The sequence below is a fragment of the Physella acuta genome, unplaced genomic scaffold, assembly GCF_028476545.2.
Source record: "Physella acuta isolate Inbredline_101_S28 unplaced genomic scaffold, ASM2847654v3 ptg000562l, whole genome shotgun sequence".
In the NCBI taxonomy this organism is placed as follows: domain Eukaryota; kingdom Metazoa; phylum Mollusca; class Gastropoda; family Physidae; genus Physella; species Physella acuta.
Window position 1 is genome coordinate 1,273,389 of NW_026732081.1, and position 123,476 is coordinate 1,396,864.

General features: G+C 35.4%; 11 protein-coding genes across 18 annotated transcripts; 8 read left to right on the plus strand and 3 right to left on the minus strand.

The window, feature by feature from the left end:
* Positions 1–16,984: 16,984 nt before the first annotated feature.
* On the plus strand, positions 16,985–36,603 carry LOC131946497 (uncharacterized). 2 transcript variants are annotated; one of them, XR_009387713.1, is made up of 9 exons: positions 16,985–17,207; positions 23,202–23,553; positions 24,169–24,432; positions 26,336–26,920; positions 27,987–28,428; positions 32,017–32,319; positions 34,136–34,209; positions 35,390–35,709; positions 35,800–36,603. XR_009387713.1 is itself a non-coding variant. In XM_059307305.1 (8 exons), exons 2-8 carry the CDS (start codon positions 23,251–23,253, stop codon positions 35,630–35,632), a joined length of 2,214 nt encoding a protein of 737 aa, XP_059163288.1. In that variant the 5' UTR covers positions 16,985–17,207; positions 23,202–23,250; the 3' UTR covers positions 35,633–36,603. The 2 variants fall into 2 exon arrangements, 1 of the variants encoding a protein (XP_059163288.1); XM_059307305.1 differs by having other exon boundaries at positions 35,390–36,603.
* An 88-nt stretch (positions 36,604–36,691) lies between these two features.
* On the minus strand, positions 36,692–51,912 carry LOC131946496 (RRP12-like protein). Its single transcript, XM_059307303.1, has 34 exons — positions 51,638–51,912; positions 46,859–47,064; positions 46,277–46,360; positions 46,116–46,192; positions 45,918–46,023; positions 45,688–45,804; positions 45,405–45,543; positions 45,185–45,312; positions 44,911–45,009; positions 44,712–44,803; positions 44,396–44,507; positions 44,099–44,272; positions 43,885–43,920; positions 43,535–43,677; positions 43,160–43,281; positions 42,883–42,998; positions 42,684–42,795; positions 42,376–42,524; positions 42,087–42,154; positions 41,913–42,006; positions 41,499–41,657; positions 41,222–41,302; positions 40,787–40,898; positions 40,555–40,662; positions 40,092–40,249; positions 39,885–39,970; positions 39,622–39,789; positions 38,991–39,169; positions 38,641–38,763; positions 38,390–38,469; positions 38,222–38,303; positions 37,960–38,048; positions 37,263–37,345; positions 36,692–37,117 (listed from the first exon to the last, which is right to left on the minus strand). The coding sequence occupies exons 1-34, from the start codon at positions 51,831–51,833 to the stop codon at positions 37,015–37,017; spliced, it is 3,981 nt and encodes a 1,326-aa protein (XP_059163286.1). The 5' UTR covers positions 51,834–51,912; the 3' UTR covers positions 36,692–37,014.
* A 516-nt stretch (positions 51,913–52,428) lies between these two features.
* LOC131946566 (phospholipid phosphatase 5) lies at positions 52,429–58,133 on the plus strand. Its single transcript, XM_059307420.1, has 7 exons — positions 52,429–52,652; positions 54,671–54,776; positions 55,606–55,693; positions 55,791–55,854; positions 55,954–56,090; positions 56,220–56,393; positions 56,567–58,133. Exons 1-7 carry the CDS (start codon positions 52,525–52,527, stop codon positions 56,731–56,733), a joined length of 864 nt encoding a protein of 287 aa, XP_059163403.1. The 5' UTR covers positions 52,429–52,524; the 3' UTR covers positions 56,734–58,133.
* A 1,463-nt stretch (positions 58,134–59,596) lies between these two features.
* On the plus strand, positions 59,597–62,274 carry LOC131946561 (uncharacterized). The gene has a single exon (XM_059307412.1). The coding sequence runs from the start codon at positions 59,671–59,673 to the stop codon at positions 62,176–62,178; it is 2,508 nt and encodes an 835-aa protein (XP_059163395.1). The 5' UTR covers positions 59,597–59,670; the 3' UTR covers positions 62,179–62,274.
* A 629-nt stretch (positions 62,275–62,903) lies between these two features.
* On the plus strand, positions 62,904–65,575 carry LOC131946467 (uncharacterized). Its single transcript, XM_059307237.1, has one exon. The coding sequence runs from the start codon at positions 63,076–63,078 to the stop codon at positions 65,572–65,574; it is 2,499 nt and encodes an 832-aa protein (XP_059163220.1). The 5' UTR covers positions 62,904–63,075; the 3' UTR covers position 65,575.
* Positions 65,576–66,431: 856 nt separating this feature from the next.
* On the plus strand, positions 66,432–69,164 carry LOC131946556 (uncharacterized). Its single transcript, XM_059307407.1, has one exon. The coding sequence runs from the start codon at positions 66,631–66,633 to the stop codon at positions 69,118–69,120; it is 2,490 nt and encodes an 829-aa protein (XP_059163390.1). The 5' UTR covers positions 66,432–66,630; the 3' UTR covers positions 69,121–69,164.
* Positions 69,165–71,260: 2,096 nt separating this feature from the next.
* LOC131946476 (adenosine deaminase-like protein) lies at positions 71,261–76,049 on the plus strand. 3 transcript variants are annotated; one of them, XM_059307251.1, is made up of 9 exons: positions 71,261–71,287; positions 72,220–72,268; positions 72,455–72,576; positions 72,948–73,008; positions 73,164–73,460; positions 73,644–73,724; positions 74,015–74,174; positions 74,404–74,504; positions 75,043–76,049. In XM_059307251.1, exons 2-9 carry the CDS (start codon positions 72,221–72,223, stop codon positions 75,220–75,222), a joined length of 1,050 nt encoding a protein of 349 aa, XP_059163234.1. In that variant the 5' UTR covers positions 71,261–71,287; position 72,220; the 3' UTR covers positions 75,223–76,049. The 3 variants fall into 3 exon arrangements, with proteins under 3 accessions (XP_059163234.1, XP_059163235.1, XP_059163237.1); XM_059307252.1 differs by lacking the exon at positions 71,261–71,287 and adding an exon at positions 71,323–71,426; XM_059307254.1 differs by lacking the exon at positions 71,261–71,287 and adding an exon at positions 71,739–71,792.
* A 501-nt stretch (positions 76,050–76,550) lies between these two features.
* Positions 76,551–93,692, minus strand: LOC131946475 (leucine-rich repeat-containing protein 49). 5 transcript variants are annotated; one of them, XM_059307246.1, is made up of 18 exons: positions 93,510–93,692; positions 90,413–90,478; positions 89,449–89,575; positions 88,543–88,572; positions 86,728–86,922; positions 85,861–85,966; positions 84,960–85,163; positions 84,137–84,203; positions 83,806–83,949; positions 83,240–83,301; positions 81,967–82,114; positions 81,475–81,558; positions 80,944–81,149; positions 79,806–79,955; positions 79,174–79,387; positions 78,866–79,051; positions 78,010–78,243; positions 76,551–77,581 (listed from the first exon to the last, which is right to left on the minus strand). In XM_059307246.1, exons 2-18 carry the CDS (start codon positions 90,446–90,448, stop codon positions 77,381–77,383), a joined length of 2,394 nt encoding a protein of 797 aa, XP_059163229.1. In that variant the 5' UTR covers positions 90,449–90,478; positions 93,510–93,692; the 3' UTR covers positions 76,551–77,380. The 5 variants fall into 5 exon arrangements, with proteins under 5 accessions (XP_059163229.1, XP_059163228.1, XP_059163230.1 ...); XM_059307245.1 differs by having other exon boundaries at positions 79,806–79,958; XM_059307247.1 differs by lacking the exon at positions 88,543–88,572 and having other exon boundaries at positions 79,806–79,958.
* A 706-nt stretch (positions 93,693–94,398) lies between these two features.
* LOC131946477 (dynein regulatory complex protein 11) lies at positions 94,399–105,075 on the plus strand. The gene is made up of 9 exons (XM_059307255.1): positions 94,399–94,621; positions 96,404–96,531; positions 97,038–97,217; positions 97,572–99,077; positions 99,208–99,370; positions 100,339–100,467; positions 100,997–101,124; positions 103,093–103,180; positions 104,222–105,075. Exons 2-9 carry the CDS (start codon positions 96,437–96,439, stop codon positions 104,522–104,524), a joined length of 2,592 nt encoding a protein of 863 aa, XP_059163238.1. The 5' UTR covers positions 94,399–94,621; positions 96,404–96,436; the 3' UTR covers positions 104,525–105,075.
* A 134-nt stretch (positions 105,076–105,209) lies between these two features.
* Positions 105,210–108,012, minus strand: LOC131946478 (uncharacterized). The gene is made up of 3 exons (XM_059307256.1): positions 107,663–108,012; positions 107,258–107,360; positions 105,210–106,083 (listed from the first exon to the last, which is right to left on the minus strand). Exons 1-3 carry the CDS (start codon positions 107,702–107,704, stop codon positions 105,365–105,367), a joined length of 864 nt encoding a protein of 287 aa, XP_059163239.1. The 5' UTR covers positions 107,705–108,012; the 3' UTR covers positions 105,210–105,364.
* Positions 108,013–113,216: 5,204 nt separating this feature from the next.
* LOC131946486 (aldehyde dehydrogenase 1A1) lies at positions 113,217–120,095 on the plus strand. The gene is made up of 15 exons (XM_059307283.1): positions 113,217–113,370; positions 114,819–114,867; positions 115,987–116,091; positions 116,485–116,625; positions 116,766–116,898; positions 117,011–117,072; positions 117,237–117,365; positions 117,589–117,702; positions 117,785–117,887; positions 118,291–118,475; positions 118,595–118,759; positions 118,865–119,022; positions 119,150–119,224; positions 119,547–119,586; positions 119,828–120,095. The coding sequence occupies exons 2-15, from the start codon at positions 114,820–114,822 to the stop codon at positions 119,858–119,860; spliced, it is 1,491 nt and encodes a 496-aa protein (XP_059163266.1). The 5' UTR covers positions 113,217–113,370; position 114,819; the 3' UTR covers positions 119,861–120,095.
* The last annotated feature ends 3,381 nt before the right edge of the window (positions 120,096–123,476 follow it).

Consider the following 123,476-nt stretch of genomic DNA (forward strand, 5'->3'; position numbering starts at 1 on the left):
AGGTGTGTGGGTGGGGGACGGTGGGGGGGGGGGGGACGGAGAGAGGAAACCATGTCAATTTTTTTTTACTCAGCGAGTGGCTAAAAGCAACATCTGAACGATGGCGAAAACGAACTCACGGCTGAGAAAATTAAAACGAAAGCTGCCCGCGCATGGCAACGGTTCCAGCACCCCCGTGAAGCAGAACTGAAATGGCGCCTTTGATTAGAGACAGCCCCACCCCTCGGTTGGCCGCCCCACGACAGGGCGAACATTTGCTCTTTTGTCTTGAATTAAAGTCTATTTCCTGCCTCAAGTGAATCGTTTAACACAAGCGGAGGGGAACGATGTTTTTTTTTTTAGTCAGAAGGAGGAAGTTAGATCAAAACATAGAGGGTGATGTTTGATTGTGTGGAAGGTTTCTTTCGGTGATTTTGACATGTCGATCAGCTACAGCATCCGTCACATTTTGCAGTCAGCTGGGGTCATGGCCAGATATCAGTCACATTTTGCTGTCAGCTTGGGTTTATTCAATTTTTAAAAGGCAAAATTAAGCAGTAGCGATACATGATTTGTCAGTGTGTTGTAAGCAATGATATTACCTGAAAATCTAAAATACTCTAATAAGGAGTTTAGAGCTACTGATATAAAGCAAATACATTAGATGGTGTGAGAACAAACAGAATGGAGTTTTCAAAAAAATGGCTTACAAAGGACAAACGCAGTATGCCCAAAAATAAATTCACAATAAAAAAAAACGTATTTCAACTCCATATTAATATGGTACAAAATGTCATATTAGAACGTTTAAAAAATATTTGCAATTCAGTTTTCAGACTTTAACAATGGCTCCGATTGCAAATTGAAATGAATATTGATTTCACACATAGACTCCTCCACACACAAAACTGGACCTTTTTCTTCTACAAGGTCCAAAAATGGTACAAATTTTTTTTCTAAATTTATAATCTTTAAAATAATTAAATACTAAGCAATAGAGATCCAAACAATTATAATAATCTTTTAGAAGCTTATAAAGACACTAAAAACAAGTAAATAAACATTGTTTTTTTTTCAGCTTTATTACAACAAAATAAATGCCTTTGTCTTAAAATGTACATTGAAAAGTTTTCGGGATTATAAACGCTATAAATTAATATTATTATATCTAAAGCTAGCTTATTATCTTGTTTTTAGTGTATGACAATACAATCTGAACAAATTTCTAGTATCGATATTTCCAACAATTTTTCTTTTAGCTTAGATAAATAAAAAAAAAAAAAATGTTTGATTAACGATGCAATTTTTGTGTAGCCTTCACGCCAAATGATACGTTCAGATGCGGACATTAGCAATTACGTAATTGTCCTCTGCCTCTACAGTTAGAATATGCTGCCCTTATGGTTAACATATACAGGGGTATGGGGTCGGAGGGGGTCATGTTAAACCGCGCCCAGCCTGGTCCCTATCACGTGGTCTGTCTCGGGACCAGTCCCCACTGTTTAGCGTTCACCCGGCAATCAATTTCCCCTCGCGGAAAAAAGTTGAAAGCAAGACGGCGGACGAGCTAAAATTAGACTGCTGGGGCTAATGGGGTCGATACAAGGTCCCACTCTCGGGCTAAATGAGTTTGGTACATTTACACACAATGGCCGGGGGCTTTACACTGACCGGCGGCTTTACTCACCCAGCAAGGGGCTTTACACCGTCTAGGGACTTATACGAAGGGCTTTACACACTGACAAGGGGCTTTACACCGTCTCGGGACTTATACAGAGGGCTTTACATAAGGGGCTTCACGTGGACTTATAGTCTATTGACATAGTCTAGGGACTTATAGTCTAGGGACTTATAGTCTAGGGACTTATAGTCTAGGGACTTATAGTCTAGGGACTTATAGTCTAGGGACTTATACAAGGGCTTTACACACAGACAAGGTGCTTCACATGGTCTAGGGGCTTATAGTCTAGGGACTTATAGTCTATTGACATAGTCTAAGGACTTATAATCTAGGGACTTATAGTCTAGGGACTTATAGTCTAGGGACTTATAGTCTATTGACATAGTCTAGTGACTTATAATCTAGGGACTTATAGTCTAGGGACTTATACAAAGGGCGTTACACACAGACAAGGGACTTCACATGATCTAGGGACTGACACAAATAGCTTTATATATAAACCAGGGCTTTAACAGATCCGAGGAATTTAGACACGGGCTAATGGCTTTACACTCAAACAGAGGGATTTAATAAACGACCTATACACAATCTAGGTATTTATACACAGATAATGTGCTTTACAATCAGGCATGCTGCTTTATACAGTCTTGCAGATAAACTCAGAAAATAGATATTCACACACATATAAGGGGCTTTGCACAGTCTTGGTATTTACAAACAGAAAAGGAACTTTACACACAGAGGGCTTTACATAAAGACAAGGGCCTTTACACAGTCTAGGTATTTACACACAGACAAGGTGCTTCATACAGTCTTTATTCACAGATAAACAGCTTTACACTTTACTTAAAGACCAGGGGCTTTACACACAGACCGTGAGTTACACACTCAGGAATGTGACATCACACGCTCATACTGCTGTACAGACAAAACGGTTTACATACAGAATGTGAGCTTCACACCAAAGACACTGATCTTGACATAGGTAAATTGGATGATTGTATTTTAGCCAGGTAAATTGGATGATTGTATTTTAGCCAGGTAAATTGGATGATTGTATTTTAGCCAGGCAACTTAGAGAAACGCATGCGTCCAGGTATTTTAAATAGCCCACAAGACATGAGTGCTTAAATCATAAACGCCAAGGAGTTCTGGCATAAGAATGACGTTTAATTAGGCTAAAACTAGTGGGGTGATGCAGATGTTTTTATTGTTAAGGTTATCTGTGTGGGGGGATACAGATTTTTTTTTTATCTGTGGGCTGACCCGGAAGTCAACCCAGCAATAAACTTCAGGCGTGTACCTGCCTGCCTGATTAACTCTTCTATGGAAAATGTGTCGGTATCACATCGTCTTCCGGTTTCCGCTCACTACCCTATTCGTCGTCTTTAGGGTGGGGGGGGGGAGATTCTTGGGAACTGACATTCAACACACTGACATGCAACAAACAGACATTCAACACACTGACCTTTAGCACAGTGACATTCAATACACTGACAATCAAATTCAGCAAAATGGCATTTAACACGCAGCATTTAGCAAAATGACATCGAATACTGTGTCATCCAGCATATTGGCAAAATTCAGCAAAATTTAACCCAATGTAGCATGTTCTTAAAAAACAGAGACTCACAAGTGATCTAGAGGAACAAATGATAACTTACACTTAACCCAGTCTGGACAACATTCAGGGCCTTGCATCAACATCTCGTCATTGTGCAGCCTGCCGAATACGAATGAGCCAGAACAATTTTTTTTCGAGTTGCCATTTATTTGAATGTTAACTTTAGGAAAATTTTTGCCCCGGCCAGAAGAATCTCGTCTAAAAACTATTAACTCGGCCGTACAAATGGGGATTTAAGCTGGCCACACAGGGTAGAAAGACATCGGTTCGGGTGCGGGAACTGAAAGATGGCTGGCTTATGGGGAGATAATTCATTTCCTCTTGTTTGACACTACTTGATTCTCGCCCCTTGCTACGAAAAAAAAAACCTTTTGTATCTAAATTAGTCCAATCTCCATCACCTTTCAAGGGTTTTTACTTCATTTCATTACTTTTATCCGTTACTTTTAAAACATTTTTTCTTCCCCTGCACTGCCGACCTAAGGGGGTGGAAAATTAAACCTACGCCTACCTCACCCCTTCCTCCATCTAAAAGCCAGTAATCCTGAGATCAGGTTGCTGTGCTATCGATAACTTGATCCAATTATGCAAGAGAGATGTAGAGAAATTTAATTTGTCGGCGATTAGGTGGGCTGAACCTGTCGGAATGGAGGGGGTATTTTCTAGGGGAGGGGGAGCTTAGGGTGATGGGGTGGGGGTAGAGTGGAGACAGGGTGAGGGGCAGGAAGTGGCGTCAGTAGGGGTGCAGATGAAGGAGGAAATGACGTCACTGGACGCTGTAAGTGAACAAGGAAGTACGTCAGTATGGGGGGGGGGTGTTGGGTGAGGAAGAAACGAAAGATATGGAGGTGGATTAGTATATGGGGTCAGTGAGGGGTGTGGGGTGGAGTCATGATGCATGAAGGGTAGGCGGGATATCACGAAGAGGTGTGTGAGGCATAAGTGGTGGAGAAACAAACACGGAAGTGGCGGGTTCCGTAATAAATCCAGGACGTCTAATAGTGATGCTGTTCTTGTATTTCCTTTAAATTTCACTTTTATTGTAATTAGATGATACAGTTTACTAAGAAGAAGAATAATTTTGAAGTGTTCAAACAGAAAGTTTTGGCACGATAGGTTCTATTTTATCTTTAGCTCAATGAAACTAAAAGTATTTTAAGCTTTATTTTGCTTCATTTTTTTTTAAATTTTCGGTTGTATTTTATTAAGATCCTGTTTTTTTTCCTATACACTTTAGAATGAGTACCTTAGGGTGGGGAAAGAAATAGATTGTTTTAATCATTAGCCAGTTTAATTTCAAGTAATTCCAATAGGGTTTATGTTTTAGAATACTGAGATAATTCGTTTGAGTTTATTAAATCAATTTTAAAACTCAGTACATAATTCTCCGCTTTTATAAATAATTATTAACATGTCATAAGAACTAAGAATAAATTAATTAATAAATATCTTGAAACGAAATAACGTTAATTTATTTTACCGGACTTAGAATCAGGGAGATAATAAACGTATTGCACCAGATAAGGCAATTACTTCCCTTTAGCCGCTGTCAGCAATCCCCAGTTGTTGTTTTTTTAACCTTGCCTTTTTTTATCTGCTGGATAATAATTTTCATCTATTTTATTTTAACATTTGAAGCTTAAAAAATCCTGGCCAGACCATTAGGAAATCTGTCAGCGAGGTTTAATTAATTAAGTTTGGCCGAGTTTCAGGAGAGGATAAGTTTGTTTACATTCTGATATTATATATACAATATTTGATTACGGTTGCCGACTTATGTATTTTGTTATAACTTAATGTTTTTTTTTTTTAAGAAATTATTTAAAACTTTCGTTGATTGATTCGGTTTTTTTTTTCGTAAAAATATAAAAATTAAATTTTAGAACTTGTTCATGCGGAAATAAAATCATTGATTATTGCAAACAAAGAAGTTGGACATGCATGTGACGTTTGTAATAATGTGCTTCATGTGAAGTTCAAAGTAGCGAAAAATGGAACCCGTGTCAAACGTGACGTCAGCACCGGAAACGGAAGTGAACAAAAGCAGAAGTTAGGGGCCGGCCTACAAAAATATTTGATGTCACAAAAATCAAATGCTCTTTGATCAGATAAATCGATTAGAATTTGTTATTTTTTTCGGCCTGTTAATCGACTGAAAAAAAAAATCTAACTGTGAAAACTAGTGTTATTTTTATATAGGGTTACGAAATGTGATTTGAGTTACTGTTGCGTAGGCAATGTTTTAGCCACAAAAGCTTTTGTTTAATGTTTTTGTTGATTTGGGTCTTGTTTAATGCTTAAACTAGAAAACATGATTGCTGTTAGATTTATAATAACAATAACTAAAATTATAACTTTTTTCAACAAAAAATGGTCAAATAGGTTTCAGAAGTATTATTGTAAACGTTGTCGTAATTATAACATAATAATCGTTTTGGTGTTACAATTATTAGCAAACATCTAGATAATCCTTACGTAATTTGTAATTTAAGTGTAAATTAGTTTAGTTTTTGTATACATGTATAACTAAGGAACGATAATTTGGAGTACTCAGCCGGCTCTGGTCGATGGGGAATAAATTGCACTCGGTACACGTGAATTACCGCCCTTGCAGCTGGGGAGGTGAACGATTTAAAGAAGTTACACGAGTTTATCTCCCCTTAACAGGATCAAAGTTTTTAAAAACTTACAGACCTGGCATCGCCTTCCACGAATGTGCACACACAAACACGCACACACACGCACACATACGCGCGCACACACAAGCAAACAAACACAAACACTCAAGAAAATTTAAATTAATAGAAATTTTAAACAACATTTATAATTTTAGCAACTTTTTAGAATGAATGGCAAAGATTACCTGTTGTTGTTTTTTTTTTCGAGAATTTTTTGGAGGTAAAAAAATTAACATATTAGTAAAGTAATCGTGTAGTGAGACGCGAGAAGATTGTGACAAGATATCTCTGGCCCCACTGGTCATATTACCTGCTGTGCTCACCTGACCAAGAGACCAACACCATGAAGACCATCGTCCATCACTGCCGGCTGATGTCTGGAAACTGACCACAATCTCCAGAGTCGTCTGGATCCTTTTAGTTCCAGGTGTTACCCATCTTAGTGGAGTCAGCTTCAAGGCCGCGTCACCAGGTGTTACCCATCTTGGTGGTCAGTCTAAAGGTCGCGTCACCAGGTGTTACCCATCTCTATGGAGTCAGCCTCAAGACGGCGTCACCAGGTGTTTGTTGTTGTTTTTTTTGGTCGGTACTTTGTGTTTTCCTTTGTTGATACTGACTGGTGATTTGCTTGGGGTTTTAAAGGTGATTAGGCTTAATTAATTAGCCACTTTGGCATTGAGCTAGCGAGCACCGCTAATTAATCGGAGAGTGGATCAAAGACGCGACCTCTATCGAAATACGCACTGTGAGGTTTTAATCTTCTCACACACCTAATGTGAGATCTTCACACTATCACTTCCCCCACACACACTTAAAGTGAGGTCTTCAGACATTCTACCCCCTCCCCTCCGACACACACACACACTTAATGTGAGATTTTCAAACTGTAAATCCCCCCACACACAATGTGAGGTCTTCACACTATCACGCCCTCCCCCACACACACACACCCCTCCCATACACACACACACGCTGTACCCACACCCAGACAAACATACACACACCAAAAGGGGACAAAACTCCTAGACCTCTCGGCACTCAGCTCACACCACCAACCACAAAAGCACGTGCAGTCGAATCAACGAATGAAATTACAGTTAGGTTCTCTGACGTTCGAGGAGAAATATTGAAATAATCGCCCAAGAAGAAAAAAAAATATATCAACTTTATTTTTCACCTTCCAAGAAAGTAAATTTCTGTGATTGAATAGAGTTCTTTCCCCTTGCTCAATCCGACTTTTTAAATATATTTTACGATTTTTTTTTATTTCTGGGTTCTGCAGGAACCGGAAGCGCCATGTTGAGTGTCTTTTGTTGAACAATGGTGGGCGTCTTTAAGCTAATGAAAGTGTGGGGAAGGGGGGGGGGTGTAAAATTGCATTTGGCAATGTACTACATCGTTGGCAATTTGCTTCCACATTTCTTAATTAGCTAATTTGTTTGATGTGTTAATTAACCGCACTTTAACAACACTTGATTTAGTGTAAGACGTCAAAGGATACGTAGTTGTTAGAGATACGAAAACAATGTTATACCCACACAATACTTGTTTAATGGAAAAACAATGTTATACCCACACTATACTTGTTTAATGGAAAAACAATGTTATACCCACACTATACTTGTTTAATGGAAAAACAATGTTATACCCACACTATACTTGTTTAATGGAAAAACAATGTTATACCCACACTATACTTGTTTAATGGAAAAACAATGTTATACCCACACTATACTTGTTTAATGGAAAAACAATGTTATACCCACACTATACTTGTTTAATGGAAAAACAATGTTATACCCACACTATACTTGTTTAATGGAAAAACAATGTTATACGCACACTATACTTGTTTAATGGAAAAACAATGTTATACCCACACTATACTTGTTTAATGGAAAAACAATGTTATACCCACACTATACTTGTTTAATGGAAAAACAATGTTATACCCACACTATACTTGTTTAATGGAAAAACAATGTTATACCCACACTATACTTGTTTAATGGAAAAACAATGTTATACCCACACTATACTTGTTTAATGGAAAAACAATGTTATACCCACACTATACTTGTTTAATGGAAAAACAATGTTATACCCACACTATACTTGTTTAATGGAAAAACAATGTTATACCCACACTATACTTGTTTAATGGAAAAACAATGTTATACCCACACTATACTTGTTTAATGGAAAAACAATGTTATACCCACACTATACTTGTTTAATGGAAAAACAATGTTATACCCACACTATACTTGTTTAATGGAAAAACAATGTTATACCCACACTATACTTGTTTAATGGAAAAACAATGTTATACCCACACTATACTTGTTTAATGGAAAAACAATGTTATACCCACACTATACTTGTTTAATGGAAAAACAATGTTATACCCACACTATACTTGTTTAATGGAAAAACAATGTTATACCCACACTATACTTGTTTAATGGAAAAACAATGTTATACCCACACTATACTTGTTTAATGGAAAAACAATGTTATACCCACACTATACTTGTTTAATGGAAAAACAATGTTATACCCACACTATACTTGTTTAATGGAAAAACAATGTTATACCCACACTATACTTGTTTAATGGAAAAACAATGTTATACCCACACTATACTTGTTTAATGGAAAAACAATGTTATACCCACACTATACTTGTTTAATGGAAAAACAATGTTATACCCACACTATACTTGTTTAATGGAAAAACAATGTTATACCCACACTATACTTGTTTAATGGAAAAACAATGTTATACCCACACTATACTTGTTTAATGGAAAAACAATGTTATACCCACACTATACTTGTTTAATGGAAAAACAATGTTATACCCACACTATACTTGTTTAATGGAAAAACAATGTTATACCCACACTATACTTGTTTAATGGAAAAACAATGTTATACCCACACTATACTTGTTTAATGGAAAAACAATGTTATACCCACACTATACTTGTTTAATGGAAAAACAATGTTATACCCACACTATACTTGTTTAATGGAAAAACAATGTTATACCCACACTATACTTGTTTAATGGAAAAACAATGTTATACCCACACTATACTTGTTTAATGGAAAAACAATGTTATACCCACACTATACTTGTTTAATGGAAAAACAATGTTATACCCACACTATACTTGTTTAATGGAAAAACAATGTTATACCCACACTATACTTGTTTAATGGAAAAACAATGTTATACCCACACTATACTTGTTTAATGGAAAAACAATGTTATACCCACACTATACTTGTTTAATGGAAAAACAATGTTATACCCACACTATACTTGTTTAATGGAAAAACAATGTTATACCCACACTATACTTGTTTAATGGAAAAACAATGTTATACCCACACTATACTTGTTTAATGGAAAAACAATGTTATACCCACACTATACTTGTTTAATGGAAAAACAATGTTATACCCACACTATACTTGTTTAATGGAAAAACAATGTTATACCCACACTATACTTGTTTAATGGAAAAACAATGTTATACCCACACTATACTTGTTAAGAGACAATAGTAATGTCGTCACTTTCTAGTTTAAAAAAAAAAACAAGTCTGTGAGGTAATGTTTATCTGACGTCATTTGACACGTTGAACATGTTAACATTGCGTCTTACAATGAATGTGCTTGTATTTTACTGCGTAAAATTTAAAGTTATATACACCTCAATAGCTAAGTTCCCTTTGGAACCTGACTGTCCATGGCGAGTGAAGTAGACTTTACCTGTTACTGTGGGATAGTTTGGTCAGAATTATGCCCAGCCTTTACTCTCCCGTGACTCAGGTACCTATCAAAGTTGGGTGGACTTCGTTCAACTGACTAGAACCCGGATTTAAACACGAGACTTTCGTGTGCAGTCGTATGCTCTACCACTCAACCCCTCTGCTCCACACACTTCAATATGTACTGTGTATTTCCAACATGTGCAGGACAAGCTGACCTAGAGGCAGGTCACCGTGACCTACAGTCAAGCCAACCAATCGATGACACTCAAACTATGCAGCCAATCGCTGGCGGGCTGGCTCAGCCGGGAGATAACCAAACAAGACCCGAGTGATAAAAGTTAAATATCTGCTCACATTATCACTCCAAAGGTCACCAAGGGTCACAAAAATAACGTGCAATGTTCCAACTAAACCGCACCTTGTGGTATGCGTGATTTACGACACTTGTGTTACACATTTGCTTTTAGTTTTTAGCTGTAAAAATTAGCTTATTTTGGTTATTTTATATTAAAACAAATGTATAAAACCGTTATAATAATACGCTTTTAATACAAACTTCTTCTTCGTTCTCAATTTTTGTGTTGGAAGATATCCCCTCCAAAACAATTAAGTATACGTGTCAACTGGTTATGCACCAAGAACAAACTATAAGGCAGCAGTTGTTTGATTTTGGAGGTCGACTCGAGACTTTTCGGTTTAGCAACCATGAGCTTTAACGACTCGACCACGCCGACACTTTCAAATGCAATGAAAATAAGAAAATAAAACAAACTTGCTTTCTTTAATAAAATCTTCAGTCGTTCGTGAGATCTCTTACGTATTTTAAGAACAATGCTTAAGTTAAACAAAGCTTTGGTTTTATATTCTTATTTTTTAGCTTATTGTTATAAAGGTTTTTATATTTTTAAAATTTTCTAGTTTCTAGTTATTCGTGGTTGATGCTCAAGCGAAAAATTAATCAGCCGTGAAAAAAAAGTTTACTATCGACGGCCAGATGATAGAACGATCGCTAGGATTTAATGTTGTTATCTCCCCTTTTATTATTGGGTTTAGTAATTTTCAAATTAAAATGAAATTTTGATGACTAGCCTAGTGTCTAATTAGATTAAAAATATCTGCTCTAGCATTTTCACCAAAGACAAGTGCACCTGGAAAGCTAAAACAAAAATCGCTGCCATGGGAGCGAGTCAAAATTAAGCTACATACTCCACTAACAAATATACAAACAAAAATCAGACATTGTGAAGCTAGTAAAAGTGTATAAAAAGATGTCCTTCTATTGTTCAGTTCAGAGAATAATTCACACGTTTGATAACTATTATTTTCTAGCCTAATACAATTCTTGGAACAAATTTATAGTTACAACATTATTTGAAAATGATGAGCTACTTTGATATTGTTGTCATGTCTTGTAACAAAGAGTAACATGCTGATCATATATCCTCCTACCCTCATTTTTCTCTAAAATTTATTTTTAATGTATGTTGAACCTGGGGGAGGGGGGGGGGGGGCTCACTTTTACATCTATTTTTTTCATAACATTATTTGTGTAGCAATAACACTTTTAGTTTGTTTATTTAAAGTTTTGCTACGGCAGATACTTAAGCCTACCCATTAAATTATCAGGACATTTTCAAATATCGCTCAAGGGAACTGTCTTTTAGCCCAGAGCAGCTATTTGCACGGGAATATGCTCGTTGCATGTGTATAGCTGCTATTTGCACGGACAAATTCTCGTTGTTTGTACGTAGCAGCTATTTACACTGACCTGCTTTCAACAACATATACGCAAGCAACCAAAGTCCCTTATGTTGAATGAAAACTTCCTTACAAAAGTTTCTATAGAAAAATGACCATGCACTCATCAACGGCAATGCTGAACTGAACTGTCTTTTGACATTTTTTAAAAATTATTTTGACAAAAAAATTATAATTAACCAAATTCCAATTACATTTAATGAGAGAAAATTGCCCATCGAGCTCCATTATCGGATAGTCTGTAATTTATGTAATTACAGACTTTTCGTAGGTCGCTGTGACATCTATTATTCTGTAGGGATTACTCGTAGAGACTTAAGGATTTGTGTTCAGCCAGGTTCTGCTTTCGCGTCTAGGGGAAGTAATTAAGCCGGTGATCCAAATTAACTTATTTCCCTACCAGACTAGTGCAATCCGGTCAAAACTTGCTTTTAAACGTTACAGTTTCTGTTTAAATATTACAGTCAACTTCAATTTTCCGTTTGTGATGATTTAAGGAACGACACTTTAAAAAATAATCAGTTTTAAAAACAAATTTAAACCATAATGAGATACCGGGTTGTCGTTCCTGTCCAAATTTTAAACCATCTCGGCTTTGAGCCGGTTAAACATTTAAATGATTTCAAGTCTCGAGAGTTGGTGTCACGTGACAGGCAGACTTGAGACAGACTTCTCCACGTGATGGATGAGTCTGTCAGGTCAAGAGTTGGGTAAATAGGCACGCCGGCAAACAAAGATTGCCGCCGTCCGGCCCACACCTTCCCGCGCTGGTGTAATACCGCACCGGAAAATGAACAATTTACCCAGAATTCCTGAGCACAACCTAGTCATCGTTTTCGCATTCAGTGTTGATATTTTGTTTTGGTGTTCCATTGGCTCACATAACTTCACATCAGCAGCATTTTTTAACATCGTTTGTTGATTTTTAAATTGTAATCTTATGTCAACACTGTAAAACAAAATTCGCAACCAATTTAAAGAAACATTTTTTTCTCTTTAAATATTTTTATTTTTACATTATATCCGTCTTTAGTTTTTCGTGGAGTACCTGTCAGCATTTTTACAGAATTTTCATGCAGTTAAATTTTTGTTTTGCCAAAATTATGTTATGTTTTCATTAACGTTGGGTAATTAGCAAAATGTGTTTGAATGTTGATGAAGTATTTCTGTATTAAAATAATGAAAACAATGCCACTAGATGTTTTTAAATGACATGTTTCCCACGAAACAAAGTTATGTACCCTAATCAAGAAAATAATAAATTGTATGTAATTGCACGGAGATTACGTTGTAATTGTCAAAGTAACCTCATTGGTATATGCGGATAAATTTCAATTACTTTACAAGCAAATATATGTAACTATACATTCCTATTGCTAATTTTGATGGTTGATTTAGTTATAAGGATCCCCAACCCTCCCCCGTAATACAGCCCACCATCACCTTCAATAAACGCAGACAGTAACCTCCTGCACGTTCGCCTATTATTAGATCACCAAACGGACCCATGTCAACTATTGATCAAAGCTGGAAGTCAAGACAAAATTAGCCAGCTCAGTTCTCTCTATTGAACACTTGTCATGTCCAGTTGTCCACTAGCATCCACATCATCAGTTCTGATACAACTGTCCATTGAAGGGATAGAATCTCTCTTGAGGGAACTGCTCAAACTACAAGCTAATCAACTCAATATCTCCCACCCACCCCCCCCCCTTCCCCGTTTGTCCTACTCACTTTATTTAATAAAGTAATAAACATATGCTCAAAAGTTAGAGTAACGCTATTTGGGAAAATGGAATTATGTCCTGAAAGGAATCTAATACGGTCTACATCTGCAGGAGTTAAAGTAGGTCAGCAGACGATTGTCTGTCTGCTCCAATATATCTCTGGTAAAGTGAAGCCATCAAAGGTAGATATATTTTTTACAGAGACGGGTGTAAAGACTAGATATATACGTAAAGGACAGGATATACACATTAAGGTCCGGATATAAACATTAAGGACAGGATATAAACATTAAGGCCCGGGTATAAACATTAAGGACTGAATATAAACATTAAGGACTGGATATAGGACAGGATATAAACATTAAGGACTGGATATAAACACTAAGGACTAGATATAAACCTTAAGGACTAGATATAGGACTAGATATAAACATAAAGGACTGGATATAGGACTGGATATAACATAAAGGACTGGATATAAACATTAAGGACTGGATATAGGACTGGATATAAACATAAAGGAATGAATATAAACATAAAGGACTGGATATAAACATTAAGGACTGGGTATAAAAATAAAGGACTGGATATAAACATTAAGGACTGGATATAAACATTAAGGACTGGATATAGGACTGGATATGAACATTAAGAACTGGATATAAACATTAAGGACTGGATATAAACATGGATATTAATATAAAAGACATAATGTTTATCAACACAAGGGTAGGTGATTCAATTGACTGAGAACTACAGCAGAACACACATTAAATTACTAGGTAATGATGTAGTTATCTAAAGAAACTATTGATGGAATGACCACAGGCTCATGAAGTCGACGACCAGCATATCAAGACAGTCAGAAGCTGATCTGGAATCAGCAAAATAGCATGAGACAGGTGAAAATAAAACAACTGGAGACATGATTTGGGAAGATGACATACGAAAGATGGGTTACCATTGGCAACAGTTGTTGAAACTAGCAGAAAAAAGATGGGTTACCACTGAGGACAGCTGGAGAAACTAGCACAAGAAAGATAGGTAACCACTGGGGGCAGTAAAACTCCTGTCTGTCGTCTGTGTGATACTGGGACGGCAGGCTAACCACAAGCTGAAGCCAGTACTGAGATACAGAGTAAGAACATCAAGCCTAAAAAAAACAAAGGTATTGTTCAAGTCATATCTACCTTGAGAGTTTTCTATTGTCTTGACATGGTACTATAAAAACTGTTGTTCTTTTTGTTTTAAGTTGAGGCAGTTGATTGTAAATAGTAAAAAAATGCACTCGTTCAAACTTTATAATTAATAAAACTTGATTCATCATTTTCTATTTAATTTTTTTTCATCTTCAAAAATGTTCTGCTACGCTAACTACTTTTTTTCATTACACTATTTAGGGGAAGTAACTGTAAATTCCTTGTTGCTGAAGCTCTTTTCAAAATTATCTTTCCTGATGAATTTTAGCTTAGTTTAAAATACTCTTAACTTAGTTAAAGCTTACATAAAATAATTTCTGCGTAAAAATCGGTATTAGAAAAAAAGGCTACTGTTTTACTTCAAAGCTAAAATTGTTTAATTCCGTGAATATATTAATGTAGATTGTAGAGCCTTGATAATAAAACCGGTACAGCTAACCTTAGAATTATATGATGACCACAGTAAGAATTTTATGATGACCACAGTAAGAATTTTATGATGACCACGGTAAGAATGCTGTGATGACCACAGTAAGAATTCAGTGAAAAGCGCACAAAGAATTCTGTGATGACCACAGTAAGAATTCTGTGATGACCACAGTAAGAATTATGTGATGACCACAGTAAGAATTCAGTGAAAAGCGCACAAAGAATTCTGTGATGACCACAGTAAGAATTCTGTGATGACCACAGTAAGAATTATGTGATGACCACAGTAAGAATTCTGTGATGACCACAGTAAGAATTCTGTGATGACCACAGTAAGAATTCTGTGATGACCACAGTAAGAATTCTGTGATGACCACAGTAAGAATTATGTGATGACCACAGTAAGAATTCTGTGATGACCACAGTAAGAATTCTGTGATGACCACAGTAAGAATTACGTGATGACCACGGTAAGATTTCTGTGATGACCACGGTAAGAATTCTGTGATGACCACGGTAAGAATTATTTGATGACCACAGTAAGAATTATGTGATGACCACAGTAAGAATTATGTGATGACCACAGTAAGAATTCTGTGATGACCACAGTAAGAATTCTGTGATGACCACAGTAAGAATTCTGTGATGACCACAGTAAGAATTATGTGATGACCACGGTAAGAATTCTGTGATGACCACAGTAAGAATTATGTGATGACCACAGTAAGAATTATGTGATGACCACGGTAAGAATTCTGTGATGACCACGGTAAGAATTATTTGATGACCACAGTAAGAATTATGTGATGACCACAGTAAGAATTATGTGATGACCACAGTAAGAATTCTGTGATGACCACAGTAAGAATTCAGTGAAAAGCGCACAAAGAATTATGTGATGACCACAGTAATAAATTCTGTAATGATTACAGCAGAAATTATGTAATGACCACTAGAAATGTAATGGCCGTCGTCATACATGTGGAATGGTTACCATCATATATTTGCCGACTACACAACGGACGCGCAATAAAAAAAAATTGCCATCTTTTATCCCGACTCTACAGGCCTTATGCCGGACATAAAGTAAACAATTCCGGCTGACTATCACACTATAAATATTTGCCGGTTTCTTGCCGGAAAGTTTACACTGGTCACCTCAAGTCTACAACCAACACCAAATGTGTAGACAGAGGGTTGTATATCTTTGTTTACAATCCTGTTCTCCCCCCCCCCCTTGACCTTGACCTACCCCCACTCACAAGTGGACAGCACAATACATCTGGAACTAATCTCAAAGAGATGACCTCAGCCCACAAAGTTCTTCACTGACCTACTATAGTCTAACTCCCCCACACCCCCATTTCTCCCGCCTACCCACCCCCTGCAGCGCTACATTCCCCCAGGTAATAAATAATTTCCCCGGTAAATCGTCCACGCTTCATCCAATTGTTGATAAACCGCAGTCTGAATACCAGCATCGGGTCCCGGGCCAGCAGAGTAGAGCGAGCATCTCCCCGGCCACGTAACGAAATTTGTGGGTGGGGGAACAACAACACTTGGAGCGTGGTGAGCCAGGGGCCAAAGTTCAGCTCGTCCTACCTTTTATACGCGTGCTAATATCAAACTGTGCGGCTCGCTCCCTGTGCGGTGAAACCCGTTCAACAAATATATCGTCTGGTTCTGATTCGTGGAATATACAGTTGATTTTATTGTTGTTGTTGTTTTTTATTTTTTACTTATTTACTGTTCAATTTATAAACAATTCGTTACTTTATTTTACTTAAATCATTTTAACAGTTTAGACTAATAAATCTATGTGAATTTAATTTACTGAAAAAAATTTGTTATAGACGTAAAAGTATGAGAAATATTTTGTTTAGGCCCTACTTACATTCTTTGTTATTTTTACATAATACCGTTTGTTTTAGATATTTAGCTTTTTCTTTAAATTTATAATTGAAATCCTTAAAATTATTTTTATTTTGTTTTCATTGTAATAAAAATAGTGTTTATTTGAATAATTATACCTGTTGTGTATTTAGCTTTACGGGATGAAAGCTACCTAACTCGCAACTTACAAACAGATTAGTGGGTGCTAAGTGCATCCCTAGCCGCGTGTTCTGTTTGAAGTCAAGTCTCAGAACTTGACTCCAGTCAAGTCTCGGGTTCTTGACTGAAATCAACTGGGACCTAAAAGCCTTTCTTGTTCGATATTTAATCCGGTGGTGTTGTGCTTAGTACGGCTCTACCACAGTACTTGTGCTGAGTCGGGCTCTACCAATTAAAACTCCGCCGGCGAGGGATAATTCATTCACACGATGCAGTTTGTTGTTGGCCTGCCGAGGTAAGTCAATGCTACTTCAAACACTTGAACATTTTGTTTAGGTCTCAGGTTGTTCTACAGCTATTCATGGCATACTGTTAAGGTCTTTTGCTACAGCTATTCACAGCATACTGTTTAGGTCTTTGTGCTACAGCTATTCACAGCATACTGTTAAGGTCTTTTGCTACAGCTATTCACAGCATACTGTTTAGGTCTTTGTGCTACAGCTATTCACAGCATACTGTTAAGGTCTTTTGCTACAGCTATTCACAGTATACTGTTTAGGTCTTTGTGCTACAGCTATTTACAGCATACTGTTAAGGTTCTTTGTGCTACTGGTATTAGCAGCATACAGGAATGTCTTCGTGCTACAGCTGTTCACATCATATAGCTTAAGTCCCTGTTAGTGTTATAGCTACTAGCATCAATCAGCCTTTTGTCATTGCTTGTACTGATGCTACAAGCAGCATAGACATCTTGGTTTGTGCTACAACGGCTAGAGCTATATATCCAAATTTTTAGCACACGTACGACGTTTGATTGTGTCCTTACATTGAGGTATAATACCACAATAAACAATCACGTGATCCGATTAATTCTAACGGTGGAAGTTTCCTGGAATATCTAGACAGGTAGTAGATCTATACACAAGTATTAATGAGTGAATGAACTATATACAATAATTTTTATATTGTTATTTTTGTACACTCCCGTACCTCAAAACCTGGCAATGTGGGAATGGAGGGGGGAGGCCCAAAAGTTTTAAAATTTATTTCAAAATGTACTAATTGTATGCCTTAAGTTGTTTTGTTTAAAAAGCTAAAGCTGTAGTTGAATTATTTTAACTCTGCAGTCACTACCCACTGTCCTGCGAAAATAAATAAAATGACCACTACACAATTGTAGAGTAAACGAGTGTCAATGCTTTCAATGACTTCCGTGACTTGTTGCTCTTGTTTGAATGGGGGAAGGGGAAGGGGGGGCGTATTACGTTCATACATCGTAATAACAACATTTATGTCGGACCACAAAAGTATAAAAAAAAAGCGGGGCTATTAAAGTTTGCACGTAAGCGTAATTAAAATTTAATGTGTATACGTAATTTATTTTAATTATTATCGTATCGTAAATCTTCTCCTAGATTGTTAATGCTTATACAATAAAGTTAGTTGAGTCATATGGCATAGTCACTAACCCACACTAATGTCTGTTAAAGACTTTTTAAATACAGCGACTAGCAAGAAAGACTGACAATTTTTAGGCGAGTTCTTTGTACATCGTCGTTCCTATGATGAGTAAAGTTACCCTTTGAACCTGGCGGTCCATTTTCCAGATGTAATATTCAACTTCTTCTGTGGAGAATGGATAATGTGCAATGGATAATGTGCAATGGATAATGTGCTCAGCACGATGCCCAGGCGCATTTAGTCAGTGACGTCTTACAGATTCGAGCCCAGGATCCGAATTAGAGACTGTCGTAAGCTCTACAGTCCATCCATGGCGTCCGGTTTTGATCGAAAGGGGGGGGGGGGGGGTAGCCCCAAATATCTTAGAAAAAAAATATTCATAATAAATAGAGAGATCGAGTCACAACTGCACTTTTTAGCCTAGACTAGAGATGGTCGGGTCTGTCCTTGATGCCGTAGCTTGATTCTCTTTACATAGCCGAATAGGTCGGTCTATTGAGTCTAACTGGCAGCAAGGGGGGCCCTGGCTACGGTAGGGGGCCCTGACTACGGCCGGTGAGTTCACTGAGTCTAACTGGCAGCAAGAGGGCCGTGGCTACGGCAGGTGGGCCTCCTTTAGTCCATCTAGTTATGTTACTGTTGTTTTTTTTTACTAGCAATCTATTTTTACATTATGCGGTGTTAAACCATCTCTATTTGACCTGAACAATAACAGCGGACTAAAAGATTTGACGTAAACTTCGGTAAATTTAGCCCGGACACAGCTTATGTAGATCTGACATGACAAAATGGCCCTTTTAGCAAACAGCATCGACAAAAAATGGCCCAGAGAAAAATAGCCCTGACAAACCAATTCAAAGGGCTAATGACAGGATCATGTCGTTTTGGTGCGGTTTCGTTGGAAGGGACAAAGACTGTTATGATAATTTCCCAGCAGTAATAACTATTTACACAAACCATTTAAAATCAGGGTGTAAGAAAATTAACCTATAAAGTAGCTAGAAACTTAACTAATTTGAAATCCAAATAGATTAATTATTTTTGTCACATCTATTTTAATGTTGTAGGTGTCCTGAATGATGTTCTCAAATTCACAAATTTAGTGTTTTCTTTTTTTTTTTTTTTTTTTTTTTTTTTTTGCCTTTTTTTCTTTTTTGTAAATTTATTTTCTAGTGGCAGAAAAATGTTAGTTTAAAAAAATTACTCCTATAGCGGCCTTTTTTTTTTAAATTCAGCGAACAAACAAATTTACATCAGCTGGCAAGAAAAAAAAACATTGCCAGACGCATGGAAAAAATCTGGCCTAATTGAGCCAAGCAGGTTTAAAAGAGTACAAAGATATGTCCGTTTCCAAGCCAAGTTTTATTTTTTCGTTTAATGTTTAAAGCTAACGTTTTTTTTCGTTAGATAACCTACTCCCGTTTTTTTACTCCTAAGTGTGAGTCACCTGTTGATTTGAATGGAATTTTTCCACGTTGAAACAAATGTACAGAAGCAAAAAGCAGTGACACTCGCCTTATCAGCTAAATAAACACTAACCCGCGAACGCTATATAAACACTAAATGCGGGGGCTATTTCCACGAGGCGTGTGTCACCGATAAGTCCTAATCTCGCTGACTGCACTCATTCTTTTTTACATGAAAAAAAACAATACTGATAGCTCCTGCGGCCTCTGGAACTTTTTTTCTGTAGTATTTGCAAAAAGCTACATACTAGCTTTTTCTTTACTTCTTGCAATAAGAGTCATTCTTGCTTAGTTTTACGTGCAAGGAGAGTCATTCTTGCTTACTTTTCACGTGCAATGAGAGTCATACTTGCTTTTTATTGCTTGCACAGAAAGTCATACTTTACTGTTTGCCGGTTTGGTGGGTAAATGCCTATATCTATGTTATCCTTGTAGTGAGTGGCCGATTATGGGAGGGCTGAGCAGGCAGGTGTAAGAGGCCCACGAAAATGTAGAAAAATTCGTTGTTAAATTATACGTAAAAGAAAACTGAAATTTGTATGTGCATATGATGAAGACTGACCCCGATTAAATAAAACGAGTTAGTGTACTTCATTAATTTTTTAGACCTAGCTATGTTACCAGACAGGCCGAATATAATCAAATATTAATAATAATCATGTTTAAAGTTATGTTATGTTTGTGTATATAGCACAATCATATATCAATAATAATCATGTTTAAAGTTAGTTTATGTTTGTGTATATAGCACTATCAAATATCAATAATAATCATGTTTAAAGTTATATTATGTTTGTGTATATAGCACAATCAAATATCAATAATAACCATGTTTAAAGTTATTTTATGTTTGTGTATATAGCACAATCAAATATCAATAATAATCATGTTTAAAGTTATTTTATGTTTGTGTATATAGCACAATTAAATATCAATAATAATCATGTTTAAAGTTAGTTTATGTTTGTGTTAATTGTGAGCGTGTTAACCTATTTTGCGTAAGAGGGGAGAGAGAGAGCGGATCCCCCAAACAAAATAGTTTTAGATCTAACCCCAGATGACAACGCCTGCTGAAAGAATCCGACAAATGACAGGTAGCGTCAAAAGCATGTAGCTGTCAGCATTGATCTCCTGTCTGTCAGATGGCGGGAACATACCTGTGGGATGCCACACCTTCCTGCGGCAGGTGGAAATGTCTGTCCTTCTGCAGCAGCCACTTGCTGTGATTATTGATGTGGTGGCTCTCACCCCCCCCCCCCCCACCCTACAACCGTCAGCAGTCTTAATCATACAACCACATGTCTTATACTTTCGTAGAGTTTCAAAACATAAATACATAACAACATACAATTATATATATCTAATATATAAAGCTCAGTTCTGTAACGTGTGGCAAAATAAGTTTGTCGTTGACAGTTCTATGGATTTAAGTGTTAGATTTTTTATCGTGCTCATAGTCTAAATTTACGGGTCAAAAAATTACCATTGAAAGTCTTTAAAAACAGTTTTCATTCTATTTACTTAGAAGAATAATTTTCAATTATGAACACGACATAAAATTTTTAAAAAGTGTATCGACGTTTATAAAATTTCTAAAATTGTGTCGGAAATGTATTGACTGCACAGTTACTTCCCTTTAATAAAAAAAATTCTTAAGAAGAAAGAATTTACATTTTATTACTTTGTTTTTGGTGTTAAGAAAAAAAAATTACATAATTAGCGGGGATTGATTAAGTGCAATGTCGTTTAAAAAGGTATTTTTAACACTGCCTTTTGTTTATTCTATACACTGAACATACTGTTCAATATTTTTTTTTTAAATCAATAACATTTAATAAGCCAGGTCCTACAAATCCTATATGTTTATTTCTTTCCATTTACCGATAAGCTTGGAGTATTATCATTTTGTTCACTAAATTGAAACAGGCGCGTCCGCCGGCGCCCTTGCACGGTTCGATTTGGCACCCTGGGCTATCATGTGAGCGCTATGCTGCATAGTTTTGTTTTTAACAGTGCGATAGACTATGGGTAAGAAAGGTTACTATAGTCTTTAAGTGAATCAAATCCGGGCGTCCTCCGGCACCCGACAGGGTGCTATTTGGCGCCCCGGGCCTTCCGGTGTACGCTATGGTATATACGTTCGCGTGAGTTCAAAAGACTTTGAATAAGTTATGTCGTTTACTAAGTTCAATCAGGCGGTGACGTCATGGTGCGTCCTCTGGCGCCCAGACAGGGTGCTATTTGGGGTCCCGGGCCTCCCGTGTTCGGTTTCGCGCCTACGTTCATTAAAGTGAGTGCAAAAGACTATGAATAAGTTGGGGTACTATAGTCGTTTATTAAGCTGAAACAGGCGATTCCGCCCCGGGCTAGACTCTGAGCACTGTGCGTTTATGTTCGCGTTAGTGTTTTCTTTGTCTTTAGGTTGGGTTTGCGTTAGTGGTTGCGTTTTGATTTGGTTCGTTTTTGTTCTTTCTTTTTTTCGTTTTCGTTTGTGTTTTATTTTCTTTGCGTTTGTGTTTGTATTTGTGTTTGTGGTTGGTTTTGCGTTTGTATTTGGTTTGTTTTCGTTTGTTTTTTCGTTTGTGTTTTTTTCTTTGGGTTTGTGGTTGGTTTTGCATTTGGATTTGGTTTGTTTTCGTTTGCTTTTTCGTTTGTTTTTTTCTTTGTGTTCGTATTGGTGTTTGTGGTTGTGGTTGGGTTAGTTGTTAGGTTTTTGTTTTCGTTTGTATTTGTAATTGTGTTAGCGTTATGTTTGCGTTTTGTTGTTTTGGTTTTGGTTTGGGTGTGCAATGCCGGGTTTATGATGATTACTAAACACACAGGTAATGGTCTTTAACAGAAAGGTTTTTCACAGAAGCCAGAGCAGGGCCTGGCCGGGACGGCTTGTATATATATATATATATATATATATATATATATATATATATATATATATATATATATATATATATATATATATATATATATATATATATATATATGTGTGTGTGTCTGTGTGTCTGTGTGTCTGTGTGTCTGTATGTGTGATTATCTAGTATTTAATGACCAATCAATATAAAACAAACAAATCAAAAATGATAATTGATATTATTTTTAGAGTACTTTCTGAAACATTTTTTAAACTTTCTTTCATTCATCTTCATTTATAGGTTAAATTAACGTTATTATACAAGACGCATCTGACTCGCTCGCTGTATTTGTAAATGGAGAAACGCAATTACAACATTTTACATCAGAAAATAAAACCCAATGCACTCTGTATTGCCGTACCTGTGCATTATATGACCGCACCTTTACATGCTACTTCACCTGTTTCTATTTGTAACCACACCAGTATATATTCAAGTCACATTTTGTTGTAGGTAGTAACTCGCCTTGGCGTTGATTCTGGTACATCAAGTTAGGATTAAAATGGCTGGTCAAGGGTCAGTTAGTGGAAGAGTGGACATCGCCACCACAGCAGTACTGTTCGCCTGCCTGGCGCTCTGTGTCAGTAGCCAGGCTGGCGAAGGCGAACCGTCGAAGAAGATGGAAGAAGAAGTTTTCTCGGACATGCTGAAGATCGTGGACAACAAGTTCGACACGCTGACCGTCAGGATTACTGCGCTAGAGAGGGCCATCTCACAGCTGCATTATTTCTCCATCCGCCAGCTCCGGCACGTTAGTACAGCTTTGGAGGGGGCAGAGAAGGACCTGAAAACTGTCAGTAAACAGGTCAGTCTTTGTTAGGTCAGTCTTTGTTAGGTCAGTCTTTGTTAGGTCAGTCTTTGTTAGGTCAGTCTTTGTTAGATCAGTCTCTTTGTTAGGTCAGTCTTTGTTAGGTCAGTCTCTTTGTTAGGTCAGTCTTTGTTAGGTCAATCTTTGTTAGGTCAGTCTTTGTTAGGTCAGTCTTTGTTAGGTCAGTCTTTGTTAGGTCAGTCTTTGTTAGGTCAGTCTTTGTCAGGTCAGTCTTTGTTAGGTCAGTCTTTGTTGGGTCAGTCTTTGTTGTCAGTATCTTTGTTAGGTCAGTCACTTTGTTAGTTCAGCCTCTTTGTTAAGTCAGTTTGTTTTTTTAGCTCGGTTTTTTTGTTAGACCAGTCTATTTGTTAGGGCCGCCTCTTTGTTAGGGCAGCCTCTTTGTTAGGGCAGCCTCTTTGTTAGTTCAGTCTCTTTGATAGGTCGGTCTCTTTGTTAGATCAGTCTTTTTGTTAGGTCAGTCTTGTTGTTAGGTCAGTCTTCTTTAAGGCCAGTCCAAGATCTGAACTAGAAACCTTTGGGTTAGCAGTCAAGCCCTCTACTTTCCGACCACGCCTTCCCGTTAAATAGTTTTCTACTTGCATACCTCCGTAGGTCGGTCAGCTGGAGGTCGACGGACGAAGCATGAAAATTTTGCTGAACTTGATGAGCCGAGACGTATCAGACATGAAGACAACCAGTTCTGACACGCTGAAAGAGATCGAGACCAACGCCCCCTACATCAACGAGAACACGGACAAGCAAGTACTGCAGCTCAAGGCGGCCGTGGAGGAGATCGTCACAAAAGCCACACAAGACTCAGCCAATTTACTCATCAAACATGTTGAAGAAATCGCTCCTATGATCGATCAAATGAAGGTAAGATCGTATTCAGCCCGCGCATTCATATTTACGAAACTAGTAAAATAAAATGGATTATTTTTGTAACTTTTCCAAAAAATTTTACCGACGGGCTATTTATATTTTTAGTAATATTAAAACTACGCTCCAAAACTAAAGCTAACGAAAAAAACGGGAGCCATCGAAACATGGCCCGTGATAAATGATCACTTTTCAATTACTTAATCCCTTGTGATCCCTACATGCGACTGAACAGATGTTTTTCAAAACTACCGGTCATTATTTAGTCGAACCTATATCATTTCAAAAATTGAATTACCTTTTCAGATTTAACGGTCTATATGAAAAGAATGTACACGTATTTTGTAAAAACAGAAATATTAACACTTTTATAAAACAATTACAGAATCAGAAACACATTTATAAAATCAATACAGAATCATTACCACCTTGTTAAAACCAATACAGAATCATTACCACCTTTATAAAACAAACTAGGCATGCTGCCCAGCTTCGCTTAGGCTTTCGAAAACATTGAGAATTTGAATGCTTAATTAATTCGCCCGAAGGTCGGTCTACGACCTCAAGAGTTATGAAGAGGTTCCTCCGTGGACATTTTTTTCGATTTATAGCTCATATAAGGTACCGGTCAGTCGAGGTCAGTCGAGGTCAGTTTTGACCCCCACATCGTAGACTTTTCGGCCAACCGGCCCCCGTGTTCTGTCGCACCAAGGCAAGATCATGCCAAATTTGAAGCGCCTGCGGCGCCGGGAAGTGCCCTATCGGACACCCGACAATCTAGATCTAGATCTAGATTCCTAAAAGAATTTTTTTTTAAGTTTAGCCCGAGCATAATAAAAAAGAATACATTAACCAAGTTGACTTGCTGTGTCTCGAACCCGCACCACCTGCGTGGTTTAATGTACACTAACATCTCCGCTATTTAGGCACCTTATAAAATACGGAGAATGAAACACGTATTTTAAAATCTTAACTTACGCGAATATGCCTATTCTTTCAAATTAATTTTTTATCCCAAATTAGCCAGTTCATAACAAAGATTTTGTATAAAATAAATAAGTCTTGAAATAGTTTAGTCCTAAAATAGAAATTTATTTTTGGAATTGATTTTAGAGAAGTTAGAGTCTAAATCTAGATCTTATTCTTAGCGTCTACGTCTAGATCTAGTTATTGCGTAGATTTAGATTTAGATTTAGTCTAGATCTAGAATCTCTAGATCTAGAATCCAAATACATAAAATAAATTTTATGAGTTAAGGCCGGAACAATTGTATTGTATACATTTCATAGTGTACGTAGATCTAAATCAAATTTGAATGAAATAGTTCATTTCTTTTCATTCTAAACACGGCAGATGACGTCATTAGTTAATGTATAAGCAATAGTGACGTCACAGTTTTATGCGTTCTTTTTCACATATATTAATGCTTTTCCGGTTGCATAAATAATACTGTTTCTCTACATTCGAATACGCCTTTAATTTTTATTTTTCTTCTTTAACTAAAATTGTGGTTATACATTTAAAACATCTAACATATTATTTTCAACAAAAGTCCGTAAAAAATTCTTCATATATCGCTGCCGATTCTGACGTGATGTCCGGCGAAAATATTTTGCGGACAGACAGAGAGAGAGAGAGAGAGAGAGAGAGATGTGCGAACGTGGGGATTTATATATTAGGATACAGAATAACTACCACCTTTATAAAACAAATATAGAATCATTACCACCTTTATAAAACAAATACAGAATCATTACCACCTTTATAAAACAAATACATAATAATTACCACTTTTATAAATCAAATACAGAATAATTACCACCTTTATAACCCAAATACAGAATAATTACCACCTTTATAAACCAAAAATTCTATTCCTACAATTGTTGTATATTCTCAGATGGAACCCGTAAACTGTTCAAGTGTCATTTCTGCAATAAACCAACATCTGGACACTAAGTTAGCAGACCTGTCAACAGACACGCGGTCTTATGTTAATGAGGTCGTTAGTGCCATGTCACAAACAGATGACAGCATCAAATGCGCGAACGACAAACAAATGAAAGACGAGGAAAATAAAAATGAACACGCGAAAAACTCAAACGGCGACAGTAAAAACGAGAACGGAAATCCGAACCACCCGGAAATCGAGTTCCAAAACGAGATGGACGAGCAAGTGATGACGATGCTGTTCAACATGACTAGCAGCGTTCAGCAAGCCACATCCTACTTCCGGAATACGGGGCGGATGTTGGAACAAATCACATCCAGCATGGACATCCTAGTGGGCGCCCAGGCTGACCTGACCAGGAAGTTTGACCTGATTCAGCTGACCGGACATGGGAGGGCACACGATTCGGAAAATGAAGTCTCCAACGTGATCTCAGAAACCGGGGCAGACGATAAGCGTTCTGGGTGTGTTTTATCCAAAGATATTTCAAAACACCTGGAGCCTATCATTAAAAACAATACCCATATATTTGAGGTAAGTTAACAATAGCCAGTTACTAGAGGTAATTATTTATTCGATGAAAAAAAGTAAGTTTACAATAGACAGATACTAGATATACGTTTATACGTTAGCAATAGACATATACTAGAGCAGTAGCGTAGCGAGGGGGGGGGGGGCGGGGGGGGACATATGTCCCCGGGCGCCGACCTTAGGGGGCGCCAAAATGGGTTGGAAAAATAAATTGAAAGGTTGAGGGGGGTGCAAATCAAAAGTTTGAGGGGGGTGCAAATGGAAATCTCGAGGGGGGATGCAAATCGAAAGTTTGAGGGGGGTCAAATCGAAATCTTGAGGGGGGGGGTGCAAATCGAAAAGTTTGTCCCCGGGCGCCGGGAAGGGTCGCTACGCCTCTGTACTAGAGGTAAATTAACAATAGCAGATACAAGAGATAAGTTAACAATAGACAGATACTAGAGGTAAGTTTACAATAGACAGATACTAGAGGTTGAATGGTAAAATAATTATAGAAATCTGGCGTGTTGGCTTGGTCGAGTGGTAAAGAGCAGATAGCCACTCTAAACGTTTCGTGTAACCCCAGCCTTGATCCCGTGTAAAGTCTACCAAGCTCCCATAGGTACCCGGACCACACTGGGCAAAGGAAGGCTATAGTGCTGACATCACAGATTCTTCTCATACCTGTATAGAGAAAACAGATGAACCACTCATCGTGTACTTGACGGTTGTATGTAAGTTACACAAGAAGATCCATGTATAGAGTTCTTCTGTTTATATGAACTCTGCTCATGAATGGGATAACACCAACCACCTTATGGGTAGACTGGTGTCTCACACCAACCACCTTATGGGTAGACTGGTGTCTCACACCAACCACCTTATGGGTAGACTGGTGTCTCAAAGACTCAAACCTGTGAACTGAACTAATCGAGACTTTTGGGTTAGTCTACAGCCCGACTACTTCCTTCTCATATCTGTTAAATATTTTGTGTTTATGTCATGTTGTGTTTACCTGTCTTACCTGTATTTACCTGTCTTACCTAAAGTCCTAACCCCATCATATTGTATTTACCTATCTCACCTGTAGGTTGTTATGGACCTGGCCCATGAGATAACCTCCTCACTCGCCTCCACCACGGCGTCTCTTCAAGACGAAATCAAACGCGTTGAAGGGATCCGAACCACCATGGCCACTGAAGTCATCTCCAAATCGCCTACCCACCCATCTGACCAGCTCACAACACTGACCAACCTCACGGAACGGACATTCAAACTACTAGAATCCGTAGCCTACAACACTGGCTGGATACCGAACATCTCCCGTAACGTTCAGCACATTGAGATACAGCAGAACCGGTCACTTCTGCTAGCTGTACGAGCCTTCAATCTGATGCAGCAGACGCAGCAGTTTTTAAATCCTAACAAAACAAAAGAGATTATCAGTCGGGACTCGATGCAGATTATCTACAGCACAAGTTTACAGCTGATAAGGATTATGCCAGCCTTGACCAAAATGTTAGCAGAACCAGGTATGTAGATCAATAGAACTGGTTATGTAGATACTATGTGGATTCATTTTTTCATTGAAGTGGAACTTCAGAAATACCCCCAAGTATAACGAAATAACCCGATTTTAAAAAATATTTTAACTGAATTTTTTTCGAAGCAAAATGGAACCCAATCGGGAGGCTACCCCAGAATTTCGAAAAATCAAAATTACAAGACATAACGTTTTCTCTACGTTTGAGCGTGATTGTGTTATAACGAGTCTTCAAGCCAGCCATCTTTCATCAGTCTACGTCTGCTTGCCGCAATTATCTCACTGTTTGTTTTCTTGCCGTGGAGTTACGGTACTTACTTTCGTAGAGTTATCGTTCTTCGTTGTGTGAGTGTTACGATTTTTTTAATGGAGTTACGGTTCTTATTTTAGTGGAGCAAAGGTTCTTATTTTAGCAGAGTCGCGGTTCTTGTTATGTTGAAGTTACGGTTCTTGTTTTCGTATAGTTACAGCTCCAAATCAACAAGAAAACACCTGTCTTATCGTTGCGCATTGTCGCTGAATTTGTGTATCACGAGTCGTATACTGTGATTTAAGACTAAGCCACTCAAATAGAAATATATTCTTTGTGAAACCCTTTCATCTGAACCCTGTTATTGGATTTTCTCTCTCCTGAACCCTTAAATGAACCCTTTGAGATACAACGTTTAAATTTTGCCCGACATTTACAAATAAGTATGTGTCTCTATTGAATGAGAGAAAAAACACTTCTTGAACCGTGCAGACAGCGACTTATCTGTTAAAGTTATACTTCTTGACCCCATCATTAACATTTGACGTATCCTCAATCACCTTCTAAAAATAGCAACCAGCCCTGTGGCTACTGCCTGAAGACGTAATCAGCTCTTAGCATTCATTTAGTTATTACAGCATCCTTTTAGAACAGATACAGGGTTAATAAGTCATTTTTCTTGACATATAAAATACCACCGAACTAATTAACCTTTAACAAGTAGCAGTTAAAAAACAAGTGGCTGAACTGTGTACCATCACCTCCCCTTCCTGTGGCATCATAAAGTACGCAGTATGGTCGACACGTTCGGAAAGTTTCGTTTCCAATTGAACTTTAACCTCCAACTTAATTAGATAACATACAATAAAGAAAATTGTGGTAGGCCTACCTACATGCACTAAACTACACATTTAACCTCAGTGTGTTTCGTTTAGGGCATTTTTGCATTGTTACGAAGACATGTAGGGGAGGAGGGGCGTTTATTTAGGATTTGGTAGTGGAAAAATTATGTGTTTTATAAATTACATTTATAGTAGTTTAATTATAATAGTTTAATTATTTGTACTATATATATACGGCTTACGGCAAGTCTGTGAACTAAACAGGAATAAATATTAAGTGCTGAACACCAGAGTACTAACCTGAAAGTCTCCAGTTCGAATCCGGGGTTCATTAGAGCGTACCTAGAGTCCACCTAGCTCCAATGGGTACCTGACTTACGTTAGGGAAAGTAAAGGTGGCTGGCCACACTATCCCTTCATATGCCGGGGTCACAGAATCGGGTCAACTCTAATTGCGCCATGAACTGCCAGGTTCGAAAAGGGACGCCCTATCCTTAATGAGCAGTTGTCAATTTTACTACAAACTGAACGAGAATCTTCTTTGTTACATTAGCACGTTGTAGTCTGTTCTTGCCCCTACCCAGTGGCGTAGCGAGGTCGGGTGTAACCCGGTGCGGCACTTAATGGTGTCACCCCCCAGAGGCGTAGCGACCCTTCCCGGGGACAAACTTTCAAATTTTCGATTTGCACCCCCCCCCCCCTCAAACTTTCGATTTGCACCCCCCCCCCCATCAAGTTTTCCTCTATATATTTTTATATTTTTGCCTTGGTTTTCACCCCCCTAAATGGTGTCACCCGGTGCGGTCCGCACCCCCCACCCCCCCTCGCTACGCCCCTGCCCCTACCCCTGCAGTGGTGTCACCGGCACCCCCTACTCGTGCCACCAGTTACAACGATGTTTCCAGTTCTCTGGGTAAGTCTAAGCCCCGCCTCATAACGTGAACGACATGTGCAGCAGGTAACTACAGGACAATGGTACAACAAACCACGTGTGTTTCACGAAGTGGGATAACGAAACATCCGCATATTTCACCTGTCATTTTTACTTTCTCGTATATACGTAGTATAGAGAAAGTATTGTAATCGTGCAAAAAAAAAATCGAGATTTTTACAAATCTCGACGTTTTACACCTCACTGATACGGAAAAACATAATTTTGCAATCTTGTCCGTATGTCTGTGTGTGTGTGTGTCTGTCCGTGTGTGTGTCTGTGTGTAAACACGATAACTTGAGTACCGTTACAGCTAGGTTGATGAAATTTCATATATAAGTATTTTATCAAAATCGTAGATCCGTATCAACTTTTGAGCGATTTCCGATAACCGGAAGTGGTACTTTTCCTACTTTGAATTTTTCAAAAGCCTATAACTTGAGTACTATTTCAGATAGATAAATGAAATTTCACATGTAAGTAAAAGATCTAATTCTCTACCTTCTGTTAAATTTTGAGTAATTTCCGTTGACTGGAAGTAGTAATTTACGCTACTTCCGATTTCTCAAAAAACTAATGTAAATTTTTAAAGTACTAATAATATTGCGCACTATTATACGCGTTTTTATTCGGCGTTTGCTTGGTGCGCAATGTTTTTTTTATGAGATTCTATTCTATTTTTAAAAGTTTAAGTATTTACAATGGATTAAAAATCATAACTATATCCCCAGTTACCATCCCCTGTTGTTTTATATAAGAATATTCGAGAAAGTTTAGGGGAGATCACTACCGGTTTATTGTTATTTCTAAACGAAATGTAAAAAAAAATGAAGTAGCCTTTAGGTCTAGCTAGTTGTGATTTAACGCTGAGGGTTTTCTTTTTTTTTTTCTAAATAGACAATTAACATAGAAAAAAAGTTTGGTTTTATGTAAACACATATGTTTGTTTCAGTATAAAAAAACAATTTATGAATACAAGATTTTTTATTTTTAGTTGCAATACACTTTTAAACTTCAATATATTTTTTGTTTTTCTTATTAGTATATGCATTTTACTGTATTTTTTATTTTATTTTGAGTTTTGTTCCTCTGTTTTAAAAAAGAAAAGTAAGTTACGTCCCGTTGCAGCGGGGGAAGTAATGTTTACTGAAGCTAAATCAAATCGGAAGTTGATTCTATGCTCAGGTTTCCGCCATCTTGCACAAACACTTCAAAACACGTGCACTTAGATATCACTGCACGTCTAAGTCAACATTCACAAGTGTTGGCAGGGGGGGGGATAGAGAAAGAGAGAGAAAGAGAGAGAGAGAGAGAGAGAGAGAGAATGGTGCATTTTGTCATATCAGCAGGAATTCACAATTATTCTGTCTTACATAAGAATTCACCACAATGTTGTCTAATAAAAATAAAAACTCATGACTTTTATCTTTTATACAGAAAACGCCTGCACATTTCTATGCTTGCGTAGCCTCTTTGAATGTTGTTTTTGTGTGTTAAAACTGACATCTGACAACCTACTTGTACGTAATGATCTGAATTATAATTTTTTTTCAGACCCTCTAATCACTTTAGTGGGCGGTGGACGACCGGACCAGGGGCGTATTGAGATCTACCACAACGGACAGTGGGGGGCTCTCTGTCTCAAAAACCTCACCCACACTGAAGCAAACACCATCTGCCGCCATCTTGGTTTCACTGGCGGGATCTCGGCCGGGGCGGGGTTCTACGGCCCCGGGGGCGGGGTGGCCTGGGTGTTTAACGCCTCGTGTCTGGACAGTGCCGCAGCTTGCCCAGTGGTCACCCACACGGAGGAGACGCCGGCCTGTAGTCACGAGCTGGACGCAGCTGTCGTGTGTGGTAGGTCAACGGTGGGGTGGGGGTTCGTTTGGTTAGGGTTTAGTTGAACTAGGGTTTAGTTGAGTTAGGGTTTAGATGAGTTAAGGTTTAATTCAGTTAGGGTTTGGTTCAGTTAGGGTTCAGTTAGGGTTTAAATGAGTAAGGGTTTAGTTGAGTTAGGGCTTAGTTGAGTAAGGGTTTAGATGAGTTAGGGTTTAGATGAGTTAGGGTTTAGTTGAGTTAGGGTTTAGTTGAGTAAGGTTAGGCGTATTAGCGTTTAGTTTTTTAACACGTTTTTATTAACTCAGCTTCGCGTGTGTTTGTTGTTAAAATTGACATCGAAAATTAGCCCACTTCTGATTGCTCTATAGACCTGAAATTTGGCATGCATGCTACTTTCGCCTAACAATTTCAGATGCAATCATAAAAACTAGCAATTAGAGACCGTAATTAGCTTAATTTAATTACGCCCCAAGGACCATAAAATTGAGGACATGATTTCTAAAGATACCGACAAGACTGGAGGCTTATCGACACAGTTACTTCGGCCCCAATCGATGTGAGCGCGCTGGCCGTGATCGTATAGTGGTTAGTACTTCTCGTTGTGGCCGCGACAACCCAGGTTCGAATCCTGGTCGCTCAAGATTTTTTTAGTCCGTGTATTTATAAACACTTAGTCAATTCATACTTAATCAAGTCATTAGATAAAGTAGAAAATAAACTATATAAAAAACTTTTTTAAAAACCACGTTTTTCATGTGTAGCAACGGACAAAAAAGGAGAAAATAAAATACTTAAAAAAAACTTTTTAAAAAACCACGTTTTTCTTGTGGACTAAAAAGTAGAAAATAACTATTTACATACATTTGATGACAAAAAACGTGGGTCGGGCAGATGGGTCGGGAAATTTGATGGTGAACGTACCCACGTTTTTTGTCATCAAATGTATGTAAATAGTTATTTTCTACTTTTTAGTCCACAAGAAAAACGTGGTTTTTTAAAAAGTTTTTTTTAAGTATTTTATTAGTTTAGTTAGGGAAGGTTTATTGCTGTGGTTTGATTGAGTGTGTGATTACATGAGTAAGGCTTTTGTTCAGTTAGAAAAAGATATGACGAAGAGCAGTGGTTTAGATGAGTTAGGGTTTATTTTAGTTAGGAAAGACGTATGGCAGAGAGCAGCGGTGTCTCCACTATTTGTTACCTTAAAATGTGCGTGCATGTACGAGAATCGTCCCTAAATAACGATGGTAACATGTCTTTATCTGACGATAACTGGCGTCTCGTAAAAGTTCTTGGGTCTTTTTGTTTTGGAAATTTAACTTGAGCACGATCTAGTAAATGGTTCCCGTTACTTACCTAAAGTGCGCTTCCTTAACTTGTACTAACTGGCGTCTTTGCTTACTTCCTGATAAATATAAACAAAAGGGGACACTACTCTAACCATTCTTCCATGTCTTTAAACAACCTTTACTTTGATTATCTAGCACTTTGCGGAGGCGTTGACAGTGCTATGGGAGACGCCTCCTAAAAATAAGCTCTTAATGTTCCACAGAAATTTACAAGCTATATAGACCTAAATGTTAGTATACAACTATTTAAAAAATGTCTGATAATGGTCTAATTAATAACTTTAAATACGAGGTTAAAATACATTGCATGAAATTAGACGGAATAGTGGAGAAGCCAATAATTTGGAAGCCCCCAATGATGACTCACATTCTCCTCTCTACTACTATGCATGCCAACAGCATGCTAATTTAAAGTTGTGTCAATCGATGTGTTTTGCCAAAAAAAAGTTTTATGTAAACTTAAAGCAATTACTTCCCTTGATCTACAGACCACATGCTACGGGTAATCCCAGGCCAAGATAGCAAGGTTTCAAAGGCTGGGAGACTGGAGATTCACCATAGGGTAAGTCAGGGGTTATAAAGTCAGGGTTTCTGGGTACGTCAAGGCAAGTCAGGGTTTCTGGGTACGTCAATGGGAGTCAGGGTTTTTGGGTACGTCAAGGGGAGTCAGGGTTTTTGGTCTTTAAATAGGAAAGGTCAGTGTTTCTGGATGGATCAATTCAATTGTAAGTCAGGCTTAATTAGTGCTTAATTTCTGTGCCCAAAACATTTTTCTCCGTGGAGGAGGGGACTTGAAAAAATCGGGGGGGGGGGGGGTGTAAGAGTTGAGTGAAAGAAGCTCTGGTTGACATAAAAATTAACTCCGATATTTAAAGAGCGTAACCTACATTTCTTTGACATGTACAAGCATGACCTCCTCCCTCCCTCCCTCCACCAACACACACACACACACACACTTGTATAAAAATATCTGACTCACTATCCTAGTGAAGTCTTGACCATCCACCTTATATCACCAGCCCTACTTTAACATTATCCAGCAGGCCTTCTGAGCAGGAAGTTTAAAAATTATCAAGAATCAAATTCCTTCCGCGATAATTCACAGTTCACCGGGTGAAATATCCCTGACCCTGGGGATGCCACACCTGTTTGATTTAACGGTTAATGTGATGCTACCTGTGATTTACTTCAGGAGCTAGATTAGACTCGTGTTTCTGTGTAATTGGGTTAATTCATTTCTCATAGGTCTTAACACCAGGGGTGGACATGCACAGAGGCGGATAAAGAAGAAGGGTTGAGTGGGCTTCAGCAAGAGGCCCCTTAATTTTAAGGATACCAATTGTTTCAGTTATAAAAAAAATAGGCATTGTGATAGTGACAGTGGCCCCGTCAAAGCTTATTCTACTTTAGTGGTTATAGTAGCTTGGTAGGACGACATATATAATCTAATAAAGCTTTATTTTTTAGCTGGACATTTACAGATATAAGAATTGGCTATTTGTGTGCCCGCCCCCCCCCCCCCCCCCCCCCCCCCCATCCCCGAAAAAAAAATGAAATATGAATACAAGTATCAAATAAAGTCCACACACTTTTTTTTAATTACAAGTCCATTTATATTAATCCACTTGCCCAACATTTTACAACTGAAGACTTGAAGATCGCATTCAATCAGTGCCTTTCATCTAATTACAATTAACCCATCCGTCTCGCTAAGTAAACGAATTAAATGTCTGTTCCGCTAGGGGCTCTGGATTCCTGTGTGTGGGAACGGATGGAATGATATGGCAGCCCGGACTGCGTGTAGACAGATGGGCTACGCGGACGGCAAGGAGCTGGAGCTAGGCGAGTGGCGGGCGGGTAGCAACTCGACTTGGCTAGGGAGGACATTCTGTAAGGGCGAAGAGAAGCGGTTAGACGCATGTACTATTCAGAGCTGGGTGGACCCGTGCCCGGGGCTTGTGCCGGCGGGGGTCAAGTGTCTCTGACGTCAGTAGGTTGTAGCACTCGGCTATAGGTTGTATCATTAGCTCGTAGGTTTTATAGGAGTATCACTCGTGAGTAGGTTTATACAAGTATCATTGCCTTGTAGGTTTATATGAGTATCATTACCTTGTAGGTTTATGAGTATCATAGGAGTATCACTTGTGAGTAGGTTTATACAAGTATCATTACCTTGTAGGTTTAGAGTATCAATTAGGTTTTATAGGAGTATCACTTGTGAGTAGGTTTATACAAGTATCATTACCTTGTAGGTTTATGAGTATCATTAGCCTGTAGGATTTATGGGAGTATCATTTATCAAAGGTTTATAGGAGAATCAATTAGACTATGATAGGAGTATCCTTAGCTTGTAGGTTTTACAGAAGTATCATGTCTGTAGGTTTATACGAGTATCAATTCAGAATGTTATCAAAGCATCTTTAGCTTGCAGGTTTTATAGGTGTATCATTAGTCTGTAGGTTTATATGAGTATCAATTCAGTTTTGATTGTTATCAAAGCGTCCTTAGCTTGCAGGTTTTATTAGGACTATCACAAACCTGTAAACTAACCTCACTAGCCAGAAATTGTACAGGTTAAATAGTCTCATTAGCCAGTATCTGATCCCCTATACAAATAGTAATACCACTAGCATGTAAAAGTCTTACCAACGATTAATACCATACAGTAGTCAATAGGTTGTAATGGCTATCATTGGCCTTGGGTTTCAATTTGCTAGCTTAAAATTGTAGTCTTGCTAGCTGTTCACCTCTAGAGTCATGACTGAGTCAAGATGGAGACTTGTAACACAAATATAAGGTTTCTAGCCAATTAATAAAGCTTTTACAAAGCAATAGGTTTCAATAAGTTGATCATTTATTATGTGATCGTTAGTTATTGATAGGTTAGGTAAATTTAATCAGTTTAATACTACATCATAGCCTTACTAACATATTGATTTTACCATTTACAATATTCACATATTTTATTCCATATAAACTTAGCAGCTACAAAAAGATCCCTCCAACACACATAATTAAAGAATTAATTTGAAAATACTTGAGAAAAACATCCACAGATTTGTATTAATAAAAGGTGAAACAATGAACAAATATAATACAACCAGAATTGAATAAAACATTTCACCATTTAATACTCAAGCAATGAATGCATGTAAACACAAAACACTAGCATCTTGAGTTGGCTGTATATAATAACTATCCACATGTCTATGTACAAATGGTGTGTGTCCTGCAATTATTTATAAATATGTGTAGAGTGATGATCAGCCCTTTGTTGAATTTCTGAACTTTTTTTTTTTATCTCAGAGGTCCAAATGTTTTGCAATAGTTAATATACAACAAATAAAAAGCAACAAAAACACTATGTTCATCTTTTCTTTTTGTGAACTTTGGCCTTCATCCCCTTGGCTGCTCCACGTTTTGCACCTTTGACTAAATTCTTGAAAGACCCTTTCACCTTCATCTGTTTTCTGTTCATTGAGATAAGTTTATGTTAAATATCCACACACCAATAAGGGTTAAACAATATGGCTGCAGGTAGGGAATCATAAGATCTATAAGTAAAAATTGTTCTCAGAAAACACTATGGTAATCATAAAAAAATCTCTAACTCACCTTTTGTTTAGAGAACTTATATTCAAGGGAACATAGGCGTATGGATCTGGCATTCCCCTTTTCTTTATGTCACCTTGTGCTTTCTATAATTTAAATTAATATAATTAGTTATAAATACCAGTAATGCATTTAGTAAAAACATTAATGAGCTACAACAGACAGTTAAAATAAACGATGTCAGAGAATCCTAACAATGGTAACAAGGAGCAAAGATAACAAATCTAGGCATGGGATGATGGCCCATCCCACCCACCAAAGCTAGCCTAGAGCTTACCTTAGTTTTGTATTGCTGACCAAACTTTTGCAACAATTAACAATGTCAGAGAAGCCACAAGGAGCAAAGATAACATCCCACCCACCAAAGCTAGCCTAGAGCTTACCTTAGTTTTGTATTGCTGACCAAACTTTTGCAACAATTAACAATGTCAGAGAAACCACAAGGAGCAAAGATAACATCCCACCCACCAAAGCTAGCCTAGAGCTTACCTTAGTTTTGTATTGCTGACCAAACTTTTGCAACAATTAACAATGTCAGAGAAACCACAAAAAGCAAAGATAACATCCCACCCACCAAAGCTAGCCTAAAGCTTACCTTAGTTTTGTACTGCTGACCAAACTCTTTAACAATCCCAGAGAAGCCTGACAATAAGCATAAATAACATCACATCCCACCCACCAAAACTGGCCGCATGCTTACCTTAGCTTTGTACTGCTGGCCAAACTCTTGCTTTTCTTTTAGAGCTTTGTTGGCTTTGGCTATTGGTCTATGAATACCACTACCTCCAGCTGGAAAGAAAAATAAATCGAGTTAAATATGGCTTGTATAGTGGGAAGTTTGTTGACTACAAAGGTCTCTCTGATTAAACCTTTTAAATTTTAGTTAGTTATAATGTATAAAAAACAATTTTACTACAGATACATCTGGAATATTTTAAAGAAACCCGATATTAAAAAAATACCATGATATTTAGAGGAAGACGCTTCATTTTCATCATCATCGTCCCCTGCTGCTTCAGCATGTTTACGTTTCCTAGCTTTTGCCTGAGAACATTTAAGAAAACATTAAAATTAAAACAATTATTTAATTAGATTAGCAGTTGTAAGTTTTCATGAAATCAAGAGCTTACTTTCATTTCCCCACTGATGGCATTGAACAAATCTTCAAGCTCATCCTCATCAGAATCTGGCTTTGACTTGTTTCCCTTGGCTGGGTAAAAAAATAAGAGGACAATTGAAAAGCAGAGAATCAATTTTAAATGTTTAAATGTTGGTTTAAACATAAAAACCTAATTGTAGCAAAGTCAATGAAAGCACACCAAACGATAGAAAATATTTCAATATTCTAAGTTAAGTTCAACAAATTTAATTAACAACTCACTTTTCTTAACGTCTTGTTCTTCTTCATCTTGGGTGATGATAAGTCTTCCATCAGCTGTCATCTTAAACCCTCCATCTTTTGCTACAGCTTTCTCTCCTTTCTTGTTGGCATTAGGCCTGGTAGCTAAAGTAAAATATTCCTAGTTTTAAACCCACACTTTATCAACACCAAAAAAAACTAAAAAAAAACAAAAACAACACAAACTTACAAAATAAATAGGAACTACAACTATAATACAACACATGGTTCTGTGACAAAACTAATTGTCTAGTTTTAAGCAAATGCTATAATAAAATAGAAGTTGCTCTATTTAAATATAGTAAATGAAGAAAATTGAAAAGAGATTTTACCAATGACTTGTTTGGCTGCAGCTGGATCCATGAAATCAACAATTTCATCCTCCCCTGTTTCCATCAGCCAAGCACCTTTACCCTGCTTTGTCTTTCTAGTTTTCTTGGACAATTTGGGTACTTGGTCATCATCACCTTCATCCATATCAGAATCAGTGTCTCGTAACAGATCATCAATACTGTGACAGATATGATTCAAATAATTAGAACATATGAGATTGATATTCAATGTAGATGAGATACCTAGACATTCAACAGATGAGAAACAACTTCATTCAACAATTAAGATACACCTTCAAATTCAACAATTAAAATACACCTTCAAATTCAACAACTAAAATGCACCTTCACATCCAACAATTAAAATACATCTTCAAATCAAACAATTAAAATACACCTCAAAATTCAACAATTAAAAAATACACCTTCAAATTCAACAACTAAAATGCACCTTCACATTCAACAATTAAAATACACCTTCACATCCAACAATTAAAATACATCTTCAAATCCAACAATTAAATACACCTTCAAATTCAACAATTAAAATACACATTCACATTGAACAAGTGAGAAATACCAAAACATTTAACAGGAGAGACATACTTCCACATTGAAAAGTGAGACATACCTTTCAGGCTGGGTGGTAAATTTCTCTTCCTCTTCACTTTCATCACCTTCCTCATCATCAGAGCCCTCCTTACCATCCTTCTCTTTCTTTACTCTTTCATTTGATTTATGAATATTCTTTAGTAGCTTGTGAACATCAGATTTAGTCATACTTAATACCAGTTCATAACTGTTGAAAAAGGGTAAGATTAATAAAAATTAGGTTTATTGTCAATAGTGAGGGTTAACAAAATCTATAAGTAGAATAATATAAAAACCACCTACCCAAATTTTTTAACAAGTTTTGAATAGATTATTTTTGTCAGTCTTCTCATGTTTCCTTTCACTGCAATGCCATGCAATGAATTAAGCTGTGAACAAAGAACAAATAATGAACAGAATATTAGAAAAAAAATTATTTAACAAAAACTTGATTAAAATTAGATGGTTAACACATGCATTACATAATGTACAAAACAAATAGTAACATACCAAGTCTTTAAGATGAGATGCTAGTACTGTATTCTGATAGGCAGACAGTATAACTTTGATAAAACCAAGTGCAGTTTTAATAATCTCTCTAGTCTTTGATGCCAATAAAACAATTACAGTATCAATCATATTGTCCAGTACAGAGCCAATCAATTTCTCTATCAGATGTAAAAAAAGAAAAATAAGCATTTTAGTGGACAGCTAATTAAATAGTTACAATAATTTTTAACAATTGCTATTAGAAAAGCAATTGGTTACAATAAGATGACAAAATAATACTAATAAATAATATACAAGCTATGAAAATGTATCCATGTTTGAACATTTGAATTAGGGTAATCACTATAAACCAATTTTTCCACAATTTAATCAGATAATACAATTTTTAAAAACTAAAGGGAAGGATTTCATGAAACAAATAAAGTAAAAAGCTACAAGTAAAATAGAAAATTATTTCACCTACCTTTGTAATGATAAACAATGCGTGACAATGCAAGAAGAGCTGCACTAATCATGTGCGGAGTACCAGCAAGGGCAGCCAATATTTTTGTTATAACTGATCCTAAATTTTCTGAAAGAAAAGATTTTACACTAACTAAGACTTTTGTTATACTTAGTGTTAAAATTTTGTTTACAAAAAAAAAAAAAGCTATGCTTTTATACCATGAGCTAAAAATCAAATTAGAGGAAAATACCTTTTTCAGACACATTAGGGTGCCACTTAATATAAGTATCTGTCATTACAATCACTAAATCAAATGCTGCAGCTCTGGCTTTTGCTCCTATCTCTTTGGTACACAAAATGGCCTGTAAAATTATTGAAGTGATTTTTAACCTTTAAAACAATAAATGGTTCGGACTAGAAATGTTAGATATAGCCTGGTTAGTTCAATCGATTAATCGCTCATAACCTCATGGGTTGTTGAGGCAATACTGTTAATTTTGTCATCATTTTTTGCTGCTCAAAATAGTAATGCAACAGGTAGCCTAGTCCATTCCTAGTTGTCCTCTATTTAATGATGTTTTTGCCATCCAGCCTTCTCCCTCTGGATACTGTGCCTAGCATTTTTTTTTGGAAGGCCATTATGTTAGTAAAAAATTTAAAAAAAAAAAGTTATTGTTATACATACCTCAGGTAGAGTAGCCATAAAAAAATCTAAATTTGGGTGTTGTAAATTTTTGTATACATGCATCAGACATCTTAGACGTGGCTGTGGAAATTAAATCATTTTTTTTAGATGAAAATTGTTTTAAAATTTTTATAGCAAGGAACAAACCAATACTCTTTTTCTATTGGATTGCTAGTTTAAGAAAATACTGGAGACATGCTAAAAAATATTTTTTTTTTACTTTTATGGTAGCTTATTAAAACTTAAGTAATGAAATTGATTTAAACCAAATGCTCACAGCTTTTGAAGATGGACTAGATCTTGATAAAGACTGCAGAAGTGTGTCACTAATCACAGAAAGATTTGTTGATAGTAGTTCATTAGAAATACTTGTTATGCCACTGCAAATTTCTTCTAAAATGCGATACGACTTTTTCTGTATAGTGCGATTCTCAGACTGATGAAAAATATATCAATGATTTAATGTTTTAATATTTCATTGAAACTTTTTCTAAATTAAAAATAAATGTATCAAGATATCCAATTAAAATGTAAGCAGTATTTTGTTTTAATGTTTAAAACTGAGCAACCTTATCTACTGTCAGACATTAAAAAAACTTTGAATATGCAACAAGACAGTTTTCTGGTTTTTGATATCTTTTTAAATGCAAATTTGAATATATATCTTAAAATGTAAAAAGAAAAAATGTACCTGTAGTCTATCCAAAGCAAGTTGGAACAAACACCTCAGTCGTGGTGAATCAGCATATGGTATCATAGCAATAGCAAGGTCTAACAGAGCAATGCTAAAATAAAAAATATACAAACAATTATAAGATGAACCATTTATTTTAACTCAGTGTGCACCAAATTCAATTAGACTTACTTTCTGAAACCTGCAGCATCCAGTTGCCCAATTTTTTCTAGGCACTTGTCCATGAAAGTATAAATAAGCTACAAAAAAAAAAAAAAATTCAAAATAAGAGTCAAAAGTTAAATATTTATAAGATGAAACAGTTTTTAAACCTACGTATAGTTATTTTATTTCACAACAAAACAAGTCTATTTACCCGAGAAGAGACAATTACTTACCTCTTTATCAGAAACTAATAAATACTTCTTTATGGTTTCACAACAAAACAAGTCTATTTACCAGAGAAGAGACAATTACTTACCTCTTTATCAGAAACTAATAAATACTTCTTTATGGTTTCTAAAACGGCTAGACGAGTTCCATCAGAAATAACTCCTTCACCAGTGAACAGATTAAATAAAATTGGCAAAAAGTTTTTAGCAAACTTGCCAACTTCTGCTTTGTCAGCTTCTGCATTGAAAAGTAAATCATTTATAACAGAATCTGATATTTAGGGATACATAAGTTCAAGCATAAAACACCTACTTTTAAATGAGTGACGATAGTCAAATAAAGCAGACTTTTAGAAAACCAATTCAGTCAAACTGATAAAGAAATAGTAAAACTTACCATTGTCTAAGCTACAGCTAATGAGGGATCTCAGAGAAGCCATTACATCCATCTTCAGGTCTTCTTTGTCATTCAATGCTGTGCCCAAAATTTTGGCCACTTTTTGGAAACTCTGGAAATTGAAGTTTTGATTTTTTTAAAATTTGAAACGAGTGAATAAAAAAACTGAGTTTTTTGGTGATGAAGATAAAATACATACTTGTTTTAGATCCACAGGATGATCACAGAATCCCTTCAGCATTGACCAAACTTGTAGATTTAAGGCTTCATAAGCTTTGGATTCTGCAACTCTCTGCTCTCTAGAGAACTCTTCAGCTAGAATAAAAAGTATCAAATTGTTAATTGATCAATTAATAGATTGACTAGGGACTTGTAGTTTCAATAAATTTATTTTACCTATACATAATTAAAGTATTGAAATACATGTTTAAGTGAAAACGTCATCAAGACTGGTTTAAACATTTATCATCAATTACCTTTAGTTTTGAATTTGGCAGCTAATGGTAAAAAATATGAAGCAAAGAAGCCCAACTCTGTATGACCAACATTATCTCTAATTAGGGGCAAAAGCCAGCCTCGCGGAAACTCCAGGTTGTCACTAGTGGAAAAAATTTTAATATCTCAATTGTTGCAAAATAGACAAGAACAAAAACAATGAGGAAAATTGCCTATTAAACTGAAAATTAAAGCCTATTTGTAATTCTTCTTTACAGTGAAATTTGACCCTTAACATCTAACTTATACCTAAGCAACTCTGTTTTCAAACTCAAAGACAAACAGTTGTTTACTCTACTACATAGCCACTATACCAATAAGCACTAATGAATAGGTGCAATTAAATGAAATCTTACTTTTCTCCAGTAATCCTTAATGGAATAGCATCCAATACCATACGAGGTCCCATTGATTTTATTGCACAGCCAATAGCATGATCCATTTCTCCTTTAAAGGAAAAGTGTGGAGTATCTCTTAGATCTCCCATTGACGTTAAACACTAAGACAAAGCAAAGAAACATTACAAATTGAATGTCATTATTGCCATTATGGGGCTTAGCTTAAATTCAAAAGTAGTATTTTTAAAATTATTTTATGTTAATATTTTTTAAATTATTTTATATTGCCCTGTAATGTAAATTCACAACAACAAAAAAGAATTTTCTAAATAAAAAAAAAAAAAGAATTTTTCTTGGTAGTGCTTTACCTTAAGTAGCATCTTTGGAACTATTTTCCCAAGTACCTGGATAATAAAAAATTATATTTAAGTTGCAACATTGATGCAAGTTGATTATTAAAATCAAGAATATGAACTATATATGACTATAAATTAACCTTCACCCTGGTTTACTATGTTTTAAACATTGTTAGAGCTTATTTTAAAAATTGATTCAGTTCCGATTAAAATAGTTCCTACTTACCAAAAATGCAGTTGACCATAACTGAAAAACTAATGACCACATGGAATGAAACTGGTAACTCAGTCCAGTTTCCAAGGTTTTAACAACCTTCTGTAGAGCTGTGAATGTTGTGTTATTAGAAGCCTCATTAACAAGTTTATCTTTGGAGACATCAAGACACTGTTGGAGCAGAGCCTACACGAAAAATAATATGACGTTAGTTGAGTGCAATGCAATTGAAGCTATAAATTACACCACAACTAAACTTCTAGCTTTGTTGTTAAGTGCTGTGGGGTAGAAGGATGGAGAAAGCTTTACCTGCATAGTGCTGACTGCAGCTTTACTGACATCCTGACGATCAGATAGTAGACAGGTCATGCAAGTGGAAAATAAACGAGGAAGATGACTCACTGCCAAATCAACATCCTGGCTGATAAAGAGAAAGATTATAATTATATAGCAGCATATTAACAGTGGTTTGGTGTGGTCATGTATAGATTATTAACACCAAGACTTGATCTAGGTGATCAGCTTTTCAGTATGAAGATGACCAAATAGGTACCTATCTACAGTCAGTTGTTTTTATGATATTTTATGGCTAGAGTTTCATTTATTGTTTGGGATGTGGACATACCAGGCTAAGTTTATTGTGGAAGCTTCCATAACTCTTAACCAAGCAAGCATTGGTTGTCCATCTTTCTCTGATGGCTGATAGTCGTATAAAGCCTGTATTGAAAAAGTAATGTAAATTTGGTTAAAATAAGTTAATAAAATAAAAAAATACACAAATAAAATAATCAAATGTATTGACAATAAATTGAGGATAAACTCACTGTAAGAATCTGAGCGTTAATCTCTGCTGGAACTCTCTGACTATTTGGTTTAGAAGAAAATAATTTGTACAACACTTCCATGCAAGAGGACTGTACGACCTGTAACAAGTAATCAGGGATGAGTTTTTCATTTTAAGTGTACAGTTTGAGATTAGTTCAGACAATCTTTTTTTATTATGCAAAACGTGTGGGCTTTGTTAAAAACTTAGGATAAAATAAAATAGAAAACCCTCAAACAAATTTCCTAGGTTAGCTATCAAATATCATGTCTTACCAGATCTATTAGCCTCATTAACCTGAGAATGATTTCACACAAAGATTTCACATTTGATGCAGGGAACAAGCAAAGAACATCTTTCAGCAAATATAGAATATGTAGCACTTCTACTTTATTAGATTGCCCTATTAAAACAATAAAGTTTTATTAGTATAAAATATATAAAAATGTTTTTTTTATTAAAAACTATATTTTGAAAAAGGCTACTGATGAATACCTTTGTATGATTCTATTTGCTTTTCACAAAACTGAGCAGTAAGTCTAGCAGCTGGATGAAAAGGTGGTGAAGGTGTTTGTAGCATAAAAAGACTGCCCCTTAAAACAATTTTTACTGCTGTATGAGCAGCTTTCCGCAACTGGAATATCAACAGCAAATTAAAGATATAGCAATATTAAATTGATAGGCTATCTGATATTTGAAAACTTAACTTTTTAAAAATAATCAGCAATTAAATTAAATTTCTAACACATGATAGTAATACCACTGTTATAAACTCTACCTTAGGCTTTTTGTGTGTAATAAATGCCAGCATAGCATTAAATGCCCGTTCTGTATACTTTTCCAACCATGTATTTATGTCCTGAACTCTTAACAGACTTGCCAGACTTAAAAGAATCTGAAAACAATTTTTAAACAAAATTTTGTCATGTATTCATTTAAGTATTATACTGGCTGATAGCTGCTCATTACAAATGTTTTATAATTAAGAGATGAATTTAATCAACTTACAGGTTTGATGGGTGATATTGTCTGCTGTTTTACACACTCAGTAAGCACATCATATAAAGTTTTTTCAACTTGGGAAAATTGTTTTTGTAGAACAGACACTGGAACCCTTAGAATTACAATGTTTTGGACAAAATTAACAATGTTATCTAACTTTAATATAAAAAAAGAAATATCAAATCAAAAATAATTTGTAACTACCTTTTAATCACAATACTCAACAGATGTGCCATGGCCATTTTCTCTTCTGGTCTGTCTGCATTTTCCAGGCCAGTTACCTGTTTAGTGAACAAAAGTTAATCTTTAAAATGTGTAATATGGAAAAATGCTAGAATAAAATAATCCATCTAATAAAATCCTACCAAAGTTCCAAAATACTGCAAGTCTTTTCCTTCTCCACCATTTTCTTTGATTACTTCTGTAACAGCAGCTAAGACTGCTAAAATCTATGAATAACAATAAAATAAGGTAAAAATATATTGGTGTTTAAAAACATGACAGACACTGATATCTAAACCAAATCATTTTAAACTAAAAGTTACGTAACAAGGCATACACAATCATTCAATTAGGGTAATCTTTTTTGTGTTTGTGGAATTTTTAACAAAAAACATTTGAATTTAATTACTGTACAATTGCTAAGCAGTTTACTAGTTTTTAACCCTTACATTTATAACTAGTGACAGGGCATAGCATATTGTCACAACAGTTACCTTAAGTAGCATCTTTGGAACTAATATTACCTGCTATTGCTATACTATAAACAAGCATCTAAAGAATGTGTTATTGTTGCTTTTGGAGTTGAGAATAAATAATGCACAAGATTGTTATGTCATATTTCTGAGTAGATTTTACAATTTATGGGAATTAAAGTATTAGTAAATTATTGTATTCTCAATGCAAAATACATTATGGTTCCTCAACTTTCAGTTGAAATTATTTACCTCTTTCTGCACTGAAGAATTTGAGTTGATATATCTGTGAATTCCTCTAAAGGTTGCATTTGTACACCCAGTTAAATTTGTAGCCCATGTATTGAAAGTTGTACCCCCCACTGTGGCGGAATCATCCTGCATTGAAGCTTCTGTAAACCCTCCAACAGATTCATTGTGTTTCTCTAGTGCCTCTAAGGTTAATACGCCTTTAAATCCTGAGAGAAGAAAGAATTATCTATTTACCAAGATTATCTAAAAACATTTAAAAACTATACATAAAAATGGAATCAGGGTATCTTCATTTTCGGTAGCCATCATTACAATGACGATGATTTTAAAAAGTAGGTGAAGCGACAAGTTATGTAACATTTAAACATAATAGCCATTTAATAGGCTACAAAACATTTTTTTCAAAAAGCTAGAATTATTTTTATAGGCTAATAAAAATTTGTGTCAATTAAGAGGTAGGTCAAAATAAATGTAGTTTTCAGTTAAGTTGTCTTAAATCTTAGACAACAACCTACAATGCAGACTATACAATTAGGCCTACTTATTGCTACTTTGTATCAGTGTCGCAATGCAGAATCATTAGTCCTCAAAATTTGGGTGCAGTGAATTTTTCGCAGATATCTGCTCAATTTATCCACACCAAACCTAATTAACGGTTGAGAGGTAAATAAAAATGCGAGACAAAAGTGTCAAGTGAGAGTTTTCACACCCTCCTCACATTCATTTAGTAGTCGATCTCCTTACCAAAACCGGAAGTCAGAACCTGACCCTGAAACGTCATGCTCTTTTAGTTTTCGCATTTTAAGTGTTTTTGGGGGGTCCTATATACAAAAAATGAAAAAACTGCTAATCTAGCAATATCTCATCACTATTTTAATGCGAAATGCTAAGGAAATGGATACTATGGCTTAAATGCCAGAAACATTTGCGAGATATGTAGTAATAATTAAGACAAGCATTTCTTATGGAGCACTCTCATTAGGAACTGAACTGCAACGAAAAACGACCGACCACCGGGCATCAGCGCTCGACAGCTCCTAGATAAATATATATTTGAGATATTTACCATGATTAATTACAATGATGCTGCTTTCCTTCTTCCAAAATCCAATTCCCCATAGAAATACCATGCCGCTGCTATTTTTAGCAACGTTACGCCATTGTTACGCTAGTTGTCAGATAGAAACAACTAATTTTTGTTTTTTGCGGAATGCACTGTTAAGTCTAGTATTTTAATTATAATTCAGTTTTAGCATGTGCAGAAATTGTGGGCATTATTATTGTATTAAAGTATTAGTAATTTTATAAGTATATTGATTTTTTTTCTTCACTGCAAGCCAAGTAGGCCGACTGCACTGTTAGTTTCATTGAACATAATTCGTGACCGGTCATTAACCTTGTTAATATTAATACTTCGTGGCCTACCCGACTGTATAATTTATATGAAATTATATGTAGTTTTTAATTAGGCCTTAGTATTGTATTTTAAACAATGCTCATTCCGAGCCTTTTTGTGCTAGATCTAATTAGGCCTACTGGCAATTTATTTTTATTTTTAGACTTGGTCAACCTCGTTAATGCTGTTGAAAAATATAGGAATTGTGTGTAAAATTTACGCAGTTACTCAGTTACTACGTAGATCTAGAATGATATCAATAAATGAAGTAGTAATTATTTCCTTTTAGTTTTAGCAATCTTTTGATACAAAATGTCTAATATTTTATTTTCCAATACATCGTGGTGTGTGGCAGAGTAAACAGAACGGTGCGGTAGGTGACCTAGAATCTCCGAGTTCGAATCCGACGTAAATCAGTTGTGCTTTATTTTATTGTTTCACATGGGAAATGCCACGAGCGGTTTTATTTTCTTTCTTTTTCAAAAAAAATTTTTTTGAACGAAATAATATTTTATAAAATAATTATTCAAAATTTTCCAAACATCGTCGCTCGCATCGCTCGCGAGATCAACTGCTTACATTTTCTTGTCTGCGGGAGAAAAATGTTGACACGGTCGAGGGTTCACCGTGAGTTCAGCAGGCCTACCATACATACGTCACAGCATTAACTATTGCTGTTATAGATCGTCGGTGGGCAATCCCACCCCTCCCCTCATAAACCAAGCAAATTGTAAATCAACTTAGGGTCATTTTAAGTTCACGCAAGCTTACAGGACTGTAGATTTACTACGCATAGCTGGTAAAAAAAAAAAAAAGAAAACTTCGCCTAACCTAATGCTACTACAGAAGGGAATATTAATTATAGAGTATTTAATTTTAAAGTTAAAAAAAGTTCATTTATCATCTTACCTAATAATACTGTATTGTCGTTACAGTTAGAAGGACTAGATCTAGATCTCTGTCAGATCTATTTTTAGTTTTGGATATTAATTTTATTGTCATCTTCAAGGGTATTGATTGTTCAATTCATCATGGAATGCCTAATGTCTTAAATTGTACATTGTACATAGAATTTATAACAAATATGTCTGATATTTCCTTAATAAACATAATGAATATAAAGTTTTATTTCTAACAAAATGTTTTGGTTTTTTTTGGTAACTAAAATACCCAATGTTGTCGTAATTGCTATGACATCATGCTACGAATGGAAAACACAAACCAACGTAACTTTTGATGGCGAAAAAGAGTTTCGCATTTTAAGATGTTAATAGGTCATTTTATTTTTGTTTGTTTTCTCGGCCCCTAATTAAGCTAGACCATTAAATTTGGTCTCAAATTAACCAGTAAGTGATATGGTTTGTAATGATATATGATAAGTGACAGAAAATTTTAATTAAAAAATTGTAATAAGACAACCTATCATTTAGAGTTTAGAGATTTTATCGCCTCAACATAATGTTGCATATTAAGGGGATATGCTATGTTTTTTCCTATTTTTTACAATCTAATATCTAAAGCATTTTGAATACTTTTATCATGTTTGGCATATAAAAGTAAGTACTAAACAGCTAAAAAAGGGTTGAAAACAATTTTGGTTGTCATGGAAACCCGAAAAAACCTCCGCCATTTTGAATTTTTTGGTACTTTTAAAAATGCTAAGGCTTTTTTATTTATGCACCTAGAGCAATCAAATTTAAACTGCTTATATTTCAGGATATATTAAAACTTTTGTCACGAAAACTTTTTGAAATAGCTATTAGTAAGAATTTTACAAAGTCTACAAAATCGTACCATTTTTAGTGTTCAAAATTTCCAAAATTTGCATATTAATTACCAAATACTTTTTTTCTATGTAAGCCATCACAATTCCCTCGTGACAAAAGTTGTATTTTTGCACGAAGAACAAATACTGAAAATATAGTTGCGATTGTTTAATAAATAAAAAAGTAGTAGGCTTTATAGTAGTTTTTCTTACTATTTGTGAAATCTACTTAATTCTCAATTTAAACATGACAACTGAATAAAAAACGTCCATACTTTATCCTCTAGGCACTAAATTTGGGGGTTGTAGCGAGTTTAGACTAAATTATTGAATTTTAAATTTATTTGTCACTCACAGCTATGATATGACGGATCATCCATGACAACCTGGTTAAAAGTTGAAAGGTTTAACTTTTTAAGTGACCGTGAAATAGATCTAATTTTTTTTCACAAGAGAGTTCCTAAAAGTAGAATTGGCCCGTCTATCGTCGGGTAATATTTTTAGAGGAAAAAAATTTAAGAGAATGTCATCAGAAAAGAATTAAAAAAAAGACAAGACAGAAGTGATTTTTGAATTCTTTTATTTCTTTAATTTTATGACATTTTTTATTGTACAAAAGAGCAAAAAAAAAACCATGCCAGGTAAACGTATCCATTCAAATAGCGGTCACGTGGTCAAAAAAAATAAAAAAAATTTGGTTGTCATTTCTCGGTCGATCTTATAAAAAAAACGGTTGAAGATATTTGATTTATTTTTTCATAGAATGATAAAACTAATAATGCTTTACTGTGGAAATCAATTTTGTGATATGGAAATCTATATTTAAAAAGTTATATTATTTTGAATGACACCGACTTTAAATTTAGCCAACATCCCCCAAAGCAATTTTTGAAAATGCTTTTCTGGCATATTTAGCCTTGCCACCTATAGCATGTTTTTATAACGTGAAAACCCGCCATTTTACTCGTGATAAACATTTTTAAAAGTAATTCTAAGAAGGTCTCTGGAACTAAGTCGAAAAACTCGCCGGAAGTCATGGTCCGATCCTTACGCCATGTTCTGGTTAGCAACCAAGGACGCTTTTAAGTTAGTGAGCCTCCCTACTTTATAGTGTTAAAAACATTCGAACTGAGAAAAACAGACAAAAGTAACGAAAAGTAGGTCACGAAAAAATACCATATCTGGATAAACTGCAAAGCCGATTGTAAGCTTTGGGTGTTTCCGAGATGATGGAAATTAAGATTATCAAACAAAGGAGAAATCCAGCTTTCCAATGATGCCAAATACAATATGATGAGGGATATAAAACTTTTCATAGAGAGCGTGTAAGATTGGAAAAAATTGATTATTTTTAATTAACAGGATCATAAAAATGGTAATTTAAACACCTAAAAAAAAAATTTTCTCTTTAAAGTTATTATTTTCCTAATACTAAAATGGACAAAGTATGCAAAAGTGCAAGAAACCTATCATGACGAAAAACAAGAAATTTTGTGGTTTTTTGTCGCGCATATCCCCTTAATTTACAATTATTATTACCAAGAACCGAGACATTTTAGATTTATACTGTCGATTAGACATCGAATCTAGATAGCAGGATCTAGAGAAAAAAACTAACCATGAGAGGCAGTTAAGGGTGCAGTGACTTTTCCAGTATTGAGAGGAAGAAGGTGCCTGTGGTGTGCTGCTCGTTTGGCAGCTTCTCTAAATTTTTTAGTCGCTGGATTACTTGAAGAACTTTTAGGCAATTTTTTTTTCTTATTTTTAGACATAAACTTTCCAGGCTTTTTCTGTGTATTTTCCTTAACCTTCATTTTAGTTTATAGATCTTGATAATTAACACAAGCATAGATTAGACCTATATGTAAACAATATTATATACACGTGCGAACACGGAGCATGTTTTGTTAATAATGGCCAGGTAACTGCGACTATATTTATGGTTGAAAAGTATTTTAAATAGTATTTTATTAAACGAGACTATATCTTATCTAGATCTATTTCCAGATACCTAAACAAAATAATATTTCTGTATTACTCTAACAGCTATTACTAATAATTCGATTTATTTTATTAAAATATCGGAATTAAAAAATTGTGAGTAACTATACAATAAAATATAATTATAAATGTTGGCTTGTATATGTGAAGTCAATTTATGTGCTTATAAGTCTGAAGCTCCAACAATTACAATAGAACAATATGTACTTAATGATAAAAAATTTACATTTAAACTAAGTTAACGATTTCGTTTGATTTAGAGAATATATTTACAAAGATCATTGATTTGTTAAGAGCAGTAATTTTAAATTAATAAGTCCAATTCGAAATTCTGTTCATTCTGGCATACAGCTGAGACAGCTTGTATTACAACTTCTAAACTGAAGATCATAGAAGTTTGCTTTGCAATATCGAAAGTTGCCCGTTTTCCTACTAGTTTACAATACATTAGGCAAATATAGATCTACCAGTATACACGTAGATCTCCTTGAGTAGTTAGCAACGATGGATCACAATAGCTATCATCCATTATCTGTTTCTTCTATGAAAAATAACTTTAGATCTTGGAAAAACAGCAGACCAGATTTTGAAGTTGAAATAGCTCTAAGAATAGCAGTTTACATATTATTTTTGTAAGAAGAGTTGTTGAAAACAACTTGTTTTTAATTTTAATAGTATTTATTTTTGGTAATCTATTCTATCGTTTTGGGTACGTAAAATCGCCCGCGACTAGTAATGTGAAAAACAGGTGACTCCTTAAATTTTAATAATTATTTCACATTTTGAGGAGGATTTGTGTTTTAAAAAATACAAAAATGTTTCTTTGTTTCATTTATGTACCTGTTTTTAAACAATTGAATTAAAACTTTTCAGTAATAAATGAAGACTAGCGATGTTTCCAACAGATGCAACCATGCTCATTTACTAATTTATAGCAGCCATCTTGTTTAAGTTTTTTTTTATAGCGGATATAGCGCGAGACAGGGGGAAGCCACTCTATTTTACAAATGGCTGCTGTTTATATAGCAAATCTTGCTCGCAAACACTGCTGTTTAAAGTTAATTTCTGGCATATATTGATATAGATCTATTTAGCCATTGATTTAGGTTTATTATTCATTTATCTATAATATTTGACACAAATATATCACAATATACTTCTACTAACTAAAGCCTTGACAATGAGGTAACTTTTTCGTACATTAATAGCCGCGGGCGATTTTACGTACCCAAAACGATAGATTACCTTATTTTTTAATAGTTATTGTGAGTTTGCTCTGTTCTGTACTCTACTCATCTGTAGTACTAGTAGCCTACTCAGTGTGCACAACTGTAGTTCTGTAGTACCTCTGTACAATATACTATTCACTATATACTATACTTTATAATTTCCAATTGTTAGTCATAAGTCAACTAGGGTTAATGTACAGTTGTTAAGTAAGTAAAGTTACAGTTAGTCTTCACTTTTCTTTTAGTGTTGTTACTCAGTTGCTGCATGTTATTGTTACTAAGTAGTGTAGTGGCTTACAGTTATTACAATAGAGTAAGTCTTAACAGCAGAGTTTCTTCCAGGCATCTCTTTGAAAAAAATCTACCGCCCCCGAACGAAATGAAATTTATATAATTTATATAGAAAATATATACTTTTAACAGTGTCCACCCCCCCCCCCCCCCCTGAAGAAAGTCTACTGCCCCCCCCCCCCCCCCCCCGGACAAAAAAGTCTGGAAGAAACACTGCTTAACAGAGTTTTAAATTTAAATTAGACTTAGGGTTTGTCCATAAATGACAACACGCTTTTTTGGATGGTTTTTACCTCCACCCCCCCTCCTCTCCGTCACACATCGTAACAAAAAAGCCAGACCCCCCCCCCCCTAAAATGAAGTCACACCTCAGCCCACAACCCCCCCCCCCCCCCTTAAAATTGCAGTAGAATTTTTTTTTAAACATCGATATTTTTCCAAAATCTTCTAAAACGCTAAATACCGTCTAAAATTCGTTTTCTAACATTGCTTTTTTATAATGCAAAAGTGTGATGTCGCACCATCTGAACACCCCTCCCCTCTTCACACCATCACAAAATTACGGACCCCTCCTTCCCCCTACGAGTGTGACGTCATTTATGGATGACCCCTAAGGCTACTCTTTGTCCTTTGACATCTAACAAACAGAAGAAAATCTTCGGCTCAGAAGAAAATGAGTATGTAGAATAAAGATTAAGAAGTATCTAATTGGATATGCTGATATATCAGGGCTAATATCTATATCATAGTATAATTATATAGTTACCCATTATTAATATAGTAGGCTAATAATATAGTAGGATAATAATAGAAACGAATCTAAAAGATAATATGATATTGTATTGTTTGTTAGTAATTACTCTAATTAGGTTAGGGATTAGTAGTATATACATTAGTGCCATAGCCTATTCCCGGAGGTAGCCTCTGAGTTCAATGTTTATGTATAGAATTTCCCTCAATGATTGATTCATTTTATTATTTTCTAAAACCATTCTTTTTATAAAACTATTTTACAACTTATCTGGAAACCCTTTGTCCTATTTTAAAATATCATGGAACATGGTGCTATAATTTTAATTTATCAATATTGTACTGAAACTTAAATTATGTAGTTTATATATTTTTTGTAGAATTACAGACAAAGCACAGGCTAATCGGAGAATCATTCAACCTGAAGAAGCATGGTTATATAAATATCCTCAAACTGCCAGTTATGTTGAATTTAGTACACTTCAAGTAAGTATGTTACAACCCAGACTGGTTATATTAGCAAATTATTACACACATAGGTATAGGCAGTGGTTTGTTAGGTAGGGCATGGACGACCCCTCCCCCCTTCCCTTTCACCCATTCAAAACTTTGAAGGTCATAAATAAGAGTTTTAAGGAAATCCACCTTCTTCCTGTTGAGAAAGTTATCAGCCGATCTATTTTTTGTATTATGCCCAAAATTTTTTAGAAAAAGCAAACTCATTTGAAGGACTATTTTCTGTATGAAATAAAAATATGCAGAAACATATATGTAGTTCTCATTATATAACTTACTTAACTTTAAGGACACTTTTTCTATATCATGTATTTCTTCAATAACCCTCCACCCCCTCGTTCCTGGCAACGCCAGTTGGCTATAGACCCTATAGAAAAATTAAAACCATTTGTTTTCTGTGAATTAGAATTTTATTTTACTGAACTAAAATTTCATGTTAAAATTCCATAGATAAAAGGTTTGACAAGTTAAATAAAGGCTTAATTAAATATGCAATCACACATTATTATTAAAAAATCCTTCTACTTAAACCTAAACTTTTTTATTTAAAAAAATTGTAAATTAAGTCTTTAAAGTTTTCTTTTCAAACATGAACCATACAAAGATCTTTGATGAAGATAAGTATTATCTCCTTTTAGGCTCTAACTCTAATATAGTCTTCTATATTGTAAATACCACACTAGTTAGAGATAGCATTTACATTTATTTTTGTTCCTTTTAAATTTTGAATTCTCAATTTTTATTTAGCATTTATTTATAGCTATATATTTATTTAATTCTATTTTTAAATAATTTTCAGATTTCAAACGTGATTTTGTCAATTATTGTAATTGGTTCTCTGTATAAATACAACAGGAATATCAGTCATGCACTTAATGCAGCCCTTGGTAATTAATTATGATTTGTAGTGTATTTAAATCTTTTAATTAGGTTTAATTTATTGTTGAATTAAACATTTGATCTGTATTTCATTTTCTTTTGTAGGTGTCAGTTTGTCAACATATTTTTCTTTGGTTATCACAAACCTAATAAAGATCACAGTAGGAAGGTAAGTACAAGTTTAGTTAAAACCTAACAGGACAAAATAAATAATGTCTTTAAAATATGTATAACAAACTGAGCACTGTAAAGATATAAAACCTTTTAGGCCTCGTCCTGATTTCTTTTCACGATGCTTTAAAGATCCACCAACAGACGTTAACGTTTTAGCCCAGGCCCTGTGTGATCAAAATGAAGATTCAGTTAACCAAGGCTACAAGAGCTTTCCTAGTGGTCATTCCACAAGTGAGTTGCTTGAACAATGTTTCTTAGTAAAAATTGTTATTCCTGACTGCTTACTTAATAAGTAATACTTCATTTTTATGCTGGAAACTTTATACTGAAAGGTCAATGCATTTTTATTTTACATTTCAGTTGCATTTGGATGCATGGCATATCTCTCATTATATATAGCAAGCAGCCTTAGAGTTTTTAACTATCCCAAGGGGCATTTTCCATGTCTACGATTAAGTGCATTTATTGCTCCTCTACTGTGTGCCACACTGGTAGCAGCTTCTAGAACCTGTGACTATCACCACCACTGGCAAGGTAATTTTATGTTTTAATTGAGGTTTACAATAGTTTAAAGTTCCTACACAACCTTTTATAAAAATGTTTTAAACAATACTTGTATCTTATTGTGATACATTTGTAGGGATGAAATACTTTCATTCACGACTCAAATAGACAAGTGGCACCAATCTATTGTTTGTACTTTTCAGATGTTTTAGTTGGGTCTTTGATTGGGCTGACTGTTGCTTACATGAGCTTCCGCCAAAGCTTCCGTGGGCTTACAGAACCAAGATCTGATTTAATACACCCACTCTCACCTTTGCCAGACTCGTCATCACCACCACTGGCGACTGTAGAAAGTCACTCTTCAATGTAAAGCTGATCTGGAAATTGTTTTGAAGTTTAAAGAAACCGCATAGTCAACATGTATCACTAGAGTGCACTGATATCTGTTTTTTGACATGTTAGTGTACATGGTTTTACCCTTTTAAAACAACATTAATTTTTATTTAACAGGTATTGTAGGGTAATGCATGTTGCATGCAGATTATGTGCGTGATCTTAAAGATTATCAAAACATATGGTTGTGTAATGAGACAGATTTTTATAATGATTGTCTAAACAAGAAAAGTATATTTTTAAATAGTTTAAATATAATGATAATTTTTGTTCTAATTTTTACCCAATATGTAGATGGAGATTATCAATTTGCTAATTTAATGATAACTGAATGAATTACTTGTCAAATGGTTTTCTTTAAAGTTCAATTTTATATAATGTTTTATTTACACTGATTATCACAGATTCATTTTAGAATATCTTCATTCACAAAATCTAAAATTCTACATATCTATATCATCATTTGATGATGATTTTAAAAATATTCTGCTCAAAAAACTTTTTTATTCTGTTTCAAGTTTATATACAAATGACACAAAATATGTATTCTCTTTTTACCACTTACTAATACATGTTATTATGGTAGTAATATTTGTTTTTCTTTTTAGTATTTCAGTCTAATTTGGAAAAGTTGTGTCCAAATTAAATATTCAATGTCAAAACATGTTATGATACAACTCCTCAGTCAGTTATATATCTCTTGGTACCTCTTCTCTTGGGTTCTTACAAGCACAAAGTTTCAACTCGTAAATATTAAAATATAAAATCTGAATATTTATTTCTTGGTTAAGTAAGATGACTCATGACCAATGCCAACTAGCCAATACAGGCAACAAAGTCCATTGAACTTGTAGAACTCTCAATAACTGTTAATACATAAGTGGGACATAACTTCTGTCTATTTATTTCTAAGTACTTCGTATTACTTCTTAAACCTGAATTTGTATTTGATTGTGTGATATTGACATTTTTTCTGGCATTTTTCATCTTCCTAGTCAGTGAAAGACATGTACAAGTCTACACAATTTATTTCCCTGGGATAACATGGTTGCATTTTATTTGTGCCAATTAAAAAATTATTGTTTTTTGTTATTACTTGCCAAAATGCCATTCCTTTTTATTACATAATAATTTTCCTTTTGAGTTTTAAAAAAAAAATGTGTTACTTACTTTTATTCAAAAGTTAAACCAGCTGTGTTTTATTTACATATTGACATATATTTTAATAAGTATATGTTAAGATAATGGGTGAGAAAGGTTCAAGTTTGTTTAATTTTTTCCATGACTAAATATTTCTTACAATTTTTTAAACTTTTTAATTGGTTGTTTTTTTTTTTGTACCAAAACCAGTTGTGAAAATTGAAACATAAATCAATCACACTTAAAGATTTGTTTTTATTCTTATTTGGTGCACTTTTTATGTTACTCCTTGTTACAACACTGTTATTCCTGGTTTAAAATCTAAATGTGTTATGATTGAGAATACTGTGTAGCGTGCTGTGTGTTGCTGTAGTAACACTTCTGTGTCCTCCATTCCATCCAAACACTAGAGATAACTTCTCAAAGCCTCCATTACACATAATATTCTATGACATTAGGTTTAATATCAGTTTAAATTTCCTAGCCACATCCCACTTCTTGTTTTGCGTTTATTTAATGTACATTTAGCATAGTGAAGTTCACCTTTCAGACGTTAAGCTCCATAAACAGATAAAGTATTACAGTAGTTATATGTTTCTTGAGCTCGGCATATAAATGAATAGTTTGGTCAGCACTATGCCCAACCGCCTTTACTTTCACTAACAGAAGTTAGACACCTAGAGGTGGGTGGACTGAGGGACAACCTAAATCACGAGTTTGAGATCCAAACTCGAGACCTTTAAGCTATCAGTTAAGCTCTGTAGCACGCCACAGACGTTAGACAATTGTGCAAAACGTCTTGTCTTCTTACTTTGGCGACTCGACATGAGCTTATCTTGTCCTTTTAGGGCCAGGAATATGTACGGGTCTAAGGGTCGGTAAAAAATGTTGCCCTACATTCAATGTTATATTTATAAAATGTTGGTACCCTAGACACAATGAACATGAACTTCATTCTTCGAGTCTCTCTGTTGACAAGAATTGTCTCTGCCTTACATCAACTACCCTCTAAAGCTACTTCGATCCTCTCCAAAAAAAATAACCAAGTCAGGAAAATTTGTGACCAACTCGGCAGCTTTAGCTTAAAATTAACTGAAGATAGTTTTTAAAAAAATAGATTTCTAGATGTTCGGGCTCTAAATCTATATAAAAATAATATATATTATTCTCTTCTTGGAGACCCTAGAAAACACCAAGCTGTAAGCGCGCTCCCTACCACCCCCATCCCTACATGGTCTGGTGAGCTGTGGTTCACGCTAAATGTTTACAATCGTAGAGCCGGTTTTAGTGACGGCTATTAGGGGCAGATAATTTAGTTTGAAACGATTTTAAACTTAGGAGAGGTAACTAAGAGGAGGCTGCTTTCACGGTGGGGGGGAGGGGGTGGGGGTTATCGTCCTTAACGAGATACTGATAGTGTTTTAAAGCAAATATATTCAGTGGCAGTATTGGTACAGTCGAATCCACAAATTAAGGATTACTGAAAAGTAGAAAATAAAACAACTAAATAGCGGCGTATGATACGCCGCGGGTCGGCTCGTATAAGAATAATGTGCATAGTTTGATTAGAGCTTGGTGGGTAATGCCTAGATCTGTATCAAAATGTAGGCCCACATGTGCGAACGGAAATGGAACGGGAAGGGCCGATTTTATGAGAAAGCTACTAGATCTAGTGCGCTTTAAGGATATCGAACGCGCCGTAAAAAGTCAAAAGTTTGGATAAGCCAGCCATGAAACATCAGATAAAAATAAAATAATTTCGCAAAAAAAAAAAATGTCACTTGAATTAAAGCTTAGCGGACTTACATTTGCTGAAGCGTACAAAATTCGCAAGGAACAAGAAACTCTAGCCTCTACGTGGAAACAAAAGAAAAATACCAACGTTGTGTACTTTGAAAATTACGAAGAACTCGATCATGCTTTAAGGAATATTGTAAGTAACTTAGAAGGGAAAGAGGAAATTACTGTTCCTGATATTCGAACATTCGCCAGTAAAGTAGTGGGGTCGTTCATCCAAGCCGTGACCTCATGGATGAGTTGCAAAAAGCTGGATTTGTTACATCATCTTATTATATGGAACAAACCAAATCTGATCACGTTTGTGCTGGCTCATACATCATTCTTTCCAAAAACATACCGGCCTGCCACTAACCCGTACGCTCATCTGGCCTCGCTCATGGGGTGCCACAAGTGTCTAGCTGTCATCCTACACCATCGACCAGAAGATAATTATAAAGTGATAGACAAAAACCAACAGTTCCAACTGCCAGATTCTGTCTTGAAAAAACTATCTCTGTCCACCATCAAGCCTCTTACTGACATAAACACGGAGAAACTATTTAGGAAATTCTCTGTAAGTAAAGTCAGTCAATGCGATTTGGATATCTTAGCAACATATGAGCTAGACGATAATGAAGAACCGCTCACTGATAATAAAAAGAAGTTTCTTCCAGGAGCCCTGCCATCTGTTAGAGATAAGCCTGGTATGGTAACAAAAACTAAAATCCCCTCACCCAGTACATCTGCTGCGTCTTCACAGTCTGGTGATTCTGGTTCTCGGAAATCGTTTCCCCCGGGGAATGTCAAAAATTTGATGCATCAACGGTTAAAACTTTCAGATACTACAGGCGGGTATTTTCAACAGCGCACAGATTCCAATTTATGGATTAGTAAATGTCCAATCAGATCAATTAAAGGAGCTTCAAAATACACAGAAACCCAGCACGTCATCAACGTGAACTGGGACAGGTGGTCGTGTGCGTCAGAAGGCGTTCTTCATGGCGCAGGACTTCCGGCGTCTATAAATGTCCTACCTACAATAAATCACGCGAATTCAACATCGGTGATAAGCAGAAATAGTCATGCCAATAATATTGACACAATGCTTCATGAAACGTCAGTAGTCAAAACGAATAAGAGCAACAATAAATCAACCACTTCTGGGAATACACTGCCGACGGTACAAATGACAAATGTTGAATTTGGAGTCCGCAAATTCGCTAAGTTTAAGGACTTTCAAATAGAAAAAGCAAAAAGTTCCACACAGGAGATCCTAAACCTGTTAAATAAAACGCCATTGCATGTTGCTGCTGAGTTCAAACGCAAAGAGTGTGTCATACTACTGCTAGACTGGCTATTTCGTAAGATGAATGGTGGTAAATCCGATTCAAGTCGCTATCTGACATTGGCCTCAAGATCTCGGTGTCCAGAAGGTATAGCCACCCTCATGGCTGAAACAAAAGTAGACATAGCAGACTACAACGAGGCGGTCATAACATCTATTCGTGAACAATACCCTGAATGTCTTATTGCCCTTCTCAAAACCGCCAAGAAAGAGCGTACTGCTTTGTTTGGCGGCATGAACCTCTTTCACATCCTTTTCTCCCAAAGTTTAGTCGAAGGTTATAAATACGAAATGCTGCCTGATATGACCAGAGCTTTAATTATTTGCAAAGAAAACGTGAATTATTGCAGAATACCGCGTACTTTCCCCCTGTACACGCTCATACACTGTATGTTTCATACACCAATTGATAACCGAATTTATTATTACATTCAGTGCCTGATAATGCTACTGCAAGCAAAAGCTAACCCACAATACGATGAGCAAACCAAAGCACTCCCAGGAGCGACGAAAAACAATTTAACAGTTGCAAGAAAATGCTTCTCGTCTGCTCTTAAATGTGTCTTCGATTCCGCAATCGAATCAGTTTGCTTTGTCGAAAAACCACAATGGTGTAGGTTTCTTTTAAAAAAACTGATATCAACTATTGAACTCTACGATGCAACGAGTCGATACGTGTTGCCTGATGCTTTGTTTCAGTACTTGGAAATTGTGGCATACCGGTTGGGATTGGATGTTTCGGTAATTAGAACCTTGCTACGATATGGCGCCAACCCAGACTGTGTTCGCGACGGAAAATATCCCGTGAACGTGTACTTTGATCAGGTGTTTCCGTACTTAACTAAATTTGAAGTCATCCTGTCCTATGATCGCTACGAACAAGACACAGACGACCTGCTTTATTTATGTAAGCATATGAAACCTCGTTGTTTAACTGAGTCATTCAGGATTTTTTTAGACGATCATTTCCTGAAAGTTCCACTCCAAGCTCTGCCGATCTACCGGTATTTCTCTTGCCTGGTTAACGCCCTGCTCAGCTCTCCCAGACCCCTGCAGCAGATTGTGTCCCACGCGATATGGTTGATGGTTAACCGCAACAAGCACCGGGTTGAGAAACTCCCCGTGCCCAGCAGCCTGAAGCTTCTCATTTTACCCTAGTGTAAAATCGTACGTTCGAACTGCGCTACTGACCCTTGGACATTGAAATGAGCGAAAAATATCTCACTGGCATTCGTAGAAAATAAATACGACTTTTAGAAACAAAATTGACGAGTTTATTTTTTATTCGAAAATTTAAGTTGTAAATAATACAGTAAATTCAATATTTTTTGTTGTAATTTGGATATTTCACAATCATCATTTTGATTATTTCTGTGCCCCCTCCTCCAGTGGAGTCAAAGGATGCAAGATTACCTTTCTATGGCTTGGTAAAACAAATTGAAAGTTTGAGGGGGGGTGCTAATCGAAAGTTTGTTTCCGGACGCCGGGTAGGTCGCTACGCCTCTGTTCACCGATAAGTGATCTCTAATTTTTGTTTCGGCTTACCAACGTTGCTGGTTCCAATCAAATACCCAACTGTTATTATTAGGTAATACCCCATAAGGTGCACTATCCATTCCAATTGGCGCTTAAAAAAAACCTTTGGTCGAGATATCAAGGTTTGATATCTCGACCAAAAGGGTTTTTTTTTTGCCAACTTTTTACTAGATCTAGATCTAGAATCTACATACAAAAGCTATTTTTATACGTTTATGTTTTTAAAATCGTTCTGTGGTAAATATCAATAGTATGATTGCGCATTTTTAAAAAATAGATCAAGCACCGTTTAATACTGGTGCAATCTTTCTCTTCCAAAAAAAAAGTGTTATGGAATATTTGTGAAAGAAATCGACTGTCACACAGAGAAGCACAGAGGGCTATACATTAAATAAAAATGTCGTTTTTCCTCGACTTTTGAAATCGAAGGCGAATTGAACATTTAACGTGTCAGCCAATCGTCTGCTGTTATGTGACTGGAGCAGAACTTTTGATTCCAGAACAGTCCATATATTTGAGATGGAAGAGCCACTCAAGTTTGCAGAAGCTTACTATCTGCTTAAAAAGAAAGAAGAAAAAGAACAGTGTGGAAGGCACAAAAAGGTTGAAAGATGTGCCTACGTCAGTTCAGTGGAAGAGTTAGATCGGGTAATGAATAAATTAGTTCAAGTTCTCAACGACGATCCTTCCTCGGGGATAAAAAATGTTAAAGCTACCTTAGCAATGGTTACTGAATCGTACGCAAAACAAGTCACATTGTGGAAAGACCACAACAGTTTAAACCTTCTTCATCACTGTATACTTAACAACAAACCTGATATTATTAACTACTTGCTATCCGAAACTCATTTCTTCCCCAAATCTCACACGCCTTTTTTGAATCCATACGCTCACGTAGCTGCTTATGTCGGCCACAAGGAATGTCTTCGCGTGATTCTACAGCACCGGCCTAATGACTTCTTCAAAATTTCAAATTACAACCACTTGATCAAGCTTCCAAAGGAGAGCATGCGCCGGTTCAAAGTGAAAGAATCTGCAGTGAAAAGTAACCTCATTGAGAAAATTAAATCTCTAACGACAAGCGCAGAGAGCGAACGTTTGCAAGATTTAGCTAACGTTGAAGACATGTTGGAAGAGGAGGCACAGAAAAAAACTTGGAAAAAATCCACCCAGGTGAAGAAAGCGACCGTATCATCCCCAGGACTAAGGTCAGCAAAAATCTCCGTTCCTGAAAAGTCGCCACAAAGCAAGGAGAGTCAACCAAAACCAGTTTTACCTTTAAAAAAGCGCAGCAAAGCCTTCGAGTTTGATGATAGACCCGAATTTTCACACAAATTATTGGAAGAAAAGGAAAGGGCAGTTCGAGATCATGCAATGGTACCAAGAAGACACGAAGCAATCACGGTTTTTTGGGATGTTTTTGGGGACGAGCCCCCTGGTATCATAGGTGGGGCAGGCAAGCCTCTAGACGTCCGTTACGGGGATAAAGCCAGATTTCAACGCTCTCAAAAAGAAAATGACGGCTCGTTTAATAAATCGCGAAAAGTAAATATTCGTAATTTTAAAATTGACAAACAGCAACCACAGAGGGAGAAATCAAGCACACACGATTTGTCTAAGTCAAGAATCGGGATCAATATGCTATCAAAGCGCGTTTCGCAACCAACCCGGGAACCACAGAAACAGAAATGTTTTTTTGGATCATCCAGAATAGAAGCAGGAGTCAGAGGAAAAAAGAAGTATAAAGATTTCAGAGTTTCTTTAGAGCATCGGAATAAAACCGATATAGATGAATCTCAAAAGTTTATGAACAAGACCCCGCTTACCCTTGCCGCTGAGAAAGGGCATCTAGACTGCGTCAGGTTTATACTCGACAATGTGATATTGAAACATTCTCCAATGTTAGCTACCAAAGAACCGTTGACGTTGGCCACCAAAGCGAGAAGCCCTGAATCTATTCTGTTGCTGGTTGATAAGAAAATGTCACGCTGGGACTACCAAAGCGCTGTGCTGCTTGCGATTAGGGAGATGTACCCAGATTGTTTAACGGCGCTCTTAACTGTTAGCGGAAAAGAGAGGAACTCTTTGTTTGACGGAGCGAACCTATTCCATGTTCTGTACTCACAGAGTCTGATCTCAAACTATCGTTATGAAATGATGCCAGAAATGACCCGTGTTCTCATCAGCTGTAAAGAAAACGTGAATGCCCACAACATTCCCAGAACCTACCCTATGTACACCTTAATCACGTGCGCTTTTAATGTGTCTTCTATAAAGCAAATCTACTATTACATCGAGTGCCTCATTCTCTTACTTGAAGCTAAAGCCAACCCTCATTACAGTGAAGAAAAGGCGGAGAGAGACAGCGCTAAATATATCAGTTTATCCTTCACAAGGAAATCATACACATCTGCTATCAACTGTATTTTGGAATCTGCCAAGACTTCTTTGGATTACTTTGAAAAGCCTTTGTTGGCGAAGATGTTCATGAAGAAATTCATAACTTCAATTGAAATTCACGACAAAACAAAGAGAGCTGCTCTCAATGATGTGTTGTTTGAATACACTAAAGTTGCGTTCGCCCTAGGTTTAGACCGTACTATCTTAAAAGCGCTCCTCCGTTACGGTGCCAACCCGGACCAACGCAAAGGTGGAAAATATGCCGTCAACGTCTACTTCGATAATGTTCTACCTTATCTGACCAAATTTGAAGTGATCAACTCTTATGACCATTATTTAAAGGAACTCACAGACCTGATGTACATATGTCGGAGAATGACACACCGCTGTTTGAACGAATCTCTGAAAATATTTCTCGACGACCATTTACTGGCAACACCGATCCAAGCCTTGCCGGTCTGCCGATACTTTTCTCATCTCATTAACGAGATGGTCCGGTCACCGCGACCTCTCACACAAATAGCAGCACACGTCATTTGGCTTTGCTTAGGCAGGAATAAGAATCGAGCTAAAGCACTCTCATTGCCTGCTGAGATCCTCCATTTCATCGTTCCATGAATGTCACAAATAATAAAATAATAATTTTTTACCCATTTGTTTTCTCAATGATTTTTTTTTTCAAAACATTTAATGTCATTTAAAATAGTCGTGAATATCGATTTAAAATTATAAAGTTTTGCCAAATGCCATAAATTTATTCGATAATTTAGCTGGTCAGTAGTTTTAGTATACCGCTAATTTTGATTTTTGAAATGGATTCCTATAATTTATTTGGTTGAAATAAAATGAGCGAACTACACACACACACACACACACAAAAACTAGATATATTCGATTTTTTTTAGTCTTGGCTTATACAGGCAGGCAGCCACATCATTAATATTAATGGGCCTCTCTGCGCAGGGTCCTTAAGTATGGCTAATATATATATATATATATATATATATATATATATATATATATATATATATATATATATATATATATATATATATATATATATATATATATATATATATATATATATATATTGCGTCCGAATAAATGGTTATCGTTCAATAATCAATGGTACATTTACGTTATCATTAAAAATTACCACGCATAGTAGGGAGGCCTTACTTTTAAAAATTCAAAGTTGTGTCGTATTCCAATGGATGAAAAAGATACATAAATCCTTATAAAGTATAAGTTTAATTAAACTTTACGATGCGCTTTTATATGAGACTGAAACGTTTTTTTTATATGTAGCCTACAAAGCATTAAGACAATATGGATTAAAACGAACAGGGAGTTTTTCTAAATTACATAATATTATTACCGTTTTACGTAAATAAAACACCTTACTGAATATGTTGCACACCAATTCGCGTTTTTTAAAATGAAAAATAGCGTTCACTGATGGTGTTTAAGTGTTCACCAGTACATGTGTATGAAAATAGCGTCCATGGAATGGATATGTGCACCAACTATAACTTAGGCTGACAACATGATATTCAATCACATTCATCATGACGCAAAAATCATGTTTTATTCTAAACCATATCATTTCAAAGTTCATCTCAGTGAGTATCATCTTGAGACCTGTAGTTTAGTACCACTGTAGTATCTATTGTAATGGACGGAACAGGAAACGTTGAAGGACTAACATTCAGTCAGGCTTATTTTCTGAGAAAGAAAAGAGAAGAAAAAGAACAGTTAGGAAAAGTCAAGAAAGACGACAGACTTCCCTACATCAGCTCCGTCCATGAATTACACCGCACACTTCAAAAGACAGCCGAGAAGCTTCACGAAGATCCATCATCAAATGTTAAATCCATCAAAGCAACTTTGGCTTTGGTAACTGATTCACTGGCAATCCATGTGAGTGAGTGGAAAGATGAACACAATCTTAATCTGATTCACCATTGCATATTGAACAGTAAACACGATATTATTCATTACTTACTATCCGACACGTCGTTCTTCCCCAAATCACACATACCGTATCAGAACCCATATGCACATGTCGCTGCGTTGTTAGGAGACAAAGATTGTCTTCGAATTATCCTCCAACATCGACCAGGAGATTTTTTCAAAATTACCAACCCAAGTCAATTTATTAAACTTCCGGATGAGTATCTGCGTAGATTTAAAGTAAGAGACGGATTTATCAAAAGCAGTTTATTGGATAAGATAAAATCGTCCACGGATTCCGCTGAGCTTAATACAGAAACATTAAAATATGATTTAGAACAATTTTGGGATAGCGGATCCGATTTTAAAAAAGTTAAAGAGAAGTCGTTGAAAAGACCGGCCAAGGATGTTAATTTTAAATCAGTATCAGCGAAATCATCAACCGAAACTTCTACACGAACCTCAGATGCAACTGTGAAGATTCAGAGACCTAGCAAAACACAGCACGTTGTTAGATCGAGTGAAGAAAATCTCAGAACATTCAGAACAATTCGGGGTAAACATAGTCAGAAACCCCATTTAAACAATCCACATTTTATTAGTGTGTATTGGAACGTATTTTCACAATCCAAAGAAGGGGTCTTGAAAGGAGCCGGTGTTCCGGCAAGGCTGCAGTTCTGTCCTAGATTGAACAGTTCTGGGATGTATCTTGATAAAGCTGGCTCGTCTATCTTAAACAACAAGACAATAAAACCCAATAATATATTTGAAGGCAAACCACAGCCGCCGAAGAAAAAAGTTTCAGAAAATGAAGATTTAAGATCAGGGACAAATCTTAATGTAACACCAAGCAATACCGGCCAGAAAGTCAAAGATGCTCACAAAATGAATTCATTTAGTAGAATAGAAGTCGGTGTTCGGGGAAAAAAGAAACTGAAGGACTTTGTGTTAAAAATAGAACATCACAGTAAGCGTATTGAAGATGACGCCCAAAAGTACATGAACAAGACTCCGCTGACTCTCGCAGCTGAGAAAGGGCACATGGATTGTGTCCTTTACCTTCTGACGCACGTCATTTTAAAAACCTCTCCAATGTTAGCTACCAAAGAACCGCTGACGTTGGCCACCAAAGCGAGAAGCCCTGAATCGATTCTGTTGCTGGTTGATAAGAAAATGTCACGCTGGGACTACCAAAGCGCTGTGCTGCTTGCGATTAGGGAGATGTACCCAGATTGTTTAACAGCACTTTTATCTGTCAATGGTAAGGAGAGAAACACTTTATTCGACGGAGAGAACCTATTCCACGTTCTGTACTCACAGAGTCTGATCTCTAACTATCGTTACGAAATGTTGCCAGAAATGACCCGTGTTCTCATCAGCTGTAAAGAAAACGTAAATGCCCACAATATCAATCGAACTTTTCCTTTGTACACTCTCATAACCTGCGCGTTTAATATAACTGCAGTGAAGCAAATCTACTATTACATAGACTGCCTTGTCATGCTTCTAGAAGCTAAAGCAAATCCTCATTACTGCGAAGAAAAAGCGGAGAAAGATGGCGTCAAATGTTCTGGTTCATCCTTCACAAGAAAATCCTACTCATCCGCCATAAGCTGTATTTTGGAATGCGCGAAGACTTCGATGGGTTTTTTTGAGAAAACTTCATGGTCAAAGCAGTTCATGAAGAAATTTATAACTGCAATTGAATACCACGACCGATCTAAAAGAACGATCTTGAAAGAGGTGCTATTTGATTACACTAATGTCGCGCATTTTCTGGGCTTAGATCGCGGCATCATTAAAGCACTTTTGAGATTCGGGGCAAACCCGGACCACAAAAGAAATGGAAAATTCGCGGTCAACGTCTACTTTGATAACATCCTGCCATACTTGACCAAATTTGAGGTGATCAACTCCTACGATCATTATTTAAATGAACTTTCAGATCTGATGTACATGTGCCGTGGTATGTCGCACCAGTGCCTGCATGAAGCTCTGAAGATATTTTTAGATGATCATCTATTGGTCACACCAATCCAAGCTCTGCCAATCTGTCGATATTTCTCATACCTCATCAATGAAATGATTAAGACTCCTAGGTCCCTCGTAGAGTTAACTGCTCAGGAAATCTGGATCTATTTAGGCAGGAATAAAACTAGAGTGACTTCCCTTTCACTACCCGAAGACATATTAGCCTTGATTGTACCTTAGTGTATCGAACATCTAACTGACAAAAATAAAATAAACAACCATTACAAAACGACTTATTTTGTTTGTTAAAATAGAATTCCGTTAAGCCTACTGTATGTTACTATGGTGCGACTTTGCAAAAAGAGTTTAAGTTACTTGCCAAACCGCGAGCGTCGTCCTCAACATAAATGATCTTGAGTGAAGATCTCTTGAAATTTTATATTATATCCAACTTTCCTGCTGCAGATTATTTAATAAATCCTACACTATGGATCAGAGGATTATATATATATACATATATAATCCTAATCAAATATCATAATATAGAAATAAAAATGTACCGCCCCCCCGAACGGAATGAAATTTATATAATTTATATAGAAAATATATACTTTTAACAGTCTCCGCCCCCCCCCCCCCCCCGAAGAAAGTTTACCCCCCCCCCCCCCCGGAGAAAAAAGTCTGGAAGAAACACTGGATATTTGGTAAATTGTAACTTTTGGCTCTTCCGTCCCAAAGGGTTGTCGACCCCTGGGGTAACTATTTAAGATATTGCTATAAATATTGATTAAATATAAAAATCTTTTTTGAAAAGAACGTAGTTTACTGTTTGTTGTAAATATGTAATATTATATACTAATACTTTAAGAGTGGTAATATAGTACATTCATTAAAAACAAAAGAGTTTTCACCTAGAGATAACCTACTTTTCTTTGTAGTGTATTCCGTCCTGAATTGAAGTAATCTAACTTACGATAAACTCGACATATAGAGGCGTAGCGAAGGGAGGCCGGGTGGGGCGGCCGCCCCTGGCGCCGAAAGCTGGGGGGGGGGGCAAACCCGATAGAAGTGTATATTAAAAATTTATTCTAATCAGTCTTACTGAATTATCCACAGTCGAGGCTAAGAAAAAAAGACTGCTACATGAGATTACGGACTTACATAACTGCTTCTATGTTAAATATGTGACACGTAATAAAAAGAGAACGTGGCTGGTAAAAACGCCTCGACCATTTTAAGTTGAGGGGGGGGGGGGGCGTTATCTAAACAAAAGAATACCACAAGACTCGATAGCCCCGAACTCCAGAACTACGATACCTCATCCCCTGGGGTCATCCATAAATGACGTCACACTCGTAGGGGGGAGGGGGGTCCGTAATTTTGTGACGATGTGTGATGAGGGGGAGGGGGGGGGGGGTTCAGATGTTGCGACGTCACATTTTTGCATTATAAAAAAGCAATGTTAGAAAACGAATTTTAGACGTTATTTCGCGTTTTAGATAACTGTTTTAATAAATTGTAATAGTTTAGACAAGATTTTGGAAAAATATCGATGTTTAAAAAAAATTCAACTGCAATTTTGAGGGGGGGGGGGGGGGGGGTTGTAGGTTGAGGTGTGACGTCATTTTAGGGGGGGGTCTGACTTTTTGTGACGACGTGTGACGGAGGGGAGGGGGGGAGGTAAAAAATCGTAAAAAAAGCGTGACGTCATTTATGGATGACCCCCCCCCCCTACATTCTCATTTCTCTACTATAATCAGATTCCACTGGATCTACAACTACACAACAGCAAAATACAAAAAACGATACTTTAACTTTAACACTTCGATACTTTATATCTACAAAACCATATCAGCAACAGCCTTCCGCCGTTACTCCCAAATTTAAATGATTCATCAAAACTTACCAAACAAGTACAATACTTTGAACACCCCGTCATTACGATACTCTATACACCAGAAAAGATTTCTAATTAAAAGTCAGAGAAAACGAGACTTACATTTACTTACAAGGCATATTAAAAACCAAAATTGCACGTGTTTTGGAACGTCCCGTCATGCGCTGGAGCGATCAATTAATCGCGAATAAATAAAGACATAGATCTATATAGACCTAATTTTGAGGTGGGGGTGCAAAATTGATAGTTCTTCCTGGGCGCCGAAATAGATCGCTACCCCTTTCTATATTACCATCAAAGTTTTAAAGTATTAGGTACTTTTTAATAATTGCGATTAAACCTTTTACGCCCCCTAGGGATGGCGCCCTAGGAGACTTATAGGTAGCGCCGACCCTGCATGTAACATTAACAAATAAGAACAGCATAGGAGTCGAGTATTTAAAATACTAAACAAAATAGTGTCCCCTTAATTTTCTAGGAACTCTTTTATTTCACATCGCTACTTTGAACGTAGGCAGCTCCTTTCGATTTCACAATTCTTTATAGGCCTACAAGTTTTTTAAAGCTGTTTTATAATATAGATCTAGATCCTGATCTATTATTAACTGTATCTAGATTTATACAGAAAACAGTACACTATTGACTTATAGTATGCAGACTTAGATTCTATATTCTAAAGTCCATAGGACACTACTGGCCGGCCAGACTAGCGCTGAAGGGGGAGGGGGGGAGCTTCTTCCGAGTAGTCGCTTAAAATTTAATGTTATTAATAATATTAATGGGTAGAGAGCTGGGCTGCTAACCCGTAAGTCTCGAGTTCGAATCCGGGTTCAAGCCAGTAGACCGTCCCTGAGTCCACCCAACTACTTTGATGGGTACCTAACTCACGTTAGGGAGAGTAAAGGCGGCTGGGCATATAGATCTAGTAGATTCTAGTGCTGACCACACTATCTCTTCATATGCCGAGGTCACCGAAACAAGTGAAGTCTACTTCACTTGCCCCATAGACCGTCAGGTTTGAAAGGGAAACTTTACTAATAATATTAATGATTTATTAATCAATTATTAATTTATATTTTATTAGGTAGGCCCTATACTATACTATTACTATACTAGAATCTATATAAATATATAATCTAGTGGCCTAGGCTAAATAATAATAAAATTATTGCTTAGGTTAGGCTGAATAATTTAATAAGTTCAGGCCTAATTTTAATTTATTCAATCTATAATCTATAATATACCTAATAATAATTAATATTATCATGTAGTCTCTACCCCTACAACAACTATAAATAAATAAAATCATTAAGCTTAAATAAAATTATATTATTGTTAAGTAGGCACATATTATTAATTAATTAGATCTAAATAATATTTATACATCTAATATTAATGTAATATTAGGGCCTAATTAATAATTTTATTATATTATTTTTCAGAATGGACTCATTTAATGTGAAAGAATTTTGCCAAAAGCTACCCAAAGTGGTTAGTAGTGTGTATCATCATTACATAGGCCTAGTTAGCCAATATTGTAATGTCAAAAGATCATGATCATCTCTTTTTAGTGTAGTAGTTATTGTGATTTAAATAGTAGTTGTATATAGTTAGAAAAAAAGTTCATCGATGAGTTAAATTTTAAAATTCTCTTTCCATGTATGTTAATTTTTATAGGAACTTCATGCACATTTAAACACAAGCTACAGTGTTAAATCAATACAAGAATTGATTCAGCTCAATGGAAGTGCTGGAGAGTTAGAAGAAGTAAACATAGCTACCAATCAGGACATCGATGAGTATAACGCAATTTTTTTTTTCAGTTGTGTAAAACAAAAACTGTCATTGGTATAGGAGTCTTGCCTTCATCTGGGGTTAGTTTTACAAGAGTTGTGGTTTTCATCATTTCCAGGAAAGCACTGTCATCATTTCAAACCCCAGAAAAATATAGGGTTTAATGTTTTGTTTTCCTTAACATTTCTATATTATAATTTAGCACTGGGTGAAATTAAATGAGTATCTAATAATGGTGAGGGATACCACCACAAAAGTTTTTGGCTTGATAACTTGGTAGATGTAAAATACAACGGTGTTTAAGTTTTGTTCCTGTTAACACATTGAGGGAATATTTTAAAGTATTTTTAAAACATTTTTATTTTTACCACTCCAGAAGTTTCAAGTTTTTTACCAAAATTCAACAACTTGTCAAGACTGAAGAAGCAGTCTATTTGGTCAGTACCATTAGAAAAGTATTACCTAAGTCTTAACAATTACACAATTTTCATAAAACTACCTGCAACCTTTTCTAAAACCTCTGATACAAAACAATGTTTAGTATATCATTTTTTACTGTTTCACAAATAATTAATATACTTTTTATTTCAAGTTGACTCGCAGTGTGATAGAAGAATTTGCAGCTGATAATGTTAAGTACTTAGAGTTGAGGTCTACCCCTAAAGATATACCAGAAACTGGAATGACAAGGGAGTTGTATATGAATACTATGATAAGGGCTGTGAAGGAATGTCAAGATAAAGGATTAGACATCATAGTCAGATTGCTAGTCTCTTTTGATAGACGACATGGAATAGACATTGCAAAATTGACAGTTGAGCTGGCTGAAAAACTAATGAAGGATCATGGTGGTTTAATTAATGGAATTGATTTGAGTGGTGACCCTAAGGTATATAGAACAATTGAGTTTATATCAATTCATTATTGTTTCATAATCCTGATTTTCCTGTTTAGGCAATTAAAGTTATAGATATTGTACTTCATTTGTTTGAAAAAAAAAAGATACACTAATTTGTCAACATGTAAAGTGAACAACAAAATTTAAATGATTATGTTTTCAATTTCTGAACAGGTTGGTGATGCAACAGATTTAATTCCATATCTTATTGAAGCTGGAAAGAAAAACCTAAAGCTGGCATTACATTTAGCTGAGGTGATAATTAATTTTTATTTGAATAGAAATGTTTTTTAACTATAGAACCAGCCTTACTTGAAAATGAAGTTTTAAAATAAGAAACATTAAAGCAAAGTTAGAAATATTGCAAATTTAAGTCAAGGTCTTAATGATGTACAAATGTTGAAGTGACCATTTAAATAATTTAATTTGTTTATAAGAAAGGGTATAGAGAACATTTTATGTTAGTTAATTTTCTAAGTAAAACTCTAAAGTAACTAGTATTTTAAGTATTTTGTTTTCTTTACAACATGTACCATTCTCAATAGCTACCTTCACATGCAGAAACAAAAAATGTATTGAGTGCTCTTTGCCAAGAAGGTTCCCTTTCTTTACGCATTGGTCATGGTACTTTTTTGTACCGACACGAGGACGGATTAGGATGTGATGAAATGAGAGATTTAGTCCTTCAAAAAAAAATCCCCATAGGTATTTATTTTTTATAAGTATTTTTGGCAGATATTGAAAACAAATAAAACGTTTTATCAAGTAATAAATGTTCTTAAGTTGTATATATTACAACTGCACATCTAATTTCAAGTATCTTGGATGCTATATTAATGCATATTTTGAGGTTTTGAAAAATGTGATTTTGGTGCATTTGATCAAGTTGTCATAACACACTACTGACTAATTACTTAAATGTGTTTAATTACAGAAGCATGCATTACATCCAACTTGAAAACTAAAACAGTCAACAGCATAGAGTCACATCACTTTAAGTACTGGTTCCAGCAAGGTCATCCAATCATTCTTTGTGTGAGTTTTATTTTAACAAAAGTTTTTTACCAAGCTGAACAAATAAAAACCATCCATGTAATTTATATAGGCAGACATTATATAATATAAGTTGTATATTATATAATAAGAAATTTCAGCCTATATAATATAAGTTGATGGATTGGTCTAGCAGTAGAGAGCTGGACTGCTAACCCATAAGTCTCGAGTTCAAATCCGGGTTCAAGTCAGTAGACCGTCCCTGAGTCCACCCAACGCTGATGGGTACCTAACTAATGTTAGGGAAAGTAAAGGCGGCTGGGCATAGTGCTGACCACACTATCTCTTCATATGCCGAGGTCACAGAAACAAGTGAACTCTACTTCACTTGCCCTATAGACCGTCAGGTTTGAAAAGGGAACTTTACTTTTTACTTTTAATATAAGTTGAAATTTTAAAAATTGTTTTCTGATTTACTATTCATAAAGCATAATATTTTTACTATTTTTACAACCCTTAAGATTAATACAAATACATGTATTTAGCTTATTTTCTATTGCTTTTATTTTATTGCTCTCAGACTGACGGAAAGGGAGTGTATGACTCAACATTATCCGAGGAATACTGGAAGGCTGCTCAGGCCTTTAGTTTGAGCAGGGAACAATTGAAAGACTGTGTTCACAAAGCAATAGATTCTATATTTGCTGAAGATTCTGTCAAGGAGGTTTTAAGACAGAAATTAAATGAATTTCATATATGAACGTATCATCATATGCCTTTTATTATTTAAATTCTAGAAATGTGTTTGAGAAAAAGAAAAATATTTAAGCTCAAACTACTGAAAGTTATAGGTATTTGGAAAACATACACTTGAAAGTTTTTTGTTCATGGTGTTGTGTAATCTTGTATAAATAAGCGCATCTATTGTTCTAAAGTAAGTCAACTTGTACATGCTTATCAATGCATTAAGTTTCTAGTCAGCTTTTGTTCTAATTCAGTTTCTTGACTATTAAAATATTCATACAGCTTGGGCCCTGGTCCTTCAGTAGTGTTAGAGGATTTTGTGTAGGAAACAAAATGTTGAATTAAAGCAGAAATGAGTTTATGTGGTGTGAAATTTTGTTCATGTGTAACCAAAATGTTCTTTTGCTCAGCTTGTTGGACTCAAATATAGACAATCTACAAAGTTTTTTTTTTACATAATCTTAAAGCTGCTTTGTTAAATGTCACTGTCTTAAAAATTAACCAAAATGTAATGTTTATCAATGTTAAGTACTGTTATATTACCTTACATATTCAATATATATGTCTGAACAAAGAGTTAGTAAATTTGTATGTCATTTTATTTATATCATATTCTATACAGGGTTAAAATAAGAACATTGTTTTTTTTTAAACAAAAAATTATTTACAGAAGAGCACCAATGTCTTAGTGTTTAAAACAATGTCAAAATATCTTTCAGATATTTAAGATTCTGTGTTTAAGTTATGTATATTAAGTATGAACCTCCCATATCCCTTGAAGAAAAATGTATCGAAGAAAAAAAAAACTTAAGCATAACTGTTTTAGGTTAATTATTAAAAAAGCATTACAAAAAATATTTGTTAGTTGTTTCATGAATGATTGTTAGTCTTGTTATTAAACAAAACAGTAGTTTTTAAATTAGCCATCCAACTGCAGAAATCAGATTCATACATTAACAGCAGTGAAATCTATCACACAAAAGACTGATCTTTTCTAAGGGGTGAGTGAGGCTCACTGGCCTTAGGCAGACAATAGTGTTTTTAACTAAGAAATAGCTTCACATTGTGAAAATAGAAAGTCTAATGTGAATTACTGATACTAATTGTAAAAAAAAAAGATTTATTTTAAAATATGCCACATGAAACTATTATTGTGATAGAAAAGAACTCCTTATTGAGGATAAAGATGAGTTATTGACATTCAATAAGTGTTGCTAAATGTGGATTTAAGCTAAAGATAAATAAGTAAATGTGGCAACAAGTATAAAACTAATTAAATTTTAGACATACAGGCCTAACATTTAAATGGAAATCCTCATGCTCTTATGATTGAAGAATGCAACCAGTTTTGATGCATTTTTAATCTCTGCATTTTAAACAAATGAGAAACATTTTGCATGGATGGTGACATTTATATATAGTGTTATAGTTATAGGAAAACAAAGTTAAATACAATTTGAAATGTTTTACAGCCAGTAAGTTGGATAACCTCTTACTGTTTCAAAGGAAATATTGGTATTCTGTCAGATAAATCTGCACGTAGACTTACATGATTCTGTTCACACTATATTAATCTTCTGTTATATCTTGCGAAGTTTAAAACAAAAAAATAAAATAGGTAGTTAACGTAATATTTTTAGAAAACGTAAGCCTACCGGTAATTCTTTATAAATAATTCATTATTTTATATTCCAGCATTTAAATATTCAACACTTCTTATTTAGCTACTGTTTTTATTAGTAAAATTGTTATAGAAAAAAGGCTTGATTTGTAAAAATGTGTCTCTTTGTCCCACTGAACACTTTAAACAACATTCAGCTCATTAATAATTCAAAGTTTTTAAAAAAGTAAGTTCTAAATAAATCTAGCCTAGTCTTAAGTTTTGAGAATGTTATGCAATAAGTTTTGAATTTAGTTCATCTTGAGTTACTTACTTTGGCAGTTTTAAAACTTTATTCAGTAAAACTAGTTTATAAAGTAGAATGGCTCAGAGAATAAAATAACTTATGCATCATATGCATTTAATTAAAATTTAAGTTACATAACATTTAGAATACTCATAATACAAGACTCATTTTTAATAGCACATTGTAAAAAATACTTTACAACAATGAATAAATACATTCAACAAGAAAAACATTTCATAAACAGGGAAATGAAACAGTTCAACTATGTTAGCCTTTTTCAACTTCTTCCAGTGAACATTTCATGTAGGAATCCATATCTTTCATATCATTCAATGCATTTTGTACTATTTCTGTTATCAAACTTGGCCAGAGTTTTAATATTTCTGTTTTTTTAAGTTCAATGAATGTTGACTCTTTGGTCATTTCTTTTATATAATTGTGTGCAAAGTGTCTCTTTGCCTCTAGGTCCTGTAAATATAACAAAAAGTGAGAAGGGGGTTTAGTCTATAACTCCTGGAAATCCATGTTTAGTTCTCTTATATAGACTGAATTCTTTCAACTTGTAAGTTTTTCCTTACATAGCTGATGGTTATACAGTAGATGAACTTGAGTTCACCTGTTTCTATGACATTTACATAGGGGTTATGTGGTCAGCACCATGCCTTGTTTTTGCATAAATTTATTCTCCTTAACTGAAGTCAGATATTCATTAGAGCTGGGTGACTCAGGGATCACTTCAAATCTTTAGCAGTGTGTCACATGACACACTGTCACATTGTTAAATTTACTTTCATTAATACACTTTTGTTGTTCAAGAAATTTCCTTTTAAATAACATTAATTAAATTTATTAATGTTAAAATAAAGTGACAACGTAAACAAATGAGCACTGCTGACCTGCTTAGAGTCACTGATTATGTAGGTGAGCCCTGCCCTGCCTATCAACTCAACTTGAGCTTTGTCTGGGTTGCCTTTCCCTGTCTCTGCTTGTTTTCTCCCCTCAATGACAGCCTGCTTTCTGCGGTTATCTCCCATCAGTGACAGGAGCCTGTACTGGGGTAGCTGTGATGTGGCCACGTGAGACAAGGGACCAAACAGTTTCTCTGCATTGACAATATCTCCAGAGGACACCTAAAACATCATTTCATCTTACAGTAATAGCTGTATTTAATACATACACTTTAAAGGATGGAACACAGACCTAGAAAACACCACTACACATGTACTAGAAAAAAAACTACAAGTCATATAGAAAACACCACTACACGTGTATTAGAAAAAAAACTACAAGTCATATAGAAAACACCACTACACATGTATTAGAAAAAAAAAACTACAAATCACAGAGAAAAAACAGGAAGACCACACATCTTCTGCTTTGTTCTTAATTTTAGTGTAGGAAGGGATCCCCTCCAACACAATTAAGTATATGTGTCAACTGGTTATGTGCCATTGAGGCCATTGACTCTAATTTCAGCCTGCTGTTCTTTTTGGATTTGCTTCCAAAGCTTTTGTCCAACCAAGAACAAACTACAACTACAAGACAGCAGTTGTTTGATTTTGGAGTTGTCTCTCCTAGAAGAGTGGCATTATTTGTAGATCATTTGTAGTTTTTCCTATGCTCCCTAAGGAGGGAAAATGAATAATGGTAAATAAACTCTGAAATATCATTTATTTTATACAGCAAATCCTCAAATGTGCAGCAACAAAGTGTAGCTAGTTGGCAAGAAATAAACTGTAAATTTTAAGTTACCTCAACGTCATTGATCTTTTTAAGGGCAAAGTGAGCCAATCGAAACACTGTATACATCCGCCATAATGTAAATTTTGTAACTGGATTGCCATCTAGGTCAATAGTCAAATTATCAAGTCTCCGAACCAATGATAATGCATTGATTTGTTGAAGGCTATGAATATTAGTTGAACAGAAAACAAGGGTCTGAAAAAAAAAATATTTTTTTAAAAATAAAAACAATATGCAAAATTTAATTAGCTTGAAAAAAAAAGCTGCTGATTTAATTAACTGCACAAATTAATATTAAACAAAGGTAGAATACAAACCTGAGTGGCAGGAAATCTAACCCGTATTTTGGGAAGTTGTTTGACGATGGAATCAAAATCAATGAACTTAAAGACTATAACATTCACTGTCCCTGCTGCTTGCACTCCCCAGTTCCTATCAAAGGCCTCTAAAGACTGCACACCATACAGGGATAGGGTGTCTCCTTCAATCTGTTCTAACATATTTAAACCATCACCTATGACTGTATGATTCCTATACATAAAGAAAATATCCACAATTAATTAAAATACTAATGAGATTTATAAAAAGTATATTACTGTAAATTGATTAGGTGTTATCTATTTATGATACCACATCATATGAATTATTAAAGTGGTAATACTTATCTAACTAAAAGTGCATCTAAAGCAGCTTTTCAACATATGGAAAACAAAAATCTTATTAAGGGCAGATATTACAGATTCAAAGTTGAGTATTTTGTACAACATATACATCTTGAGATAGCACAAATAATTTTTTAACTCAATTTCACCAGCAACATGGGACTACATGTGTTGGCTTATATTAAAAAATACACATAGGACAGGTTTGAAATCCCAACATTGTTGTAGGTGTCACAAAAAAGCAATCACTCGGAGTGGGTGTGTGTATATTTTTTGTTGTAACTTACAGAGAAACAGAATCTTTAACAGGATCTCGAGGGGGGAGGCGGTTGTCTCGTCTGCGACTTGCACTTCTGGGCTGTTCTTTATTTTCATCAACTGCTTTTTCAGTGTCTGTCAGGTTACTTCGTGCACTTCCTGGTCGGCTTCTCAGATCACTACTGATGGATAGATTTTAAAACAAAATGTTTCAAATCACTACTGATTGAAAGATTTTAAAACCAAATGTCAATGATTCAAATCACTACTGATTGAAAGATTTTAAAACAAAATGTCAATGATTCAAGTCACTACTGATTGAAAGATTTTAAAACAAAATGTCAATGATTCAAGTCACTACTGATTGAAAGATTTTAAAACAAAATGTCAATGATTCAAGTCACTACTGATTGAAAGATTTTAAAACAAAATGTCAATGATTCAAGTCACTACTGATTGAAAGATTTTAAAACAAAATGTCAATGATTCAAGTCACTACTGATTGAAAGATTTTAAAACAAAATGTTTCAAATCACTACTGATTGAAAGATTTTAAAACAAAATGTCAATGATTCAAGTCACTACTGATTGAAAGATTTTAAAACAAAATGTCAATGATTCAAGTCACTACTGATTGAAAGATTTTAAAACAAAATGTCAATGATTCAAGTCACTACTGATTGAAAGATTTTAAAACAAAATGTCAATGATTCAAGTCACTACTGATTGAAAGATTTTAAAACAAAATGTCAACGATTCAAGTCACTACTGATTGAAAGATTTTAAAACAAAATGTTTCAAATCACTACTGATTGAAAGATTTTAAAACAAAATGTTTCAATAAAACAAACCATTTTCAAAATTATTTACATTAACAAGATGTGATTTAATCGATGGCATTGTATTTTTATTACTATCTATTTTGAAAAACTATAGGATCTAGTGACCATGTATTTTCTGTTTGAAATGTATGCAAATATTCAGGGACAAGCTTTATTAAAGGGCTATTTAACTAAACTATGCTGAAAATATTTATCTATTTCATGAACATTTGCAACTGATTTTAAGTTTAATATTTCAGAACTTAAAGGTAAATTTCTAATACTATTTTAGAAGCTAAGCTTTGTCAAAGACCTAAAAATGGTGAGTATTACTGTCATGACCTACCTGGTCAGTGACTCAACCTCTAGACCATCGATTTCTCCTGAGAGTGGGGACCTCAGTTCCATGTTGGGGATGGATCCAATATGATTGGCAAACAGTTCTGGCATAGAGTTGTTCACTTTAACTAGTCGTGACGTCCTTGACATCATAGAACCCTGCATTGTCTCCCACTGACGTTTGGCGTTATTAATAGCCAGCCGTCTCTTTTCCTGGTGCGAACAGTATTAATTCATAGGAAAACTTATAATTCATTAAATGATTTTACAAAAAAAAACAACAGATAAGTATTTTATTATATATATTAATTGACAAGAAGTACAAATAAAAAATATTGCAGAAGTTTAAAATTAATAAAGAAATACATAATTAAACAAAGCTGATTTTTTCCACCAAGAAACTTTCAACAGTAGAATATATTTAGAAATGTTTGTTGGATACTTTGATTATAAATACAATAATAACTTATTCGATCTATATTACTAGATTAAACTTATTACAATTGGTATAAAATACTGTGACAAAAAGTATGCTTACTTTCAGTACGGCTATTTTATTCATCTCTCTTTTCTTTTCTTCTTCTTTTCTAGCCATAACAAGGGAAATCCTCCGCTCTTCTTCCTACAGTAAACAAAAAATGAGCTCAACATTAAAAGAGATATATTTGATATTACTGGCCAAATTTAATTTGATTAATTACAAAAAACCAATGCACATTCCAATCCATTGTTAAAACACCTTTCATGATATGACTTTAAAAAAATTGACAATAGGCATATTATATTGAATGCTGAATATTTACTTCTGTGGCTTAATAATTTTCCAGTTCAATTCTAAAAGCCTTGATTTTTAAAACTATTTGCTGTACTGTATCCTATAATTTTTTTTATGAACTAGCTACGTTAATGTAAAACACGATTTAAAAATTTCTGTCTTTAAAATTATTTTTTTTCAGATGGAGTAAGCATGAAAATAGACAAATTATTTGGTTGTTTATTAGATTTATAAATAGCAACTGTTCCAACTTACACTGACTCTCTTCATGTCCAGTTGTTTGAGTTGCTGCATGTGTCGCAAAATAATATGTTTATAGTTTGAATCCTGGCATAGTGGATTCCCATCAAGTGAAATTTCTGAAAGACTTGTAGATTCTCCCAAGCACTGAACATCTTCAAAGCTGTAAAAATTATTTACTAATTTAACAGTATATATTTAAAATATAAAGGATTTAGATATATTCTTAAAAAACGTTTTTTATTTTTTAAGAGGTTGAAATATTAAAAGCATCAATGCATACATTTGGACATAATTTTAAAAGTACAACCATGTGCTTGCACATGCTAAAGTGTTAAAATATTTTTAATGGTAAAGATATAATGCCTAAGCAACACATGGAGTGTTCTAAAGGCTAGTAACTCACATATCTCTAGAGTTTGTGGCAATTTTACTGCGGAAATGTCGGTAATGCCACATGATGAAGCAAAATTTAATTTATGTTTACAATTTTAAAAGCAATACATCACAGCACTATAGATTAAAAAATCGCCAGTCCACATGTTTTAGTCCAAAAGAATTTTTTAGTATGTTCCATTTAAATACTCATGCACATCAGAAGTAAACATTATTTAATTATTTCCTATTTTTGAAATTTTTTTTTAACCTTAAGCACTTATTAATTCATTGGAATTGACAGCAGTTTAAAAACAAACTAACACACTTTTATTCAGGTTTTAAATATCTGAAATCTACACATATAAAAATCAACTATTCCACTTGAGGAACACTAGTGCATTATAGCCAAGTATTTCTCAGGTAAGATCCAGGTCACAGATGAGTGGTTAACATAATTATCATTTTATTGATTAGCAAAACTTTGGCATTGTGTGATTGAAACTTGAGTATGCAAAAAAAAATCAATATTCTATATTTGTTATAGTTTTAATTGAGGTTATCTTATACATTGAAACTTGGTATTAAATACTTATTGTAATTTGAAGTATTATACTGAGAACTGAAATATGTAATTAAATGGTCTGTATCAATTGATGGCTCTGATACAATAATCTGTGGGATAATACAACAGGAACTATAAAAAAAACAAGCATACTTATTTTCTACTGGCCTTTATAAACTAAAACCTTAAAATCCAGTCATATCACATTTGTCCTATATTTGAATAATATTTAAAGAACTGTATTGTGATGACAACATGCAGATAAATTTTTATGACAACTTTATGTGTCTTGTGAAGACAGCAATTGTTCTAGTGTGAGATGAATGAAACAAGAACTGAAAAACTGACCTGGAAATTTCATTGAAAGATAGAAACAGCCTCTGAAGGTTTGGTAATAAATCTACTTCAGTCTGAAAGCAATGGTCAATACAATAAAAAACATTATTTTATTATTTGTGACTGGACTTCCCCTTCAAAAATAAAATGGAGAAAAAATAAAATCCGTTTTAAAAACCAATAAACTCTGTCATTTGTCACTGTTTTTTTCTGTCACTGTGATCATTTCTATAATAGCATATTATCAAATGAACATAATAATCAACTCAAACATACAAAGTCATTGCTTAAGTCCTCCTTATGTTACTGATTATCTTACAACTACAGATGATCAACTAGCCTCAACTTATACAAGTCCAGATATTTCCAATAAACTTTTAAATTTAATGGTAAGATAAAACACCAAAAGTAAATTTACTAATAAATCTTTTATGAATAAAAAATATAAATCTATATTTTATCACTGTCCAGATTCTGTTAACACAAGTCAATTTTTACCATATCACTGTCCTGATTCTGTTAAAGAAATCTATTTTTTACCAATATCCAGATTCCAATAACAAAAGTCAATATTTTACCACTGTTCTGATTCTGTTCCGTCTAAGATTCAGCTCTGCCAGTGAGTCCATGCCCACCAACTCATCTACATGTGTGATGTTGTTGCCTGCCAAGTTTAGCACTCGCAGCTCAATTAGATGGTTGATGTTTTCTATTTTTGAGATCTAGGAGGTATAAACAACATGCTAATGAATTTTACAAATATGCCTAAATGTAACACAGAAAATATCCAACTTTTATCTTTATACAAAGTAACAAATAAAAAACCAAATACACTTAACAAATGTAGGCCCAAAATTTTACAATGGCAATGCTAAAATAGTCTAACATTTAGCAGGTTGCAATTTTTACCTGGTTACCATGCAAATCTAAGACATCTAGTTTCAGCAGTGATTCCAAGTTTTCCATTTTCTTTATTCTGAAAATAAATATTTTTATTAGTCTTCTCAGAATTAATTTTTAAAATCTTTTTTCTTTGCAAGTTACTCATGTTAACCTTTAACCCTATACCATTCTAAATATGTGTGTTGAGAATGGCACACATTTAAAAAAAAATTATATTTCAAAATATACATTTTTTATTTTATTTTAATAATAGCTTCATTTAATTCATTTTTAATCTTCTATATATATAATTCTCTTCTGGGATCAGTTAGAAAACAAGCTGCAAGCGCGCCTTTGCAGTCCCCTCTCTTCCTCTCTATCACTATCACTACCACCCCCACCCCACCGCCACATGATCTGGTGAGCGGTGTTCACTCTGTTTACATTTTACAATCATAGAGACGGGTTTGGTGACGGCTATTAGGGGCAGATAATTTAGTTTGAAACGATTTTAAACTTAGAGGAGGTAACTAAGAGGAGGCTGCTTTCACGTGGGGGGGGGGGGGGGGGGGGGGTTAGTGTTTTTAAGCAAATATTTTCAATGGCAGCATTGGTACTGTCGAATTCACAAATTATAAATTACTGAAAAGTAGAAAAAAAAACAACTAAATAGCGGCGTAAGATACGCAGCGGGTCAGCTCGTAAGTAATAAAATGAAAAGTACAGTCTGGTTAATCAACTTAATGAGCATAATCTCATATTACAGTGTTTCACCTCAAGTATTAATTAATGGGATCGAAAATATTTTCCATTAGACATAAACATATTTTCCAAATCCATATTAACTTACCTGTTTTTCCCCAACATCAAAACCCTTAAAGATTTAAGAGAAGTCAATCCAGATATTTCTTCAATATGGTTGTCGTAGAGATCCAGGAAGATGAGCCGTTTTAGTGACGCCAGATGCTCAATGCGTGTTATAAAATTGTGCTGGTAATTTAATAGCCGCAGCTGCTCTTCTCCCTCTAGTACAGGACAAACCGCCAATTTTCTTCTAAAATTTTTTAGAAAAACCTTTTAGTACAAACTGCCAATTTTCTTCTGAAATTTTTATAAAAACCTTTTAGTACAGGACAAACTGCCAATTTTTGTCTAAAATTTTTATAAAAACCTTTTAGTACAGGACAAACTGGTAATTTTTGTCTAAATTTTTTTATAAAAACCTTTTAGTACAGAACAAACTTCCAATTTTCATCTTAAATTTGAATAAAAACCTGTTTCCAGCCAACAGTGTGTTTCTATTTTATACGGACATTTTTTAAAAATTTTAAGTATTTTATGATGACGCTATCTATCTAATATAAGGTATTGATAAATATAAAAGGATGTTTGTGTCTATTGGTGTTAATGAAAATAAAAAGAATTATTCAACTTGAAGGGATATGGTGGTCAGCACTATGCCCAGCTGCCTTAACTTTTCTTAATGTGAGCCAGGTATGTATCAGAGCTGGGTGTATGGGACATCCTTTGAACTTGAGCTAGTGGAATATGATCGCAAAACTTATAGGTTAGCAACCCTGGGTTTGAGGCTAATAAAGACATAACTGTCCAGGTTTAGTCTGTCTGGGTTTGAGGCTAATAAACACATCATACCTGTCCAGATTTAGTCTGTCTGGGTTTGAGGCTAATAAACACATCATACCTGTCCAGATTTAGTCTGTCTGGGTTTGAGGCTAATAAACACATCATACCTGTCCAGATTTAGTCTGTCTGGGTTTGAGGCTCTTTCATCTGCTGTCCTGTACACCACAGGAACACCAGGTGCTGACGGACTTTCAGCAAAAATAACTCGATCACCTGATAATAAAAGCGATATGAAAGTATGATTAAATCATCATAATAAAAATAAATATTTATAAATGCAAATGTTGCATTCACAATCTCTAGGTGAGAAAATTCAAGAACTCTTCATCTAAGAAAAATAAAGAAACAAAGTAATGTCTCTGTAATGTAAATAATGAAATAAGACTGACAAAAGTCACAAAACCAATATCTGAGACTTAAATCTGGTGTGCTGACTGACTTTGGTAAGTTTTAAGAAGGACAAATAAAATCAGGGTGTAGTCAAAGGGAATAATGAAGTTTTTTTGTTTTATTTTGATAAAAAAAACAACAACAATAATATAACATTTTAATTCTAAAAAAATAATATTTATGAATTGAAAGATTTAAATATTTTCCAAAAATATGAATGTGTTAGTGAGTTTATTAATATAAAGAAAGAAATCTCACATAGTGAAAGTGCTGTTTGATAGTGAATTTTAAAAGCAGGCAGTGATAAAAAACAATTGTGTAATATGTTAGATTTTCTATTGTATTTTTCTACATGGTAATAATAAATTGAAAAAAAAATAGATAAGTATTTACGTGGAATAAAACATAATAACAATTGTCAATAATTATCGACACACCACAAGGGTATTAAATATTATAATTTTCTAGCCAGAAAGCCCCACAGTACTTAAATTTGTAATATTATTGGCACAGCAGATGTTAAATTTTAATTTCTGAAATTTGAAAATTACTAAACCATTTTTTATGTTACTTATTTTCAATACCAGGTAATAAAGGAACCTTGCTGGGTTTAGGGGTGACATGGCCCTGTCCATGTGCGCTACCAGAATTAACTTCTCTGTTTTGCACACTGCCAATATCTTCTTCCACCATCTGATGCTGAACAACTTGTCCGAAATCTTGTGTAAATGCTGGCATAAAGCTTTTTTTATTGCTTCGAAAATGTATTGGGATCTTCTCTAAAATAGGAAATAAAAGAGGCAAGCAAAACACTAATTTGATTGTCGTCATAAAATTTCTATTAAATATATTGGTTATTGATCTTTTAAAGTTTTTAGTAAAGAAAGATTATTAAAATTACAGTTCTTTTAAAAAGTAGGCACTACTTTATCAAGTTATTTATTACATAATGTTGCTATATTTGAGCTAATGCAAAATATGTGATTTCTATTATCATACTAGTGTATAATTAAAAGGTGTAGGCTAAACAATAAAAATTGTTCAAAATGTGTAAGAACATTGATAAAATTCTACAATTACATTTGGGACCTATGCACATATTATTTTATAACAGTAAGGGAGTAGGGGTGGATTTATTTCATTGTTTTTAAAAAAATTATATTATACAATGTTGAGGGTTGCTAAAGCGTAATATAATACTGCTCTTTACTGTTACAATATTTCAATGGTTAGTCAAATAAATTGCCACAAATGACTTAATCACTAACTTACGAATGTTAATTATTTATATATCACAGGTTGTGAATAAACAAATTTAATTAAAACATTTAGAACATTTTCAATGGAATGTATTCAGTACCTGTATAAATTAATTTTTTTACCATTGTTTTTAAAAAATATAATATGTGCATGGTCCCTTTTATATTTATTAAGATCTTTGTGACTTGTGACAAATAATTTTAAAATCATTTATAACATTTGAAACAAATAATATAACAACATTACTGGAAGCCAGGCCTAAACGTATGTCCATGATTTTTAAAGCAAGACAAAACGTTTACAACATTTTTCAATTTAATTAGACAATTTTTTAGGTTTATAGTTTATAGGTGTATTTTGATATTGGTATTGACACTAACAATAAGCAATACAGTACAATGGAATCTCATCAGATAAAATCTCTTCAAAGTTGGAAATTATAATTTGCTTTGTAAAAAAGAAGCATTTACATATAATTAGTAAAAACTTCTTTTAAAAATATTTTTTTAAAATAAGCTAATTGTGTATAATTAATGAAGTTCCATTGTAGCAGAAACTGTAGAATCTAATTTGTCTTTCTAATGTATGTATTAGAATATATATAAAATTTGATAGGCTAATATTCTATAACTTAGCTATTATTTCAGAATAATGTTATGTGTAAATTGAATATGCATTTACTTAGATAAAAAGATAATACTATGGCAAACTTTGTATTACCAATGCCACAATAACTTATACAAGATCACATGCATAAAACATAAAGTACTGATGACATTTATTTTACGGATATTCATAAGTTCTTAAAACATATTTCAGAAATAGTCACCAATTTTAAAAAATGTATAATTAACAAAATAATAATCTTTCAAAGAAAGTAAGAAGCTAAAATGTAATTTAAAAAGTAAAATTTTTTTAAAAACTTTTAAAGCTACTAATTGAAATAATTTGAAATATTTTTACTTCCTAATAATGTGGGGAAAGGAGATGTAAATGGGTACAATAAATTATATAATTTGAACACAAGTTGCCATGCATAAATATGACAGCAGCTCTGTTGGATAGAGGGAAGGGATGAATGTAGCAGCAGTTTTACAGTACACTAGTGGGAGGTGGTAACTAGGAGTGTGGCAGCATACCAAAGTCAAACTGGACTTGATGCAAAACCTCTGAAATAATAAATGGCATCTGCAATACATTACTAAAGAGGAATAACCAAAGTCTGACAGGCTTCCCTAAATGTACGATACATAATAGGTAGATAACATAATAGAATATTGGAATCATACATCAAGAATAACACTGCAAAACAAAAAACAGTATTTAAAATGATATAAATTTAAATTCAAATGATTTTACTGAATATTTAAACTTCATATTTAATTCTCAAATAATAAATCAATAGATCTGTATATATCAGAGCAGTGGGATTATAGGACTTATGCTATCAGGTAAAAATATGTAGCTTGAATTTGTAGACAAAGAACTTTCATATTCAATACATTTAGCAGTTATTATTAACATGCATTTGTTTTACATTATTTTATTCATTTATGCAAGGTGCCCTTAAATGTTTTCAATTAATGAACAACAAGCAAGCAAAATTATAAACACTTCCTCTGGGCATTAAAATGTAACAAATAATATACTAGCAGCATTTATCGAGTTTAAACTTTAGAAGAAAAGTAAGTTTTTAATTTTTGTGGAAAGATAGTATTACTATAACAAAGAACCATATGCCATTAACTTTTAACAATTTCATTTTACATTTATATTGTAAGACAGATATAAAAATATTGTGAATTTTAACTTTGATTATGATTAAAGTAATTGAAATTCATTAAAAATGTAATTCTACTTCAGAATTTAAAAAGCCTAGAATTTTAATTATGTTTAAAACTATCTCGAAGGCTGATAATGCTTACATATATTTACTAAATTTGAGCAATTAGTAACAAGATAGTGAGTGGGAAAGAGTAATTTAATCTTAAGCATAGCTAATATTTTGTGCAATGCAGAAACAAACAAAAACTAGCGTGGTGTACCTGCAAAAGTGTTCAGCTGAAAGTCCCCCAGCTGTTGGTGAGGGAATCTTTTCACCACCCTGCTGTCACCAATGTTCGTAGTTCTAAAAATGACATCGCCACCTGCACCAGAATGCTCCGTATCACGCTGGTAAAATTATAATTTTAATGTCAAAGTTGAAAGTGAAAAGTTAAGAATTTTACCTCTATAGCAAATCTAAAAAAGGTTAACAATAGATTAGCCATATCCACAGATTGCTTCAACTATGAAGCTAACACTATAAAGAACTGACCATAGCCCTAATGTAAAACTTAACAGTAACTTGGTAGGCTTAAAAATAAACTGTCTGTATGCTGGTAACAGCAATACCTGCTAAATCAAATGTTCGCATAAAAAAAAAAAGTTCATTTAATTATCATCCCCACTGCTGTTCAGTATTTGAAATGGAGATTTCTCTGTCATTGGTTCGTTCCCCAAACTGGCCACCAGTTGTTGAAGGTCGCTTTTATTTAATTCAACAAAATGCTACACAGTTCAAGTCTTTTTATTTATTTTACATTTTCCACAGTTCAACGTAACACACTACAAGCTCCATTACAATTGTACAGCTTTTATCCCCGCATTAGGCCTTCGCATTAATGTACATAAATATAAGTGGTTAAACTTGACTCACTACAACACTATTCCCTGTGTTCTAGACTATTCTAACCTAACCTTCAACTTGACCCAAACACTCCTTATACAATTAAAAAAATAAAGTATTTTTAGAATTTTTTTTTGACTCATTAGAGACATTAGTAATACAGCTGTACCATTGGTTAATCAGGCTTTTTATCAGAAAGAACAAATACATTAATATGAAATATATTTTCCCACAACAGTTAATCATTCATTTGTTTAAAGTAAACAAAATGAATAAAAACACACACAGAATAAGGAAATAAAAGCTATACTAATCATTCTCATTAATTATTTTTAACTCACCCCATCCAAAATTTTTGGCTTTGTTTTGCTGTACATAGTCTCTCTTTTTAAATGTACAACCAGACCCTGGAGAACAGAAGAAAACAGATGGGCTCATTATGTGATTAAGCACTGTTTTAAAATCGACCCATATCAGAATAACAACGGCAGCCAAATGGTAACATTTCAGATGTACAATCTTTTGAAAAAAAAAGCAAAAAACGTTTAATACCATGTTAGTTTCTAAAACAAGAATATCTTAAATGTTATGCATAGAAACACAAAATGAAACATAAATGATCACTGTAGAATGGTTGCGGAGTATTACAGTACTTTTTTTTCTATGTCAAATAGTTACAAAATGAGACTCAATTGAAATCAGGACTTAAGATTTTTTTACTATTTGTATTCACAGATCATAAGTTACTCTAGTAGTTAGTAGACTAGTATTGATCACTGGAATTAATGAGAGTTGGTCAACTACCCATGATTATTATATATGGCAGGAAACAGATTAGTACCGGAAAATGCATAATCGATCTTCGCCGTTCATAAACTTTCTAACCAGACATCGTTCGGGGATTTTGTTTATACTGATAAATAGAGCAAGGTTTTTACAAGCTTCGTTAGCAACATTTTTGTGGAATACGTTTTTTATGACATTTTGTGCCGCGGCGAAGGATGCGAAGGATGCAAATCTAGACGGAATGGATCTACTTGGAAAAGTACGTGTACTGCAATAAGAAGGTAAGAAATACTATTTTGTAAAAATAACTATTATTTTTATGGATTTTTCATTAGAAATGATTGCTGTAAATTATGAAAGTAAAAAAAAGTATATTTGAATGTGTTTTTTACTTTAATTTGAACAAAGTGAATGGCCATAATTACGACACATCGGCGTCGTTGAAAGCGGGGATTTCAGTTAATTTTTTACGGATATAAAATTGTATTTTTTTCCTCCGAGGCATGTACTTAAATAACAGTTTAGTTAAATGTATTTAATTCTGTAAAATATAAGTATTATTTTGCCGTAGATACTTTAAAAAATTTTTTTTATGATTTTCTGTCGGGGAAAATCGATATTCGCACCATGCACGCACGCGTAGTAAAACTAGACTTATCTTTAAAACACGAGAATCTTGAGTACACTGCGAATAACAAAGTTTTTAAATTTTAGTTTACTTTTGACTTTAAGCCATTTGTTTTAAATCGAAATTAATTGATAATGTAATTATTTCAAAGTAAAAATTTTCCGTCTGATTGGGTTCTAATCTTCGCCCACTGAACCAGCTTACGCACGACATTCGCGCGAGTCTGTTTCTTCGCAATAGTCTGTATAGTGTCGAGGGCTAATTCTAAAAAGAATCGAGTCCTTACTAATCCAATGTTTATTAAAATTAGGTACAATTGTTGGAACGCATGAGAAATAACAAATTAATATTTCTTTAAATCTATAGCCAAAAGAAAGTAGAACTTTATAACTCTGTAAATTATGAATCGAGTGACGGCTGTCGTGAAAACGGGAGCCATTTTACTCTTTTTTTAGGGTGACCTACTTTTATTATATAATTTTAAAATTCATCGATTTGATAAGCAGCTGAGTAGCTGACTACGCATGCGATATGGCTGGCACGTTTTGGGATAGGGATCGAGTACACCATCGAATTTTTTTTTTCTTAGAACTAAGCGTATTTTTTTTTTAAATCAAAAGATACTTACATATCAGTTGTTGATTTCAATTTCATTATAGATCTAATCACTAACTTCAGTTTTTAAAAGTGATTTTGCATCTAGATCTAGCGTATTTTCAAAATTACGTAAATCTAGATCTATTTTTTAGATCTAGATCTAGATCTACTTACTATTTGACAACCGTGTCAGTAAAATGAGGTCAGCGCTTCCAGATTCTTGGGTTTTAATTATGTTTGTCATTTTGATCTATTATAAGTAGCATTAAAACAACTGCATCTATTATCAACATTGTTTTTATATGCCAGTTCTAATTATACATTCTGTTCATTACCAATTCTAATGAAATCGTATCAGGCCCTAACACCCTGTTCACCTACACTCCTACACTGACACTACACTTGAAAGACGCCACAGAGAGTCGTAACTTTAAATTAATGTTTAAAGTACTAAACAATTATAATTAGCCATGTAAATGCTGCAACTATATTAAAAATTGGCATATAGACATATTTTATTAATTATGTTTTTTATATAGACCTTCTATATTTAACTCTGTTATTTTTTTCTTCCCCAGAGTGTTTCTAAAAGCCAGAATTTTAAAGGGGATGGCGGTCGTTTTTTTTCTCAAGAATAATTATAGAAATAAGCTATAAACTGGTATATTTTGTAAAGTTTGACATAATTACAAATAAATGTATGCCTAAGTGACATTTCTGTGTAATTATATATTGTTAATTTTGTGAATTTCGTGGATTTTTAGACCTCACTACATTTAGATGTAAAAAAAAAATCTCAGTTGAGTGAGTGTGGTTAATCTACATTTTGAACGTGATGTAAATGTCTAGTGCTATTAATTTTTATATTTTTGAATTCCTCGATTGTTAAGCAACAAAATTGATATATAATATGTCAATATTTGTTACTTTGAAAATTGGCGAAAATCGACCCTAAAAGTAGATGCTTGAGGGTTGAATCTGTTTCCTGCCATATATAATAATATATTTTTATTATTATATATAGGCCTATGTGCTTGATTTGTTAGTCTAGAGAACTTGATTCTAGCTAGATCTAGATGATAGTGATACTGGTACTGACTGTAAGGTTTGTGACTACTAGAACTACAAGTAGTGAACATCTAAGAATCTTAGATTCTAAGATTCTAGGAATAATTAAGAATTAGGCCTAAAGAGCTAGATAAAATTCTAGATCTAGATATAGAATCTAGAGATCTAGACGTCAGAGAGAGAGAGAGAGAGAGAGAGTCATCAACGACTCAGACTTCAGACTCACTCACACTGGAGTAGTTACTATACTTGTCTTAGTTTGACTCAGATTTTTTTTCTTTAGTTTTATATTATAATGTTGATTCTGAACTATGAATTGCATTTAAAAATTTGAAGCCATTTGTGAAGTATAAACGAACCCGTGAGGCAAAAGTTTCGTAACGTTTACTTTGATTTTCAATTTAAGAAACACCTTTGCCTTTGATGAAATTGAGTAATAAAAAAACTATGTTTGTCTGCCATATTGAAACCTGGGAAGCTAAAGTAGAACATGCGCAAACCTCCAGTAAAACAAAATAAAACTCGCAGTTTTTAATAGTGATTTTTTGGATTCGCCGACTACTAATATAATGGCACCATTACAAAAAATAAAATAAAAATATATTAAATAATTTGTTTTACAATAAAAAAATAATACTATTCGCCAAGTTTCAAAAGATGTATTAATGAAATCAAGCATAATTTAATGAATACTTATTAATTTAAGGTTTGAAGTAACCTTATTTATATTAATTATAATCAAACTTCGTGATTTTATTTTGGATAGGCCTAATAAGCCACACATTTCCTTCCTCTTTGAATATCGTACAAGTTGTTGTTTTATAATTGCGTTGAGATCTACTTATAATCGTTTTAACATTTGAGAAAAACATTCTGAAAACCGAACGTATGTTGAATTTTTATTTCTTTTTTTTTTTCTTTTTTTCTTTTTTTTTTTTTTTTTTTTTTTTTTTTTTTTTTTTTTGTTGTTATTGTCGATAACAGATCTAGTCTATAGATCTATAGAGGTTTTAGTCTAAATCTGAACATATCAAAATTATTAGCTTATTCTTTTAAAACAATATTTAGATCTAGATCTAGATCTAAATAAGTCATCTCAAGTACTCGATTTAGATTTGATTGGCCAAAGCATTATATGATCTAGTTTTACGCACAAAACAAATTAAAAGTAAGATCTATATTATAACTGGGTAATGCGAAATCTATAAAAATTTTGCACTATACTAGTGTGCGTCGCACCTTGAACGCACATTGATTGACGTTTTGGTTTCGTTTTCTATGGGCTGCAGTGTCCAGTGTTATGCAATGGGCTAAACTTTTGAAATTTAGCGTAGCTTTGGCTACGTAAAATTAATTAATGCACGTGAAACCGCTTGATTTTCCCCCGTTACTTACAGATTACTCTTTGGGTGATCCATTGTTGCTATGTGCATTGCTGCACTTCATATTGAAATCATATTAGATCTATGAGGTAAGACAAAAGAAAGCAAACTCATATTCATGGAATCATAGATCTAGATCTAGATTAGATCTAGATCTAGATTCTAGTAGGTTTTAATGTAACGTCAATTTTAGGGTGGGGGTTTGGCTTTTTTAACAATAGGTGATATTGGAAAGGGGTGGGGTATTAAAAATGTTTTAAAATGTGACGCCGTTAATTTTTTAAATGGAAGTTGTAACAAAACGGGTAGACAAATGCAGATACATTAGAAGTCTGGACCCAGAGGCGGAACTACCATACCGCCAGACAGAGTTTCTTCCAGGCATCTCTTCGGGGGGGGGGGGGGGGGCAAAGCCCCCCCCCCCGAAAAAATTTTACCGCCCCCCCCCCCCCGAACGAAATGAAATTTATATAATTTATATAGAAAATATATACTTTTAACAGTGTCCGCCCCCCCCCCCCGAAGAAAGTTTACCGCCCCCCCCCCCGAAAATTTCAAGTGCCCCCCCCCCCCCCCCGGAGAAAAAAGTCTGGAAGAAACACTGCCGCCAGACCCAGCAATGCGGGGAGGGGGGGGGCAGGACGTTTAGGGGCCCAGTTCCGACCAAAAAACAATGAATTTTTTTTTCAAAAATTATGTTTTTCATGCATCTTGAAAGTGGTTTTGTAAAAAAAAAAAAAAAAACAGGTCTACTATAGCAGAGATTGTTGCGTAGAAAAATATTTTAAAATCTACAAGAGCTATAGTTTGAAAGGTAGGTAAACATTCACACTACTTCCAAGCCTTACTGCCCTTCTTTAAAATAGGGATGCCCACGAAGCTCATTTAAATAGTTTTGTACTATGTATATTAAAAAGCAATTGATTCTCTGAATTGTTACTTAAATAAGACGTACTATATAATAGTATGGCTATAAAAATCAATGTTTTCAAAATTGATATTATAAAAGCCAAAAATGAAAAAAATAAACATAACGCGAGAAACCATTCACGAGTCAAGTTAAAGTCTTTATATATATTTGAACAGCATGTGTATGATATTTTCTTGGATTCAACCGAGTTTGGACTAAATTTTTCTGTTTTGTTCACTCAGAAAGGTTATATATTGCAAAGAAGTAGACTCAATTACTCAGTTAGGATATAAATTTTGTATATATATATATATATATATATATATATATATATATATATATATATATATATATATTTATATATATATATATATATATATATATAATATATATATATATATATATATATATAAATATATATATATATATATATATATATATATATATATATATATGGGGCCCTAGTTTTTTCTTTGCGGGGGAGCCTTTGACTTCTAGTTCCGCCACTGTCTGGACCTAAGATCATTGTCAGCACAAAACATTGGGTTTAAAGAGTAGACAAAAAATACAAACAATAACATAAGTTTGGGCTTATAGCTCGACAGTGACATCTTGTCTAAAGGCCACGATATCCAGATGAAAAGACGCGTGTTAAAGGACGCTTGGACAACGAATAGGGGTGTGAGTAGGATCGTGGTGTACGGAGGGAGGGGGGCACGGGGGAAGGGGAAATGAAATAGTGAGGTGGTAATTGTGGTAGAATGAAAGCCTTTTGTGTCTTCTTCTGCCATTTCTGTGATGCCTAACCCATCTTTAATGTACTGCAGCTACCATTTTCGTCGTTTATGAATGACCCCATAAAACTTTTTAAAAATTAAAAAAAAAAACTGCCTATATTGAGTATTTATTAGTAGTAATTTGTGATTATATAAAATTAAGTTGTTAATATTTATTTTAAAAGATGCTGACTGGTAACATGAGTACTTGAAAGAAGATGGGCCCAAAGAAAGAGAAAGGAAAGAGGGGAGAAGGGAAGAAGGCGAAAAAGGCGAAGCCAGTGGTGGTGGCGACACAGGACGTGTATTACTGGTAAGCAAAGTGAGAGTAGAGAACAATCTGCCGATATTCGTTGACCTGCTGAGGGGATCATAGAACCTTTTGGGCGAGGGAAGTCATACATAGTGGTGAAGGCAGGATCTGTTTTGCGGGGAGGGGAGTTTAAAGATGGTCTCAACGTAGGCTGCATACAGTTTCTTTCAGACACTTCTTCGAGAGGGGGGGGGGGCTCGGCCCATGAAACACGTTTCCCCTCTCCCGTTACCCAACGAAATAGAAAAATAAATTTGATTTACAAAAAAAAAGAAAATATACTTTAATTAGTGTCCGCCACTCCCCCCGGAAATATAAGTCCGGTAGAGAAGGGGGGGGTTCACATTCTAATGCATGCACGTATATCCCCCCCCCCCTTTTCCTCTGTCTCTTTTGACGTATAATCTAAAGTGGAACATCTCCATAATGTATAGTTTCCAGTTTGTTTTGTAATAAATATTTTTGATAACTAAGCTTCTTTGAAAACAATGAACTGCGCGTGACAGGAATAAGAAACCGCCAGTGCCCCTGAACGCGTACTACAACAAAAAATGGCACGAAACCCAATCGGAGATCAACCGTCTGCTGGCCGAGGAAAACTCCATGTTTTTCAACAAGAAGGGGAAGCCTAAAGACCAAAAGCCAATCAAAAGTCGAGAAAAGGCTTTCCAGCTGTGTGTGGTCCGGTATGTTATGTTGTCGGTGCTATAGATTCTAGTTTATTTTCTCGTTCAATCTAGGTTTTTGGACGGACGATACTTTTATATGTGAGTGTGGTATTTCTATGATAAATTAAGCTGATTTTAGATTTAAAAAAAAATTAATCATAATTATCAATTCATGTTCATATTAAATATTTTTAAAAAAATGAATGATAATTAAAATCTTAACATGAACGGTCGTCTATTAAATCACAATAATTAAACAAAATTTAACCACTCAAAAAAACAGGACACATTAACTACAACGATTGAACAAAAATATATTAAATCGTACCATACACTTTTTCATGTTATCCCCCTCCCCCTCTTTCCCCACAGATACCTGAGATATATCTTAATTGCTCGAAATCTTGACGAGTGCTACACCTACATGGTACACCCCCAGAAGCGTATCCTCGTCAAAAAATGTATGGCTGGAATTCTAACTCGCATCTTAGAGCTCAAAGAGTTAATGATTGACGTTGAGGAAAGAGAATTCCATTTTTTCGATGACGTTTTACAAGACTTGCAGCTTACGCCCGATGAAGTGGAGATGACAATCCCTCGCTACTTTAGGGACGAGAGAACGATCGTTTTACAAAACAGGGAACTTATTCTAGAAAGCATCGTCAAGAAAATTGAAGGCGGGGTTGAGCCTAGGAAACAGGAGGTAGACATGACCAGAGAACAGGCGATCTTGCTGATTCAACGACATCAGAGAGCCTACATGGGACGGCTCAAGTACTACGAGAAGGCTTGTTGGCTTTCACAAAAGAAAAATAATCACGCCCTCTTAAGAAAAACAGCCGACACCTGGGCCTGTTATGTTTTTAAATGCAAGACGCGGAGGATGCGACAAGAAGAACTGCAGAGTCTTGGTATGATGTCATACCCTAAGAATAGTATCGCTGAGCTGCAGAAACAACGACAAGAACATATTGAAAGGAATAAGAGAAAAATTGAAGATAACATGATGGATTATGAGCTGGAACTTGCGGAATGGGAGGACAAGATCTTGGCAGATGAAGGACAGAACATGGCAGAGAACCTGAAATACAACATCATTCAATGGCTGCTTGAGACAAAAAATGCTATTGGTGTATTTCCAGAGTTTCCCACGGAAGAAATGGGCGGCAGCAATTATTTATTTAGTAACAAAACGGTGAAACAAGTTGAACAGGAATTGGCTGAGATGTTCGACGATTCGAAAAGTAAAAAACCGCCGTCTAAAAAATCTGATAAAAAAGCTGCTGATAAAAAGGGTAAAAAAGAAGAGGAGGAGGGGTACCAGTGGGTGATGCCAATGTCACAAATGCTGACGTCGCTCTCAGAGGAAAAGGATGAATACATGAAGTACTGGTTCTATAAAGATGACATGCATAACATCCACCAAAAACACGACAGCGAACTGATGAAGGAGGCGATACGCATGAACATCGCTGAGAAAATCAGGTTGGAGGTTGACAAGCTCATGAGGTTTGAGATAGAAAATATGAAAATTGCGATTGAAAAGGCGGTGCAGGCGAAGACGAAGAAAAAGGGGAAGAATAAAAATGGCGGGAAAGGTAAGAAAAAGGGAGGGAGGAAGAAAAAAGATAAAGATTTGACAAAAGACCGGACGATGGATGATCTGTATGAAGAACTTGTACAGAACGAGGTCATCAAACGAGTTTCACCCACCCAGCTGAGTGACTTCCTGGGGGACTACTCCTACACCGGAAGCAGCACTCAAGATTCGGATCTCAACCCTCTTCCGTCACTAGCAGACGTCAGGCGGCTCATCACAGAGTTTGCTATTTTACCTCTAGGATCAGCCGAAGTTCATCAGTTTTCGCCATTAAACAGGTGATCTAAGCTTACAACAATTTGATATATTTGCCTTTTATCCTATAAACGTACGCTAACATAGTCGTTTCTGATGAGTCGTGACTACCTATGGTTGAATATGTTTTTTAAGAGGACTGTTTTGTTTAAGGTCTCTTCTGATTGCGGGCCTGAGGGGGACGGGCAAAAAGATGCTAGTACAAGCTATCTGTCACGAGGCTGGGGCTAATCTATTTGATATCACCCCGTCCAATCTGATGGGGAAATACGACAGTAAAGAAGGAATGAAAATGATTATGCATTTAATAATGAAGGTAATCCATACTCTTTATTTAAAATAAAAATATTCACACATCACTATTAACGATATTAGATTTACATTAGATATATATATTTTTTAAAGATTGTTATTATTTATGCATTTAAATGGACAACCACTTAATATTGAAATCTATTCTATCCCTTATTAGGGGAGGGGAGATATTGTAATCGTTTATTGAAAACTCGGCGAGTCGTTTAACCTGATTTCTCACCCTTCTGACCTTGACCTCATCACGCGTTACAGTTATCTCCCTTATGGCCTTAACCTCTCCACATATGACTCTTCAGACCTGACCTCAAGACGTATACCAGCTTTCACCCTATTGGCCATGAACCTCATCATGTATGTGATGTTCAACTCACAACCTATGACCTTTCTAGCCTTGACCTCATCAAATTCTCACACTAGTGGCCTTGACCTCATCAGTATGACAGCTCGCATACAAAAATTATGGAGTCTCACGTTCATTTTCTCTCTTCATCGTTTCTTGGTATACGCTCAGATAATATAAAATATAACATTCTCAGGCAATATAAAATTTAACATAGTACTTGTCGCTAGCCAAAACATTCACTTCTTTAAACATTCATTGTAACGGTTAACAAGATCTCCGGTAGTTGGCCGCCGTGGTCGAGTCGGTAAAGCTCATGGCTGCTAAACCGAAAAGGCTCGAGTTTGAACCCCTTATGCAGATGAGACTCGATAGCTGGGGACAGAAACTCCAAATTCAAACAAATGCTGCCTTGTAGTTTGTTCTTGGTTGGACAAATGCTATGGAAGCAAATCCAAAAAGAAAAGCAGGCTGAAGTCGGAGTCAACACGTGTTGGAGGGAATCTGTTCCACCATTAGAATTAAGAACAAAGGAGAAGAAGAAGAAAGACCTCCGGTCGTAGAGTTCACTGCGTCGTTTGTTTTACTCATATAGGTAAAGATTTAGTGCCGTCATTTGTTTTAATCAGGTTGGAAAAGCCTTAGAGCCGTCGGTGTTTTGGATCAATCAATGTGAGGATTTGTATTTGAAGAAGAAAAATAAAAATGACCTAGCCAGGCCTCACAAGTGGGCGAAAGTTATCAATAAAACTCTCAAGGTAGGTGTACATCTGTTCAGTGGGCTTGGATTTATTCATAGATGATGTAACTTTACCTTTGTGACTAATGATTCCAGGCATCGATTCGGGGAGAATTTGAACGAAGTAGAGTTTATATAAAAAATATGTACTTCAGCCTGTGTCCGCCTCCACCACCCCGGAAATCTAAGTCCGCTCCCCACACCCTCCCACCCCGAAAATTTCAAGTGCCCCCCCTCCCCATGGAGATATATGTCTGAAAGAAAATCTGATGTAAACAGTACTATATTTTTTAAACACTTGTAAACTTAACACTATTTTTTTCAATGCATACAAACTTAACCATAATTTCTTAAATTAACACCAGTAAACTTTTCTCCAAAATAACATTATAGCAAACTTATGTTTGTGTGTCTTATAATAAATCACATGTTATTTTATTAATCGTTACATGTTGCTTAGATTAACAAGGTTGGGAATGTAAAATGCGAATGTATAAACGTAAACATAAACGAATGAAAACTAATGGAGCCCTTGATTACCATGACAGAAAATAAAAAACGGAGACAGGATGATGCTGATAGGCACAACAAGGAGACCGAGTCTTTGTAAACAAAAGCCGCTCTCTAAAGCTTTTAAACGGACCGTTGTTGTCCCACTACCAGACTATGGGAGCAGGTGAGTTGGTGTTGTCCCACTACCAGACTATGGGAGCAGGTGAGTTGGTGTTGTCATTGTACCACAACTGGAGCAGGTGAGTTGGTGTTGTCCCACTACCAGACTATGGGAGCAGGTGAGTTGGTGTTGTCATTGTACCACAACTGGAGCAGGTGAGTTGGTGTTGTCATTGTACCACAACTGGAGCAGGTGAGTTGATGTCACTGTGCCACATACACTTGGAGCAGGTGAGTTGATGTCACTGTACCATATACAATGGAAGTAGGTGAGTTGATGTTGTCACTGTACAATATACAGTGGGAGCAGGTGAGTTGATGTCACTGTGCCACATACACTTGGAGCAGGTGAGTTGATGTCACTGTACCATATACAATGGGAGCAGGTGAGTTGATGCTGTCACTGTACCATATACAATGGGAGCAGGTGAGTTGATGTCACTGTACCATATACAATGGGAGCAGGTGAGTTGATGTTGTCACTGTACCACAACTGGAGCATGTGAGTTGATGTTGTCACTGTACCATATACAATGGGAGCAGGTGAGTTGATGTTGTCACTGTACCATATACAATGGGAGCAGGTGAGTTGATGTCACTGTACCATATACAATGGGAGCAGGTGAGTTGGTGTTGTCACTGTACCACAACTGGAGCAGGTGAGTTGATGTTGTCACTGTACCACAACTGGAGCATGTGAGTTGATGTTGTCACTGTACCATATACAATGGGAGCAGGTGAGTTGATGTTGTCACTGTACCATATACAATGGGAGCAGGTGAGTTGATGTCACTGTACCATATACAATGGGAGCAGGTGAGTTGATGTTGTCACTGTACCATATACAATGGGAGCAGGTGAGTTGATATTGTCACTGTACCATATACAATGGGAGCAGGTGAGTTGATGTTGTCACTGTACCATATACAATGGGAGCAGGTGAGTTGATGCTGTCACTGTACCATATACAATGGGAGCAGGTGAGTTGGTGTTGTCACTGTACAACATACAGTGGGAGCAGGTGAGTTGGTGTTGTCACTGTACCACAACTGGAGCAGGTGAGATGATGTTGTCACTGTACCATATACAATGGGAGCAGGTGAGTTGATGTTGTCACTGTACCATATACAATGGGAGCAGGTGAGTTGATGTTGTCACTGTACCATATACAATGGGAGCAGGTGAGTTGATGTTGTCACTGTACCATATACAATGGGAGCAGGTGAGTTGGTGTTGTCACTGTACCACAACTGGAGCAGGTGAGTTTATATTGTCACTGTACCATATACAATGGGAGCAGGTGAGTTGATGTTGTCACTGTACCACAACTGGAGCAGGTGAGTTGATGTTGTCACTGTACCATATACAATGGGAGCAGGTGAGTTGATGTTGTCACTGTACTACAACTGGAGCAGGTGAGTTGATGTTGTCACTGTACCATATACAATGGGAGCAGGTGAGTTGATGTTGTCACTGTACCATATACAATGGGAGCAGGTGAGTTGATGTTGTCACTGTACCACAACTGGAGCAGGTGAGTTGATGTTGTCACTGTACCACAACTGGAGCAGGTGAGTTGATGTTGTCACTGTACCACAACTGGAGCATGTGAGTTGATGTTGTCACTGTACCATATACAATGGGAGCAGGTGAGTTGGTGTTGTCACTTTACCATATACAATGGGAGCAGGTGAGTTGGTGTTGTCACTTTACCATATACAATGGAAGCAGGTGAGTTGATGTTGTCACTGTACCACCCACAGTGAGAGTCGATTAAATACATCTCTAATTGTTATACCCACAGTGGGAGCAGGTGAGTTGATGTTGTCAGTGTACCATTAAGTACAAAACCACCGGTGATTTCTCTTTACGATGGAAGTTTGGTGGGGTTGTAGTTTTCTTTTCTTTAAAACAACCCCAAACCAACAACATTGAATGATTTACACCAGTTGTTTGAATACGTTTTCTTTAGATATATGATATGGCAACACTTCATAGGCACTATGGCCGGGCTGTCACACTTCGAGCTGGAGAATATGGATTTCTCATCTTTGACGAAGGTACGTCTGGAGATATAACTAGCACTCGGCTTGTTAAGTTGGTTAGCGAGGGCAATATTTGGATCTTTACTATCACCTTTCAGTTTGAGGGAGGTTAGATATACATACATATATATGTGGGAATGGGAGGGAGGGGCGCTAAGCCGTGTCTCTCCCTAGATCCACCCATAGCTATAACAGCTGATTTTATTTACAATTGTCTGGAGCATTTACACACGACTTACATACGACTTACATACGACTTACATACGACTTATTGTTTTCTGAAATCTCTATCACCCCATATTCTCACCATAGAGGGATGGGGGGGGGGGGGGGGGGGAATTGGTAAAACTACTCAGCCACCCACTAGATCCGCATGTGCCTGAAGCTAACAATATCTCTCTAAGCCCCTTTCAGTCTATACTTTCAACCTCGTAGCATGGGTTTCTTTCAGAATTTTTTCTCCGAAGAAAGGGGGTGGGGGGGGGGGGGGGGGGAGGAGGAGAATGACAAACTAGTTAAAGTATATATTTCTTTATAAATTTTATTTCTATTTCGTCCAAGGGTGGGGGAGGGGCGGTAGATATGCTGTGGGGGGGGGGGGGGGGTCCCAAAAAGAATATCTTCTCGTAACAAGGGTTTCTTTCAGACATTTTTCTCCCGAATATGAGGGAGGCACACTAGTCAAAGTATATATTTCTTTATAAATTTTATCTCTATTTCGTCCAAGGGTGGGGGAGGGGCGGTAGATGTGCTGTGTGTGGGGGGGGGGGGGGGGGAGGCCTAAAATAATATCTTCTCGTAACAAGGGTTTGTTCCAGACATTTTTCTCCGGAATATGGGGGAGGCACACTAGTCAAAGTATTTATTTCTTTATACATTCTTTTTCTATTTCGTCTAAGGGTGGGCTTGGGGAGGGGTGGTAGACGCGCTGATTTGGGGGGAGGAAAATCCCTAAAAGAATATCTTCTCGTAACACAAGGTATAACATGATAAATAGAGATATGTTTTCCTGCTCTCACGATACACGGCCTATGTAGCTCCCCTTGCCCCCCACAGGTGACCACCGGCTTCACGATGCAAGCCATCAAAGAAACGTGTCAGGAAGTCATAACTGAAGAGAGGCTGAGCAAGATGAGAACTAAAGGCAGAGCCCTGACCCCCCTAGAGTTCGTGGTCAAGATCGCGGCCCACGACCCCATCTACATGCAGGAACACGAAGACTTCGTCTGGTGGTTCAACAACACGCCCCTGGCCAAGAAAAGGATGGAGAGGCTGACCACAGGAGACGAGGGTTCTAGCAAGAAGAGCACAAAAAGCAGCAAGGGAGGCAAGAAGAAAGGGAAAAAGAAAAAAAAATAGGATTTTAAAAAGTAAAATGAAATATTTTACAAACTAAATAATAATAAATCGTGGTAATGAATTTTTTTATGCAAGCTAATATAATCAATTTAGACTTGTAAATAGATAATATCAAGGGTTTAAGTGTTTAATGCTATAAAAATATATTCTTTTAAAATGTTTACAAAGTGTGTGATTATTTTGGATAGATTAGGAGGAGTGATGATAACATAGTTTGGGCAAATTAATTAAATATATTTTAATTAATAGTTTTCAAACACAAAACTTTTGATTGAGGAAAATATTTCGGGAAGAAAATGCGATCAGGCAAATTAAATATTAGTAGAATATTAATTGAATTGTGAAATATGATGCTTGTTTAGTGGTTGGGTGTTATGAGCTAAATAGATAATGAGTGATGGAATAAGTGATGTAGTGTGTGTATGCATTTTATTTAAAGTAATTTCCGATATTCGGAGCCGATAAAACGTCTTGCAATTATAATTTGCCTTTCGAATAAATAGTACAATGATACCGGTGTCGTTCTGTGTTCCTTATCAATTGTTTCTTCTCGTTTGTTTTAACGCCGGATTTATATAATGTTTAATGATTCTGTTGATCAAAACTATTGAAAAAGGTTGAACTAGCTTTTGGGACTAATTGGATTTTTTTTTAAAATAATAAATTTTAAACATATTTTCAACCATTTTATTTGAATCAAACTTGTTACAAAAGAAATTTAGCTTTTAATTGCTACAAACACTTGATGTTTGCTAACAAAAAAAAAAAAATGGAAAAAGATTCATTTGTCGCTTTGTTTTATACAGGGGACGTAATCCAATTTTCCAACACTTAGTTAAGTCAGCCATTTGTAAAATGTAGCTTTGAATTTTTATCAGCACCGCTTTGACTAAATGTTTTAGCGTTTGATGCAATGGTACCCAAAGTTTGCGATTTGTTTAGTGAAAGCAGGTGTTGTTTCTTTATTTCTTGATTTGTCCCAAACTTTTTATGACTTTCAAATAAAAGTTTGGGGAAAGATTGACCGGACGTATTCGGTACAGGCTTTATCAGCAGGTTGTTCAATTTAGCCAGATTTTTACTAGGCATGCCAAATTTATTTATCTCCAATGTATTGTTTTTAAGCCAAATTTTATGTACAAATTCATTTGCCGCCTTTTGGTAAACTTTGCGATTAACTTGAGAAATTGAATTGTTCAAAATCGGAATGGTTTCTTTTGGCTTTAAATCGCTTTTAAATGTTTCAAGTAAAACACTTTTTGACGGAACAGCCTGAATGGGTTGAGTAGGTTGTTTTGGGCTATCGAGTATCGGAGCGTGGTCCTCCTTTTTCAGATTTTGGAATGAGTTATTTTCTTCTATTTTCACATATTGAATAAAGTTATTTTCGACTTTTCTCAACTTTTTAAATGAGTTACTTTCGTCTTTGGTCGAACTTAGAGATGAGTTATTGTTCTTGCTCAAAGCAGACGATTTGGTGTGCTTCCTGGCATGGTATGGGTGGCTCTTGTAAGGTTTTGATGGTCGAACCACCAAGGAGCGTCGCTTAGAATTTGTTCCTAAAAAGACAAGATTAAAAAACAAAACACGTTAAATATTAAGAAATCAACAATTAGCTTATGAAACGCGACGGATACATTGGAACCTGGGGGGTTCAAAGTTCACTACAGGTATTTGCTATGTGGCTAACATTTTTTCTGAACCCAATACTGTCTGAATCAAAGCATTTACTGAATCAAAATACTTTCTGAACATAATACTTGCTGAATCAAAATATTTACTGAATCAAAATACTTTCTGAAACCAATATTTTCTAAACCCCCATTTTTTACGAACCCTATATTTTCTAAGCCCAACACTCTATGAACCCAGTAATTTCTTAACCTTGTACTTCCAAACCCAATCAGAGTTTCTTCCAAAGTGTAGTTATAGAAAGTCTGGTCTAGAACCCTTACACGACTAGATACACTATCCTACCACTGAATAGCACTAGACTAGACATTCTCAACACATCTATTTTCTACCATGGTGAGGGGTGGAAGCAGGCGTTGTGACTGAAATAGCAATGTAAACAGAAAGTGTTATGAAAGCTTTATTTTTGTAGAGCTGATTGGCAGAATCGGTTACACGTCTGACTTGATGCATGGAAGGCGAGGCGATTCGGTGCCGTGAGGAGTGGTAGGTTCGGAACCCGTGGGGTCTGTCTGTTCTATCTTAACTTGGACTATATTCTGTACCTTTGTCTACCCTTGGCGTTGAAATAACACTTTCTGTTTACATTGCTATTTTCTACCACGATGTACTAACAAATTACCAGGTACATTTTTCAGGTACGTTTTTTTTTTGTTTATGTTGGTAATTTGGTTAATGAGTGTCATCAACATCTCAGTGTACAAGAGGTGTACTGTGTATGGTGAGATTAAGGGTTGAGTGTTTAAATCTAGATGTTCGTTCATACATAGGGGCTGCAGGCAGTGTTTCTTCCAGGTATCTATTCGGGGGGGGGGGGGGCACACTAGTACCCCCCCCTCCCGAAGATAGTCTCTCCCCCCCCTCTCCCCCGAGCGAAATGAAATTTATATAGAAAATATATACTTTTATCAGTTTTCCGCCTCCCCCCCCCCCGAAAATTTTAGCCCCCCCCCCCCGAATATTTCAAGTGCCCCCCACCCCCCCCCCCCCCCCGGGAGAAAAAAGTCTGGAAGAAACACTGGCTGTAGGTAATAAACCGACCTGATTCGGGGTCTCTGTGGTGGATCACGTGATACACTATGATGATAAACGATATAACACACAGTAACAGAACTTTACAGTGATCCTTCCCGAACATGTAACGCTGCAATACAAGTCATATATATATATATATATATATATATATATATATATATATATATATATATATATATATATATATATTATATATATATATTTGTGTGTGTGTTTATTGTTTTTACAAACATTGTATAAGGTACACTTCTTTCAAAAATTAGTACTGATTTGACCAAGCTAAAACACTGCATACTAAACTACAATAAAACCAAAAAACATTTTACTATTCATAGCAGCAAACTATGCAAAACAATTTAAAAATTTGGTTTAGAAATAAACTTTATATCTCTGTTCTTTTGGAAATCGTACCTTTCGAGCTCTGAAAAGAATTCTTCGGCTGTCTTTCATCATCTCTGTGCGGTCTCATTAAAAGGTTTGAGAGGACACTGAACACTTTCATCCAAACTATATCCTTTTGTTATTACCGGTTATCAAAAGAAAACTATAACAAATTTTAATATAGCTCGTGTATCTTATTGAATCGTCTTCCGTTTCACGAAACCAAACAACAACGAAAAGACGCATTAACGAAAAGTTTCAGCACATAAAATTCCTACCACTAGTAATCTCCACACAAACCTCAAGCTTATGTTAATGTTAGCATGATACAGTCTAGCGTTAAAAATATGGGTCGATCAACATCTTGTATAGTGTAGTTATAAAACACGTCAAGATCTAAAGATGGTTTGTTTAAATTGTCGTTTAGATCTTAATCAGTCGATCTAAGGTAGTGTAACGGGATGGAGGTGGGGAGTGGGGGGGGGGGGGAGTTGCCCACTAGTTTTACATGTTATCGATACAAGAGTTATTAAACCATAGGTGATATATAATACAAGTCTCTGATCCCTTACGTATATAACATGTATGTATCTGATCCTGTACGTATATAACATGTGGGTTTCTGATACTCTACGTATATAACATGTGTGTCTATGATACTCTACGTATGTAGTATGTGTGTTGCTGGTGTTATGTGTAGTACTACCTCGTTATCTGATACCAATGAAATGAATATTTTTTGGCTAAAGCAGGAATCTTCTTCCAGTCATGATGTTTAGACCATCATGCCCAGTGTTAGTATTTTGCTAAATTCGGAAGTGCTATAAGCTCTAGTTCTATGAGTATTTGTATTGAGTAGGCCTCTATTTTAAAATTCTATTTCTTACTAAACAACTCAATTTGGCTCAAAATATTGTCTTCTTCTTCGTTCTTGAGTAATAATATTCGACGAGATTTTCTCCAAGTATTACTTGTCAACATGTGCGCCATATTACTCCGATTTCAGCCTGCTTTTCTTTCAAGATTTGCTTCCATAGCCTTTGTTCATCCAAAAACACAATAGTTGTTTAATATTAAAGTTTCCTCTCTTAGATGGGTTGCTGTCCCCAGCTAACGAGCCTCGTCTGCCCTGTGTTCAGGACTTAGCAATCATGTGCAGAGGCGTAGCGACCCTTCCCGGCGCCCGGGGACATACTTTCAATTTGGCGCCCCCCTCGGGAGCAAATTTTCGATTTGCACCCCCCCCCCTCAAACTTTAGATTTGCACCCCCCCCCCTCGAACTTTTCATTTGCACCCCCCCCCCCTCAAACTTTCGATTTGCACCCCCCCCCCCCTCGAACTTTTCATTTGCACCCCCCCTCAAACTTTCAATTTGGCGCCCCCCCCTAAGGTCGGCGCCCGGGGACATATGTCCCCCCCCCCCGCCCCCCCCCCCTCGCTACGCCTCTGATCATGTGCTCTCCTATCCGACCACAATTCCCCCCTCCATACTATCTCCATCTCAATCCTCTCTTCTCTCGGGCCCAGCAACTTGCTGTGTGCTAAGCTTTTTTGGATCTGCTTGAATGTGAAGGCGTCAAACTGACACTTTCACTCCATGTGCAAGTGAAGGGATTCGTTTTCCCCCCTATTGATCTAAAATCTAAAACAAACCCTCCAAATATTGCTATCTGACAAACTAAAATAACCCTTCCAAAATATTGCTATCTGACAAACTAAAATAACCCCCTCCAAATATTGCTATCTGATAAACTAAAATAAACCCTCCAAATATTGCTATCTGATAAACTAAAATAAACCCTCCAAAAATTGCTATCTGACGTGCTAAACTATCCCATAGATCAATAGCTTATACCTCATAGGTTTTGAAAGCTCAATAAATGTCAGTCTATGTATGTAATGTGTTTAACATTCGTTGTGAGTGACCTTATACTTATATGTTATCAGCTTTCATTGAATGCTTTCATTCTTTTAAATCCTCTACATGTAACATTTAAACATCAACGCAAGGAGATAGTTACGGTGTGTTTGTGGGGGGGGGGGGATCCTCTACTTGTAACATTTTAACATCAACACAAGGAGATAGTTACGGTGTGTTTGTGGGGGGGGGGGGGGATCCTCTACGTGTAACATTTTAACATCAACACATGTAGAGATTTACGGTGTGTTGGGGGGGGGGGGGGGGGGGAATCATCTACGTGTAACATTTAAACATGCACACAAGTAGAAATTTACGGTGTGTTGGAGGGGGGGGGATCCTCTACGTGTAACATTTTAACATCAACACATGTAGAGATTTACGGTGTGTTGGGGGGGGGGGGTTGTGTGGCACGCATTTTAAAAAATACATTACGTTGTTGTTTTTGTTAGATGTTAATGCAGACTATGTTAGCTATACCTTTGAAATGTTGTTGGGTACCATTTAACAAACTATGTTAGCTGTGATTTCCCCTACTAATTATGTCACTAGTAGTTTAAGTCACCAAGCGCTCACATTATAGGTCAAGGAGGTCAGGTCACCACCCATTATTTAACAACATGCTGAACTGGTAGACTGTGCATGTTGGGAGAGGGATGGCAGAGCGCCCGCTCTAGGACAGGCTATTTATGTACAGTTGTCCCTCTATCAGAAATAATTTCAGCTGAAAATTTGAAACACTTTTCGACTGTTTTAATGGTCTAAACAACTCACCTATCACAAACTACAAATTTAAAACTTTAAGATCTAAACAACTCACATACAGAGGCGTCGCTAGGTCGGGTGTTACCCGGTGCGGCACTTCGTGGTGTTCCCCCCCCCCCCCCCCCAGGAAACAACACCCCCATCCTCTTGTAATAATTGTCGATTTGTACTTATGTTTATTTAACTTTAATCAATCACTAATGGATCTGGCACTAAGACATTTTTCTTCTGTACATTTTGCATTTTTTTGCCGTTGTGTCACCCCTAAATGGTGTCACCCGGTGCGGTCCGCACCCCCCGCCCCGCCCTCACTACGCCTCTGCTCACACATTATCACAAACTACAGTTTTCTCTTCCTTCTCACGCCAAGCGCAGAACAGAGCATGAAATCGAGACTATACTTGGAATCACCTTAGCACCTTTATAGGCCTGATGACTATCGTCAATTACCCTTTCAAACCTACCGTCTATGGGACGGTGGTAGAGTTGACTAATTTCCTTGACCTCAACATACATAGTGTGGTCAGCCAGCACTAAGCTCAGTCGCCTTTACTTTCCTGATCGTTTAAGGTACCCAGGGCTGGGTGAACTCAGTGACATCCTACCTACTCAATCCCAGCAACCAAACTCGAGACTTTCTGGTTAGCCGTTGATCTACCATATGTTAAAAATTTACCTAGAGTGTGCCCCATAAGTCCCTCCTTTACTTCTCTATCGTGAAGTCGGCAGTTAACAGGTCACTCACATGGTCGTGTATATATATATATATATATATATATATATATATATATATATATATATATATATATATATATATATATATATATATATATATATATATATATATATATATAATTCTCTTCTTGGAGACGCTAGAAAACAAGCTGTAAGCGTGCTCCCTACTACCCCACCCCTACATGGTCTGGTGAGCCGTGGTTCACGCTAAATGTTTACAATTGTATAGCCGGATTTAGTGACGGGGCAGATAATTTAGTTTGAAACGATTTTAAACTTAGGGGAGGTAACTAAGAGGAGGCTGCTTTCACGGGGGGGGGGGGGTGTAGGGTAGGGGTTGGGGGAAAGGAGGGTGGGGGGTAGTATCGTTCTTAACGACCTACTGATAGTGTTTTAAAGCAAATATTTTCAGTGGCAGCATTGGTACTGTCGAACTCACAAAGTATGAATTACTGAAAAGTCGGCTCGTTGTACATATTTCAAGCATCTCCAGTGCCCCTTCGACAGGAAGTTTGAAGTGCCCCTCACAAAGAAAAAAATGCCTGAAAATTAAAAGTTAAGATCAGACACTTTTACTTGTTTGCCTGACTGAAGGAGTTGCACAGCTTCTGAGAATAACACAATATTACAAGTTTTTAATTAGTTTTTTTAGGGGAATGGACTAAGGCAGGGGTTCCCAACCCCGTGCCCGTGGGCGCCATGGCGCCCGCTGAACGATTCGTATGTACCCGCCTCTCACTATTCGACAGAGACTGAATTTTTTCATAAACATTATTAAAAGGTTGAAGGGGATGGAAATCGAAAGTTTGAGGAGGGAGGTGGGGTGCAAATCGAAAGTTTGAGGAGGGGGGTGCAAATCAAAAATTTGAGGGGGGGGGGGGGGGTGAAAATCGAAAATTTGAGGGGGGGTGCAAATCGAAAATTTGCGGGGGGTGCAAATCGAAAGTTTGAGGGGGGGGGGTGCAAATCGAAAGTTTTGTCCCCGGGTGAAGGGAAGGGTCGCTACGCCTCTGGAAGGAGTTTGTCGATTTAAAATAGGTGGTGCCCGCCACCCTTTCCGATATTTTAGAATGTGCTCTAGACTCTAGAGTAAATAAACCGGTAGTGATCTCCCCTAAACTTTCTCGAATATTCTTATATAAAACAACAGGGGATGGTAACTGGGGATATAGTTATGATTTTTAATCCATTTTAAATACTTAAACTTTTAAAAATAGAATATAATCTCATAAAAAAAACATTGCGCACCAAGCAAACGCCGAATAAAAACGCGTATAATAGTGCGCAATATTATTAGTACTTTAAAAATTTACATTAGTTTTTTGAGAAATCGGAAGTAGCGTAAATTACTACTTCCAGTCAACGGAAATTACTCAAAATTTAACAGAAGGTAGAGAATTAGATCTTTTACTTACTTGTGAAATTTCATTTATCTATCTGAAATAGTACTAAAGTTATAGGCTTTTAAAAAATTCAAAGTAGGAAAAGTACCACTTCCGGTTATCGGAAATCGCTCAAAAGTTGATACGGATCTACGATTTTGATAAAATACTTATATATGAAATTTCATCAACCTAGCTGTAACGGTACTCAAGTTATCGTGTTTACACACGGACAGACACACACACAGACACACACACAGACATACGGACAGAATTGCAAAGTCCAGTTTTTCAGACTGGATTACGCATAAAACCTCTTAATTTTGATAAATCTGGATTGATAATTTTTGCCCGATTAAAATAAGTCCTCTATACTTCGGATGTGATGAAGGACTGAGGTGTAATACGGTGAAAATTGTTAAAATTTCAAATGATTTTTGTGCACGATTACAATACTTTCTCTATACTTCGTATATACGAGAAAGTAAAAAAGGTTGGGAACCCCTGGACTAAGGGAAAGAACTGCAGTGAAAAAAATTAAGTATAAAAATAAGTCCTGTTGTAATCGCCCCCGAAATTATTGTAAATTATGCGATGTAGACCTATAATTTAAATTAAATAGACTTAGGCCTAATCCTTAGTTTTTTCTAACTAATAATTCCTCTGTTCTATGATAGGTATTTTTTGGTGCTAACTCTGTAACAAAACATTCAGTTGCTCACTTATTTTTTTTCTCTCCTGGCCATGACTTTTCAACTCTGAACTCTGAACTGGGTAAAAAAATAATATAAATACCGAGGCCTAATATCGTGGCAGCAGAGCAACGGCTCACATAGTCTGCTGTCTTTGTGGCGTTATCTTGCTCTTCAACACGACCAACATTTGTACTGTTACTTATTCATTTACGCTGCATTAGCTAAAACTGTTGGTTCTACAAGTAAGTTAAGTTCGTAGATCTAGAATCTAGACTATAGAAATCTAGATCTAGACTAGAATCTAGATTCTAAATCTAAATTTTAGAATCTAAAATCTAGATTTTCTAAAGTAAATGTAGATTAGATATTAAAAGAAAAGAGTGACTGAAGATTATCTTTCTAAAATCTCTAGGGTTAGGACTTTGTTCGCTAGGTCTAATTTTATTTGAGCTAGATCTAGATCTAGATCTAGACCAAATCTTATTGTTGGCTAGGCCTAATTTTGATATTTTAGCCTGACCTAATCTTAATGTTGTGCTATAGGCCCTAACTAATAATATAGTAATATTAAGGTTAGTTATTTTATTATTATTAAAGAAATATATCCCATGAACTATACACAGGCTATCAGATGATAAGGTAGCTATAGTAGTTAATAAGAGTATAGATTATAGATCTAGATGTCAAAGCTTTGATTGACCTCCACTAGAGTCCAGAGCGGGGGTCTCCAAACTTTTCAGCCGAGGGCCGCATTGACTATCAAATATCATTTTGGGGGCCAGAGTTTCTTCCATGCATCTCTTTGGGGTGGCAGAGTTCCCCGCACCCCCCCCCCCTAACAAAATATAATTTATATAGAAATATATACATAATTAAAATGCCCCCCCCCCCCCCCAGGAGAAAAAGTCTGAAAGAAACACTGTCAGGGGCCGACAACACACTTGAGGTCCAATTTTGTTCTCTAAGGATGTCATTTGCTTGCAATTCAATGACCTCCATCTGCAGTTCATCTGGGGCAACTGGTTACATTTGCTTCAATTGGGGTTTGATATAGTCTCACTTCTTCTGCCTTTGAATCCTAGTAAGAAAACCGCCACTGAAAGTGCAGCTGGAGGTCTTTGATCTTGCATGCAAATGATGTGGGGAACAGAGCTGTTGCTTTAGCCATGAAGGCCTTGCACTGCTGAAAGTGCGTCAAGCTGTTGCCTTGTACTTGTTCAAAAACATGAATAAAATGTCCAGCGACTCATCCATTGCAATTGGAAAATTGCAAAACTTGTTATATAGTTTTCACTATTTGAGTCACAATGTTTTCATCAATGTCTGCAACACGGAGGGCAATGGTATTTGCACCCAAAGTTACATATTCAAATTGTTTTAAATTTTCTGGGCAAAGTTCCTCAGCCACCTCTAACAAACCTTTTTTTTCCGCGAACAAAAAGATCTCCGCGGGCCGGATAAGATGACCATAGTTTGGAGACCCCTGGTCTAGAGTAGAGTTAGTTAGCTGTTGTTTTTTTTTAGGCCTACTTCAATGCTGGCTAAAGCCCTTTTACCTTATTTTAACCCCAACTTTTTCACTTATCTTAACATAAAATGCACAAAAAATACCAATGATACAATTTTATAAGCAGCATGCATTAGAAAATCAAAATTTTTTTATGTTGATTCTTTATTTTTTCTGGTACAGAATGGAGAACTTCAAGCCTATTAGAGAGCCTGAAATTAAATACACACAGGTAAATTTTTTGAATGGGAAACTTTTTATCCTTTACTTCTGAAACATTTTAAGTTTTAGTTTAAAAACTAATCAACTTGTCCCAAGTTTGGGTCTCTGGCTAGAGTGGTAGTATGGCCCTTAGTCTACCCAACTCCAATGTGTACCTGGCTTATGTTAGGGAAAATAAAGGCAGCTGGGCATATTGCTGATACACTACTGCCTGAGATAACAGAAATTATGTTGACTATGATTTTCTACACCTCTTGTTACTAGACTTCAGCATATCATATGTTAGCATACATTTTGTACATTATTTACTCCATTTTGGGATATATTAAATGACAGTATCAAATAACTAGCTATAACAATGAAAAAGCATCAGAGAAAATTTGTCTGTTTTGTATCATATTCATATGTGTATACTTATCTCCAGCTTTAGCCTAACTAGGTCAAATGCACTTCTTCATGCTGTTTAGTGAAATGCTTGGTCATGTTGCTTGCCTTAAGCTTGGCTATATGAACTACATATCTTATCTGGCGTAAAAAGAAAAAAGTGTTAACATATCTTTCTTTTGTTAAACTATACTGATTACAGTGGCTGAAGTGTTGATAACATTTATTTTATTTCATAAATTCTTTAGAAACTCTATTTCTGAGTAAATTAGGTTTTTAAAAATTACTAAATTACATACCACTATCCTTCCAGAACCATATATTTACTTTTGAACTGTGTTTTATTCCTTAGAGCTGAGTTTGTTTTAAATTTTTTAAAGTATTATTACTTTTGGAAATATTGTTTTTCTTGTTAAATATTGTGGAGTTAAAAATCTAGTATGAACTCCATCATTCTCTTTGTGCATATATAGTTATATAGACTTACATTTTAAGAATTAGTGGTACAATTAGTTGATTATTTTCTGTTATAATACACTTGCCTGGACTTCCACTATGATTTGTTGGTATAAAAACTCCAGATGAAACTGCTGCAAATATTAGTTTTTAGCATTGATATTTTATTTTGGATTTATTACAGATTCTGAGATCTGCACAAACAAAATCATAAGATTTTATTCATGTAATACATTAGTTATCTTAAAGTTGACACATATTTTATTTTATGCTATTTTTAAAATTTTAGCTATTCATAAACAATGAGTTTGTGAACTCTTTGAGTGGCAAAACTTTCCCTACAATAAACCCTGCAACTGGTCAAAAGATAGCAGACATCCAAGAAGCTGATAAGGTAACGTTCAACAGTTTTATACAAGAAGATAGAAACTAAGTTTTTGACTGGTGGTGGAGGTGGGGGGATTATACACTGTTTGGGTATTTTAGGGAATCAACTATCTTCACTTTAAGGTCAATAGAATTGCTCCAGTTAAAAACATAAACTACCCTAACACCACCTTTGCTATCTAACTTGTCCAGCTATAACTTTCTACTACTTGTATTCTCACATTAAATTGGTCTTGCTATTCTATTGGTATCTACTCGTACCTCAACTGTATGCCGCATCGCTTTGTATATTACACTATTCTACATTTCTCCTCTGTTTGACCTATTTCTAATGTTCCCTAAACTTGTTAGGACTATGACTGAGATTGAAGCTGAAGTGTTACATATATTTGTGTTGTAGGAAGATGTGGATTTGGCTGTTAAAGCTGCCCAGAAAGCCTTTGAACTTGGCTCCCCTTACAGGACCATGGATGCCAGTGCTAGAGGTCGTCTGCTCTACAAAGTTGCTGAGCTCATTGAAAGGGATGTCAATTACATTGCGGTGAGTTCAATTCAACAGCACCATTTACATTTCAAATGGTATTTACTATATCTATATATACTTTTACATTAAAGAAAATATTAAATGAAAGTTGATGAGTAATTAGCACTACTAATCAAAGTGTGTGGCTTTTGTTTTAGAGTCTTGAAACCCTAGACAATGGCAAGGCTTTTGCTCTTCATGGGTCAGTAGGTGATGCTTTCTTCTCATCAATGGTGTTCAAATACTATGCTGGATGGGCAGACAAAATCTGTGGCAAAACTATTCCAGCTGGTAAGTGGATCAGCCCTCTAATCTACTTTAACTATTTTTAATTTTTAAAACCTTTTATGCTAATGTTATACTGTGTTGGCAATTGTGGTTAAAAACTCGTGTACATCTTCAGATGGAAACTTTTTCGCTTTCACTCGTCATGAACCTGTGGGTATCTGTGGTCAAATAATTCCTGTAAGTTTTTTGTTCAGTTCAGTGACAGTGCTAATAAAAGTCGTGATTTAAATGTAATTATGTGAAATTTAATTCATTAAATTTTATAGTTTTAGAAATTATTGTTGAGACATTTAGAGAAAAAATTTGGAAAAAAAATTTATCTATGTAAAATAATTTTCCAGTGGAACTACCCCCTTGTTATGGCTGCCTGGAAGATTGCCCCTGCTGTCGCAGCTGGAAATGTTGTTGTCCTTAAACCAGCTGAACAAACTCCACTAACTGCCCTCTACCTGGCTGCTCTAATCAAAGAGGTTTGCTTGTGGTTTTTTTTATTTTATATAGAAAAAATTTACTTTCTTTACCATATCTAATAGATAATTGTCTTTTTAATCAATTGGAGTGCTATACATCAAAATTTCTATTTCTGTGTAGGTTTTGACAATACAAGTTATAGCCTTTTTCATAATTAACCGGAATATCCTTTTTGTGTGCATGTAGAAAGTATTGATAAAAATATGATAATTAATTCCTTAGGCTGGCTTTCCTCCTGGTGTTGTCAATGTGGTACCTGGCTATGGGCCAACAGCTGGTGCAGCTATCACTAGCCATCCTGATATCAATAAAGTGGCCTTTACAGGCTCCACTGAAGTGGGTAACAGTTTGACATTGCTCATAATTTTTCACTTTGTTTATAATAGAATCGAATCATGAAAACTAATATATTCAATAGATTGGCCAGCTTATCATGCAAGCAGCTGGGGCTTCAAATATCAAAAGGACAACCCTTGAATTAGGTGGTAAAAGCCCATGTGTCATATTTGATGATGTAGACAGTAAGTTGAACTTGTGTTTGTTATCCAACAAAGTAAATTAACAATAATGTTCTAAACATTGTTGTTGTTTTTTTTTTTTGCAATAAGAGGTTTGCAAAAATCAATAAATAAAAACAGTTTGAAAAAATTTCCTGTGTTGAAATGAAAAAATGGGGATAAGTTATTTTTCAAAAGGTCTATGATAATTGTAATAAAAAAGTCAATTGCATTGTAATGATGGTCATATAATTGTAATAATTTTAAAATGAAGCAAGAAATCTCTAAGCAGTTCTGCTACTGAACACTTTAGTAATGATTCTAACTTTTTATTCATAGAATCTTCAAATCGTCTTACATATGCAGTGTTAAAAATAAATAGCTTGGTATGCTGTACAATGAAATAAAAGTAAGTGATTTGTTGCAGTTGACAAGGCAGTGGCTGAGGCACAAGAAGCATGCATGACCAACATGGGTCAGTGTTGTGTGGCAGGTACCAGAACTTACGTCCATGAAAACATCTATGATGAGTTTGTTGCCAAGAGCCGTGAGCTGGCTAAGACAAGAAAAATTGGAGATCCTTTTGACTCTAACACTATCAATGGACCACAGGTACAATTTAAAAAAAAAATTATTTATTTGAATTTAAAATTTGTCAATTCAAGCGATCTTTGTAATATTTTTTCAAGGTATTTTTAAGTAATCTTACCCTGCAAATGTTATATTTTTAGATTGATCAGGAACAGCTGAACAAAATACTAGGTTTAATTGAAAGTGGAAAGAAAGAAGGTGCCAAGGTTGAGTTTGGTGGTGAAAGACATGGAGATCAAGGATTTTATGTTACACCTACTGTGTTCTCCAATGTGACTGATGATATGAGAATTGCCAAAGAGGAGGTAACTTTTAACTTGAACTCATATTTAATTTAGTAGGAGTACATAAACACCCTTAGTTTTACTGAGTTTGAGATCAGAAGTGATTCAACTTTTTCTTGCACCCAGATCTTTGGACCAGTGCAACAAATTCTCAAGTTTAAAGACCTTGATGAGGTCTTGAAGCGTGCTAACAACACAACTTATGGACTTGGAGCTGCCGTCTTCACAAATGATATCAACAAAGCTCTCATGTTTGCCCAGGGTGTGCAGGCTGGGACTGTTTGGTAGGTTGTCTACAATGAAGTTAACATCTGTCAAATAAAATAGTTTCATTGTCTAACAAATTTCCTATATGCTTTGTCCACAATTTGAAAGACTATCAACTTACAAATTTCATATTTTCTTTCTCAGGATAAACTCCTATAATCATGTTGCTCCTCAAGCACCTTTTGGTGGCTTTAAGAAATCTGGCCTAGGCAGAGAACTGTAAGTAACTTTTTTAAATACAGGACCTTGCTTGAAATTTAAATTATGTGTTTAGTATTGTAAACATTCATTGTAATAGAAAATTGAACTTTTTTTAAGTTAGGTAAATTTCAATGAAAAATCGCTGCAAAAAATACTAGTTTACTTTTTTGTATTGATTGAATTGTTAGGACAAGGTTTTTAAAAATATTAAACCAAATTCTTATTAACAAATTGAGAGTTCTTGCTATTTATAACAAAACACAAAATTCAGTTTCATGCTCAATTTCTTTATCTTCTTTGTGTATTAAAAAATTAACAGTTCAATATTTTTTGTTAACAGGGGAGAATATGGCTTACAGAATTATGTGGAAGTCAAAACAGTAAGTAGGAAACAAATATTTTCGTGTTTAATTAATAAGTGCATTTAAAAAATTAATGTCCAACAAAGAAATATCAGTAACATATTTAAAACAAACAAGTACAACAAATATTTTTATTTTAACTATAAAAATCTTTCCAAACATTGGACAAATATTTATATTTTAAGTTGTATAACATTTTGATTAATTATGTTTTGTAAACAAGTTTTCTTATTTTGTTACCTTATATATTTATTTTTAGGTCTTTGTGAAAATCCCACAGAAGAACTCCTAATTCAGCCCCTTCAAAGTTTGGAACTGGTTGTTCTAGTTTAAGCATTTCTAATGTATTTAATACAATTATTTAAGTTTAAAACTGCTGGTTATTGTTGGAATTCTATGACCAGTCACTGTTCATGGAATGGTTGTGCTTAAAATTACAAGTCTAGTCGATTACATACAAGTTAATTGTATCCAATTATTAATTTTTTATGTTGCTGTGTTTAAAAAATTAAAGAACAACATAATTATTTTAAAAGTTTGTTTTATTCAACACTAAGTTTAACATAAGTCTTTTTAAATAAATATTTTAATATTAATTTATCTGAATAAGTTTTAAAACAATACATTTTGCTTCCACAAAACGTATATGATAAGAAATTTTTTGCGGGTGTGGACTATAAAATATCTACATCAACCATGAAATATCTATTTAGAACTAGTTGTTATATGTTCCATTAAAAGATGAAAATTTAAACTTTAAAAGGAATAAAATGAAACAAAAAAAAAAAAAAACCCCACTTATGATAAGCTTTTCAATGCACTAAAAATAATATTCAACATTGAAATCTGCTATATAATTGACAGATAAGGTTTGCTGACAAGAAAAGTGCTAAAAGATTATTATACAGTATGCAGGCCAAAGTATATACTCAGTTTCTTTCAGGCTTCTCTCCCAACCCCCTCCCCCCGAATTTTGTGGGGGGGGGGGGGAGTAAGTGTGGCAGATCATGTTAATCTATTTTTTTCCTAAATGAGTTGACCCATCAATATTCAACTAAAAATGACCACTTTAAAAATAAAAAGGCCTATTTAAATACCAGCTCTACTTAAAGTTAAATTGTAACATACAGGTAGCCCAACATCAACTGTGTAGTCACAAAACTAGGAATCTTTCAGCACCACCAAGTAATAAGGGTGAGGGGTGGTGGATTGAGTTATGTTGAATGTAGACACGAAAGGGAATGCATGCTGGTAAAATTAGTATCCAAATTCACGATTCAGCCGGCCATTTCTATGTGCTGGCAATTGCCACTGTGAGACACTCTGTTACTTCTCGGAGTATCTGGAAATCCCAGGTGAATGTTAGATGTCAGTTGCGGTATGATAGCGTTTATTTTAATTACTCTGACAGCGATCTCATTGTGAGTGATGTATTCCTTTGTATAGCATTCTACCAGCATACTTTCGACACGGTGATATAGGATGGAAAATTGTAATAAAAGACTATTAGCTACGTCATATTTTTCACTGAAGGGATAGGGTAAAGGACAAAAGGGCCAACATCCAAAAGCTCAACATAGGCAAAACGACGAGATCAAAAGGGCAGGGTGGAGAAGGAGCAGTTTCTTCCAGGCATCTATTCGGGGGGGGGGGGGGGGCTTACTAAGCCCCCCCCCCCCCCGAAAGAAATGAAATTTATATAATTTATATAGAAAATATATACTTTTAACAGTGTCCGCCCCCCCCCCCTCCGAAGAAAGTCTACCGCCGCCCCCCCCCCCCGAAAATTTCAAGTGCCCCTTTCCCCCCCCCCCCCCCCCCCCCCGCGGAGAAAATAGTCTGGAAGAAACACTGAGAAGGAGCTGCAGTAAAAGTACAAAATGTCACTAAGGAAACCCTTTGTGTCACTAAAATAGGTAGATTTGACGAGAGACCAAATGCTTACATTATAAAGGCTTTACAATTTGTTTTATGATCTGTCGAAAGCGCTAACAATATAAGAGATCTATTTTTTAAAAGTCTATGGGGGATTTTCTAATACCCCCCCCCCCCCACCCTTTCTCTTAACATTCCTACCAAAGCCACCGCTGGTATAAATAGTTTAACTCAATTGTTTCATGTTGCCATAGAAACCCACATCTAAAAAGTAAAATCAGCCACACGTTAACACCGCGTGGCTGTTGTCCGTGGGGTGGTATCTAAAACATCGATTGAGTTGTTAGACTCCTAAAATGATGGGGGCGGGGGGGGGGGGGAGGGGGGATAAAATTGATATTTTGCCTCGGGACCGATCCGAACGCTACACTAAGTACACTTCATCATGACATTTTATACTTTATAATCAATACAGCTGAACACAATAAAAATAACACATCCACACATTTAGTTCGTGTGGTCCAGCTCAGTTCAGCTGAAACAAAACTACATGACTGCGTGTTTCACTAAACAACACGAAGAAGTGCATTTCACCAACTTAGGCGACATTGGAGGTTACACGGTCGCAGTGTTTCTTCCAGACTTTTTTCTCGGGGGGGGGGGGGGGGCACTTGAAATTTTCAGGGGGGGGGGGGGGCGGTAGACTTTCTTTGGTGGGGGGGGGCGGACACTGTTAAAAGTATATATTTTCTATATAAATTATATAAATTTCATTTCGTTCGGGGGGGGGGGGGGGCATTAGAATTTTTTCGGGGGGGGGGGGGGGGGGGGAGGCACCCGAAGAGATGCCTGGGAGAAACTCTGCACGGTCTGGCTTAAACTCAAACTACATGACTTAGCATTTCACGAAACATCATGAAGCTGTGCTTATGACCTAGTTCAGCGAGAGGTGAAGGTTAGGAGTTATGACGTAGCCAGGTTTTCACAGAAAAGTTTCGCACACGCATATATATATATATATATATATATATATATATATATATATATATATATATATATATATATATATATATATATATATATATATATATATATATTTATTTATTTATTTATTTATTTATATATATATATATATATATATATATATATATATATATATATATATAGGCCTATATATATATATATATATTTAACTACCCTTCATCCCCTTTTTGGTTTATATAATTATATAGAAAAAAATCCAAACAAAAGCTTATCTTACAGACTATACAGAATATTTATTAATTTTTTAGCATAAAACAAGACATCTCCGAAGAGAATACATGGCGATATATGCCTAAATTACTAGCATTACGTTAAACAATTACACATGTTACTAATTAGTAAATTGGTAGGGAATTTTGTGGGTTCCACCAAAGTGGGGGGGGGGGGGGGTGGGTCTAAAATTCAGATTTTTATGTAGACGTCGCTTGACTGGACCGTCTAGGGTCAAGATTTACTCTTACAATGTGAGCTACCTCTATGGCCTTTGTTTAAAAGACGTATAACTGCAAGGTCTATGTATACGCATAATGTAAAGCTACTAACGTGGACTGCAAGACAAAAAGGTGTTTCGTCTAAAAAAAAAGGTGTTATGCTGCGAGTCGTTAAAAATTAAGGACCTACTCAACACAAAAACTGGTCATGCAATAGTTGTTGAGAATTTTATGTTTATAGTTTCTGAAAGGTGATGTGTTTTTCTTTCTTTACAATAGCTGGAAACTGCTTCAAATTTAATTTGAGTTAATCTCGAAAAATTCACCATTGTCATCGAAATGGCCCTAGATGGGGCGGCAGCACCCCCGTCTGCTTCACGATCCCCATGCGTACGCCGCTAGTTTAACCTATGTAATTAAGCTTAAGCCAAATAATATGACTTAGCATTTTGCTAAACAGCACGAATATATACATTTGACCTTGTTAAACTGAAAACGAAAGTTAGGAATAGGAAGCACAAGTCAAGTTTAAGTTGAACATGACTAGGCATTTTGACA

What these genes read in the sequence shown, in the direction of transcription:
- LOC131946497 (XM_059307305.1), top strand. Translation starts at nt 23,251, where the DNA reads ATGGCTGGTCAAGGGTCAGTTAGTGGAAGAGTGGACATCGCCACCACA. An exon ending in CTATGATCGATCAAATGAAG is followed by an intron (nt 24,433 to 26,335) that starts GTAAGATCGTAT and finishes GTATATTCTCAG; the next exon opens with ATGGAACCCGTAAACTGTTC. An exon ending in CAAAATGTTAGCAGAACCAG is followed by an intron (nt 28,429 to 32,016) that starts GTATGTAGATCA and finishes ATTTTTTTTCAG; the next exon opens with ACCCTCTAATCACTTTAGTG.
- LOC131946478 (XM_059307256.1), bottom strand. Translation starts at nt 107,704, where the DNA reads ATGATGAAAGACAGCCGAAGAATTCTTTTCAGAGCTCGAAAG. An exon ending in TTCTTTTCAGAGCTCGAAAG is followed by an intron (nt 107,361 to 107,662) that starts GTACGATTTCCA and finishes CTTGTATTGCAG; the next exon opens with CGTTACATGTTCGGGAAGGA. An exon ending in CCACAGAGACCCCGAATCAG is followed by an intron (nt 106,084 to 107,257) that starts GTCGGTTTATTA and finishes TTGTCTTTTTAG; the next exon opens with GAACAAATTCTAAGCGACGC.
- LOC131946496 (XM_059307303.1), bottom strand. Translation starts at nt 51,833, where the DNA reads ATGAAGGTTAAGGAAAATACACAGAAAAAGCCTGGAAAGTTTATGTCT. An exon ending in TTGAGTATTGTGATTAAAAG is followed by an intron (nt 46,024 to 46,115) that starts GTAGTTACAAAT and finishes TGTAATTCTAAG; the next exon opens with GGTTCCAGTGTCTGTTCTAC. An exon ending in TGCCAAATTCAAAACTAAAG is followed by an intron (nt 42,999 to 43,159) that starts GTAATTGATGAT and finishes TTTTTATTCTAG; the next exon opens with CTGAAGAGTTCTCTAGAGAG.
- LOC131946561 (XM_059307412.1), top strand. Translation starts at nt 59,671, where the DNA reads ATGTCACTTGAATTAAAGCTTAGCGGACTTACATTTGCTGAAGCGTAC.
- LOC131946476 (XM_059307251.1), top strand. Translation starts at nt 72,221, where the DNA reads ATGGACTCATTTAATGTGAAAGAATTTTGCCAAAAGCTACCCAAAGTG. An exon ending in TGGCATTACATTTAGCTGAG is followed by an intron (nt 73,725 to 74,014) that starts GTGATAATTAAT and finishes CATTCTCAATAG; the next exon opens with CTACCTTCACATGCAGAAAC. An exon ending in GTCATCCAATCATTCTTTGT is followed by an intron (nt 74,505 to 75,042) that starts GTGAGTTTTATT and finishes TATTGCTCTCAG; the next exon opens with ACTGACGGAAAGGGAGTGTA.
- LOC131946556 (XM_059307407.1), top strand. Translation starts at nt 66,631, where the DNA reads ATGGACGGAACAGGAAACGTTGAAGGACTAACATTCAGTCAGGCTTAT.
- LOC131946475 (XM_059307245.1), bottom strand. Translation starts at nt 90,448, where the DNA reads ATGTACAGCAAAACAAAGCCAAAAATTTTGGATGGG. An exon ending in TAGATTTGCATGGTAACCAG is followed by an intron (nt 83,950 to 84,136) that starts GTAAAAATTGCA and finishes TATACCTCCTAG; the next exon opens with ATCTCAAAAATAGAAAACAT. An exon ending in ATAAAATAGCCGTACTGAAA is followed by an intron (nt 81,150 to 81,474) that starts GTAAGCATACTT and finishes TGTTCGCACCAG; the next exon opens with GAAAAGAGACGGCTGGCTAT.
- LOC131946566 (XM_059307420.1), top strand. Translation starts at nt 52,525, where the DNA reads ATGGATCACAATAGCTATCATCCATTATCTGTTTCTTCTATGAAAAAT. An exon ending in TGCACTTAATGCAGCCCTTG is followed by an intron (nt 55,694 to 55,790) that starts GTAATTAATTAT and finishes TTTCTTTTGTAG; the next exon opens with GTGTCAGTTTGTCAACATAT. An exon ending in TCCTAGTGGTCATTCCACAA is followed by an intron (nt 56,091 to 56,219) that starts GTGAGTTGCTTG and finishes TTTACATTTCAG; the next exon opens with TTGCATTTGGATGCATGGCA.
- LOC131946486 (XM_059307283.1), top strand. Translation starts at nt 114,820, where the DNA reads ATGGAGAACTTCAAGCCTATTAGAGAGCCTGAAATTAAATACACACAG. An exon ending in CTGAAATTAAATACACACAG is followed by an intron (nt 114,868 to 115,986) that starts GTAAATTTTTTG and finishes TTAAAATTTTAG; the next exon opens with CTATTCATAAACAATGAGTT. An exon ending in TGGCAAAACTATTCCAGCTG is followed by an intron (nt 116,899 to 117,010) that starts GTAAGTGGATCA and finishes GTACATCTTCAG; the next exon opens with ATGGAAACTTTTTCGCTTTC.
- LOC131946477 (XM_059307255.1), top strand. Translation starts at nt 96,437, where the DNA reads ATGGGCCCAAAGAAAGAGAAAGGAAAGAGGGGAGAAGGGAAGAAGGCG. An exon ending in CAGTTTTCGCCATTAAACAG is followed by an intron (nt 99,078 to 99,207) that starts GTGATCTAAGCT and finishes GTTTTGTTTAAG; the next exon opens with GTCTCTTCTGATTGCGGGCC. An exon ending in ATTTCTCATCTTTGACGAAG is followed by an intron (nt 103,181 to 104,221) that starts GTACGTCTGGAG and finishes TGCCCCCCACAG; the next exon opens with GTGACCACCGGCTTCACGAT.
- LOC131946467 (XM_059307237.1), top strand. Translation starts at nt 63,076, where the DNA reads ATGGAAGAGCCACTCAAGTTTGCAGAAGCTTACTATCTGCTTAAAAAG.